General features: G+C 38.9%; 2 long non-coding RNA genes across 2 annotated transcripts; one reads left to right on the forward strand and one right to left on the reverse strand.

The window, feature by feature from the left end:
- Positions 1 to 56,297: 56,297 nt before the first annotated feature.
- Positions 56,298 to 100,247, reverse strand: LOC103788078 (uncharacterized). Its single transcript, XR_004733752.2, has 3 exons — positions 100,096 to 100,247; positions 92,734 to 92,852; positions 56,298 to 56,411 (listed from the first exon to the last, which is right to left on the reverse strand). It is a non-coding gene; the product is annotated as an uncharacterized LOC103788078 (long non-coding RNA).
- On the forward strand, positions 83,290 to 89,051 carry LOC144579182 (uncharacterized). The gene is made up of 4 exons (XR_013526151.1): positions 83,290 to 83,384; positions 83,720 to 83,855; positions 86,029 to 86,161; positions 88,955 to 89,051. It is a non-coding gene; the product is annotated as an uncharacterized LOC144579182 (long non-coding RNA).
- Positions 100,248 to 144,179: the final 43,932 nt, after the last annotated feature.

Consider the following 144,179-nt stretch of genomic DNA (forward strand, 5'->3'; position numbering starts at 1 on the left):
TCCAAGGGTAATAAGGAGAGTTTCTCATGTCATTTACGAATACTATTCCGGAAGAAAAGTGTAACTTTGGACATTTTTAAGAAATAAAGTGGTGACCTAGGAGCTGAAAGGAGGCATCTGAACCTAAAGGTTACATAAAGTAGTAATTTAATACACTAGAGGAAAAAATAAAATTAATTATCACAGAAACTCAGGATTCGATCTTAACTCTGCCTCTAAATCACTGTGAAACACTGGTCAAGTCACTCAATCTCTCCATACCATGAATAAAAGTAGCAATGAGGGCCTTCCAAAAATCAGTGGATGGAAGTGACTTCTCATACATTAGGAGAAAATGCCTACCAAAGCATTTGTTTTTATGGCAAAAACAAAACAAATATAGGCATTTTTCTCTCCACAGATCTCAGAATCAAAAAATAAAAATTCCTATTTGACTATGGCAAGGCAGTTTGTAATGTGTAGTAATAGGTATCCAGATGGACACTTTGGCAGTGAGCTGAGAAATGGCCCAGAAACGGAGCCCCTAGACGGTCCCCACTGGAGTACTGCAGCCACTGTGAATGTCATAGGAGGTGCATTTCCAGGAGGTTGTATTGTCTGAGAAGACAGAGAGCGGTTCTCACAATCAAAAATGAGTTAACGTGACAATATTTAAATACAGAGATCATTTACTGCTTTCTCCTTTAGACCTATCTAACCTCAAGTTTCCTCTCTGTGAGACTGTTGATAGCTTTCTAAATACTAAGGGGAAAACTGGTGTCTAAAATCAGATTTAAAAGGCTTGAGTATAGCTTTCTGACTATTCATTTTTCCATTCCCCAGTTAGACCAGTTATATCATGTTCAGAAGTGGAATATGAAAGGCTAATGATTTCAGCAAATAAAAATGCTCTTTTTATTTATTTATTTTTAAAAATCTATTTATTTTTATTGAGATGGGGGTCTCACTATGTTGCCCAGGCTGGTCTCAAACTCTTGAGTTCAAGGGATCTACCTGCCTTGGCCTACCAAACTGTTAGGATTATAGATGTGAGCCTCCTTCCCCAGCCAAGGCTAAAGTACCTATGATCTGTCAGTGACAAATTTTATCTTTCATGCTTCTCTTCATCAAACAATTTTCCTTCCTTCCTAAGAAATCAGAGATATTTATTTTGGTATTGATCAAATATTTTAAAAGCAAAAATTAATGCCTGGTAACTTCCACCATTTTTTTAGAGGTCATTTTTGGACTTGAGTGTTTTGGTCAAATCTACATCCTAAGATTGGTCAATGTCACTTCATCTCTCAAGACTATGTTCAGCACAGTCAGAAAAAGGTGATTCTGGTTACACCTCTACTGTATACCAGCTGAGTGACCTGGACTAATCCCTTAGCTTCTTACTGTAAAACCTGCTATATTGTTTATGGTTACATATGAGCTGTTGGAGAAGTCGAAAGTCACAGGTTAAACCGAGACATGAGAAATAAAAACACCGAAGTTTCCTCAATGTCCTGTTAATGTGGGATGACTCAAATCTTCACCAGCTTGTCCTGGTCCTTAGGGACTAAAGTCACTAATAAAAACTGTTCGTCTATAGGAATTTCTGATGGTGGAGTGGAAGGAAGAGGATGAATATTACTCAGAAACATGTTTAGAAATTAGCTATTATCCCCCATTTTACAGATAAGAAAAGTTGTGCTGAAAGAAATTAAATGACTATTTCAAGACTACTCTGCTGGCAAGTGGCAGATGAAGAGTAAATTACAAACAAGAGTGACCACATTATTTTCTGAGTATCATACTGCTTCTTTCTGCTTAGGTACAATCAGTACCACAAATTCACTCATTATTCTTGGAAAAATATTAATAAAAATTCATATTCTGGCCAAAGGAATATAGAGTTAAATAAATATGGTGAGAAAAAAATTGCACTTGTAAAGTAAGGGAACTAATCATTGAATTCATAATTATAATAATTTTCATTATTATTTTTTAGGCAGTCTTACTCTATCACCCTGGCTGGAGTGCAATGGTGCAATCACAGCTCCTCCAGAGTAGCTGGGACTATAGGCATGCACCACCAGCATGCCCAAATAATTTCTCTCTCTCTCTCTCTCTCTTTTTTTTGTTCGGTCTCTACCCAAAACAAAACAAAACAAAAACCTCTTTTTTATGTTGCCCAGTGAGCCTAAGTGATCCTCCCACTTCAGCCTACCAAAGTGAATTAGAGTTGTGAGCCACCACTCCTGGCCAACAATTATTGTTTAGTATCTTTTAATATATAAGAAAGTGACTACAGTACTTAAAACACACAAATTACACTGGGTGCAGTGACTCATGCCTGTAATCCCAACACTTTGGGCAGCCAGGACAGGATGATCACTTGAGTCCAGGAGTTTAAGACCAGCTTGAGCTAAATAGTGGGAACCCATCTCTACAAAAAATTTAAAATTAGCCAGGCATGGTGGTGCACATCTGTGGTCCCAGCTACTTAGGAGCTTGAGGTGAGATGATAGCTAGAGCCCAGGAAGTTGGGAACTGCATTAAGTTGTGATTGCACCACTGCACTCCATCCTGGGCAACAGAGTGAGGCTCTGACACACACACACACACACACATCACATCACTGCAGATAACAAACACTTATAGTCTGAAAGAAAAATCCAGAATATGCATACACTTAATTCTTTTAAACGACGAGGAAGGCAGAGGATCTAGACTTGAATCAATTCCATTAATTCAAGTCTTATTCAAATGTCACCTCTTCAGAGTCATCATATAAATACCTTCATTATGCTGTATTTGCTGTATTGCATTACCTGCTGTTTTTCTCCAGAGTGTGTATCTCTGTAGGTGTCTATGTGTTTATTTGTCTGTCTCTCTCATTGTGATGGTTAGTATTGAGTGTCAACTTGATTGGATTGAAGGATGCAAAGTATTGTTCCTGGGTGTATCTGTGAGGATGTTGCCAAAGGAGATTAAGATTTGAGTCAGTGGACTGGGAGAGGCAGACCCACCTTCAAGCTGGGGCAGGGGCAGCTGCAAGCATGCTAGAATGAAGCAGTCAGAAGAACGTGGAAGGACTTGACTTGCTGAGTCTTCTGGCTTTTATCTTTCTCCCATGCTGAATGCTTCCTGCCCTCCAGACTCCAAGTTCTTCAGTTTTTGGACTCTTGAACTTACACCAGTGATTTGCCAAGGGCTCTCAGGTCTTCGGCCACAGACGGAAGGCTGCACTCTCAGCTTCCCTGCTGTTGAGGTTTTGGAACTCAGACTGGCTTCCTTGCTTCTCAGCTGGCAGACGGCCTATTTGGGACTTCACCTTGTGATCCTGTGACTCAATTCTCCTTAATAAACTCCCTTTCATATATACATCTATCCTATTAGTTCTGTCCCTCTAGGGAACACTGACTAATATACTCACTAAAATGGAAGCTCCATGAGGGCAAGCTCTTTGTTTTGTCTTGCTCTCTATTATTGTCTTAGTCCTAGAAAAGAATCTGGCAGTGTAGTTGGCACTTAATGAGTATTAGTGGACTGAATAATTGAGTAAATGAACAAGACTCACTTTCTTTCTAGGAGTCCTACAGATCATGGCTGGAACTTCCCTGCTGGCCTCCAGGGGTACTGACCCCCTCCTTTAAACTTTTACCCCAGAAGAAATTCTGGCCAATGTTTAATTCTCTGCAGCACAGCTGAGATCAGCCAGGAACAATTAAATAATCCTCTACTAAATGCTTTAGAATAAAACAAGGGAATTAAATATTCTGGCATGTGACTGGATAACTAAATAATCAATCTGACTGACTCCCTCCAAAAGCCACAAGCCCAGCACCATCCTCAGGAGGCTCAGAAAAGATGAGAGAGATCTAAAATTCTGCTATGTCATACTTGTGCTTTTTTCTCTTCCTCTAGCTTCTCTCTGTCCTCCTGCCCCACTCTGCTCACACACCCACAGATGCAGACACACTTTCAGAGAAGAAAAGCCACTATGGGAGCCACCACCAGATACATGTTCATGAAGGCACCTTAGCTTGGATTTAGAAGAATTCAGCGTGGTGTGATTTTAGGTGTGATTCATGATGTGAAAGACTCACCTGAGTCCCTGTTCTTAAAATAGTTATAATAAGGGACAATCTCTAGACCTCATGTGAAAACTGCATCTCAGAGGAGAAGTTTGTTGTAAGGAGAGAACATAGCAAGCACAGCCAAACAGAGGCAGCAGTGACTGGTGATAGCAGCCTTTCACAAGTGGCATGGTGATGACTGCGGCAGATTGCAACCTTCCAACAATGCTTTCCACACTAACTCCAACCCCATGTGCTTTTCTAGAATATTTCCTTCTCCTTTATGAACAGGTAGAGTCTCATACTCCTCTCTCTCAATCTGAGTGTGTTCATGCCTTGCTTTTAACCAATCAAATGCACCAGAAATTATACTGAGTAACTTGTGAAGCAAGATCATAAAAGGCAATGTAGCTTCTACCTTGGTAGACAGGACAATCACTTTGAAAGACTTCAGCCTCCATGTAAGAAATCCACTTGACCTGAAACCACCATGCTGTGAAGAAGTCCAAGTTAGACCACAGATGGGGAGGCTCTGAGATGAACTGAACAGAGAGAGATGCTTGACCAGCACCAGACAGCTCCAGTCCCTCCCTGCTGCATCTAGTCACTATCAGACTGAAGCTGCAGGAGTCAGAATTACCCAGCCAGATCTTTCCTGAATACCTGGCATATAGAAACCAAGACAGATAACAAAATGATATCATTGTGTCAGACTGAATTTAGGATTGATCTATTGCCCAGCAATAGCTAATAAAAATTATGACCTACTTAATCCAAATCCAAGCTGTGACGTATTATTTTTCTGCATGACAACTCTGTGAGGTAGGTGAGATAGACAGTTTTATTGCTTTATTTTACATACAGTTAAGGAACATACAGTTGAGGAAATTGCAAAGCAAGGATACGAGTCTTCATAACCAAACTTGATGGAGCCAAAAAGCAAAGCACACCTAGTCTTCAAAATTTGAGTTACTCATTTCACACTCCAACCAAATCTATAACTTGGATACAGAAATTACAGATAATATTTCTGCTGCTTTAATCCATTGTGGATTGCATTTTTTTCCCTTGGCATGAGAAGAAAACTTTATTTGAAAAATAATTTATTTAATTGGTTTCTTTTTTGAGACAGAGTTTTGCTCTTGTTACCTAGGCTGGAGTGCAATGGCGCGATCTCAGCTCACCACAACCTCCACCTCTTGGGTTCAGGCAATTCTTCTGCCTCAGCCTCCTGAGTAGCTGGGACTACAGGCACGTGCCACCATGCCCAGCTAATTTTTTGTATCTTTAGTAGAGACAGGGTTTCACCATGTTGACCAGGATGGTCTTGATATCTTGACCTCGTGATCCACCCTCCTCGGCCTCCCAAAGTGCTGGGATTACAGGCTTGAGCCACCACACCCGGCCTGAATTGGTTTCTAATAGCAATTTGAAAATTCAGCATAGCTATCCTGCCTTAAGTCTGTAGAATTCATGCTCCCCTTAAAATCTCTAAATTGCTTTTATTCTTGGCACTTTAGGAGTGGGAGCTGGTATAGGCATCACCAATTTTATTTCTAATAAGCTTTGCCTGAGATGGAAGACTGCAGAGCTAGAAACAAGGGGTGTGTAGTCTAGGATGGACCCCACTCACAGGAGAACATTCCCAGCTTCCTTTGGTGCCAGCTTCTTGCTGGCAGTGAGACCAACAGCACTGATCCTCGAAGCCACAGCTAGAAGACACACCCTTTGTGGTACTCTTCACTGTGAGACCAAGTCATTCCCCACCTCCCACAATTTCACACGATGCTCACTTTATCCCTGAGGAAATACACTTATGTTCTCATCTGCTGGTACATGGTTAGTTAAGGTTCCACAGGCCGTGTTTTTAATCTTCAGATTGACCATATTTGGAAGCTGCCACAGAATAGGTTTACTTTAACAAAAGTAACAATTCAATGTAATTTTTTTTTTTTTGCCAATCAGTTTGAGCTTATAAGGTTGCTCTGGTTAGCCTTGAACTCATGACCTCACCTTCACAAGCGCCATGACCTCCGGCGGGAGCCACTTTGGACCCCGTAATTTTTTTTTTTAATGAACACAAAGGAAAAAGCTAATGGGACTCAATGTCTTAAGATAATCTGGCTGAAATCCAGTTAGAAGTTGGAATGTTCATAATTTTTCCTTGGCACTTGTATGTATTTTTCAAAATAAAGTTGGATATTTTTTCATTTTCCCAGAGCCTCCCAGCTCCATTTTCCTGACTCTTTTCTCACAGCCTCTTACATCTCAGTAGACAAGCTTTACCATGCATAGCACAGTTAGCAAATGAATAAGTGCATATAAACACCTCTTGTACACAAGTGACTGATTCAATGATGTCTTTTGCTTTTGCCATTTTTTAAAAAAAAACAAATATAAATGTAGCTAATGCTTACAGATCTCCCTGTTAGATATAATTTACCTATATGGTATTTACTTCAATGGACACCCCTGGCCACCCCATTCACACACCTATCAATCCTTCCTTATCTACTTTTGTCACTGTGTCCTATGCTAAAAGAAAAATATACTGATGGTAATATGCCTTCTCTTTTAAAAATGGTAAGTCCTCTGAAAGCATATTTGGTTTTAATTCATAAAGGTGAAATAATCATCTTATGACTATTCCAACAAGAGTTGACCATACTGAAGAGATGAGAATTTTAATTTAGGGAGGTAAGAAGAGAGAAATTTGAAAGCATGAAGTGGTTGGAGGTAGAGACAAGCCCAGACATGGCATAGCACAGCCCAGGGTATAGCACTCTGTGTGCACCAGAAAATGGGTGAGAATCCAAATAGCTGGAATGAGAAGAGGTTAAAAAAATAAACATTTCCTACTGAAAAGTAGACCTGATAAAGAAGGAGGACCCTTCCTTTCTTCCACTTACAGATTTATGCCTCCCACTACACTGTAAGCCTATACAACATGGCTCCAACCTCCAGGACCCAGGTCTTAGCACATCCCTACTATGAGGAAAGTTCAGTTATATATTGTGGGCTACTGAGATCTGTATATGTAACCCTGGACACCCAATCATCATCTACATCGTTTCTAACAGAATATACTTTATGAATCCCAGTTTACTGAGAAAAACAGGGCACTTTGAAATCATTTTGAAATTATTTACACATTTCCCTATTCAGTCCTCAAAAGTTACCAAACCAAAGGCAAAGGCAAAGGCAAAAGGCCAAAAAACATGGCATGTGACAATATATAAATAAAACAGGCATGAAAACATACCTACTTCAAATGTTACACAACTCATAAGTCAAGAGAAGAAATATTTTATATTATCAGTCAACTTAGTCTCTTTTTTTTATTTTTGTAGAGATGGGGTCATGCTTTGTTGCTCAGGCTGGTCTTGAACTCCTGGCTTCAAGTAATCCTCCTGTCTCAGCCTCCCAAAGTGCTGGGATTACAGTTGTGAACCACCACACCTGGCCTCTAATCTTAATCAGAATTTCTACATGCCAAATTTGTACTCAAATTTAGATGACATGCAAAGTTCTATTTAAAAAATAATTTCTGAATAAGTCACTGACTAAACAGAAGAGATTGGCCAAAAACCAAAGAAACAGTAACTTTCACTGTAAATCAGCAATCTTTACTTTATCAATGGCATAAGTTTTAGCAAAACAGTTTTGAGGAAGCTGAATTGCCAACATAAAGAAAGTGCTCTGTTTTTCTGCTCTAAGTTTATTACCAAACTAATTATTCAGTCTGATCCTAAAGAAAAAACAATCTTACTCCATCATGTTAATCCAAATTTAAATTTACATAAAAAGTATGTTGGAGGTTAGAATCCATTTGGTGTTACGTTTTTGTGTCTTTATAACATGGCATAAATACAAAAGCTGTAAGATCAAGATGTTTTTGTGTCTTTATAACATGGCATAAATACAAAAGGTGTAAGATCAAGTTTATAAAAACAGCAATGTTGCTGATGTTTGAAATTTAATATGTTAATAAAACAGGGTAATTTGCAATCTCTAAGGCACATAAAAGATGCAGTTTTCTGAATGTTTCTTCCTCTCTCTGCTCCCACTCAAATACACACTCCAAGATAGTGTTCTCATTTTTCTGATGAGATAATTAAAAACAGAGCTTATGGGTTGAAGTGGTCTATCACTTTACAGGCCCTGATAAAGTGCCTTTCCCACTTTCCTATTAAAATGCCCATCATAGGTTGGATGTGGTAGCTCAGCCTATAATTCCACACTTTGGGAGGTTGAGGCAGGTGGATCACTTGAGCCCTGGAGTCCGAGACCAGCCTGACCATGGCCAATATGGCAAAACCCCATTTCTACTAAAAATGCAAATATTAGCCTGGTGTGGTGGTGCACCACCTATAATCCCAGCTACTTGGGAGGCTGAGGCACAAAAATTGCTTCAACTCCAGAGGCAGAGGTTGCAGTGAGCAGAGATTGTTCTACTGCACTCCAGCCTGGACAACAGAGAGAGACTGTCAAGGAAAAAAAAAAGCCCATTGTAGACAAAGTTATAACTCTGAATACTGAGGATAGTAGGCAACCAATCACGAAAACCATTAATTCAGACATTGGCACGTATTCGTGAAAGTTGACTATGTGCCAGGCACTATGGAGGTGAGGGGAATACAGAGTCAAAGAGACATAGTTGCTGCCCTCAGGGAATTTGCCATCTAGGAAAGGAGGGCAAATCCTTGTGCCTTGGGGGAAGGCCCATTAAATGAAGCTATAAGACAACTGCTTGAGGGAAACTCATGTTCTGAAACAGCCCAGTTAGGCCAGCCAGGAATTAGCTGTGAATATAATTCCAATCCACTCCATTGGCCCAGCTCTTTATAAAACCAGAAATCAGGAAACTGTTCCCTTATTATGCAGATTCTTTTTTTCTAAGTAGGGTCTATTCTTTCTTCTCTCAATCCATTGCCATCTACATCCTCTTGTAGATTGCAATTCAGCTGTGCGAGAAGGTTTGTGGTAGAATAAATATTATCAGGTGTGTTCATGGCCAAGAAAGTGCTGTAGGTGAACTCCGGATATAAGACCAGCTGATGTTATAGGTGAAAGCAGAGCTCTACATTGTCACAGATGCATTTAATTATTCTTCAGTATGGGATTGTTCACCAGCTGCATCACAATTACTTGGGAAACCTTTAAGAAATGCCATTCAAGTCCTACCTCCAGAGATTAACATTCAGTAAAGATGAGATGGGATCTGAGAAATCACTTCTTAGGTTCTTCAAGGGATTCCGAGGAGCAGTCCGATTTGGAAAGTGCTCCCTGGAGAAGGACATTTCCTACCCGAGTAAGGAAACAAGGCCATGTCAGCAGTCTATCAGAGCTGCACACAATGAGGAATGGTAAGAAACTAAAACGTGGTTAGGGATTTAGTATGTTAATTCAGACACAAGACTTAAAACTATTCTGGGATCTATTAGCATGCAAGTGGGTGGAGAAGGTCAAGGGAAATCTGTCTTTTTAAATTGGCAGACACCAGGTCTTGAGAGATTGCTCCTCATTGACAGATGAAAAAACAAAGAATTATTGCCAACCCAGTGTGTGTGTGTGCACACACACACACACATACACACGCACACACACATACATTCTGTCACGTAAGGAGAGAAATACCCTGCAAATGGAGAGGCAAACTCATCCTCAAAAAAACAAAGACTTTTCTATAAAAAACAGAATATGTCATAAAATATAGGCTTTGACTCAATGGAATATAAGGAAACAGGACTTCCGTAAAGCATAGATAGAAAATCATAAGAGGTTGAGTTGTTAAACTGAAAGTTGAGTTAAAAAAGGGACCAAGGAAAATTAGATTAAAAAATAACTAAAAAGGTGTACAAAATTGAAATTTGTTTTGAAAATCGGGCAAAGCAGAATCTACACCCTCCAAAGCTGAAAACATTATGGAAGGAACGTTTTAGAGGTTTTTGGTCCAAGAATGTAGATCAAGGAGCAAAGATGATGATGATGATAAAAGAAGAGGGGATAAACAGCAAATAGAGTATGCTGAGATCAATTTGTAATATTGGAAACTGAAAATATATTAAAGAAATGAAAACATAATAGAAAAAAATATTACTTTATCTGAAAAAAGACCACTGCCTATTGAAAGGTATCTTACTTTTAGAGAGCAAAAGACCAAAAGACGGGAAAAATACCCTATGCTTAGACTTGGCATAGTAATGAGGCTAAATAGAGATGATGGTGTCAAAATATCATATTTAAAAAGCAAAAACCATAATTCATATTATAGAATAAACACATGTCAACTAACTAATGAGGAATTTGGCAAGATAATAAATTTGGTTCATAGAATTCAAGAAAATGAACATATACAGTCTCTGAAAAATGCTGGACAATAACTGCTGGGATAGAAATATAACTACTTCATAACTGATAGAACAGTAAAGCTTCAATGTTTGGGTCTTTTATAATGTACAGAAATGTTTTCATGTCTACAGGACATAAATCTACAATGTGCGCTATAATTTCATAATACTGTGGCCCTAATCAATCATATATGAGAAGTCAAACAAATGATTATACTCATAAAGATGAAACGCTCCTTGGGTATGTCTGTTAAACAATGCTCTAGTATTTTGAAAAGACATGCAGTAAGCTTTTTCACTTATTTCCCAGTGTTGGATAATGTTTTCTTAACCCTAGTAATTATAAATAATCTCTAAAGGTTCTTGTTGATCCCAAAAAGGCTAACTTCCCTGTGTTTGGGCCTGACTAATTTATCAACGAAAAGTGTGGCAGCACATTAGTATCCATGTCATAAATCCAGCATCCTCTTGTGTTGAGTGACTACTAAGGACAGAAGATTAACTTCTGACTGGAGGCTGCATAGTGATAAGAGTGGACTTTTAAAAGCCTCTGTTGGACTATATAGAGGTCTGAAAATACGACATGTCTCCTGGTGTTATGGGACAATTGTCTAAGCAATATCAGTTTTAAACCTATATCCCCCATCTATTCTTTGAAGTATAAATAGTTAAGAGTACATGACATGGTTCTTACCACAAGACTCTAAAACTGTCCATCTTTGGACAACTAAAAATTTAAGTCCTATTCTATAGCTTACAAGAGAGCCTCAGATAAGCATGAGAGGAAAGTTAAACTACTTAATAAGAATAAATAGCAAAGTAATCAACAATATCAGAATGAGAGTAAAATTATCTTTCAGAATATATCATATGTAACTATTTTATAAGAATTTGATTAATATTTATCCTGTAGAAAAGTACATATTATGATCCCTGCATGACTTGACAAATCTCCAGGACCTTTTGATTCTTCCCCAAAACAGTCTCTAATATATTAATTAACTTTTATCTGACCAAATTAACCAGCAATTATGTATGGAGAGAGAATCTTCACTTTTTTTTTTTTAATTTTTTATTGGATTTTAGGTTTTGGGGTACATGAGCAGAGCATGCAAGACAGTTGCGTAGGTACACACATGGCAGTGTGCTTTGCTTTCCTTCTCCCCTTCACCCACATTTGGCATTTCTCCCCAGGCTATCCCTCCCCACCTCCCCCTCCCACTGGCGCTCCCCTTTTCCCCCCAATAGACCCCAGTGTTTAGTACTCCCCTCTCTGTGTCCATGTGTTCTCATTTTTCATCACCCGCCTATGAGTGAGAATATGCGGTGTTTCATTTTCTGTTCTTGTGTCAGTTTGCTGAGGATGATGTTCTCCAGATTCATCCATGTCCCTACAAACGACACAAACTCATCATTTCTGATTGCTGCATAATATTCCATGGTGTATATGTGCCACATTTTTCCAATCCAGTCTATTATCAATGGGCATTTTGGTTGATTCCAGGTCTTTGCTATTGTAAACAGTGCTGCAATGAACATTCGTGTACATGTGTCCTTATAGTAGAACAATTTATAGTCTTTTGGATATATACCCAGTAATGGGATGGCTGGGTCAAATGGAATTTCTATTTCTAAGGCCTTGAGGAATCGCCACACTGTCTTCCACAATGGTTGAACTAATTTACACTCCCACCAACAGTGTAAAAGTGTTCCCTTTTCTCCACATCCTCTCCAGCATCTGTTGTCTCCAGATTTTTTAATGATCGCCATTCTAACTGGCGTGAGATGATATCTCAATGTGGTTTTGATTTGCATCTCTCTGATGACCAGTGACGATGAGCATTTTTTCATATGATTGTTGGCCTCATATATGTCTTCTTTCGTAAAGTGTCTGTTCATATCCTTTGCCCACTTTTGAATGGGCTTGTTTTTTTCCTGTAAATCTGCTTGAGTTGTTTGTAAATTCTGGATATCAGCCCTTTGTCAGATGGGTAGACTGCAAAAATTTTTTCCCATTCTGTTGGTTGCCGATCCACTCTAGTGACTGTTTCTTTTGCTGTGCAGAAGCTGTGGAGTTTCATTAGGTCCCATTTGTCTATTTTGGCTTTTGTTGCCAATGCTTTTGGTGTTTTGTTCATGAAGTCCTTGCCTACTCCTATGTCCTGGATAGTTTTGCCTAGATTTCCTTCTAGGGTTTTTATGGTGCCAGGTCTTATGTTTAAGTCTTTAATCCATCTGGAGTTAATTTTAGTGTAAGGTGTCAGGAAGGGGTCCAGTTTTTGCTTTCTGCACATGGCTAGCCAGTTTTCCCAACACCATTTGTTAAACATGGAATCCTTGCCCCATTGCTTGTTTTTGTAGGGTTTATCAAAGATTGTATAGTTGTAGATATGTTGTGTTGCCTCCGGTGCCTCTGTTTTGTTCCATTGGTCTATATCTCTGTTTTGGTACCAGTACCATGCTGTTTTGATTACTGTAGCCTTGTAGTATAGCTTGAAATCCGGTAGTATGATGCCCCCTGCTGTGTTCTTTTTGCTTAGAATTGACTTGGCTATGCGGGCTCTCTTTTGGTTCCATATGAAGTTCATGAAACTGATAAGCAACTTCAGCAAAGTCTCAGGATATAAAATCAATGTGCAAAAATCACAAGCCTTCCTCTACACCAATAACAGACTTAAAGAAAGCCAAATCAAGAACAAACTGCCATTCACAATTGCTACAAAAAGCATAAAATACCTTGGAATACAACTCACAAGGAACGTAAGGGACCTCTTCAAGGAGAACTACAAACCACTGCTCAACGAAATCAGAGAGGACATAAACAGGTGGAGAAACATTCCATGTTCATGGTTAGGAAGAATTAATATCGTGAAAATGGCTATACTGCCCAAAGTAATTTACAGAATCAACGCTATCCCCATCAAGCTACCATTGAATTTCTTCACAGAACTGGAATCTTCACTTTTTCATTTGACATTCACCCTGCAGGACTTCCACAATGTTGAGCCATCTTAAAAACATGAAGCATGTATAATAAACACAATTCTAAGGTAAAACAACAAGTTTCTGTGTTCCAGGGGCTCTCTGGGAAATCTGAAAGATGGTTCAGTTGTAAAAGACACCTCAGTTTTTTTCTGAATTTAGTTTTGGACCATGGAAAAATAAGATCAACATGGTTATTAGAAGAGAGACTTAATCACTTATTTATTTGGTCACTTATTATTTGGTTGCTTAAAATTTGTCCTTGAATTGATGAATAGATGAACAAAATGTGGTATATTTACACAATGGAATATTGGTTGGCCACAAAGAAGAATAAGTACTGATACATGCTCCAATATGAGTGAACCCTAAAAATTTATGCTAAGTGAAAGAAGTCAGTTACAAAAGATCACATATTGTATGATTTCATTTGAATAAAATGTTCATAACAAGCAAATACATAGAGACAAAGATTAGATTAGTGGTCGCTAGGGTGTGGAATGAGGGAGGAATAAGGAGTGACTGCTATTGGCAATGGGGTTTTTTTCTGTGGTGAAGAGACATTCTGAAATTAAGTCGTGGTAAATTGCAGAGCTCTCTCAATATACTAAAAATCACTCCACTGTACACTTTAAAAGGCTAAATTTTATGATATATGAATTATATATAAAACTTTTTTTAAAAATGTAATAAATAAATATTCGTTTTACTATTTCTTTCATTTTCCTGTACATTAAATAGCTAACAATGAGAGAGTTATATATGTCTTGTCAAAAAAAGATTATGGAAGAATCATAAGATCATTTTGTAGAGTTTTAGATAGATAGTAATCTTTTACAGTCCCATATTAACATGCAAAAACTGCCTGTATGTGTGTATGGTGGGTGTGATGTGTGGCATGTGTGGTATGTTTGTGTGTGTTTATTACCAAGTCAAATTTTTACCACTTTTTAATTTTCATGAACAATATCTGGATGCCAAATTATAAAATTCTGAAATCAGTTTTTAAAAAAAGGAGGTGAGGAAGCAGAGCAGAATGTAAAAGTGGCATTCATTTCCCTGGTTACAAAGTTATTTATTTTCCAGATTCATTAATAAGCTTAATATTGCAAAATGGCATATCCAATTACATTTTAGAAACTTAAAAATTACTTTTTTTAAAATTAATAGACACAGGGTTTCACCATGTTTCCCAGGCTGATCTTGGACACCTGAGCTTAAGCAATCTGCCTGCCTCAGCCACCAAAAGTGCTGGCATTACAGGTGTGAGCCACCATGTCTGGCCTAAATTATTTTTAGTCTGAAATACTATTCTGTCATTCACATCATTAAATTTAAAAAGAACAAACCAAGAAAAAAAAATCAAGAAAGACAAGAATTACAAAGAAAAACTAAAAATCTGAAAGCCAGGGCAGGATGATTAAAATGAGATCAAACATCTCAGCAATTACAGTAACTTAAATAGTTTAAACTCTATTTTAAAAATCAAATATCTTACATCGAATTTTAAAAATACATATTACTTACATATACACTTCATAAGAGAAAGCTAAAGCAAAAGTACAAATAGGCAAAGGCGATTATAAAGACAATAGCAGTGGTAATCTTAAACAGGCTCAATATATTTAAGATATTAGGCTATAGAGCATAGAGAGTTAATTAATACTAATTAATATGTCTGTTCACAACTAAAACATGAGTCATAAACTTCTATGTGAGAAATAGCATAGTTTTGAAATAATGTATCTTCCTAAATTTAAAAGATAAAAACTAACTGAAACACACACATTGAGGAAGATTTTGTATGCTACTCATAGTCCATACCATGGCCATCAATAATGTGAAGTACATAATAAAATGCAATCAATAGGCACCTACTGGATGCTGCGTTTTACAAAAAATATGCATCGCTTTCAAGTGTCCATGAAATATTAATAAAAATGGATTGCACACTAGCTGGAATAAAACAAACCAATCCAATTATCAATAAACTCTGAAAGAAAGATATGGTAGAGAATACATTCTAACAATGCAGTCAAACAAATTTTAAATAAAAAGTTCAAGTGCTGAGGAATACTAAAATACTCCTATAAATTATTATTAGGAAAAAGAGGAAAATCAATACAAAATAATTTAGAAAATAAAAGACATGTTAATTTTCTAATTTTATAAACTGGAACTTAAGCTATGCTCAGAAATAAATTTTTTATTAGAAAGAGTGAAAGAGAGAGAAGAAGGGAGAAGAGGAAGGGAGGTGTACTAGCCTGTTTTCCTGTGACTGATAAAGACATACCTAATTGGGCAATTTACAAAAGAAAGAGGTTCAATGGACTTAAGAGTCCCACATGGCTGGGAAGGCCTCACGATCATGGCAGAAGGTGAACAGGCATGTCTCACATGGCAGCAGACAAGAGAAGAGAACTTGTGCAGGGAACCTCCCCTTTCTAAAACCATCAGATCTCATGGACTCATTCACTATCATCAGAACAGCACCAAAAAGACCTACCCCCAATTCAGTCACCTCCCACTGAGTTTCTCCCACAACACATGGGAATTGTGAGATTTAGAATTGAAGATAATATTTGAGTGGGGACACAGCCAAACCATATTATTCCACCCTGGCCCCTCTCAAATCTCATGTCCTCACATTTCAAAACCAACCATTCTTTCCCCAAAGTACCCAATACCAAATGAGAGAAATTGGCCAAAACAAAGAGGCTATAGACCCCATGCAAGTCCAGTATCCAGTGGGGCAGTCAAATCTTAAAGATCCAAAATCATCTCCTTTGACTCCATGTCTCACATCCAAGTCACGCTCATGCAAGGGATGGGTTCCCATGGTCTTGGGCAGCTTCACCCCTGTGGCTTTGCAGGGTACAGCTTCCCTTCTGGCTCCCTTCATTGTCTGGCATTGAGTATCTGCAACTTTTCCAGGCTCACTGTGCAACCTGTAGGTGGATCTACCATTCTGGGGTCTAGAGGACAGAGGCCTTCTTCTCACAGCTCCATGAGGTGGTGTTCCAGTAGAGACTCTGTGTGGGGTCTCTGACGCCACATTTCCCTTCTGCACTGCCCTAGCAGAGGTTCTCCATGAGGGTCCCACCCCTCTAGTGAACTTCTGCATAGACATCCAGCCATTTCATACATCTTCTGAAATATAGAGGGAGGTCCCCAAGTCCCAATTCTTAACTTCTGTGTACTTGCAGGTTCAACACCACATGGAAGCTGTCAAGTATTGGTGCTTGCACCCTCTGAAGCTAAGGCCTAAACTCTACGTTGGCCCCTTCCAGCCATGGGTGGAATTGTGGGATGTAGGGCATCAAGTTCCTAGGCTGCATACAGCACAGGGACCTTGGGCCTGGCCCAGAAACCACTTTTTCCCACTAGGCCTCTGGGCCTGTGATAAAAGGAGCTGCTGCGAAGACCTCTGACATGTCCTGGAGACATTTTCCCAATTGTCTTGGGGATTGCATTCAGCTTCTCATTACTTATGCAAATCCCTGCAGCCCTGACATGTCCCGGAGACATTTTCCCAATTGTCTTGGGGATTGCATTCAACTTCTCATTACTTATGCAAATCCCTGCAGCCAGCTTGAATTTCTCCTCAGAAAATGTCATTTTCTTTTCTATTGCAATGTCAGGCTGCAAATTTTCCAAATTCTTATGCTCTGCTTCCCGTTTAAACTGAATGCCTTTAACAGCACCCATGTCACCTCGTGAATGCTTTGCTGCTTAGAAATTTTATCTACTAGATATCCTAAATCATCTCCCTCAATTTCAAAGTTCCACAAATCTCTAGGGAAGGGGCAAAAATGCCACCAGTCTCTTCGCTAAAACATAACAAGAGTCACCTTTGCTCCAGTCCCCAACAAGTTCCTTATCTCCATCTGAGACCACCTCAGCCTGGATTTCATTGTCAATATCCTTACTAGCATTTTGGCCAAAGCCATTCAACAAGTCTCTAGGGAGTTCCAAACTTTCTCACATTTTCCTTCTTCTGAGCCCTCCAATCTTTTCCAACTTCTGCCTGTTACCCAGTTCCAAAGTCACTTCCACATTTTCAGGTATCTTTTCAGCAGTGCCCCACTCTAATGGTACCAATTTACTATATTAGTCCATTTTCATGCTGCTGATAAAGACATACCTGGGACTGGCAAATTACAAAAGAAAGAGGTTTAATGGGCTTACATTTCCATGTGGCTGGGAATGTCTCAAAATCATGGTAGAAGGTGAAAGACAGTCTCACATGGCAGCAGACAAGATAATAGAGCTTGTGCAGGGAAACTCTTTTTTTAAACCATCAAATTTCATGAGACTTCTTCACTATCATGAGAACAATGAAGGAAAGAACTGTGCTTATAATTCAATCATCTTCCACTGGGGTCCTCTCACAACATGTAGGAATTGTGGGAGTTACAATTCAAGGTGAGATTTGGGTGGGGACACAGCCAAACCATATTACGAGGGAAGGAGGGAAGGAAAGAAAATGAAAAGAGAGGCTAGATGATAAATTTAAGAAGTCATAATCACTACCACTGCCACCACTAAGTTAAATGAGTACATAAGTGACGTCCTAAGAAAAACAGAAGTGAAAAATAAAAATAAGTTAAAATTAATAAATTTAAAATAATATAGTTTATTTTTAAAACTCAGGAGCTTATGAGAGAGAAGGAAGAAAGAAACCCATCAGGCAGGGAATTAGGGTGAGTCCTCCAAACTCAAGAACAAAACTCCAAACCCAGAACTGCCTGATAATCAAGCTGCAGGCCCCGGATAAAAAAGAGCTTATGTCCTTGAATGGTAAATGCCTACTCTGTAAACCCAGATGAACAAATTCCACTCCTCTTTTGGACACGTTTCTTTCTCCTTGGTGCACCTTTGTTATATTTCACATGCTTCCTCCTGATACCTTTCACCTATTTTATATATACCTATTTTTCTGTAATTGGCCACTGGCCAAATTTTTGTTTACGTAAAGTGAAACATCACTCCAGCCCCTGATTGGTTGCAGGCCAAGTCTTCACTTCAGCCCCTGATTGGTCCTGGGCCAAGATCCTGGATCAAGCCTTCACCTCTGCCTCCTGTTGGTTCTTTCTACTATCATATCTCTTTCTCAGTGGTGCTTTCTCCAAATTGGCCTGGAGACAAGTCTGTACTCGCCTTCCTCTTCAGCCTATAAAAAACCCCCAAAAGCTCTGCAGTCCACAGCCCTCATTCGAGTCCCTTCTTCTTGCTGAGAGCTTTCTTATTTCCTAATAAATCCAAATCTGTCTTATTCACTCTCCAGTTTCTGTGTGCCTAATTCTTGTTGGTTATTGAACAAGAACCCAGAGCTCACTAGCGGTGGGAGTAAAAGAGCTGTAACACTCCGTCCTACTTCCCAAATAAGAAGAGTGAAAAAGCTGCAACATTTTTTTCTTTGAGTAAACAACAAAAGTAGAAGTATGGCTCTGGCAAATCTAATTCAGAAAACAAATGTTCATTAAAACAAAATTTGGTGAAAGTCACAGAGCAAAATGTGGAAGTAAAATGAGGCACTGTGACATAAGCTGCATGTCCAGCTGGATTATGGGCTCTTAGAGGACAGCCCTTTCTAATTTCTTTCTTAGTTTTCCACATGATATGGTTTGGCTCTGTGTCCGAGCCCAAATCTCATCTCAAATTATGATCCCTATGTGTTGAGACAGGGACCTGGAGGGAGGTAACTGGATCATGGGGGCAGTTTCCTCCATGGGGTTCTCTTGATAGTGAGTGAGTTCACACAACAGCTGATGGTTTTAGAGTGTGGCACATCCCTGCTCACCCTTGCTCACATTCTCTTTCTCTTTCCTGCTGCCTTGTGAGGAAGGTACTTGCTTTCCCTTCACTGTCTGCCATGATTGTAAGTCTCCTGAGGCCTCTCTAGCCATGTGGAAATGTTAGTCAATTAAACCTCTTTTATTCATAAATTACTCATTCACAGGTAGTTCTTTACAGCAGTGTGAAAATGGACTAAAACACCACATAATCACTGAATAGTTTAAAAATAAATTCAAATCTGTTTTGCACATGACCTCCTTTTAGATAGAACACAAAAAGAAGTGTTTACCAATATCTTCTTTTTTGATAATAACAAAGATAATTCTTAGCTTTTATTAATATGTTTAGCAATTGGGAAATCTTTTGGTTTTCTATAGTTATCAATTCTGTTGAGTCCTTAAGAGTATCATCTGCTAATTGCCTTATTTGGCAAGCTGAGACTCTGCCTTGTTCTTCCTAGAGGAGATAGATTACGATGAATAATGGATCAATTTTTTGCATAATACATCATCGATATTCACTAAAGAAGAGCTTTTCAGAAGAAATACAATCAGAAGCAAGTTATTCAGCAGGTATGGAACATAAGTATTTTCAGTCCCATGGTAATATATTTCAACCTGTCTTGAAACACTAGGTCTGGTGAAAAGTCAAATGGTAGGGCCTCCTAATCACACTTCTATTGAGGTAGATTTGTTTAAAATTAAAATCCAGTATAATCTTTACAAAGAAAAGGGCAAGATTGCAAAATATCAGCCTGCACTTTTAGAGGAAAGTGGGAAGATGGGTTTCAAACCAGGCCAATCTTGACTATTGGCTTAACCAAGTCATATGACCTCTTTTAAAACCTGTGTCAGGTGAACCATGGAATGGTTTTTCAAACACAGGTCCTGATTCTACTTCTCTCAAAAACTGGGCAACTCAACACTATGGGAAAAGCAAATGGTCCCCACCTTAGGACAGAACATCAGAACTTAGTTAAGCATGTGAGGGGACTGCAAGTCTTCATGTACATATCTTGAATACTTTAATGAATAAACAACACTTCCATGACTAAATTAATGGACAGTATGAAAATAAAATGCTACAAATCATTCCATTACTAATAGGAATTTAGATCCTGAGGGGGAAAAAAAAACAGAAATAAGTGCTCAAAATGATCACCTGTATCAACTGATAGCATCTAAGCAACTTGGCCACTATTTTGAAAGTTTATTTTATTTGTTTGGTTTTTGTTTTTAGTTTATTTGCTTTACTCAAGAATTCCCATCAGGTGTAGCCAGACGTTAGAAATTGGAAACATTCTGTCCTAAAGAGCTCTGAACTTGGCAGTTTTAATATTTTCAAACTCTAAAATGTTTAATTCTATTTTTAAAATATAAAGGCTACTTGTAATGCTTGCTAAGGTGATAAACAAGCATGGGCTGCCAGTTCTTTCCTCCAGTATCAACTCCAGAAAAACAACACAGGACAGGGAAATTTTATCTGCAAAATCAATACTGATGTAAAAACCTTAATCAACCAAAGGCTTCCATGAGCTGATGTGTTTGTGTGTTTGTGTGTGTGTGTGTGTGTGTGTGTGTCTAGGTGGGTGAAGGCACACACATACGTGGAGGTAGGAAACAGGTGTGGCAGGGGCAAGCCTGAGAAAGGAGCCTCCTGATAGGGCAGGAGGGGTAGAGATTGGAGGGGAGCCATCTGCTGTCCCTCCACTGCATTACTGCATTGCCTTGATGTGAGAGTCAGTCTCCCAACTCATTTACCCATATACTCTAAAGTGAAGCCAGTATAGAGAACCATTGCTCTAGACTTACAGTGGGCCCCCACATCCCAAGTAAATGTCAAGCTCACACATCCCCATCAGGACCAAGAAACCAGAGGCTGCATTATTACAATCAGAAGCAAGAAAAGAACACTCTTTTAAAGAGAGACCTCTTTATCGCCTCGTCTCTTTTCCCTCCACATTCCGTAAAGCTCATCTGTGTAACCAATATTATAATGTAGAAATTATATGTGTGGAATGATGGTAATTTTCTGTTACTAAAATCAATATTGCAGTGACTATTACAACTACACAAATATCTTCGTCAACTTTTATAAATATTTTGGTAAGAAAAATGTCCTGAAAATTGATTTGTTGAATCAAAGAACATAGAAGTTTTTAATTTTAATGTACACTGCCCTGCTGGAAAATTTAATCAATTATAATCTTGCTATTAGCATAGAAGATGCCTATTTTCTCATATACCTACTGATTAAAATTTGGTATTACCAGCCTCCAAGCTTTGCTATTTTGGTAAGCAAGACATCATATTTGAAGTACTCATTCCTCCGATAATGATGTTGTTGAGCTGTTTTTTAATATAAAATATATATATATATTCATATATTTTGCCCATTTTCTATTTGGCCACTTTAAAAACTGAATCTGTAGGTAGATTTCATACATTATACATACTGTCCCTTTATCTACAACCTAGTTTTAGAAAATTTTCCCTGTTTGAAATTAGCCTTTCTTTACTATGGTACCCCCTGTCATACCCAGGGTGCTGAGACAACCATTTGAGTGGTTTGTCTCTCCATCCTTCCCTTCCCTCAGGACATGTATGGTTGTATGGCTCTTGTTCCCTGTCCCTATCATCCTCCTGAACGACTTTTATTGTTCATTCACCTGCAGGCAAGCTTGAAGATGAATCTCTGCTTAAGTCATGGAACAGATGCAGGCCCAGCTGTTCCAGTGGAGATTTTCTGTTAAGAGCTGATTCCAGAAGCTACTGGACAGCATGTTATGTTGAACTCATTCTAAGAAATAGTGCCAAAGATGTTTAGATGGAAGCATCTAAAATACAGCCACTAGCTGTCAGGCACAGACTACACAGATTTTTCAGGCAGACTCCTACGGGGCTCTAATAGAATAGATTCAATATAATTTTTGTATACATTAGCACTACTGCTATTTATGTAAGCCTGGAATTTTCTCTAGAGCAAGAACGTTAATAAGTCCTAATGCCTCAAGGAAAGATGGTATTTGACAAGATTTTACCACTTAGCACATTTAAATACTATTAATTGTAATAGTCCATGAATAAGCCTGTAAATCTTAAAGAGAAGCTGACAATTGTGGAAAGTAAAAAAGACCTCATTAAAGCTGATTCTTTTAGCGACTCACATAATCTGGCAAAAATGAATTAGATAACTGATATTGAAATAAAGGATTCAAATAATCCAGTGACACTTCAGAAGATGTATTAGTCCAATCTTGCATTTCTGTAAAGAAATACCTGAGGCTGGGCATGGTGGCTCACACCTGTAATCCCAGTACTTTGGAAGGCTGAGGGCAGGCAGATTATGAGGACAGGAGTTTGAGACCAGCCTGATCAACATGGTGAAACCCTGACTCTACTAAAAATACAAAAGTTAGCTGGCTGCAGTGGTGCACACCTGTAATCTCAGCTACTGAGGAGGCTGAGACAGGAGAATCACTTGAACCCTGGAGGTGGAGGTTGCAGTGAGCTGACATTGCGCCACTGCACTCCAGCCAGGGTGACAGAGCAATACTCCATCTCAAGAACAAAAACAAAAAAATACCCAAAACTGGATAATTCATAAGAAAAGATGGATTGCCTCACGGTTCTGTAAGCTTTACAGGAAGCATGGCAGCATTTACTTCCGGGAAGGCTTTGAGGAATTTTCACTCATGGCGGAAGGCGAAGTGTGGCATCTTACATGGCAGGAGCAAGAGACAGCATGCAGGGGAGGTGCCACACACATTTAAACACCAGATCTCATGAGAACCCACTCATTATTGAAAGGACAGTACCAAGAGAATGGTACTCAACCATTCATGAGAAATCCGTCCCCATGATCCAATCACCAGGCCCCACCTCCAACACTGTCGGATTACAATTCAACATGAGATTTGGTGGGGACTCAAATCCAAACCATATTAGAAGGTAAAGGTCAATGTTTGTCACAAAGAGGCTAAAAACCCAGTTATATAACAGTAAATCAGATGACAAATAAGGTTTCCACTGTCAAAATCAACTTAAAAGAGATTCCTATAAGTTTTAAGCACACACATACATATATATATAAAACACATGAATGTGACCGCTGCATAACAATATCATGACAGACTTCACAACTTAAAACAACACATATTTATATCTCAGCTTTTGTGGGTCAAGAATCCTGGTAGGCTTAACTGAGACCTCTGTTTCAGGTTTTCTCTAAGATCAGCTTGGTCAGGTCTGGGTTTCTTCTGAAAGCTCAACTTCGAAAGAAACTGCTTCCATGCTCACTCAAGGTTCTGGCCGAATTTGTTTCTTGGGGGTTGTTGGACTGAGGCCTGAGTTCCTCACTGGCTATTGGATGCACAGCTCTCATATTTTCTTGTCATATTGAGCTCTCCAACATGGCAGCTCACTCATCAAAGCAATAGAGAGACTGCTACCAAGACAGAAGTTACAAATTTCTTAAAATCTGATCATGAAAGTAGCATCCTATCACCTTTTCCAATTTCAGTTGATAAGAAGAAATTGATGAGAAGTTGCTAGGAGAGCTCATAAGGTCTTGAGTCCTTAAATACAGATCTTGAGATAGGTCATTAGGGGCCATGATGCCAGCTACCATAATCCCAAATAATCATAATCTATTACCTGTTTTTCTTCTTCATTACTTTAATAACCACCAAGAATTATGTGATTTATGTGTCCATTTATTTACTGTCTATCTTTCACCACTACCCAGTTAATACCTTAGAGTTAAGAATCTCAAACTTAGAGATTACTGCTATATCTCCTGTGCCTAGAAGAATACTGGATACTTGGTTGGCACTCAAGTTGTAAAATGTATAACTGAATGAAGAAATGAATACTACTAATGAACGCATGGCTTCTTTCAGAAATTGCTTATTATACAACACTGGAATGAAAGCCTATAGTACGTGTCAATGCCATAAGCTTTACTCTGGCAGAATGTCAAGCTCCCTTGCATCTTTTTGCTCCTTTCACTTTGGGGTTAACATGACCTACCTACAAAACCTTCTTGGTCATCTCTTTTCTCGCATGGCTTCATATATTTGTATGTCTAGAATTTTACAAGGTGAAAATAAAGTAAAACTTGGTTTTACTAGTTCATATGAATTTTACAAAGTCAGAATGAAGTAAACCTTCACTCTGATGGACGCTTCCACTGCTGAAACTAAAGGAGAACTTTCAATCCATCAGCAGCATGGAAAACAGAAATAAAATTGGACTAGATGCTGGAGGCCTAGGTTATCACTTATGGACAAGTCAGCTTTGAATTATGATAGTGGACACTCAGAAATCAGAAGAAAGGAGAGCAAAAATACCAGTGGATAAAAACAACAGATGTAATCCCAGCTCTTTGGGAAGCTGATGCAGGTGGTTCACAAGGTCAGGAGATTGAGACCATCCTGGCTAACACTGTAAAACCTCATCTCTACTAAAAATAATAAATAAAATAAAATTAGCTGGGCATGGTGGTAGGTGCCTGTAGTCTCAGCTACTTGGGAGGCTGAAGCAGGAGAATATCTTGAACCCAGGACGTGGAGGTTGCAGTGAGCCGAGATTGTGCCACTGTACTCCAGTCTGGGTGACAGAGTAAAACTGTCTCAAAAAAAAAAAAAAAAGAAAGAAAGAAAGGAAAAGAAAAAAGAAATCCAGCCAAACTCCTTAAAACAAACAAACAAACAAAATGATGAATTTTGTAAGAGAGGCAAGGTAGCCTTTTAGGAAAATTGAATTTACGGTCAATTTCTTCCTCTACCCCTCTTGGGCTGATATAACATTGGGAAAACTTGTCAAATTGTAGTCTCCTTTCCTCATCTGTCACATAAGGATTGTCATATGTAACAGGGAGAAGTGCGAAGGTTAGAGTAAAGAATCAGAGACACATTACATTAATGATGTGAGTCCAATTCTTTTTAAAAATAGCGAGCAATGCAGAGAGGAGGGAAAATATCACTTCGTACTGAGTTGGAAATAGTTCCTTAATAGCAAACATCAAAAAAGAGCATGATACCTGGCCAGGTGCAGTAGCTCATGCCTAGAATCCCAGCACTTTGGGAGGCCAAGGCAGGTGGATGACCTGAGATCAGGAGCTCAAGACCAGCCTGGCCAACATAGTGAAACTCTACTAAAGGTACAAAATTATATACTTTTGTACTTTTTTTTATGGGTATGGTGGTGCATGCCTGTAATCCCAGATACATGGAAGGCCGAGGGAGTAGAATCACTTGAACCCAAGAGGCAGAGGTTGCAGTGGGCCGAGATCATGCCATTGCACTCCAGCCTGGGCAACAAGAGCGAACTCAGTCTCAAAAGAAAAAACAAAGACAAAAACAAACAGAAAAGGAGCATGATATCAGAGGAAAGAAGAACTCCCTCCCACCAAAATGGGTCTGAAACTAGGTCCTAGCTGAGTATCCCAAAGAAAGGTAAGTGAGCTTCACTAGGAGAAGCTGGGAAGCAGAAATGATAGGAGGTGGGCAGAATTTGACCCCTGTCACCTTACTGAGTGTAGGGACTATGCCTGGTCCACTCCCCTATTCTTTTCAGTGCCTCATATATAAAAGACCCTAGCAACTGAATGGTTTAAAGGATTCCTTCCACCTAGAACATCCTTCAGGCCAAACGACTTCTATATAGTGCATCCTATTCCCATCATAAGTGATCTCTGTATAGATCATTATAGATATCTATTAACTCATTGAGTTAGTATCTCTGAGTCATTTTTTAGTTTTAGATATGTAGTCAATATAAAAGTTGGTTTAAGGGAAAGGCCATTTTTTTCTGGCTACTTCTTTGTCCTCTTCTAAACAGTAAGTTCCATGAGGGCAGGGACTACATATGCCTTGTTCACTAACATTTCCCCCAACACAAGGACTAGCATATGGTAGGTACTCCATAAATGTTTGTTAAATGAATGAGTTAATTAATGAATGAACAGCATGTGTTAAAAACATATTTGACACTTATCACGATTTAGAATGTCAAAGGATTTAGCAGATTCACTATAGCTCTGCCATCTTAGGCCAAAAAAGTCACAGAAAGAGTATTCAATAAAAGCACCAGGATTTTTACTCTCTTCATGCTGCTTTTGTCTTCTAAAAATGACTTCTCACTTTCCTTTGCCTGGCTAACTCCTATTTGTTTTTTAAGCATCTTTTGTGAAGAATAAAACAAATAAAAATGAGTTGTTAATCTCACAGATATCCACATGGCCTTATTAAGTTGCATTTCTAGAAAGGAAAAACTTTAACCAGGTTAGTAGGTTCTGACATATTTAAGTCGTTACAGTAAAGCCTGTTTGAACCTAATGTCTGAAGTGATTTAGGAATTCTGCTGTTATTACTTTAAGTAATGTTACATTAATTAAGGTTACATTAATTTCTTACATAAATCTTGGCCATTGTTCTTTTAAAGCCATTAAAATGTTATGTTACTATTTCTTTTTAAAATTATGTTACACATACACAAAGTACTGCATATAGTAAAATGAATATGAATACTTGCACTTCTACGCCTTAACCTATTTTATGAATGTGCCACGGCTGACTTACTCATTCTTCATCTAATAGACATTTGTATCATTTTGAGGGTTTTGCTACAACAGGCGGTACTTCTTTCCATGAATATTCTTTTATATCTCTTCTGAGGTTATATGTAAGAGCTTCCCCAATGTGCATGCCTGTGTGTAGAATTCCTTGGTTGTAGGAAATGAACATACTCTAATAATGAGAAAATGCCAGATGATTATCAAAAGTAGTTTCAATGTCCAACAGAATATGTGAATTTCCACATTTCCACATCTTTACCAAGACTTGGCATTTTCTATTTCATTTTTGCCAAACTGGTAGGGGTAATATTTTATCCTTAAATACTTAAAAGGGCAAGTATCAAAGGAAAAAAACTAACAAAATATCTAAATATTTTTGTGAAATTATTTAATCTGTAATTATCAAAATTATTTAGAATTCAATAAAGTTCTTTTGAATTTGTTTTCATATATAGCCACATCGACTTTAGTTGAATATCAAATATTTTCTTAAACAGTCATAGCTTAAGAACTTTGGCCCATGCTGGGAATGGTTTTCCCAAAAGATTATCAATAAAAGATCAAAAATCCTATGAATTCCTTCCTCCCATAGAAACAAAACAAAAACCGAAGAAAGTGTTCAGGGCATCACCTCCAACTCTATCAGGGGTCTGACTTCTGCGCTCTGTTTGTTTATCCCATCCTCCTCTCGAGAAACAGTGCAGCCAGTGGCAAAGAGCTCCGTATCTGAGCCAGACTTTCTGGATTTGATTTCTGGCTTTATGACTTAGCAGCTGTCAGTCCATGGGCAAATGCCTCAGTGGCCTCATTTGCAAAATGGAGAAGAGAATAAAGCCTGTATCAAAAGTTTCTTGTGAATATTAGTTAGATAATAAATGTAAAGCATTTGTTGAAGACCCAGCACATAGTAAGCACTTGACACATTTAGCTCTATACAAGCTTACTGTTACTATTAGTTGGCATTTTCTATTTTGCAGTAAAATTATCTCTTTTATTTTTCCCAACTTCACTAGACCGTGAGTCCAGTCACTACGTGTTTCCTTTGTTGTTGTTTTTTAACCTATCCCTGGCACTATATTCAGGGGTCTGACACAGTGGCGACGTTCAGTCATTATTCGACTATGTAATTATGAGAAACAGAGTTAAATGACTATAATTGCACCTAGTCTTAAGTACCCCAGGAAATTGATATTAAACAGATTTGTTCACATCTGGTAGTTTTCCCAAATAAGCACCATAGAATTTAGGAAAGTCTAGAATCTTTATAACGTCTTAGAGAATTAAAATTCTATTCACTGAAAGTCAATTCAGTTATGTAATTTTCCTACTTAAAGTCAAATGAAAGTCAAGAAAAGACTTTAGATTTAAGAAAGAGTACAGAACAGTGTTTCTCTTAGGACCACGCTAACACTAAAGGAATAAAAGATCCAACTCAGCACTACAACTGAAAGAATGAGGGGAGTCCTAACAAAAGAGATAAGCTGATGTACTTCTGGCACACAGAAATCAGGTTAAGCATATTGACTGACAAAACAGAGTGGCACAAACCGAGGTGCTGAAAGTCTGCAGAGACGATGTCAGTGAAGACCAAAGGGGCACCCTACCCTACAGAGCAAAACTCTGCAGAAGAAGTAGACATAAAAATCGAGAGCACAGGAGGAACAAAAGGCTAAAAAGTGGAGTTGACTCACTCTTAACCCACCTTCCTACACCTCTTAAACATACAAGTGAAAAATAGCCCTCTGTTTACCCCAAGACACAAAGAAAATTCTTTTTAAAAGCTTTAAATATCTTCATATAATGTCTTAGGCCAGTCTCCAAGAGAAACAGACTTGCGAGAAATTTGCCTGGTCCCAAATGATGGGAGTGAACAAGTGGGAGAAGCAGGATTGAGCAGAAAAAGAAGTTGACAAATAATACAATTGCAACAGACACTTCGGGTAACCCTAGAGGTGCTCAGGGATTTGAACGGTCCTTCAGATATTTCTAGAATTAAAGCAAGAAGCCAGCTCTATACCAAACCCAACCACACCCCCACCCACATCGATCAGTTATTGGATTCAGGCTGCCCATGGAGGAGGTTCGTATGATTCCCAAAGAAGGACTCAATAAGCAACACTGAGCAGCAGGGTGTGGAGGAATGAGTGCACCCCACTATTGGAAGAGGAATCTGGGTGGCAGAATAGAGTATCCACTACACACATAAATTTTAAAAGCTACTATAAAATAAGAAAGTTATGACATTGTTGTATGAAAAAAGCAATGAGAAAGAAGAAAAAAGTCAATTAAAAAATAATTTAGTTTAAAAGAATAAAGTGCTTGCTGAGTAAAACCTATGCTACAGAAGCATGTACGTGTAAAGTCAAGAAATCTCAAATGAAATGAAGAATATAAGCAAAAGTACAAAAGACAAAAGTTTAAATCAGCCGGGCATGGTAGCTCACAACTGTAATCCCAGCAGTTTGGGAGGCAGAGGAGGGCAGACCACTTGAGGTCAGGAGTTCAAGACCAGCCTAGGCAACATGGCAAAACCCCATCTCTACTAACAACACAAGAATAAGCCAGGCATGGTGGTTCATGCCTGTAATCCCAACTACTCAAGATGCTGAGGCATGAGAATCACTTGAATCCAGAAAGTGGAGGTTGCAGTGAGCTGAGATCATGCCACTGCACTCTAGTATGGGCAACAGGGTGAGTCTCCATCTCAAAAAAAAAAAAAAAGTTTAAATCAAGAGCACTAAGATTTTATTCCATTCAATATAGGAAAGTGAGCTCAGAATAAAAATGTTTTCAGATATGAAGGGGTACAGAAAATTTTCCTCTCAGAAATTCCTTATTAGGAAGTTACTTAAATATATCCTCCAGGTAAGTAAGGGGGTAAGAGAAGGCAGGCCTAAAAGGAAGTAGTACAGTCTGGAATAGGATAGCATCAGAACCAGGACCTCCCACCAAGAGGGGAGTCCTAGGTTAGAGAGTTTTACTGAGATGTTGGCAAAATGTAATATTGTTATGACATCAGACAATGCTAGACTTTTTTTTAAGGCAATTGAAAACAGGAGGAGAAAACTAAATGGACAAACAAGAAGTAAATTAAGTCACAGTACTCAGGCTCTGTAGTGAATAGTTTTATTTAGTCAATAAAATAAATGCACTTTATTGATTTTAAGCTTTTAGAATGACCCTCTGGACAAAGCACAGAAGACTTAATTAAGCTTACAAAGCAGAATGTAAAAGTTGAAAATTTAAAAGTAACGGTGAAGATAAGAGAAGTGTGTCAGCGTGAGTGGGAAGAACAGATGAAATATGGGCTTTTCATATCCTCATCTACCAAGGGGACAGTGAAGATGCATTATCAATAAGTGATTAAACAAGAAACAGAATTTTAAAGATATTAAAATAAAAAGTTAACTAATGAAAATACTAAAAATATTGATATATGTAAATGGGAATGAAGGGGGGTGTGTCTCAGATTATTGCAATAGATAAATCCGCATTAGAAAGTCAACAGTGAATGTCTAAGGTTAATATATCAATTAATGACTACATATGCATATTGTTTTAAAACATGGCAGAAACTCCAGAAGAACTCAAAACAGAAGTGCTTTAAAGTATTTATTTCTTCAGTGTACAAGTGGTAATGGGTCAAAATGTAGAAGTGGATTATTACCTATAAGGTCAAATGTACCTATTTGACCATGAAAATATACTACTTTCATAAAGTTGCAAATAGGTGATTGAGATAATAATAATTATAAATAGGAGAGAGATAATAGATCAATGGATAGGTAATAGATAATAGGTAGATAAGAGAATAGAAAGCTAGGAGAATAATTAATTTATAGAGTCATTCTACTTTTTTCCATCAGTTTAAAATTATTGTGAGTTACTTTCAATTGAAAAAAGACAGAATCCGAAAAAATAAAATAAAAACCCACTGGTTTAACTGTTATATTTTTAACCAGAAGACAATGCAATACAATAAATATTTATGGAACACTTCCTGTGAGCTAAAAACAGAGCTAATTTCTGTAAGGATATGAATATAAATAAGGCATAGGTCCTGCCCTCAAATTCACTTATTAGTTGTTTGGAAAGAGAATAGCAGGTTTACAGATAAGTAAAGTAAAATGTAGAATTGAAACTCTTATAAATAATGACACAATAACAAGACACTGGTGGGAATTCAAAAAAAAGAACATTCATTCACAAGTGAAAAGCAGTGACATTCTCAGGGAAGGCTCAGTCTTAGAAACTGAAAGACAGGACAGAGAATATAGTTTTATTGGAAAACAAAATGCATTAATCAACCTAAGAAAAGAAAGAGTAGAATGAATCCAAATTTAAGAGAGTCTTGAATGCCAGATAGTTCATACTTCATCCTGTGTCTCACTAAACGGAAGAGTGTCAGAAAATGCACCAGTTAGAATAGGCTTGGTTATGCTGCAGTTACAGACAGGTCCCACACTTTTGTAGTTTACAAAAATAAAGGCTTATTTTATGTGCATGCTAAATGTTCATTATGGTTTGGCAGAGAGGATTTGGTTAACTGCAATCACCCAGGGTCTGAGTCTAAGAAGCAGTCACATCTCAAACAATCAAGTTGAGGAAACCAGCTCTTCCAGGTTTTGCACTGTCAAGTAAAATTTCAACCCAGAAAGGATACATGTTACTCCTACTCTCATCTCATTGGCCAGAAATAATTAGAGGCTCCCATCCAGCGACAAGGGGCCAAAAAGAGCAATCCTACCTGCAGTGGAAGACAAATGGAAATTTTTAGGGGAATATCACTAATGACTACCTCAGTGAGTGTGGGAATGGGAAGAATTATGATCAAGGTCATGCCTTAGTATGGCAACTGTATTAGTCAAGATATATTCTATTGCATAGTTTTGTATTCATTAGGCCAAAGTTTTTTATTCAATTAAATTAGGTGGGTTATTTATGCTAGCTAGCTGACTCAATATGAAGTACTGCCCTTCATACAGCAAAGAATGTTATCAGCCTAGGGATTTAGAGTAAACACCCACCAGGACTTAAGAGAGAGAGACTACAAAGCCAGAGAAGTTTTTTCTGTTTGTTTGTTTTTATTTATTTAGTCTAGTTTCCCAAAACTTTGATGGTCAGCCCCACTAAGGAGATCTGCAGATTTTTAAAATAGTCTTTGCCATCAAGTAATTTAACAAGTAACTTAGAGATAAAGAACATGTGTTTAGAACTAGCTTACAAAGAAAAAATCAAAATATTAAGGAAAAAAATACCAATTTTCAGCCAGAGCTGATTTGTCTCTCTCAGGGTCAAAAGGACTTAGAAACTATAATATGTTTTGCTTGGATTTTGTCAAAATTGTCTCTGTCACTTTGCCCTGTTTTCCTGAAGCAAGGTCCGTGGATCACTGCAGAAGTTTTAAACCATTATTTGAATCGAGACAGACTTCCACAAAGTGCGTTCTTATCTGTAACTCACTAGTGCAGATGGCCACAGGAAGACATGGCAAAGACACAATGGATCATTACATTCAATAAAGAAAAGAAAACCATTTAAGGAGTCTTATTTGAGAAAAACTCTTTTGATTAAAAAGATAAGTCCTAACTTCTTCCTATAAGTGATTTTTAAAAGGACGAACATTACTCATTTTTCAGTATCTGTGTCACGGTTTCTTTATTTTATATTAAGAACAACAAGACGAGCTATGTATCACAAAGAAATGTTAATTTATATGTTTGAAATTATGCTTCACTTCTTACATTATTTTTGACATAAATAACTCCCTGTACTTATGACATGAAAGCAGATTTGGCTAGAATTGCTCGTTAAGACAATTATAAATACCACCCATCACTGAAAACAATAAATGCCAAGGATGCACAAACAGACTGATGAAGCCATCAGTGTTAATACAGTAAGGATTCTAAAAATTAGACTGTTCATGCTGTCAGCATCTATTTTTTCCACTCTCATTGCAACAAATTCATAAAATGGTAAAGAATTTCACAATCAAACACTTCAAGATTATATCATTTAATTACTTTATAATACTATGCACTTACTGTATAATGGTAATCCAAAACACTTTAGTATATATTTTATTACTATGGAAAATGCTTTCCATATTTTTTGAGATAAGATCACAGAATTTTTGGATTCAAAAGAAAAACTGGTATATCAAGTAAACAATATATTCGAATAAAACTATTATGGAATAAGCATTTTTTTCTTCAAAGCTTACAAATAAATTAAGACATAAAATATACAAATCTGTGGCCAACTGATGGATATTAAGAACAAATAGCATTTAAGACTACAGGTCTTAGGGCCAGCAAAGTATCTCACCCATGGTTTAGGAGCTATTAAATTACTTAACATTTCCAAGCCTTAAGTTTTTCATTTGTAAGATAGAGACAATAACATCTATTTAACAATTAACTAAAATAAATGAAAAGTTTTATATACAGCATGTATTACAGGGCTTAGACATGGTAGGTAGACAATAATGTATTAATAATTTTGTAAATGAAGTGGCTTTATAAGGAAAAACTACCCCCTGTAAAGTATGAGAAAATGTTGATATAAAGTAATCCCAAGTCACATAACCCTCAGAGAAGTTAATGCCACTTGGTAATTAATGCAAAATGTACAAAATGTTCTGGATAGAAATAAAATAGATGAGATATTCTTCCTTCTGTATCAAACATAGGAGTGGACACCAAAAAAAAAAAAACAGTAAATTTTGAGGCAGAGGGATGTGTGGTGATATTAACCAACTTGTGAGACTTATAAAGAAAGTGATAGTGTGCAGAGGGGCTATACACAGAAATTATTGTCAGGAAAGATATACATGGGGAAAGAAACATTTTATTTAGAAGATGTACTGTACCCAAAGTTGTTGCTTAAATATAAATGAAACCAATGTTTCCAACAAAGCCAGTAATTTTTCTTGAACAATTTAATTTGAATAGGTAAAATGTATTTAAAATGGGGAAATAAGTCAATTTTTAATATTTTTGGGTTCTACCCAGTTTTACCCTAAAGCTGCTTGGTGTTCTATTCCTACAGCAAAAATAAACTGGACATAAATTGGACTTCACCAAAATAAAATAATTAGTCAAAGATGGCTCTTACGATTTTAAGGAAAGTTGCTTCAATGCCTAGTTTGTTGAGGATTTTTAACATGAAGAGATGTTGAATTTTATCTAAGGTCTGTCTTTTCTGTATCTATACAGATGATCATGTTCTTTTGTTTGTTTTTGTTTATAAGGTAAATCACATTTATTGATTTATGTTTGTTAAACTAATCTTACATCCTTGGGATAAAAACTACTTGATTGTGCTGGATTACCTTTTGCATGTGCTTCTGAATTCAGTTTTCTAGTATTTCCTTGAAGAATATTCCATCTTCATTCATCAGCGATACTGGCCTGAAGTTTTCTTTTCTTTTGTGTCTTTGCCAAATTTTGGTATCACGATGATGCTGATCTCACAGAACGAGTTAGGGAGAAGTTCTTCCCTTAAATTTTTTGGAATAGTTTCAATAAGAATGGTACCAGCTCTTCTTTATACATCTAATATAATTTGGCTGTGAGCTATAAGTGAATTCACCTTTTTCTTATTTGTAGGCTTTTTACTACTGATTCAATTCTGAGGCCCTTTATTGGTTTGTTCAGGGATTCAATTCTTCCTGATGCAGTCTTGGAAAGTTGTGTGTTTCCAGGAATTTATCCTTTCTTCTAGGTATTCTACTTTGTGTGCATAGAGGTATTCACAGAATTCTCTAAAGAGCTTTCTTCTATTTCTGTGGGGCCAGTGGTAATGTCCCGTTCGTCATTTCTGATTGTATTTATGTGGTTCTTCTCCCTCTTTTTTCTTTATTAGTCCATCTTATTTATTTTTTCAAAAAACCAACTCCTGGATTTGTTGACCTTGGTTTTGTGTATCACATTTTCCTTTAGTTCAGCTCTGATTTTTGATTATTTCTTGTCTTCTGTTAGCCTTAGGGTTGGTTTTTCTCCTGGTATGTAGTTCCTCTAGGTATGTTGTTAATTTTAGATATTTCTAACTTTTTGACATGTGTGTTCAGCACTATAAACTTCCCTGTTCACACTCATTTAGCTTTGTCCCAGAGATTCTAGTATATTGTATCTTTGTTCTCATCAGTTTCAAAGAATTTTTTTATTTCAAAAAATGTAGAGCCCATCTATGGCAAACTGACAGCCAACATCACACTGAATAAGCAAAAGCTGGAAGCATTCCCCTTGAGAACAGGAATAAAACAAGGATGCCCACTCTCACCACTCCTTTTGGGGGGTTGGGAACAAAATCTCACTCTGTCACCCAGGCTGGAATGCAGTGGCACAATCTCAATCACTGTAGCCTCCACTTCCCATATTCAAGTGATTCCCCTGCCTCAGCCTCCTGAGTAACTGGGGTTACAGGCATGTGCCCCTACGCCTGGCTAATTTTTGTATTTTTAGTTGAAACAAGGTTTCACCATATTATCCAGGCTGGTCTCAAACTCCTGACCTCAAATTATCTGTCCACCATGGCCTCCGAAAGTGCTGGAACAGCAGGTGGAAGCCACTGCACCCAGCCTCATCACTTCTATTTAATATAGTACTAAAAGTCCTAGCCAGAGCAATCAGCTGAGAGAAAGAAATAAAAAGCCTCCAAATAGAAAGAAAGGAAATCAAACTCTCTCTGTTTGCAGACAATATGATTCTCTATCTAGAAAACCCCATAAATTATGCACCAAAGCTCAGAGATTGGATGAAGAACTTCAGCAAGGTTTCAGGATATAAAAATCGAAATACAGAAGTCAGTAGCAGTTCTATGCAGGAACAACATTCAATCTGAGAGCCAAATCAGCAATGTAATTCCATTCAGAATAGCAAAAAAATAATAATAATAATAAAATACCTTAGAATACAGCTAAACAGGGAAGTGAAAGATCTCTACAACAAAAATTATAAAACAATGCTCAGGCCGGGCATGGTGGCTCATGCCTGTAATCCCAGCACTTTGGGAGGCTGAGGCAGACAGACTGCCTGAGGTCAGGTGTTCAATACTAGTCTGGCCAACATGGTGAAACCCTGTTTCTACTAAAAATCCAAAAAAAATTAGCTGGGTGTGTGGGGTGCACCAGTAATTCCAGCTTCTTGGGAGACTGAGGCAGGGGAATTGCTTGAACCAGAGAAGTGGAGGTTGCAGTGAGCAGAGATCACACCATTTAACTCCAGCCTGGGCAGCAGAGCGAGACTCCATTTCAAAACAAAAAACAGTGCTCAAAAAAATCAGAGATGACACAAATGAATGGAAAAACATTCTATGTTCATGCATAGGAAAAGCTGACAGAAAGAAGTAATGGAGAAAGGACTCCCTATTCAATAAATGGTGCTGGGATATTGTCTGGCCATATGCAGAAGACTGAAGCTGGACCCCTATCTAACACCATATACAAAGATCAACTAAGGACAGATTAGAGTCTAAGATATAAAACCTGAAACTATAAAAACCCTGGAAGATAACCTTGGAAATGTCATTCTTGACATAGGCTTTGGGAAAGATTTGATGATGGAAATGGCAACAGCAATTGCAATGAAAATAAAATTGACAAATGCAATCTAATTAAACTAAATAACTCCTGCACAGCAAAAGAAACTATCAACAGAGTAAACAGACAACCTATAGAATGGGAGAAAATATTCACAAACTATGCATCCAACAAAGGTATAAAATCCAGAATCTATAAGCAACTTAAACAATTCAGTAGGCAAAAAACAACCACATTAAAAAGTTGACAAATAGGGGCCAGGCATGGTGGTTCATGCCTGTAAGCCCAGCACTTTGGGAGGCTGAGGCAGGCATATCACCTGAGGACAGGAGTTCAAGACCAGCTTGGCCAACATGGTGAGACCTCATCTCTACTAAAACTACAAAATTAGCTGGGCACGGTGGCATGTGCCTGTAATCCCAGCTACTGGGGAGGCTGAGGTAGGAGAATCACCTGAACCTGGGAGGTAGAGGCTGCAGTGAGCCAAGATCACATTATTGCCCTCCTGTCCAGGTGACAGCTCAAGACTCCATCTCAAGAAAAGAAAAAGGCCAGGGTCGGGGTGGAAGCAGGCAAAGGACATGAATAGACACTTTTCAAAAGAAGACACACACACAGCCAAAAAGCATATGAAAAACTGTTCAACATCACAAAACATTAAAGATTCATTTTCAATGCAGATAGAAACCACAATGATATACTATTTTACACCAGTCAGAATGTCTATTATCAAAAAGTCAATGCATTTAATATGAGTCCATTTTCACAGTGCTATAAAGATACTACTCAAGACTGGGTAATTTATAAAGCAAAGAGGTTTAAATGACTCACAGTTTCACATGGCTGGGGAGGCCTCAGTAAACTTACAATCATGATAGAGGGGAAGCAGGCATATCTTAGATGGCAAGGCAGCCAGCAAGAGAGTGTGTAAAAAAAGCAAAAGCAGAAGAGCCCCTTATGAGACCATCAGATCTCATGAGAACCCATTCACTATTACATAAGAACAGCATGAAGAAAACTCCATGATCCAAAAACCTCCCACCAGCTCCCTCCCTTAACATGTGGGGATTATGGGGTTTACAATTCAAGGTAAGATTTGGCTGAAGACACTAAGCCAAACCATATCATTCCACACTTGCTTCCTTCCAAATCTCATGTCCTCACATTTCAAAACACAACCATGCCTTCCCAATAGTCCCCCAAAGTTTTAACTCATGCCAGCATTAACTCAGAAGTCCAAATCCAGGCAAGTCCCTTCCACCAAGAAACCTGTAAAATCAAAAGCAGGTTAGTTACTTCCAAGAAATAATGGGGTATATACAATGAAAACACAGGCATTGGGTAGATAGACCCATCCAAATAGGAGAAATGGGCCAAAACAAAGGAGCTACAGGCTCCATGCAAGTTTGAAATCCAGTGGGGCATTCATTATATCTTAAAGCTCCAAAATAATCTCTTTTGACTCCATGTCTCACTACCAGGTCACACTGATGCAAGAGGTAGTCCCTCACCATCTTTAGCACCTCCATGCATGTGACTCTGCAAAATTCATCTCAACTCCCAGCGGCTTTCATGGGCTGGCATTGTTTGTGGCTTTTCCAGGTGCATGGTGCAAGCTGTCGGTGACTCTATCATTCTGGGATCTGGAGGAGGATGGCCCTCTTCTCACAGATCTATTAAGCAGTGCCCCAGTGGGGACTCTGTGTGGTGATTCTGAGCCTACATTTCCCTTCTCCACTGCCCTAGTAGAGACTATTCATGAAGGCTCTGCTCCTGCAGCAAACTTCTGCCTGGACATTAGGCATTTCCATACATCCTCTGAAATATAGGTGAAGGTTCCAAAACCTCAATTCTTGACTTATGTGAACCCCAAAGCCCAACCCCACATGGAAGCTGCCAAGGATTTGAGTTTGCACTGTCTGAAGCAATGGTCTGAGCTGTATGTTGGTGCCTTTTAGCTATGGCTGAGATGCAGGGCACCAAGTTTTGAGGCTGCACAGAGCCTAGCCCATTAAACCATTTTTCTCTCCTAAGCCTCAGGTTTCTGTTGGCAGCAGCTGCCATAAAGATCTCACAGAGACCCCAGAGACATTTTCCCCATTTTTTGGTGATTAACATTTGGCTCCTCATTACTTATGCAAATTCCTCCCCCAAGAAAATGGGTTTTTCTTATCTATCACATGATTAGGCTGCAAGATTTCCAAACTTCCACTCTCTACTTCCCTTTTAAACATAAGTTCCAATTTCAGACCATCTCTTTGTGAATGCATAACATTGAATGCTTTCAGAATAATCCAGATCACATCTTGAATGCTTTGTTGCTTAGAAATCTCTTCTGCTAGAGACTCTAAATCACCTCTCTCAAGTTCAAAGTTCCACAGATCTCTAGGGCAGGGGCAAAATGCCACAAGTCTCTTTGCTAAAATATAGCAAAAGGGACCTTTGCTCCATGTCCAAATAAGTTCCTCCTCTCCATCTGAGACCACTCAGCCTGGACTTCATTGTCCACATCATTATCAGCATTTTGGTCTAAATCATTAAATAAGTCTCTAGGGAGTTATAAACTATCCCACATCTTCCTATCTTCTTCTGAGCCCTCCAAACTGTTCCCATCTCTGCCTCTTACCCAGTTCCAAAGTCACTTCCATATTTTCAAATATCTTTATAGCAGTGCCTCACTCTCCATGGTACCAATTTCCTTTACTAGTTTGTTTTCACACTGCTATAAAGAAATACGCAAGACTGGGTAATTTATAACTGAAAGAGGTTTAATTGACTCACAGTTTTGCATGGCTGGGGAGTCCTCAGGAAGCTTACAATTATGGTGGAAAGGGAGGTAGGCATGTTTTATATGGCAGCAAGTGGGAGAGTGTGTGAAGGAACCGAAGCAGGGAGAGGCCCTTATAAAACCATCAGATCTTGTAAGAACTCACTCACTATCATGAGAACGGTATGAGGGAAACTACCTCCATAATCCAATGACCTCCCACTGGGTTCCTCCCTCTACACATGGGGATAATAAGGGGTATAATTCAAGATGAGATTTGGGTGTGGATTCAGCCAAACCATATCATTAAAAAATAATAAATGCTGGTCATGTTGCAGAAAAAAGAAAACACATACATACTGCTGATAGAATGAAATTAGTTCAGCTATTGTGGAAACTTTTGTAGCAATTTTTTCAAAGAACTTAAAACAGGAGTACCATTTGACCCAACAATTCCATTATTGGGTATATACCCAAAGGAATATCAGTTGTTCTATCATAAAGACTCAGGTATACATTAAGTTCATTGTAGCACTATTCAGAATAGCAAAGGCATGGAATCAATGTTAATGCCCATCAACAGAAGACTAGATCAAGAAAATATGGTACATATACACCATGGAATACTATGCAGCCAGCCATAAAAAAGGATGAGATCATGTCCCTTGCAGGAACATGGATTATGGCTGGGGGCTATAATCCCAAGCAAACTAATGCAGGAATAGAAAACCAAATGTTACATTTTCTCATGTATAAATAGGAGTTAAACATTGACTACACAAGGAGGAGAACAACAGATACCAGGGCTACTTGAGGGTGGATGGTGGGAGGAGGGAGAGGACTGAAAAACTACCTATGGGGTACTATGCTTATTACCTGCGTGACAAAATAATCTGTACACCAAACTCCCATGACACAAAATTTACTTATATAACAAACCTGCTCATGTCAATAAAATAACATAAATCTGAACTTAAAAGTTTTTTAAAAGGGTTAATTACATCAGAGTAAAATTGACACTGTATGAAAATGCATTATTTTATTCCAGAAGCCTCAACTACCCCTGGAATCCGCTCTCTCCCCAAGTCAATAAACCAAAGCATGAACATATTCTCTCAACTGTCAGAAGAATCTTAAATATTGTTCTGAAATTCACAAAACAGAGTGTAAATGTTTTAACTTAAAATCAGGGATAGAAGAAACTTTCTTTATGTATACCCCTTTCTTAAACAGAAAGCAGACGCATGTTCTTTTTCTAAAATTCACTAAATGTATAGAAAAAAATTAGCAGATGAATTTGACATGGAAGCAAAATTCTGGGACAATTTGCACTTTCACAATAGCACATAAATTACCTGCTGAGTTCTTATCTGTAAAATAAATAAATGATTTTGAAATTCAAAAAACATTATCAAGAAAATGAAAGTACAAGCCACAGACCATAAGAAAATATTTGCAAATTATATGCCTGATAAAGGACTTGTTTTAGAACATATAAAAATCTCTCATAAGCCAATACTAAAAGGACAAATGCCCTAAGTTCAAAATTGGCAAAATATTTTAATAAATATTTCATTAAAGAAGATACACAAATGTCTAATAAGCACATACAAGATGCTCAACATCACTAGTTATTAGAGAAATGCAAATTAAAACCATGAGATGTCATATTATTAATATGTATCATAATAAAATCACAGGCCATAATAAGTGTTGGTAAAGATATGGGAGAGGGTGGAAAAATGGGAACAACATATATTATTCATAGAAAGGTAAATGGTGCAGCCACTTTAGGAAATGGTCAGTTTTTTTAAATACTAAATACAGATTTATCATATAATCCAGGAGTTCTACTCTTAGGTATATATCCAAGAGAAATAAAAACATATGCCCACACAAAGACATTCTATTCAAATAGCCATTGCAGCATTATTTGTAACAACCAAGAAACAGAAACAATCCAAATATCCATCAACAGGTGAATAAAGAAAATGTGGTACTTCCATGAAATAAAATATTACTTGGCAATAAAAAGGAATGAAATAATGACACATGCTACAAACATGTATAAATCCCAAAGACATTAAGCTAATTTAAAGAAGCCAGACACAAAAGATTATTGTACAACACCACTTATGTGTTGTGTCTAGAAAACACATTCACTTATGTGAAGTGTGTAGAAAAGCAATCTATAGAAATGGAACATAGATAAGTGGTTGCCTGGGACTGGAGTGTGAATGGGGAAGGACTGCAAAATGGCACATGGGATGTTTGGGGTGATGGAAATGCTCTAAAATTAGATTGTGGTGACAGCTGCACAACTCTGTAAATTCACTAAAAATCATACACTCAAAATAGATGAATTATATGGCATGTAACATACCTCAATAAAGCTGTTAATGAACAGATAATTTAGTTAACTAACTACTTTTATGAGGCTAGTAGATCCATACAACCAATGAAAGTTGTTTGTTTGTTTTTGGTCCAGGAGGTGCCATCTTAGATATCTGAACAATGCAAATACCTCCCCAGAATCACAGACAACCCTGGGCAGGAAAAGCAAACACGGGGATTGGAGCAGATGAAAGCAGGGACTGTTAGCTCAGAAATTAGGTTTTGGAAACTTGAAATTACCATGCACCGGAAGAATAGTGTTCAGTGGAACTCTGTGATGACGGAAATGTTCTGCTGCTTGCTGTCTCCAGTATGGTAGTGCCTAGGCGCATGAGGCTACTAAGCACTTCAAATGCGGATTAGTGAGTTTGAAGAACTAATTTTTTAAATTATTTTATCTCAATTTAAAACTAAATAGTGATATATACCTAATGGATGCCATATTTAACATCACAATTCTAGACTAATGCAAAACACTGATGGTAACAAGATGATCCTTCTTACATTCACTCAGCAAACGTTTATGAAGCTCCTCCTATATGGAAGATGCACTTGATAATACAAAGATAACTTGGACAAGATACCTCTTTTCAAGGAACTTAGAGTGTAGTAAGGAAAATAATCATGCACAAGTAGATAAATTATAAAGAAGGAAATAGTACCTCAAAAGAGGACCTAGACATGGGGTAATAATCCAAGGTAGGGAAAAATCATTTCCAGCTTACAAGGTGAAAAATAATGAAAGGTTTGGAAGACATACAGTTGACTAGGGTCTTAAAGATGGGTTGCAGGGGGTCTCAATGAGGAAGGAAGGGCATTTATGGTTAGGGGACTTCCTGAAAGAGAGAAGGGCACAGATAGGGCTCGCTGAAGATCAGTCACTTTAGATTATTTAAAAGTTGGCACCAAAAACCTCACTCATTCCCCCAAGTTCTTCAAACCCTGACACTGAAAGTAGTTACAGATATTGTATCCTTCTCAGTGCATCATATTAAGAGATATGTGACATAGTTTTGTCCCATTAGTGGTAATGTTATGTTTGATCACTTGGCTAAGGAAGTGTCCACCAGGTTTCTCCACTCTAAAGTCACTATTTTCCCTTTATAATTAATAGTACATTTAAGAGATACTTTTAGACTATCCAAATATTCTGTTCCTTAACAAATGGTCACCTAATAGTTTTAATGTTAATTAATGAATCTTTCCTAAATCAGTTATCATGATTGCAAAGTAATGATTTTTTTAAATCTCAATCGTTGTGTCCATATTTAATAGTATTTTGTTAGGACCACACAGGTTCATGGTAAGAAAGGGTTTTTTTCTCTCTCTCTCTCATTCATTTTTATACTCATTTTTATTACAATATATAGACTCATGGACCCTTTGCAATAGATTATAGTCCATTGTTATCATCAATTTTGATGCTCAAATTGTCTCAGATTTGGCCAGAAGAGGCATCTCGAAGTTGGCTTTTGATTTTTTTCTGACATGTCTTCATTCATTTTTGAACTCTTCATTATCTTCTGGCATGAAACATTTCTTTTTCATATTCTATTCGCTCTGCCTTGGAATAAGCCATTTTTCCAAAGACCCCTGGTTACATTTAGTGAGAAAAGATATCTAAAAACATATTTTTAAAAACTCAGTGTCTAGACTTGATGTTTTTAATGTGTGCCATGTCCTACTTTTTAATGGAGAGTTTCTGCTAACAGTCCCCTTAATCCCCACTCTTCTGATAAAGGAAAGAGTGCTACTCTGAACTTTGGGGAGACACAACTCCCTCCAAGCCACCAGCTCAAGAGGAGAGGAGAAAGACCATTGATAATGCTATAGCAGGTATCCCCAAATCATTTCTGGTTAGTTCTTGGTGATATAAATGTGATGTTATAAACTGAGGGCTACTTTATCCCGTCGCTCAGAAGAGAAATGGGAGATCAGAAAAAAATGTGCCAGAAGCAAGTGCTACCATCTGGGTGGCTAAAAACAGAGCCACTATCCTCTAATGAGCTGGTCCCTCCATTGTGACAGGGTCAGAAGGAGTGAAGTGCCCCTTGGTACAATTAACGTCATGCTCATGGTCAAACTCATATTGAGAACAAATATACAGCATTCTCATTTGTAACAAGACTGTTACCTACAAGAGAACATAAATGTTCCTCCAAATAAAATATGTTGCTTTTAACTATATGGTAAGAGGAAATCAGCCTCAAATCTCCAGAGTGGAGAGACTCGATGGGATCTGAAATCCCTGTTACCTTCCCCAGGTGAAGCAACAGAACTGAAGACTTCACCTGCCAAATGTAGGCAGGAGAAAGCTCCTATTTACATCTTAGTTGACCTCAGAGGACTTACATTCACAAGACCTCTAAGGGGACTTTTTCAGTGGGGAGTGGGGACAGACTCTGAAGAACGGCTGAGGTACTGCACAAGGAAGATGAAGGAGTTAAATTGGGAAAGATTTAAATCTGGAACCCTGCAACCTACTGAAGACCTGGAGGAGTGAGGCCTTTCCCTACTAGAACAAAGTTTAAGAATCAGTTTCCAGTTTGCTTCCATTGCTCTTGAAAAGCTCAGTTAAACAAGTGCTTGAACATTTATTGTATTTCAATATATTTTGGGTCTGAATGAGACTATCCAAGAGGCAACCTGTGTACTCCAAAGGGCCCTCTCCTGTACAGTCCTAGGTGGAGCCATTGACAGCAGAACCTTCTCCAAGCACAGAAAATCAAAAGAACAACTTCTCCAATTTCTCACAAACAGTAAGAAATACTACTGGGACCCTATTTCACCTGGATTACATATGTCCGTTTCTCCCAAAATAGCCTCTGATGTGAAGTGTGTAGATATCTGCAGGTGACTGCCTACGCTTTTACTCCCATTTTCCCTGTGTTCCATCCCCCTTTTCTTTAACCCTACAAAGGATTCACGGGACCACAAGCTCGCAGAGCTGGGGAGCTTAGAACATTATTGATACAGTTGGAGGTAGCAGGGACTACTGCTGCAGGGTATTTGATATTCTTCTCTCATTTATATACTTTGCATTAAACTTTCCCCTAACGTCCAACCCCACATGCCAACTTCCTACCTTGACCGTTTCTTTTAGAACTTCGGAATCTCCCAAGCTGAGCTTATTCCTTGCTTCCTAAATCTAGTCATATTCCTGTTTGCCCAAGTTGTTCATCCAAAACAAAACAAAACAAAAACACCAAAAATATCTTAAGTTTGCCTTAATCAGCCACCAGTCTAATCAGCCATCAAGTCTCCTTTACATCTCTGGAATTTCTTCTTTCCTCCCTGTCCTCGATGGTGACACTGGTGGTTCATGCCCTCATCATTTCTCATCTGGTCTGCCTATTTGGACCTAGCCCATTTGAATAAACCTGCTCAAGGAATAGATTCTGGAACAAAAACAAATACAATACTAATAACAATCCTTCTGTCAGCCTCTCTGTGCTGGAATTTGTCCATACCTCTTCTTCTTTCTGCTAGTCCTGCTGATATTTTTCACACTATTCTCTGTGATTTACTCACTGACATGTGTTGGTTCAAATTTTGTCTCCCAATTTACTGGTGACATGCTTCCAGTTTTGACTATCCATCTATAGCATATTATGCAGTCAAATCAGAAATCACCCTTGGACATGACCTGAAAGTCTTCCTCTAGCACCATGAGGTTTACTGGGTAACAGGCCCTGTGTGGTCTCCATTCCATCTCTGTAGGACCTACCAGTAAGCCCCAGTCTTTGCCAAGGAAAAAAATCAAAAATTCTCTATCTCCACCTCTAGTCTCTCTCGTCCTCAAAACATTGATGGTAGTATCTATAACTAATATCTGTGTCATGCTTTGTAGTTTAAATCTAACTTAAACTCATTGCAAATCCTCCCAACAGTCTCCTATACTGCTATAAGAATCTTTCCAAAATACAAATCTGATCACATCATGTGACTGCTGGCTCCTAGTGGCAAGGGAGATGAAAGACAAATGCTAAGCTTGTCATTTAGGGTTGTCCATTATCAAATTGTCTTTGGGCTGTATCTCTTCTTAATTCTAATCACACTAAATTATGATGTCTTATTTCCTAAACTCACAAGGCTCCCTTGTACCTCTTTCTATGCCTGCCATTCCTTCTTGAATTTTCAGGTTGGAGCAAATGTAATTGTGGTTTTTGTCATAACTTTTAATGGCAAACAGTGCAATTACATTTGCAACATTCAACAAAACAACATTCCCTTCCCTTTGTCCCAGTAACTGCTTAAGATGAGCTTCAAAGACCACCTCCTAAAACCATAAACATCTTCCTTCTCTACATTTAGTGTCTGCCAGTTCTGAGTTGCTCATTAGGCTCCTTGTTCTCAATAGCCTCCTTCGGCAGAGAGACAAGGTCTCTTTCATTCCCGTCTCCAGCATTTGGCACGCACTAGATGCTCAGTAATCATACTGGTAGGAGGGTTGAGGGGAACTTTGTTAATAAAATAGAACAATAAAGAAAAGAAAACTATTAACAGATCAATGCACATAGTATTTTCACTTCTAAGTTCAAATTATAATTGTATTTTAAGTGTTCCCAATCGCTCCTTAAGCAGCATAGGAACGGGCTACTGCCTTACTGCGTGTTCCATGAAATACAACTGTTCTACCTGAAAGATTCTTTTGATTGGTTGAAAATTAGTTTTATTTAAAGTGAGGAATAAGAAGTGATTTCCTAAGAGAAGTATTATCCAATCCACTTGTTTAGGTTTAATCCAGAACTCATTTTCCTCTGAAAGGTATGACAACAAGATTGAAGATTTGCTGCATCGAAACACTGGTGCAACACTTTCTTTCCTTAGTCATATTGATGTAGACGGACCACATTGAAATACCCTTGGAAAATCATTTCAGGTTCTTTGATATGAAAAAAGTCATTGTACCACTAAATTATTTATCTACATCACTGCAGCTCTGGTTTTAAAGATAATAACTATGCCAGAAGGTAGCAAGCATACTCATTTCCAGCCATTTTTCTCAAAAGAAGTAAAGAACCTTTCTTTTTCAAGTTTAGAAACTTGGCAAAATCTGCGGATGATTGTCATACCCGTTCAAGACATCATAACCAGGTGATGAGGTCATCAGATTGATGTCCATCAATCTAGGTGCAGTTTGAGCTCAGAAGGTCTAAAGATTGATCACAACAAAACACTGTACAAATTGCCTCCCTACTGTTTCATGGAAAGCTGAGAATTGATAAAGAATAATTTCTACCTAAGACCATAAATCTAATCTCAAAATGTAGATTCAGAATATTGCCTCTTAAGCAAGAAAGTAAGGGCACTCATTACATGGCCTTGCCCCTCATATGTATACTCAGAGACATCCCAAATCACAGAATGACAGTATGAAAAAATAATTTTGGAGTAACCATTGGAGTAACTATTTTGTGCTGGACACAGTGATAAATATCGTTTTCAGTTGTGACTAATCATCATAGAAACAACGAGGTAGGCATGATTATATTTATTTTATAAAGTTACAAGCTCTGGAGAGGTTAAATAATCTGAGAAGATTCACACTATTAGCAAAAGTGGGAAATCAGGAATCAATCCCAGATTTGTCTGATCTCAAAGCCTTAGCTCCAATATCAGCAGACCTTCAAAATACCCTTCATCTGGGTCTTCCGGAAGAAATATACAGTGTTGTCAACATGAAGACTCAGGCCTTGGTTTCCACATTCCAAGTTTTGGTTACAAGGGTTTAGAAGAGATTTGGGCCTATGTTGAATCATTGAACTTAAACTTGAACCCAGCTGCCAGACTGTCATGCTGTCAATTTTATCAGTAAAGAAGAATCTAAAGAAACTATCATTTCTGGCAATGTGGCAGATTAGTGACCCTGAAAAAAAAACTTTCCCATTGAAAACACCCAAAAATTCTGAGACAGAGACAGAGACAGAGAGAGAGAGAGAGAGAGAGAGAGAATATCAGGGAAATTAGGACTCCACAAGCCATAATATGACTGTAGAAATCTAAGAGACAAGACCTTGTCAAAGTCAGCTTACACCTGGTCGTAATCTTGAACTTTATATTTATTATATAAGTCAATAAATGTGTACACACACACACACACACACACACACACACACACACACACACAGAGTCACTTCTTGATATCCCTGGGGAATTAGGTTCCAAGACTCTCCCTCCACCTCTGCAAATATCACAATCCATGAATTCTCAAATCCCTTGTAAAAAATGGCTAGATATTTGCATATAATCTGAGAACATTTTCCCATGTACTTTACTCTCGATTACCTGTAATATCTAATATAATGTAAATGTTGTGTAGTTGTTATACTGTGTTATTTACAGAATGACAAGAAGAAAAAATGTCTGCACATGTTCGGTACAGGCACAACCATCCTTTTTAAAAAAATATTTTGACATATCTGTGGGTTCAGCAATACAGAACTCATAGATATGGAGAGCCAGCTGTACATACTAATTTACATAAATATATGAATTTTTATATATTTGAAGTGTAACAAGAATAATAAAAAGACAATCTCAGAGTTGAGTTCAGTGGCAGCCTAGCTATTATCATCAAAATAACAATTTGGGCTTACACACAGCAGACTGAACATATTCATTTACCTCCGCTTCCTCCTGAAGCAACTACCAAATGGCATTGAATGAGTAAGAATAAACACTATATAATTTTTATCTTTGAAACAGAATCTCACTCTGACACCCAGGCTGGAGTGCAGTGGCAGGATCTTGGCTCACTGCAACCTCTGCCTCCTGGGTTCAAGCAATTCTCCTGCCTCAGCCTCCCAAGTAGCTGGGACTACAGGTGCATGCCACCACTCCTGGCTAATTTTTGTATTTTTAAGTAGAGAAGAGATTTCGCCATGTTGGCCATGCTGGTCTTGAACTTCTGACCTCAGGTGATCCACCCGCCTTGGCCTCCCAACGTGCCAGGATTACAGGTGTGAGCCCCCGTGTCTGGCCAGATTTTTTTTAATTGGAAGAAGGAAGTACACAAGTGAATGGTAAATAATATAACCAGTAGGTAAGAAGAGAAACTTAGGTGCCAGTAAAGAGCACAGAACAAGAACCAGTGACGTGTTCTGGAAGCTCTCAGTATTTGGAGGCAGCAGGTGCATCTGAAGGGTTACTTGTGAGGCTAAAACCAGAAGGGTTTTTCTTAATTGTGGGTACTTGCTTCTTGTTTCATCTTATATCTCATAACCTTTTTATTTTATAGCAAATACTGTGTGTTGAAAAACAGTGGCATCTGAAGAATACTAAAGTTTTGAGAATTTTTATTAATATGCTTCTTTTATGTCATTTTATCTTCTCCCAAATAATACAAACTCTTTCCTGTTTTGGCAGCTGAAATAATTAGGTAGTCATCTGGATTTTGCCAGAAGTCAATTTGATCTGGAACTGGATTTCAGCTTTAATAATATTAAACTCATCACTTTTTAGCCCAGTCCCACTTCTAGTGCACAGAGTGTGTGTGTGGCAGGGAGAGAAGGGAGTTGGGGTTTTGAATCTCTTTGATATTATTCATGTTTGAGGCAGGAGGAGGTGAGCTGAGATTCCACCTTTAGACTTAACATAGGAAGTCCCCACTTCCAGACACAATGAGAATATGCGAGACTTCATGAATTCTTTCTGTCTCAGCCTTACTTTCACTGCCCTGCTAAAGTAACCCTTAGAGGAGAGCAGGGAGAGATTTTAGGCCACAAAAATATTACTGTGTTTGAGGTACTCAAGTTTCAATCCATCTTGGGTACATCAACCATCACCCACAGTGCAGCTGGCCTCTTTCAGCCAGGCAAAGCCTCTGGCAGGCTTCCCTTCTGCCTGACAGTACCCAGAGTCCATGTTCCTCCAGCCCCCCGGCAGCTGCCGCAGCTCACTACTCACCTTGAAAGGGTTTCTCTCTGTGCAAGTCAATTCATTTAAGTTTCCTCTTGTCCACTAATTCTCAATTGTCTCATAGGCAAGCATAATTATTATTTTTTCTTTTCTTTTTTTCTTAGTATCACCGTAAGAGTGAAGATCTTTTCTGTTTATGTACATGCAAACAAAAATCAAAACCTACTTTTTCAGGTTACATTTTCACCTAACCTTGATAAAATATTTGCTCTAAGACAGACTACTTTTAGGTCACATGAACATTAGTTGATTACATAGTAAAGATTTTGTTCTCAATCATAAAGAACACATTATTTTGAGTCCATAGTTTATTTGATTCCTCTTTTAAAGAATAATGTGATTGACCAGTATTTTTTTCTATTACTTATATCTGAAAGAAACCTGGTTCAATTGTTTTACCATGCAAAGAATTGAGTCATGCAACCACTGATTTCCTTAACTACTATAAGAAGTATCTTTCTGTCAGCCTTCCAGAACAGAGGATTTATATATGGTGAGCCAATTTATTAATCTATGTCAACAACAAAAGAAAATTTATTTATGAGTTTTATTTCTTCCATTCAACAATATCTGGCATAATACAAAACACTGTTGAGTAGTAATAGAAATGGAAAATCAGTTTAAACTTTGAAAAATTATAAGTCAAGCAACTTTTTAAATAATAAGCAAGTCCAGATTATTCATGGCATGAACAGATTTTCAATAGATATTAATAATATATTGACAAATAGAGATGTTACTATGCTTTTCTTCATTAATAAACATAAAAAATGAGTTGTGGCATGCCGTTGACACAAATTGTTCTCTTTTGCACATATGTCTATTATTAGTCTATTTCTCAAACCTGCTTTTTATTGACTATGCTAAATGACTCAAATTCAGTTTACTGGGCTCATTGTATTTCCTACACAGACCGGAGCACTGCATATTATTCTTTAAAAGAAATAAATATCCTCAATACACCTAGTTGATGAAAATGGTGATTTTGCTAGAAAACACTGAGTTTTACCCATAAATTTTGGCTCTGGTATATTTAATCAATATGAACAATCATTCTATCAATAAAAAGCTTTTTAACTGAGAGATGTTTTGCTATACCATGAATGCAGGGCACTATTCAAAAGACATAAAATGTTTCCAGTCTCTTTGACTTCAGATTATTTTAAATTTTGTGCTCCAACAATAATCAAATTAGCTTTTTGTTGCTTTTTGCAGAAAAAGTACTAAGATCACTATATTTTCCCTCTTCCTCATCACAGCTTTTTTCTATCTCAAAATAGTCCCCTCTTTAGCAAACTGGGTAAAAACTGCAACAATAGGGCCTAGGGGCTACGGGCATAGGAGTGAGAGTGCAAGAACCGGCATCCTTCCTGTTCTCACAGTGGCTCGTGCCTTCTGCTGTTTCTCTTTCGGGTATTCCTCCCTCTCCCAACCCAGTCTTTTGGCACTGAGCAGTACTATATGGTTACTGCAACAGATTAGGCTAAAAGGAGCACTGAAGAGAGAGGTAAAGTTTGAAAAATAGATTGCTGGATAGGTGGATGGAGGCAATCCATTTATCCTTTATTTCCTCTAGCACCTTGGATCCATCAGCACAAAGCTACCTTTCCTGTCCTTACCTCCTACCACTTCTCTTTATGCATCAGGGGTTCCAAAGAAGCTGAACAGCTTTAATTAGGGATAATCCATAATTACCCATCCTTCCTGTGTATTTTGACTACAAAGCATTTGTTTCACTACTTTCAGTAAACAGTTAAGGTTCAATCAAACAGTGCCCTATTCCTATATTTTCCTATGTCATGTTGTTTCTGATTTTTAAATAATTTGAGTCATATCTTAATAATTTTAGTCACTTCCTACAAGCTCTTTCAGAGCAGGAACCATAGGATAGATGCATCTATATTCCAGGACATCTATAAGATGCTCAGAAAGTATCCATAGAATGAAAGAGTGAAGGAACACAGTATTTTTTAAAACTTATATTTAGCATCTTAGAAAACTAAGGCAGTTAAAGATTTTATTATTTAAATATAGTTTATTTAATCTCACCAAAGTCTTGAAGTCTGAAGAGAGAAAAAAATGATTTTAATATCAACCTTTAATGTCTCCAAAAAAAAAAAAAAAGGATAAGGCAGTGGAGGAGGAAGAGAAAGAAGGTAGGATATGAGCAGGAGGAGGTAGTGGAGAAATCAAATAAACTGAAAGATTTTAGTTGTGTAGAGTCACATCTGATGCACTTCTTTGGGATATGGAGGTGGGTCTTAGGGTGAAGCAGAAGAATTTAACACCAAATAAATGTATTCAACTAACTGGAATGGTGATGAAATGCTTTCTCTTTGCCTGGCAATCATCTGAGAATGGTATTATAGTGAGTAGCTTAAGGAATGGGATGCCCAGTCACTGATTCTCTAATTGCACTTATTGATTACAACCAAGACTGCTTACTTACTGATGGGAATAGAGCTGTTTGGAAATACTGTAACTCCAGTGTAGTTTTGCAGAGCAGAGCTATGCCTTGGTATCATTGTCCAAGGAAATAGAAACTTCACATTAGAGTTTGAAAGGACCCATGAACCCTCACATTTTCATGACATTTTAGAGTTTATGGCAGAGAATTTCCCCTTTGCTTTCTTTAGAACATCTCTTTGGACTCAACTCCTCCATTCCTTTTCCTGTTGGTGCTTAGAAGTGTCACAGATTAGAAACCACACGTTCCAAGAAAAATTCTCCCTTCTGGAGTAACAAACACGTCCTTAGCAAAATATTTAACATTTGAATTTCCTTGAAAAGCAGAAGCCAGTGAAAGGTCAGGCTTGGTGTTCAGCTATCCTTTTGAGAAAGAAAATCTAGTTTGGAGTGTGATTGTATGAAAATACAAAGAGTGATGTAAAAACCTTCCTGAGAGCAAAGGAGATACTGCACTGGCTGAGCACATGCTACACTGCAGGTGCTGAGCTTCATAGGTCATTTTCACCCATTTTCTTTCCTTTTAGTCTTTTAATCTCAAAATATGCTTGTGAGGTCAATAGTAATATCCTCATTTGTATAAACCCCTATTTGTATAATTTATTGTTTGTATGACAATAAAATTAAGTTCAGAGGTGAAGTTATGTGCTCAAAATGATCAAACTTGCAAATCATGGAGCAGAGATTTGAACTTGTATCTTTCTGACAGCAAATTCCCTGTTCCTGGTTCTACAATGTAGTGACAAGAACACTGTCTTCAGGGGGACAGGTGGAAAGAGGTCTTCAGTAAGGGAGAAAGTGTTTTAGGACGAGGAGCTGGGATTCTAAAAATACCCTTTAATTTAACTCAGTGCCACCCAGGGTGGCTTTGTGTTGGAACATTCCTCCTCACCCTCATGGCCAGCACTTGTGAAACAGGGCTGTCACGTAAGTTGTTCTCAAGTGAACACTTTCCCACCAGCTGCCTTACCTTCTGGTCAAAGGCAGGTGATGCCTTCTCTTGATACCAGAGAACACTACATGATACTCTTTCATATAAAAATCATACATTGTGCCTCCATATAGCAGGGTCATATGATGGTTACATGTCAGAGCCCTATAATTACACTAATTCGTTCAAATCCGAATTCCAAAAAATTTCTAGATACATTATCTCAGTAAAGTCATTTGAGACATTTGAAACCTCTGTTTTCTCATCTTTAAAAGAGAAGTAATCTCAGTATCAATTATTAGGACAATTATCAGAATTAAATGAAAGAGTTCATGTCTAGTACCAGTGAAATGTCCAGCACAGTCAGTACTTAAGAAATGTTTGTGTATTATGTAGAAGGCTGTGTGCACACTGAGGATAGCAATATTAATCTGGTCTTCTCTTTATAGGCTTGGTATGTATGTAAAGAACAGCCAGTGGCAATTTGTAAAGTGCCTATTTATCTCAAGACATGACATTATTTTTGTATAAAAGACTAATAAGATGTTTTCTCAAGGGTCTCTTTATTACCTGTCACATGGGATTTGCTGGTAATTAACTCTGTGTATAGCTACATGATTATGGAAATGCAGGGATTAGAAATCATTAAATAAGACTAAAATCAAAATGGGAATCAAAACAGGCTCAGAAACAAAGGTACACCTAAGTTAAGAGCATATTATAAAAATATTAATTTGCAAACAGATTTTTGATGGTTAGGAATCCATCTTACAGGTATCTAGACACTCTGGACTTTTCTCTAATGACTAAGGAATTAGGAAAGCTTTTAAGGAATTGTTCGCTGAGTTGTCAAAAATTTTAATAGATACCACTACCAATATGTTAGCTCATAGGACACAGTATACTTAGTATGCTTTTGATTGACAGTGTTTTCAAGCATAAAATGTGATGCATTGTATCTAAATATCTTAATCAGCTGAAATGAAATTACTTAAGATTCCCCCAGGATCTCATGTCTTAATGGCTTTGGAACTAAAATTAGCTTTAATTCAATAGTTGTTCATCAATTTCCCAAAGAGACTGTGGAGAGAGGTGGAGGAAAAGAGAAGGAACAGACCAACTTTATGATCTGCTGCCACATGACTTTGAGATAAAGTGTCTGATGCTAAGACCAACTCTGTTTCCACTAAACCTGATGACTTCCCCAGGCTAGGGTGCTGAAGCTCTTTAAGCTTTAGGATTACAGAAAGCTTATCATTACAGCCATAAATCATAGCAGTAAGAGAATGAAAAGATGTCCTAGTGGAATTCAATTGGATTAAAGAAACAAATAGATCTGAGGCATGTTTGTACAGCTGTATGAGTTACTCATAACAAAGGACTTTCTAGCCTTGGATCGGCCTGGACTAATTTGGATGTGGAATTGAGATGCTGTTGAGTTTGCACTGCTCCAGCCACTCTATGAGATTAATGAGTAGTCATGATAAGTCACATCTGTTTATTCAATCATTTAAATACAATGCATTTGAGCTTATTGGAATTCTCAATCTCCCCAAGTCTGAAGCAGCCATGTTGTAAAGTCTTAATAGGAAAGTTGTCATAGTACTGACTGCCCTCTTGGTCAGGACAGCTCAGCCAAGGCTGGTTCTTCGCAGTTCTGAAAAGAAGTCATATCAAAAACTGGACTTCACAGTGCATTCTGCATTAGGCATTTCTAAGATCCTGCCATAGCCTTGATGCAAAATAGGGCTGCAGGAATACTGAGAATACTAGAACTAGGAGGAACCTATTCCAGGTACCAGACCTGGAAAGGACAGCCAGGATACTCAGGTGACAATAGGAGTGTGGGAGGAGAGATGGTCACAATCTCAATTATGCCTTTGCTCGTGTAAACTGGAAATAATCTGGACTTCGGGCAGATGCTCCAGTGTTAGATTGTTGTTGCCCATTGTCCTGGGAAACCAATACATGTATAATAATAAGTCTCTTGAGTAGTGGGCAAGGGATGAAACGGGACCCAAGACAAGTAAAGGGGGACTGACAAAAACATGGATGGGGCTGGGGATGGTGATTCAGGCCCATAATTTCAGCACTTTGGGAGGCTGAGGCAGGCAGACCACTTGAGGTCAGGAGTTTGAAGCCAGCCTGAAGAGCATAGCGAAACTCCATCTCTACTAAAAACACAAAAATTAGCCAGGTATGGTGGCACATGCCTGTAATCCCATCTACTCAGGTGTCTGAGGCATGAGAATTGCTTGAACCTGGGAGGCAGAGATTGCAGTGAGCTGAGATCACGCCCCTGCACTCCAGCCTGGGTGACAGAGCAAGACCCTGTCTCAAAAAACATAAAAACAAACAAACAAACAAAAATAATACTTGGCTGGACAACATGGCCCCACGGTGGGCTGAGTATCTGTTTACAACTACATAAGTGATCCAAAGCAGACAACCTGCCTTATGAACAGCCACCTACAGGGTGAAGACTCATTGGTCCATGGTTCACCCTTGAAACAGACACTCCCTAAAGTCCAGTTGAAAGAAAAGAGGTATTATTAATACCACATGGCAGGTTATATTTGTGACTGAATGATTGGAACAATGACTGTCAGATTTTAAATCCTTGCCTCTAGATGGGGAAGTCGGCTGGGGTGGGAAAATCTTGTTCGCATACATTCTTCTTTTAGGAAACACTGAGGTTACAGCAGATGGCCTGAAGCCTTCAGAAGGATTAAGCTCAGGCAGAGTCTTACATCTACTGTTGGATAAATCCTGATGACTTTCTCCAATCTCAGCATCACTTCCAAGGATGATAGTCCTTATTAAAATAAACTGCCCTCCACATGCTATAGTAGAAAGAACATAAACTTTGTAATCAGGTAGACCTCAGTTGAAGTATTGGCTTTGCTACTTCCTGGATAAGTACTGAAGTTGAATCTAATTATTTTCTACAATGTATGCTGTGTACAAATAAAATGCATTGATGATTAAATGAAGGGAGAACTATTTTCTAATCTGAAAAAGAAAATAGCACTTCTACATTACTTACGAGAATATAGTTAGTATGAATCACCAATAAATATTCACTTTTTCTCATCATCTTGTACTCTCTATACAAGAACATCATAATTGTGATATTTTTATTGGATTCAACAATAGAAAATATTTTTACTTAATCTGAATCACAGGATAATTGATGCAATAAGAACAAGTGGTAAAATGCAAAAATCCTCAATAAAATATTAGCAAACAGAATCCAACAGTGTAGAAAAAGAATTCTAAATGATGGCCAAATAAGATTTATCTTACAGGATGCAAGATTGATTCAACGTTTGAAAATTTATTAATGTAATCTATCACTTCAATGGGCTAAAGAAGAAAAATTATACAACTATGCTAATACATGCCAAAAAAAAGCATTTAACAAAATCCAACATCCATTTATGATGAAAATGATTGCCTAACTAGAAATAGATGGGAGTTTTTGCAATTCAATAAAGAATATATACAATAAAACTTTCACCTACCATTATCCTTAATGGTGAGAAACTTGAAGCTTTCCCAATAAGATCAGCAATAAGGCAAGAATGTCCCCTCTCACCATTATTTTTCAACATCATACTGGAAGCCTTAATTACTGCAGTAAGACAAGAAAAGGAAATAAAAGGTATATAGACTGGAAAGGAAGAAATAAAACTGTCTTTGTTCATAGAAGACATAAAAATCTATGTAGAAAATCTCAAATAATTAACAAAAATAATTTCTGGAATAGCAATGTTTCATGATACAAGGTTAATATACAAAAGTAAACCATTTTGATATAGACCAACAATGAACGAGTAGAATTTAAAATTAAAAACATAATGCCATTTACTTTAGCACCTCCAAAAATGAAATAGTTGGGTTGAAGCCTAACATAATGTTGGGGTTTTGGGGTTCAGGGACGCCCTCAGCTCCCCTGAGAGGGCATTTCTCCAAGGTTCTTGGTCCCTTGCTCTCTCAAGAAGGAGAGAGGAGACCATCGTGCAGTGCACTTGTAAAGTAAATACCGGACTCAAAAAGCTTTTGTGGAAAAGTGATTTATTTAGGTAGAGAAAGAAAAAGGAGAAGAAGAGAGAAAGAAACAGCTAACTCTCACACCGAGTGAGAGAAAGAAAAGCTGCTCTCACACTGAGTGAGAAGGGTTCCCAGAAGGGGGAAAACCAGAGAAGGAAAGCTCCTCTCACCCGAGTGAGAGAATCCAGAAAGATAGAATCCAGGAGAGGAAAGCAGCTTCCACGCTGAGTGGAAGGGAATAGAGAGAGACAAAGATGGAGATTAGGAGGGGAAGGAAGACAGGCTTCCATCAGAGACTGTGGAAGGGGACTCCAGAGGGAATATCTGCCCAGATGAGTGAGACAGGGACTTTTAACCTGGAAGGAATTCCCTCCTTCTCCAAGTTCCCTTGGCCAATGAAGAGAGTTCCCTTAAACTTCTGCTGGAGTAATTGACTTTTTGATTCTTCCCGTGCCGGCGAAAATTAAAACAGAGACCATTAAATCTCCTGGATGGAGAGAGATGGGAGGGGGGCATGGTGCTTGGAAGTTCTTACTCTTAAAACTATGCCCCCTTGTGGACCTGGAACGAGAACACCGTCCCTCAATAACATACAAGATCTATTTTTCTCTTAAGGAAAATTCCGAAACTCTGATGAAAGAAACCAGAGAAGAACTACATAAATAAATAGCTATTTTATGTTCATGGATAGGAAGATTCAATATCATCAAGATGTCAGTTTTCAATTTTATCAATAAACTCAATGCAATCTCAATCAATATCTCAGCAAGATATTTTGTGGATATTGACAAAGTGTCTATAGTTATATAGAAAGCAAAAGACTCAAAATAGCTAACACAATATTGAAGCAGCGGAAGAAAGTGGAAGAACTGATACTATCAACCTTGAGACTTACCTTATAAGTTACAGTAATCTAGACAGTATGGCATTAATGAAAGAATAAATACTTCAATATAAATGAATGAAGAGTATAGAAGTAAATCCACATGAATATAGTCAATTGATCTTTGGCAAAGGAGCAAAGACAATGTAATGGAGAAAAGATTGTCTTTTTGACAAATTGTGCTTCAACAACTAGATATCCACATTCAAAAGAGAGAAACCAGACACAGGCCATCCATTATTTATAAAAACTAATCCCAAATGGATTGTAGGCCTAAATGTAAAACACAAAACTATAAAACTTTCAGAAGGTAACATCATAAAATCTAGATGACCTGAGTATGGCAATCACATGTTAGATACAGCATTAAGGATACAATCCATGAAAGAAGTAACTTATTAGCTTGACTTTATTGAAGTTTACAATTTCTACTTGGCAGAAGACACTGTCAAGAGAATAAGGAGGCAAGCCACAGACTGAGAGAAAATATTTGCAAAAGACATGGCTGATTAACTGTTATACAAAATATACAAAGAATTCTTAAAACTCAACAAGATGAAAAATGTAACTTTAAAAAAAAAATAGGACAAAAGACCTGAACAGATACCTCACCAAAGAAGATATACAAATGGCAAGTAAGTCTATGAAAAGATGATTCACATTATGAAATACAAATCAAACAATGAGATACCACCACATCCCTACTGGAATGGCCAAAAGCTAGAAAACTGACACCACCACATGCTATAGAACAATAGGAACTCTCGTTTGTTGCTGGTGGGAATGCAAAATGGTACAGCCACTTTGGAAGACAGTTTGGCAGTTCCTCACAAAACTAAGCATAGTTTAGTTACCATATAATTCAGCAATGGTACTCTGTAGTTTTTATCCAAATGAATTGAGAACACAAAAAAACAACCTGCACATAGGTGTTTATAGAATCTTTATTTATAATTGCCAAAAATTGACAGTATCCAAAATCCCCTTCAGTAGATAAATGAATAAACTGTGTCAGTTTTCAGCCAAATGAATTGAGTACATATGTCTACAAAAAAACCAGCACATCAGTATTTATAGAATCTTGATTTATAATTGCCAAAAAAATTGACAGCATCCAAACTCCCCTTCAGTAGGTAAAAGAATAAACTGTGACACATCCAAATTCTGGAATATTATTTAGTACTAAAAAGAAATGAGGACCAGGTGAGGTGGCTCATGCCTACAATCGGGTCTTTGGGAGGCCAAGGTGGGAGGATTGCTTGAGTCCAGGAGTTCAAGACCAGCCTGGCCAACATAGCGATACCTGACCTCTACCAAAATAAACAAAATTAGCCAGACAGACATAGTGGTAAACACTTGTAGTCACAGCTACTCGGGAGGCTGAGACGGAAAAATGGCTTGAGTCTAGGAATTCAGTGAGGGCCACGGTTCTCTATTATTAATAAGTGATGCAAAAGATCCATCCATCCATCCACTCATTTAGTCCCAAAGTAAAAAAAAAAAAAACCATAAAGTTGAGTACCTTTCTAGTGTCTAATTTTTTAGTATAAGAGCAACACCTGAATATTAGTGGAATCAAATAAGAACATTTATAGGGAAGTGGAATCAAATAAGAACATTTATAGGGAAAATAGCTGGGGATGGAATTAATCCAATACTGAGATCAAGGATAAATATTGGAGCAGTGATGGGGACTTATTATATAATTTGCATGAGTGACTACCATATTTCAACTTAGACCAGACTCCAGCACCACCCACATACCAGTGTTTATGCCAAATGCAAACAAAGTTATTGGTGATCAGGTTGTGCTATAATTTAGCTCTGCTAAACTAGACATGTGGAAAATGAATATCTAAATAGGCTACAGTGACCCAATATCACACCACTGCACTCCCTCCAGCCTGGGCAACACAGTGACAAAATGAGACTCTGTTAAGGAAGGAAGGAAGGGAGGGAAGGCAGGAGGGAGGGAGGGAGGGAGGAGGGAGAAGCTGTTCAGACATGAGACAATATTGAAAAATCTTACATGCACATTGCTAAGTAAAAAAGTCAAGCTGAAAAGGCAACATACTGGGTAATTCCAATCATATGACATTCTGGAACAGGCAAAACTATAGAGATAGTAAGACAATCAGTACTAGCAAGGGAATGGGAGGAGAAAGGCATGAATAGGTAAAGAATAGAAAGACTTTCTTTGCAGTAAAACTATTCTGCGTGATACTATATTGGTAGATACAGATCATCATACATTTATCCAAACTCGTAGAATGTACAACTCCAAGAATTAACTCCAATGTAAGTATAAACTTTGGGTGATAATGATGTATCATAGGTTTATCAGTTGCAAGAAATGTATGACTTTGAGGCAGGATGTTGATAGTGGAGGAAGCTGTTCTTGTGTGGGGAAAAGTGGTATATGAGAATTGTCTGTCCCTTCTTCTAAATTTTGCTGAGAATCTATAATTGTTCTAAAATAACAAAGTCTGTTAAGCATTTTAACTTTAATTTAATAAGATGAAATAAATGATGTTATTCACCATTACTGCCCTGGACATTCATCCTAACTGCAAAGTATGAGGGCAATGTTGAATCACAGATTTTCTTGACTTGTTATTTTACAACTCTAACTTGGTTTCAATATTAACAGTCAGCATCCAAAACAGTCTTAACCATCAGAAATATGACATAGCCCTACAATTCAGGGACCACGAAGAAAACATTTTCAAGTTGTGTAAATGTAGTTCTCACTACAATGAATCTCTTAGACCAATATGTTCAAGTTGCTTGAACATTGTTTGAAAATGTTTTTTCAGAGACTCCAAAGAAATAAAGTAGACATATGTGACAAATACTGGAGAGAAGACCCATTCAATTAGTCTCTAATGGTTGATGCATGGCTGCATCCTTGCTCTCTGCCTCATCAGCTGAAGATGCCAGGAATGTAGTCCAGATGCTAAGAATGTGGGCTCTGTAGTCAGATACACTAGTGTTCCAAACCTTTGGGTATATTGCTTTGTTTTTCTAATCTAAATCTCAGTTTCTTTATCTTTAGAAAGGGAATAATGCCTACTTTACATAATTGTTGTGACATTCGGTGAGACCATATATATAAAGTGTTTAGCATCATGCCTCAAAGAGCTATTATGCTGAAGCATATTAAGTTTAGAGACACTATATCAATCTGTCTATTCCCATATTCCTCATACAGCATTTATTCATTCATGTGTATATTTCTTCATTTATTCAGTCAGCCAGACAGTTACTGATTGACTTAATTATTATACCACAAAGCACTAAACAAATATTCATTGTGTGCCAACCACTGTGTTAGGATCTAAGAGAGACATAGAATGTTGTTTTAGTCCATTTTCACACTGCTAATAAAGACATACCCAAGACTGGGAAGAAAAACTGATTTAATTGGACTTATAGTTCCATGTGCCGGGGGAGGCCTTGGAATCATGGCATGAAGTGAAAGGCACTTCTTACATGGTGGTGGCAAGAGAAAATGAGGAAGATGCAAATGCAGAAACCCCTGATAAAACCATCATGAGACGTGTTCATCACCACAAGAATAATATGGGGTAAACTGCCCCCCATTATTCAAATTACCTCCCAGCAGGTGGCTCCCACAACATGTGGGAATACAAGTACAAGTCTCCCAGATACCCTAAATAGCATCTCTCTCAATTTCAAAGTTCCACAAATCTCTAGGGCAGGGGCAAAATGCTGCCAGTCTCTTTGCTAAAACATAACAAGGGTTACCTTTGCTCCAGTCCCCAACAAGTTTTTCATCTCCATCTGAGACCACCTCAGCCTGGATTTCATTATCCATATCATTATCAGTATTTTTGTCGAAGCCATTCAACAAGGCTCTAGGAAGTTCCATATTTTCCCACATTTTCCTGTCTTCTTCTGAGCCCTCCAAACTGTTTCAACCTTTGCCTGTTACCCAGTTCCAAAGTCACTTCCACATTTTCAGGTATCTTTTCAGTAATGCCCCTTTCTACTGGTACCGATTACAGTATTAGTCTATTTTCATGCTGCTGATAAAGACATACCTGAGACTGGGGAAAAAAGTGAGGTTTATTTTGACTTACCGTCCCACATGGTTGTGGAGACCTCAGAATCATGGAAGAAGGCAAAAGGCACTTCTTATATAATGGCAGCAAGAGAAAATGAGGAAGAGGAAAAAGAAGAAACTCCTGATAAAACCATCAGATCTCATGAGACTTGTTCATTACCATGAGAACAGTATGAGGAAAACCACCCCCATGATTCAAATTATCTCCCACTGGGCCCCTCCCACAATGCATGGGAATTCTGGGAGTACAATTCAAGATGAGATTTGGGTGGGAACATACAGCCAAACAATATCAAATGTCTACCCTCTCATTAAGGATTTCTATAAGCTTAAAAGAAGGCTGGGATATGAGCACAAATAAGAATAACACAAAGTGCAAGGTATTAAATGACACAAACTGCACTAACTGAAATCCGTTGGAGGGTTGAAAGACAGAAGTCACTTTAGCAGGGTAATCAGAACAAGCTTCACAGAGAAGATGCTAATTTAGCAAAAGCTTGAAGGAGGAGTTGAAATTGGACTTTCAGCGACAAAGAGAACAAGGGCTTATCAGACAATCTGCTGCTCTTCCTCTTGCAAAAAACCCACTGCCATGAAATTCTAGATCCACAGCTTTGAAGAGCTGCCCTCCTCTCATCTTACTGTGAACAAACTGAGACCCAGAAAGAGGAGTTAGCCCCAGCTCATAAGGTTAGTTAGTGGCAAGTCCAAACTCAAAATCCAGATAGCCTGACTCCCATCCCAGAAATCATTTGCTTCCTTATTAATACTCACTGAATAGCAAGTACCTGCTTAATGTCCTATTTAGATATTCATTTTCCACATGTCTAGTTTAGTAGAGCTAAATTATAGCAGACTGATCACCAATAACTTTGTTTGCATTTGGCATAAACACTGGCATGTGGATGGTGCTGGAGTCTGGTCTAAGTTGAAATATGGTAGTCACTCATGCAAATTATATAACTCCCTATCACTCCTCCAATATTTATCCTTGATCTTAGTATTGGATTAATTCCACCCCCAACTATTTTCCCTATAAATGTTCTTATTTGATTCCATTAATATTCAGGTGTTGCTCTTATACTAACAAAATCAGACACTGCAAAGGTACTCAACTTTATGGCTTTTTTTTTAGCCTCATTAGGACTAAATGAGTGGATGGATGGATGGATCTTTTGCATCACTTATTAATAATAGAGAACCATGGCCCTCAAAGAAACAAAAGGATCAACAGCCAGGCCTGGGAAAAAAACAGACCTCTGCCATCCTGGAAGTTTTGACAAGAATCCAATAGATGAGCAGGCAACAGGTGAAGTGTCCTGGTCATCCAACAAATTACAAAGAGAGCGAATTTGGAGAGAAAGGCAGATAAAGGTCCAGATCCAACAATCTTAGGAATCTGAAGAAGGAAGAGGCAACATGCGAGTTTGCCCTTCAACTCCAGATATGAATAAAGACAAATAAATTTAATTTCCTCACATTTTCCCTCTGTTCCCTTTTCCATTCTGGTCAAAGCTAAACTAATAATTGCAGGCCAACATGCATTAACAGTCAGAGCCTGGTTGCAGTTCTTTGATTCCATTTTGGGGGTCGTTCCATTCAAAGGACCACATTGGGGTCAAATCCAAGATGCATGCTGAGCTTGGTAATGAACCAGAGCAGCTGGCCTCATGGCCTGCTTTAGGCTGAGGCCCAATTTCTTAATAACAAGTGTTTCACATAATTCAGATGGTCAGAATTCTCTGCATGTGGCTTTTATGCCAAATCTCATCTGATAATAATGTGCTCTTCACTTCTGTTTTCCCTAACTCCCCGAAAGCATGTCTCTCTGGGGAACCCATGAAGAGCAGTGGATGTGATCCAGGCATAATGCAGGTATTCCTGGAATCACAGATCATGACAACATCAATGTACTCAAAACTCCATTCATTTTGTTTTCAAATTTAAGAGATATCTAGATATCTGACTTAAATGTTCTGCCACTTTCTAGAAATATAAATTTGAACCATTTCCTAATGTATAAAATAAAAATCATTAGGAAAACTAGGTTATGGGGTTGTTTTAAAAGTCCAATGAGTTAGCAGAAGTGAATCCAGTTTATAAGTTGTAATGTAATGTGCAAATATGTTATGCTGTATAAGACACAATGACTGAAGGGCCAAAGAGGGATGTTTTAAGTACATTTGGCCCTTGGTAGCAACTTAATTCCCTGCGCTAAATTTCAAGGCCCACATCTGTGAAATGGTTGCATAATACCTTCCTAGAAAGATTGTGCTAAGTTTAGATAAAATAATATCTGTAAGGTATATGAAGCCCATTCTCATTTCCCTATGATTCTTTTTATTACTGTATATGCCATTCTTTTCATTATTTCTGTTGTATTAGCATTGGAAAAGTAAGGATGATCAGCAGTAACTACAGAACTATGCTTCTTTGACAGGGGCTGTCTTTAGAACAGGCTGTCTTCTAACTTAATTGCACCAACCTGGGGGCACTGACAGTATCAGACTCATATCTGTCAGATACAAAAAAGAAACGAGGCCCACAGTAGAGTCCAATTTTGCACCAGCATCAACAGAAATCTTTCCCCACTGTTCTGGATCTCCCTTGAGGTCTTTGCATGGAAGTAGCCCTCTCGCACAGACACATTCAGCAAATCATAGGACTTCTGGAAGGCTGGAATCCTCTGTCACAGCTCCAGCACATGACCATGCGGCTGTGCTTGGGCCCTACCACAGACACAGTATTATTTAGCTTTAAATGCATCACTGTCCTCAGCCAGGCACTGGCTCTGAAGTGAGAAATGTCCAATATTTATAAAACACAGCCAGGGCCCAGCAAAGCCAAATATACCCTTTACAGTAATTATGCTTCAGCAAAAAGAGCTCTATGGCTAAGGATTTTACCTCTCAGCTTGCAAAGGCAGGAGCAGATCAGAAACTTCAACCTGTGAATTAGAGTCCTGACATGGATAAGCAGGTAGACCGGTATCCTCCCTCCCTCTCTGGCCTAGCCCAAGTAATAAAAAAGACAATTACTGCTCAAGAAATAAAATGACAGCTAATCTCAGAACTTTTTCAGTTGATCGTTCACTCACTCCCATACGTACTTAGTGCTCAGCACAGTGCTACAAGGGTAAAAGGCCTATGTTCACAGAGATGACTATCGAGCTTATATTTTGCTTGAAGAGTATTCAACAGGCAGCATTTTTTCTGGTGCGATTTAATTTTTGCTCATGAACTTAACTATCTAAATTCAAGTTGCTAGGCAATGTTTTACCTTACTTTTCTACGTCTGTCCGTGGATTCTAAAAAACAAAAACAAAGTATGCATACGTTCTGTATATTGTCTTACAAACCAGGAGATTTAGTCCCTGTTCTTTCACTATCTGGTTATGTAACCTAGAGCAAATTACATCCTTTCTCTGGGCCTTATTTTCCTTATACGAAAATCCAGGGATGTGTATTAGCAACTTTTAAGGTCCTATTCAAGACCACAGTACTAGAATTCTTCCAACAGAACCTCTCCTATAGACTTAGACCTCTCCGACCTCCTCCCCCACCAAAGGCTAGTTTTCTGATTGGTGGACTAAAATGGTATTTCAAAGAATAATTCTGGTTGCTAAGCTGCTGAAAATTTTAAGAATCAAGCTAGAAATACTAATAAGACCAATGACATTTCATACAAAGCCTTTGAACAGTGCTTTATCTCCTTCAAAGTATTACAACATTCATTGATCCATTCTAGCCATGGTGAACCAGAGTAATACATTTAATTAGTGACATACAGGAGAAGCCAGTCTGCTGCAGACTGAGGGTTATAAAACCACTGTTAAGTGTATATTAAAATCCTAACTGCGCCAGCTGCTGTAGACAGCCATAATTGGACTTTACTTTCCTTCTGTGCCAAATGTGGCCCCTGCACATATGAGGCCAGGCAAGGCAGAACAGACAAATCCATAAATACTTGGGCTTTGCTGCAATCCAAAAAGGTTTATAGAAAGTCACTAAGAGAAAAGAAAGGCTGTTGATTTCTAGCCAATCCTCCCCTCTCTGGGCCTCAGTCTCTTCACCTGTGAATTGAGGCAGGCATACACCTCTCAGGCCTTGCTCTGTTTACCATCTAAGATCTCTCACCACAGCACACCATCCATAATTTAGGTGAACTTCTTTTCTCTCTTCTTACCTCCCACCCAGATAAAGAGAGAAGCTGATGGCAGCCCACATTTCGACCGAAGCCAGGAAGGGGTCAGCAAAGGCATTTTATGAAGTAGAAAGAGCGTTAGACTTTGGTCAGGAGTGCTGGGTATCTTCATGCAGCCCTGACCTGGACTGAATAACAAGCATCCATTATTGAACAATGATGAATGGTTCCTGTGTGTCTGCACTGCACTGGTTGCTTTAACTCTCACAACAGCTTTGAGAGGGAGGTGTTCTAACCTCATTTTACAAATGAGCAAACCAAAGCACAGAAATGCTAAATAACTTGTTCAAGAACTCAGAACTGGTAAGCAGCAACAACAAAACTGTAAACACCCCATCCTCTTCACTTGTTATTGCTTTCTGTACCTCAATTTCTCCCTGATAGAATGAATTCATTTGAATCTATTTTATTAGCTAGGTTAATAATTAAATAAGCAAAAAATAGAAAAAGATTTTGAGGAAACATAAATCCAAAGAGAAAAGCTATGTCTTCTAAGAGAAAAGTAAGTCCTCAAACAGGTTGATAAATTCCCTAAAGCCTTCATTCACTGTCAGAGCTCTAATGAAAATCATCCCTTCAAGGCTAGGGTACAGTATGGGACCAGAGCTGCTGGAGAACTCTTCCGGATGCCCTCTGGTTCCTCTGCGTCTGGTTTTCCCGCTCCCTCCAAGTGACCAAGGCAGCAAGACGTGATGCTCCTCTTGAGTTGTTTGGTCTCAGCCCTCATGTGTTTTCTCAGCCTCTTTCATTCTGAACACAAACTAGAATAAAGCTGGATTTCACTTTTTTACTCTAAGAAGCATCCATAGAAAGAGGTACATTTTGATCTTTCCTGTGGAACAATATAACCTAGAAGAACTCTAAAGTGAAAGGTGAAAAGAAATCCACACATTTGTTAAGGGAAGTGATGTGCAGCTGTGAATCCTTGAAAAATCTTCTACCTTCTGGCTTTTGAAATCATTATTTGACTTGACTAACAGTGTAATGTAACTGAACCTTCAGCTCCACCCATAACTAATTAGTATGGTACTTTATGGTTTGCAGTGGTTTTCACATATACTCTGTCATTTAATTATTACAAAGCTCTTTCATACTGGAGATTATTTTTTCCCAGTGACAAATCTAGCATGTACAGAACTGAGTGATTTGCTCCAAATCCCATCTCTAGTATATGATTGAGCTGCCCAAGAAACCAGGTCTTCTAACTCAATGCGTTGCCACATCACTCCCTGGGCCCCTAGTTCTTTACCTGCAAAGTTCCATGACAGACTGCTAATTCTCTACCAAAGAGGAATTATTGTATGAGACATTCACAAGTCTCCTTGAAAGAAAGAGTGTCCTTCCTTCTCCTCCAAGCTCAAACATTCATTATCAGCCTTGCTGACATGAGGGCCACAATCTAGACACTCCATGGAGGAAAGCCATAAGGACTCTGCCTCCTCCATGGCCGTAGAATTACCATTATATAGTCTTTGAGCATCTCTTTCTGGGTTTTATTTTACTTGGAAACAATTAAGTATATATCTTGTGTAAGTCTCCAATTTGTGGATTTGTATCATTCACTGTTAAATACAAACCTAACTGATATAACTGCCTCACAAGATTCTTATCAAGATTAGAAGATAATCCATGTCAATCGATTTCAAATATAGACAGAATGTATTTCCCTATCAGCTGAGTCCTACTGTATATCTACATTTGTGGGTGTGTGTGCATGCACGCGTGCCAGAGCTCTAATAAAAAGCTACTCGGGAGGCTGAGGCAGGAGAATCTCTTGAACCCAGGGGATGGAGGTTGCAGTGTGTGTATTTATAAGCTGTTATAAAGTATTTTACACAACCTCACTGTGACTTCTAAAAGTCAAGGACTTTGTATTATTATTCTCTGTGTCACAGGTGCCAAGCATACTGCCTGCAACCAAGCATCTTCATGAATTGAAACTGTATCCTGTAGGGAGTATATGGAGAGTGTAAGAGTTGGTGCAAATGCAAGGACTTAGAAGATCATTATTATTTTAGGATACAGCAAATCAGAAGCAACAAAAATCTAAAATAAACAAAGTATCACATTCTCCATGATTTCTGTAATATAGGAAGAGTTATTTTGACTGCATGGATAAATGTTACAAATTTCATCTTAGTCATTGAGCTGATTCTATTTCAAATGTAAATGTGTTATCTAATACAAAGTAATTTGAGACTAATTACTCTTTCTTCTCAATGCAAAGCAGAGAAGTAGCTCCATGATCCAAAATATAAACTGAGAGAACATCCCAGTAACTATTTAAGGCCCATGGATAGCAAAGAAAAGAAGCAGGTAACACTCACTTTAAAGAATGTCTCCACATATCTGGATGACTAAGCATTAGGATCTGAATTATAGCAAATCTTCCATATTAAAGAGATACATATATTGGCCAGGTGTAGTGACTCATGCTGTAATCTCAGCATTTGAGAGGCAGAGGCAGGTAGATAGCTTGAGTTCAGGGGTTTGAGACCAACCTGGCCAACATGGCGAAACCCTGCCTCTACCAAAAATATAAAAATTAGCTGGGCATCATGGCACATGCCTGTAATCGCAGCTACTTGGGAGACCTGGGAGGCAGGAGAATCTCTTGAACCCAGAATACGGAGGTTGCAGTGAGCCAAGATCATGCCACTGCACTGCAGCCTGGATGACAGAGCAAGATTTCATTAAAAAAAAAAAACATATGTCCCTGTACTCAAGAAAATTAAAGTCGTGTATATATCAGCATGTAAATAACCACATCCAATAAGATTACTATTGTATTGAGCATATAGACAAAATAAAAAAGTGGAAAATGTATTTACCTGGTAAAGAAAGAGAAACTTCACAGAGAAGCATTTGAATTGAGATTTGATAGGGACTAAAGCTTTCCTTGTAGACAGAGTAGGGAGTCATTCCAGGAAAACAGAATGCTATGGGCAAGGTTTGGATTAGAAAAGGGATAAGACTTTAACTAAAGGGTTTGAGAAATCCTGGTATATTTAGGGAAACAAGTTATCAAGTTAGATATATAATCTTCCTCCCCTGGTACAGGTGAAGTTTTTTCTTTCGGTTAAAGCAATTTCCTAGAGATCATAAAGTTGGGAGTTGATGGGTTTCTTGCTTATGTTAGCCACGTGCTGATAAAGGGAAGTGAGAAAACTGAAATATTTGCATATCATCAAGTTTTCCTCCTAAACCTATGATGGAGAAATAAAAGTAACCAAGAAGCTCCGGTATGCTCACAGAAGCTTAATCTTCTCTGCTTCTTCAGACATTTATGATGTATTCTCCTTCCCATTCCCAATGTTTACCAGGTGTATAAAGTCAGGAAAATCTACATGCTCAGAGCCCAGAACAAACAGGGAAATGGCACCCTCAGAAAATGGTTAACTTTCCAGTAAGTAATTATTTTATTTTTAGACTTTCAGTGGGATTTTTTATTGTCTTTCTGTATTGAAAAATTGTGGCTACATGTTATGATAAACTTAAAAACAGAAGTAAATAATAGATAAAACCACCAAAGGCTCCCTGAGACGAATAAGAAATCTAATCATCAGGCCAGAGAATTCCTCATTTTGACATCAATAACTTATCCCAACTATACTTATCCCACACCATATTTTAAACATAGTGGAAATCTCTAATCTTCAGGTTTCAATAATTTAGATTTTATTCATTAGTCTACAGAATATATTCAATATAAAATGTTGACCAAAAAACAGTTGTACACACAAGCACTTTAGAAGGATAGAAAGTTATGGGAAGAAACCTTTCCCCCCATTTCTTACAGAGTTGATGAATACGCACAGAAAATAAGATAGAGTTCTGGGAAAACATTACAGAGTAGAAGTTAGAGTATCCTTTCCCTTTTCTCTGTGATCAGACTTCTATCTATATTCCAACATCTATGAATAATTTATGTATATAAAAATATATAAGCAATGTATTGTATATATACATACATATATATGTGCATATAAATAAGAGAGGAGGACTCCACACATAGCAAAGTGATCTTTCTGAGTTGAGAACATAACTGTCCAATGTGTTCTTCTTGCCCACTGCCTAGATATAGCTGATTCATCAAGACAGGGGAATTGCAATAAGAATACTGTACATATCAAACAAAGCAGTGCAATGGGTAAACCATTAGGACCTCTGTACAGTCACAGGGCAGCCAACCAACCCCAAAGGTGGAACAAGGCAGGGGAAGTCTGAGTCTGGTGCTCTGCCATTGAGTCATATGCTGACCTTGAATTTCTGATCTCAGATATTCAACCAGTACCTTTATTTAGGACAGTTTTATTTTTTCTCAGAAACTAGGTTAACCCACAAATCAGACCCTAGCTACTCAGTTATTGTGATCAATTGTATCATTGGCTGCTTCAGTGGCACTTTCAATTGCTGTCAACTAAGAAGGGAATGTAAAGCCCAATATCGACTAGACATCAGTCATCAGAGAAAATCGGGAATTGGCTTCTTGGGTTGCAATGTCCATGGCCATTCCACTAATAGATACTACGAAGAGAGATACTAGAGCTGAAATTACATATATTGCCTTAGGAAATCATAGATCCAGGAGAAAAGAGCAATTCTGTTTTATATCTATGACAGACATCTCAATATCTGTTGACTGAGGATGCACCATTTATCCAGTTCTAACAGCCTACTTTCGTCAGAACAGAGTAAGACAGTGGTGTCATTCTGAGAATGAAAGACTTTCAGACTTCTGCAAACATCTACCAAATATATCTGAAGCACAAAGGGAAAACATGTAATTTCCTTTCGATTCCTCTGAAGAAAACTTGTACAGGATACAAGATTTATCTTCAACTTCTTGAAAGGCTGTAATTTGCAATAAAAAAATTGTATATTGGTGAGGTGGAATTAAGGACAAGCGGACAAAAGAAGCGAGACAAATTTTGACTCAATATAAGAAGCTTCTAACCTGCAAGCTGCCTACCAATGAGATGGAGATGCAGTCAATGTGCATGTTCACACGGAAGCAGATTGACCTTTCAGGGGTGATTTGTCCCAATCACAGTCATTCCCAAGTGTGATTCAGTAATGTTTTCTTCCAGTCTTTAAGACTATATAATTTTCTTAAATTCCTTTGAGAAGGATCAGGTAATAAACATAAAATATTGCTCATGCCTAAATGATTGCAATTTCCATTTTCACTCTGTCTCCCCTATAAATTTATTTGACATCTTTTACCATGTAGATTTAACAACATTTTATTTAATAAATAAGAACCCCACTTCCTCATCATTCTATGACCCTAATGATATGCATAATACAGAAACTAACAAATTTAGTTTATTTTTTAAATGAGCTTGGGTTTAGTTTCAAGAGAGTCCTTGAAGTGTACTGTTGGCAGATTTGGTTCTGCAAACTCTCATCTCTCAGAGGAAGGTGAACAGTAGATCGTGTTTCTCAAGAGACCCTGCTGATTTTTTTCATCTGAAGAATATAAATTCTTTTCATTCAGCTCTTAGAAATTTTTTGAATTCTTCTATTTCTCACAGATAGTCCCAAACTCATTTCTTTCAGGAGAGACTTGAGAAAAAGACAATCACAGGGTACATATTTTTTGTGAGGACTAATGAGACATTGTCAATAAAGTAGATTGTAGTCCCAGAAGGAATAGCATGAGAGAAAAATCGAAGATCAACATCATTCATTATCTTCAAAATGGTCTCTCTTCCAAACAAAAGGAACACAATTATGTAGAATAAAGTATAATATTTTCAAGTGCTGTTCAAATTTTCGAATGTAAAAATATACTTGTATTAATCCATTCTTACACTGCTAATAAAAACAGACCCAAGACTGGGTAATTTATAAAAGAAAGAGGTTTAATTGTCTCACAGTTCAGCATGGCTGGGGGGGCCTCAGGAAACTTACAATCATGGTGGAAGGCGAAGCAAACACATCCTTCTTCACATGGCAGCAGCAAGAAGAATGAGTGCCCAGTGAAAGAACACTTATAAAATATAAGGTTTTATAAAACCATCAGATCTTGTGAGAACTAACTCATTATCACAAGAACAAGATGGGGGAAACTACCCCCATGATTCATTTATCTTTACCTGATTCCTCCCAAGACACATGGGAATTATGGGAACTACAAGTCAAGATGAGATTTGGGTGGGCACACAGCCAAACCACATCGCTTGTTTACAAATCTGAGTTTATAGGCTGGAGTACAAACTGAAGCACAAAGTCTGCCAACGCCAGTAGATTTTCCCTTTTGGGTTCATGTTATGCTCCCTGAATTCGGATAATCACAAACGCCTCTCCCAGGAGGAATATTTATGGTAAAGACCTTGTCTGCTGACAGTTTACATCATCCTACTCTCCCTCCCATTCAAGGAAAGAGAAAAAAAAATGGTGGGTAATGATTTCTATTTATTCATTTGGTGCAATTTTTAAATGAGAAAATCTATATTCCCCTGTAAAATGCATGCTCTTTCCAAAAAACTTTTTTGTCAAAGCAATGCCCTGATAGACCCAGTCACTCCTATGTCTTGGTCAATTCAGACTGTTATAGCAAAGTAGCATAAACTGGGTGGCATATAAACAACAGAAATTAATTTCTTAGAGTTCTTCAGGCTAGAAGTCCAAGATCAGGGTACCAGCATGGTCAGGTTCTGGTGAGAATCCTCTGTTGAGTTGCAGACTGCTGAATTCTCATTGAATCCCTACAGGTGGGAAAAAGTCAAGAGGGCTCTCTGGGGCCTCTTTAATCAGGGCACTAATTATGAGGGCTCCACGCTCTCTCATGACCTCATCAACTCCCAAAGGTTCCCCTTCCTTATACCATCACCTCGAGGGTGAGGATTTCAATGTAGGAATATCAGGGGATAGAAACATGCAGTCATAATACCTTATTTGCAGAAAGTGTGTTTGTCCCTTTCCATTTTAATAGTGGCAGCCTAAATATGTAAAAGAAATAAATTTAGACCTAAAAATACTCATAGTTTGTGGTTTAATGATATCCCTCTATACTCATTTATTTAATTTTCAAAACAATTCTAGAAGTAGCTTTTATGAAATTGCCAGTGACAAAAAAGGACTTGAGGACTTGCCTAAGATTTAATAGCTATGATATGGCATCACCAGAACCAGTCTCTGACTCCCTAATCCACACTATTTTCCTTCTAGCCCTGGGTACAATCAGTGTTCGGAATTAGACAAGGAGACTTTCTTGCCCATGTATTAATTTAGCTGATCTGAATGTTCTCCTTTGGGAAGATTTTCAGCATTTCTCTAGACTTGAAGGCTTTTTATAAGGGTAAGAAACTCAAAAAGTAATGAAACAGACTCCTTTCACACTAAAAATGATTTCTGATACCATCTAGTGTTCCTGCCATATTTCTCAATGTGTCCTAAGAAGTGACCAGCATGTAAGTTAATGGTTATTTGTTTCATAGGGAAGTTGGTCCCTAGCAGCCAAGTAAATTGAATCCAAGTGAAAGCTCGTCTATTCATTATTCATAAATTCGAATGGTATCTTTTATGGCTGGCAGCCTATGAAACTAATTCTGGTCTCATTTTTTAGATTTTTGTTCATTTTATTTTCATTTCCCAAAATAAATCAGTAACTTTGGAGTTATCAGATACACAATAGCTTAGCTAATGACTAACTGATTTGAGAACTACAACTGCCCTCATCCTAAGTATTCACTTGAAATGGAAATGGATTTAACTTGAGGTTTCCGGATCTTAGAAAACTTTAGGAGACCTCACTATCTTCCAGCAAAGAATGAGCTACAGCCTGCAATCTGCAACACCTTTAAGGGAATTTTGTGAGGTGTAATCTGCACAGATGACAATTTCACACTGGTGGACCTGGCCGATGATATACTTATTAATATCATTAACACTGAGCAGCCAACTCTCCCAGTTCTTCCTAAAGAATTCAGGAGTGCTCAAAATTCTGAACCCCTCTGAAACAATGGTATTTAGAGATGACTTTTCTAAGTATACAGGTATTGAATGGCTCATTCAAAACCTTGACCTCACATTCTTGGAAGCTGCAACTAGTTGATTTCCACTTCAGCCTGCCCTGGATTCTGAGGTCAACGCTGGAGGCAGTTGGAAGGGTGTGCAGAGTCCGTAACATGTAGTGGCATTTGCTATGGAGTATGATGGGAATAGCTCATGGGTCCAACTTTTTTTTGACCATCTTCTTTATTCTGCTCCAAAGCAATGCATGTAAACGTTCATTTTCTACTTTCTGTTCTTCTCTCACTAACATCCTGAACTCCAATTTCTTTCTAAACCCTTCCCTGCCTTATCCACCAACTCCCTCTCTACAATAATGATGTTTTCTGTCCCCAAACAAAATATTTTTATGGCTACATCTCATATATCAATTACTCTCTGGTACAACCTCTGCAAAATTCCTAATTAGTGGCATTTCCACTTTGTTCAGCTGCCCCACCTGCCTTGTTTCTCACTACACTAATCACCTAATTTGTGACAAAACTTCACGCTCTTGTCCTTTCATGCCTGAATGTAGAAAAAAAAGAAAGAAAGAAAGAAATCGCCTCTGAGACATGACTTCTTTCTTTTTCAGAGCTCCTCACACGTCAGCATAAGATTTAAGTGAAAATTCTAGGCCGAATTGTAGGGAGATATTCAGAGGACAAACATCTTATAGTAGCATTGGGCTCCCCACTCAGAGACTCCAACATCTTCAGTTTGAACAAACAGTCCTTCTTATTGAACTATGGATATGTTTAGGAAATAAGTGACAGTGTGTGGTCCTTTTTTACCAGATAAATCACATATTGCCAAGAAGCATTGCACCTGTTCAATACTTAGACAGAAGAGGGATGCAATATCCCATTGCCATCATTGACCTCTGTGAATCAACTATGAAAAATTTCATAAGTTATCCTCAGGCTTCTAATTCTAGTTTTCTTCCAAATTCAAGAAGCAGTATGATTACCACCCTCTTTTTCGTCTGTTTTAATGTTCCAAATAACTCCATAAACAACAAGTACTGAAAAAAATTCTGTTGAGTGTCACAGGGATATAGATCCCCTTAATGGAAATGTATCTTTAACCTTGAATATTTTATCTCAAACTGTTCAATCAGCCACAAATTCTACACTGTAAAATGCATTGGCCTTTGAGTTTATCTGATTTCAGTTTACACTATAAGCTGATGCTATACATACCCTCCAGAGAACTGACCTTTCCCTCCTGGGTACTGCCAGCCTCCCTCAGCCTCTTTTCTCTCTGAGCGGATGGATTTTTTGGGGGGAGGGGTTGGGGATGCTTTGTATATTTTGGTTGACTCAGAGAATATCAAAGTAGAAAGAATCCTTCGAGATCTTTCAAATATGACCCCTCATTTCTTAGCTAAGGAAACGAAGATAAGGAAAAAGTGACGGATCCAGTGCTACTCAGCCAGAGCCACATATCACTCCACTCCCAACTCATTAGACCAGCAGTATGTGCTGAGTTTTTTTACTTTACCAGGCATTGACCTAGGTTCTGTGAATATAAAAAAACACTTGCCTTCCAGCAGCCTGTGTACCCCGCTGCCTCCTCCTTGAAGCTCAGATGCATCATTTAAGGTATTTGTCTTAACTCAAAGCACCATTTAAAGTATTTGCCTTAACTTAAATTATACTTTCTTAAGAAGCTTCTGGAGGCTTTTCATTTTATCAGCCTCAGAGGACAATCTCACTGGACTGACTAAATGCCTGTTTACTAAGCCAAGTGGTTGAGACCTTGAGGAAGAGCAAAAGGACAACCCACCTGATTATGCACATTGACCTTGTCCTCCCAGCAGCCCTGCAGTCAACAGCTGTGGTTTATACTGGAGCATCTGCCAGATCCAGACCAGGGAGACCCTCCTTTTCACTTCCATAACACCCCCTGTGCTTACTTGGTGTGTGGGTGTATGTATATATCTCCTCCATTAGACTTGAGCTTCTCTAGGATGTAATTACGCATTCTACCCATCATGTTTAGCATGGTAAATAATTTTCAGATCCATTATTAATATTCATATATTTAAATTAGTCTGGCATGGGTTGCCTAAGAAACAAGTGCTGGGAAAAGAGATTTAGGGGCCATGAATTTGTTTTCTAGCCTGTAGTTCCAAAAGTGCTTTTGGCCCTGTCACTTTTCAGTTCCTACAATCAGCACATGCAGGACAGGTACCTTTTGGCAAGGAAGGCAAATTGTCCCTCACCTGGGAACCCTGCCCCTCTGAACTTAGAGTACCCAGCTGCAGCTGTGTTTCTGTGCCTGTGAAATCCAAAGCTGTGTGTACAGTCTCAGAGCAATGCAGGCAAAGTCGCACAGGAAAGAAAGGTTAACACATTCTGTAGGCTTTCACTTTACATTCATGGTGGGAAAAAGTAATAGAAAGATTTTCAAGCATAAAAGGATCTTCTACTTCAACTGCTAAAAAAAAAGAAGGAAAAAAATGCCTCATAAGCAGCATCTTCCCTTGTACATCAAATTGCTCTGTTGACAGGATTTTTAATCAAAAAGCCCAGAGAAGAAAGATGAGTGGAATTCACAAAGACTCACCCAGAGAGAACAAATGAAGACATTTGTTGTGCTTCTGTAGGAGAAAAGAGACGGCAGAGATGCGTGCCTCTGCTCTGGAGGCTCTGGAACTTGTTCTTGGATCAATTACTCCGAGTCCCCAGACACACTGACCTGAGCAGCATCAGCCTTCCCCTGGACAGGGGCTGTCACCAGTAGGATTTCCACTTGGAGAATTGGAGGAAATGGTGACTAAGAGGCCCTGAACTGTGGACAGCAGCCCCCTCTGCCTGGAAGCCTTCAATGCCATGAAGCATCATCTAAGTTCTGCATTCTCAATTATAACCAAGTTAAGTTACCTTCTGTATTATTAAATCACTATTTAGAAACCCAAATAGTCACACTTCACTTCAAACACATCTGCTTGCCATGAGAAAATTCTGAGCATGAAGAAAATTTTTATTTACTATAAAACTTTGGCATTTTAGGCTGCAGACATCTGTTGCCAGGAAGGATAAAGAAAGATAATGATGGAGGAAGGAAGGGAAAATTCAGTAACTTCTTGAGCTGGTATGATCACCCAACCCTGTGAAGGAATAGCAGGTATTCAATGTGAGGCTCAAAATAAGAGCAAATGCATTTTGTTTCTGCTCATGTTCTTTTGTGAACATTTCAAAATTCTGATGCAAAAGTCATGGCACCCTACTAGGACAAACATAGCTTTTAGCACATAGGTTTTTTCTTTTTTATTGATGCATAAAAATGTGCATATTACATAGCATATTTTTAATTCACAGTGGTTGTTATGTCATGACTTGGTTGGATTTACAAAGCATAATTTTCCTTCCAAGTCTCATCACATAAGCTCACTTCCTCTGGCTCCCTGATTACAGAAATATCATTATGTCAAGACTCTCAATAGGGCCGAAAAACCAACACACATAGCCCTATATATATTAACTGTCACAAGCCCCAACAAAAAAGATGATGTAACTGATAAAAAGCCATGGTGGTTCTGGCCAGCTCTTCATGGTTGGGCCTCAGCAAACTCACAGAAGGAGCAGGCAGCAAGCACAACACTAGGGACAGGAAGATGAGTGGGACCCACGCCTGACTTGGAGAGCTCATAACCTGGTGGGGAGAAGGGAAGGGTGAACTCGCCATGCAACAGATAACTTCATAAAACCCGATACGAAGCATAACAGAGGGGGCATGTTGCGGGAAGTCCAAGTACAGGCTAAGTAACCTTGCGTAGTGGTCAACTACAGGCTAAGTAACCTTGCGTAGTGGTGAGGTGGGGCAGTAGGAAGTGCTCTAGAAGGCAGGCAGCATTTCAGTTAGAACCTGAAATACGTGTTGAGGTTCACATTAAGGAAAGAAGTGGAAGGGTGTTTCTATCAGTCAGACTCTCAGCAGGAAGCAAATGGCACTCTCGAAATGGGATTATTTGAGAGAATTTATTGCAAAAAGACAAATTCAAAAATTATGAGTGAAAGAAACCACAGTAATTCATGTTAAAAATGCAGTAACCCATGGCTGGTGGAATGCTGGAAAGAATGCAGTCATCAAAACCCAAAAAGAGGGAATCACGTAGAATTGGACACCTAGAAGGCAACAGTGACCACTGGTCAAGGGACAAGGCAGCCTGAGGTGACCTTCGGGTGAGGGCTGGAGAGGCATACTACGACCTCAGTCTCTTCCTTCTAATCACCTACATGGGTCACCCCACTGGCCAAGCCAAAGAACAAGGGAACGAATTGACATCATTCAGGCCAGCCAGCCTCTCCATGTGGAACACAGAGTGGAGAAAGCTAGAGAGTGAGTCTGAGGGACCAAGAGAGATTTCTGCCCAGGGTTGACCAAAGTCACAAGATGAGCAAAGACCTGACTCAGGAGAGGTTGGCATCCCTCTAACCCACAGAGCTGTAAAATGGGAGGTGAATGAAACACCTCTCCTTCCCCAGACTGGAGCCAGCTGTGAAAGTCCTTACTCCAGCCTTAGGGAAGTGAAGTCACCTCGTCAGGTGCAATCCTTGAGACTCTGCTCCTTGAAGCTCAGTTCCCACTGTGAGCCTCACCACAACGGCATAGCTTCCTCCTCCTACCCCTCAGCCCCTCCTGCCTTGGCCCCCTTTCCCTGCTCCAAGACCTATGTCAGAGATCTGTGGAGAGAGCCAGGCAGGTTGCGGATCTTAGTGTCAGTTTCCTGAACCTGCTTTCCACAGCCTGGGTTGAGAGTATCCCTGGGGGCTGACCCAGGCCTGGAAGTATCATTGATAACAGTAATCATATTACCAGACTTTGTTGTGTCTCATCCCTTATGTGCGGCCTCTACCCCAAGCTAGAGCCACTACATCCCAACTTTAGCTCAACCATACCTCAGAATCCATCCTGATGTCAAAAATGTGGATTTATTCTGTGAGTTTCTTCTCTGATAGTCAGCTTCCTTATCCAGTCCCCTCCTAGCTCTAGAGACTGCCTTGCTCAGGAATCTACCCAATGAGATCCCGTATCAGGGGAATGAGACCAAAGAGAGATGCTTTCAGGAGAAAGAACACATAATAATGAAAGTGCCCTCTAGATTCTATGTCTGGGCCAATTCTAAGCACTAAACTACTACTTATTTTGCATTTCAGCTTCAGCAGCATTTCCTTGCAGAATCAAATTGCAGGTCTAACTTAATTATCCAACTTACCCACCAAAATCAATTATCTTTTTCATATTCTTTAACAGAGCCAGTTTCCTTTCTTTCAGAGCCGTTATCTCAGAATGGACTACCATGCACTGCTGTACAGTTTATGCACTGTGTGACTTCAGAGAGCACCATTTTCACAGACTATGATATAAATAAATGGCTCCCCTTGGAGCTGGGCAGTGCACAACTTGCACAGCCACAGGCACTGGTCCCTCTCACAATGCAATCACACAGTCATTAGCATGATTTTTGAAAATTAATGTCTAGCTTTCTTACTAGTCTGTGAACTCTATGAGAATCGTGGCTCTTAGTACTCATGAGACAGTGTCTGGTACTTAGTACGCACTCTATTAATGGTTAATTCATATTTAGCAAAACCTCTGAAACAAAAATTTTACAGATTAAAAGTTAAGGTTCAGACAGTGTGAGTCCCATGCCCAAGTTCAGTGTTTGAATTAGACTTCAAGTTCAAAACTCTATAGTGCATGTGTTTTCCATTGTTCCGTGCACTCTCTGAAATATGGTAGAATGGCATAGCGTGAAATATGGCTTGAAAAAAAATGGTGGTGAGTTAATATGACATCAAGACAGACTGCTGCCCTACCTGACCTTCAGCTAGCACTAGCTCAGCATGAGCCACTGGGGTAGTTTTTGAGATCCCCAACAATCACAGCATCCTGGCCAGCCTTCCTGCCCTGTCAATAAAGAGGAAATAGGCAGACACTGAGAGAATTAAGTCAGAGTCTTGTAGACCAATGATTTCAATGCAGCAACAGTCTCTGGCCTGCTTTCCTCATCACCTTCCCACCATGACCAAAGAAGGCACTGCCAGCCTGGACCCCTCTGTCTTGCCTGAACGCAGCCTCCCACCCTGCTTTGCCTGCTGCCTCTGTGGATGCACTGGAGCTGGCCTGCCTCTGGCTTCTCTGCCTTTCTCTGCAGTGAGGAGGATGGAAGGCTTCCTGTTCCTCAAAATTACAGAACTCCCCAAAAGCCCAGTTAGAGTTTACGGGCTGCCAGTAGATCCTTACAAAGCCCATTTTCCACATATCACTGACGGGAGATTCAGACTTGTAGCCACAGTGAAATTGATATACATGATGTCAAAATTTCTTCATTTGTTTTGGGGTTTTCCATGATGAAGTGAAAAACACAATTTTACACTAAGAATTTATGACGCAGTTTTGTCAGCCTCTGTGGTAAACAGCTTGCTTTTCAACGTGGCTGGCTGTAGACATTTTGCTCACTAATGTGCACTTGGTTTGGCAGATTTCTATGTGTGTGTGTATATATATATATATATATATATGCTTTTTTAATAAAAGCAAACAGAAACAGGGTCTACTTTGGAAATGTGCACTTAGGCAGGTACAAGTCATTCGCACGAAAGTCAACAAGCGTTTGTATCATGAGCCCCTGAAACCCCTTTCCTCCCTGCCTGCCTTTAGCTACAGCTCTTCTGAAATGAGCCATGAGCCTTGAAGCAGTGAGTCTCTGGGTGTGTGGAAAGTATGATACAGTTGATAAGCCTCCATTAATCCCCATGCAAGTACATTCCTAAGGAGCTAAATACAAAATTCATTTTTTCTTTTTAATAAGAAATATGAGCAACTTTTTCTGATTCTTACACATTCCTTCATTGAAGCCTCTGTACAAGTATTCATCAGCACAGAATTCCTTAAAATTTTGTTCCCAGGTGTACAAAAGAGGCCGCCTTCTGCCTACGTAGGCCAGGCAGTTCTGCACATTGGAGAACACTGGCATCATATACTTGGTTCATGCAGCTCTAAAGGAAACTACTTATTTAATCTCTGGAAATGTTCTACTCTAATAAAAGTTTATAGAGATAGAGTTACTCTGGACCCACTCTAATTATTGCCAAAAAATAACAGAAGGAAAAAAATCAATGATCCAGAACACAAGAGACTTTAGTTCCAGTCTTAGATTAGCGGTTTACTAATCATTATCATCTTGGGTAAGTTAAAACCTGCATTGGTTTCATTGCACTTCCCTGAACAATGACAATAATAGCACACCATACCTAACTACAGTTGTTTTAAGGATTGAGATAAAACAGGTGGAGATCTAAGAAAGGTTATAATAATCATCGATGTTGCTCTCTGAAAATTGTGGAGTTACCACCAGATGGAAAAATAGACTATGTCCTGCAGTTATGCATTCCTTTAAATATTCAGTTTTAATATGTCCTGACAACTTTCTAAAAACCCCTCAAGAATGAGGTAGCCCACTGAGGAGCACAATGGGTAGGGAAGAAGTGGTGTAAGACAGATATGACAGCTCATCATGTGGGATGTTACAAGTGTGGTGAAGAATTTGGATTTTTTTTTTTTTTTGAGACTTAGTCTTGCTCTGCTGCCTAGCCTGGAGTGCAGTAGCACAATCTTGGCTCACTGCAACCTCCACCTCCTGGGTTCAAGTGATTCTCCTGCCTCAGCCTCCTGAGTAGCTGAGGTTGCATGTGCCACAACCCCCAGCTCATTTTTGTATTTTTAATAGAGACAGGGTTTCACCATGTTGGCCTGGCTGGTCTTGAACTCCTGACCTCAGGTGATCACCCACTTTAGCCTCCTGAAGTGCAAGGATTACAAGTGTGAGCCACTGCACCTGGCCAAAAATTTGAATCTTACTCCTAGAGGAGTAGAAAGCCACCGGAAGGTTCTGGGCAGATTGGGGTCTCTGCTCTGGACTATGTGTTAAAACACCACTGGAATGACTGTGGAGAACACCTGGTGTCCTGGAAGGCTTTTGCAGAAGTGCAAGCAAAGGATGAGAATGGCTTGAAGGGAAGAGGGATTTGGAATGGGCTTTGGAGGTGAGTTGACAAAGATTTGTTGATAGAGTAGATTTAAGTTGTGAGGGAACAAAAAATTAAAAATTATCTTCAGATGTTACTGTAGCAGCCAGGTGAATACAAATGCCATTTACTGAGATGGGGAATGCGAGAGGAAGGAATCAGTTTGGGTTTGAAATCTGAAATCCTGTCTCATCATGTTAATTTTGAAGCGCCTAGTAGATTTTCAGCTGCCCTGAGCTACTCAGCAGTGTCATCCCTGCTGATCTTTGAGAATAACTGAAAACGAAAAAAAAAAAATCATGCTTCACTTCTGGGATCAGCATCAACTTAAAAAAAATATAAGTTGGTTGGAAAAAGTTAGAGCTTAAAATTAGCCACAACTTTGGTTTGGGTGTCAAAAACCAAATGGCAACCTCTTTTATTAAACAGAAAAATGGATTCGCTCTTGAAATGAAACAAGTTTAAGCAACACATTGCCGGATCCAAGCACTTAAACGACAGACATCTCACAAACCTGACTCCAAGTTTAGCTTTCCACATGTTACCTTCCTTGTCGGGCAAGATCTCCCAGGAGACAGCTCTCTCCCTCTCTAGGGCAGTGGGAAGATTGCTCAGCGTCAATTCTAACTGTACCTCTTACCAGTTTAGCAGCTCCAGAGAGAACAGGACACATGTTTCCCAATAGTATTAAAATGTCACACGCCAGTCCTGAGCTCCTTACTTTCTCTGGAGCAGACATCAGCTCCTCACAAGCCACATGAACCGAGGTGGAATTAGAGGTGCTTTGACCAGAAAAAAAAAATTACTATTGGATCAGAATAAATAACAGAAAGCCCACTAACAAGCTTGTAGAAATAACTGAAGTTTTAACAACAACAAAAAGAAAACATATTGTTTCATAGAACTTTGCTAACACTACGTGAAACTTGGGATTTATCTCACCACGTTTGTGACAGTAATCAAGCTGGAAGATTTACTTAGTTTTCTTGCTCAAGAGAAGTGATTGCTGCTGCCACATGCTAAAATGGGCTCCATCTAAGTGAATGATCCAATATGAAATTCTGGTAGAAAAACTACCACAAAACAAAGATCTGTCAGGTCTTTGAATGCACACCTTTCTAAATTTTGAAACAAGAAAAGAAAAAGAAAAATGTCAGTGTTAAGAATTTGTACCTTTTGGTAGAACCAAATAAAATTCCAAACAGTTGACTGGGGAACACAGCTGCACTCAGAATTCCTTCCTGTAACCACTCACTAACCTAACATTCACCAAGCGCCTACTCAGTTCAGGAACCGTGTGCTAGCCCAGACTCCCAAGCAAAGCAGGCTACCTCCCTTCTCCAGGTCAGACCATATTTTATTTTGATCTCCATGAAAACCTAATCTTAACACGCGCAGAGAGTGAGATGGATTAAAAGGTTTAATCCACGCTTTGTTTCTTATGAATTTCAGAGACCAAGTATAAACTACGATGCTTTAGCCCTCTGGCCAAGGGCATCTGTCTTCATCCATCAAAATAGTCTTGGGGATCCCAGAGCCAGTATGCAACCAGCTAATCTGGCAATGGTGTCAGGTGGCAAAAGGATCCTCCGTGGCCTTCAGCAACACCCTGTCATGACAACTTAGGTCATCCCCTCCAAAGAGGTGAAGGTTCTTAACTGTTTTGTTGTTTCATTCAGGGAAAAAGCAAAGAATGTACAATGAGACTCAACTACAATGTTCTTGGACTCTACTCCAAATGATGGTGGAGAAGATCTTCCCTATTCTTTTATAGATACTGCAAGGTTTTGTCCCTCATTGCAACACAGGTATCAGGTAATATCTGCTTCCCCTGACAAGAAAAAAAATACTTTTGCCTGCAGGTGTTAGGAGGTTTTAGCCCCATAAAGGAGATTTTCTCTAGGAAGTTTTATCTAGGAAGATTTCCTGTTCTCCCAACACTTTTGAGTGCTTTTAATGTGTCCCCAGTCACTTCACATTTTTCTCAAGAAATTAGTAATCCTGTACAGGAGACAGACATGTAGCATATGGAAAATATAGTGGGGTAAATTAAACAATAGAATATAATATTAGTAATAGACATGTTCTTGCTAGATAAATAGCTGGTAAGGTGACTAAGGAAATGTTAGTACTCAATTTTATAAAGAGAAATCTCTCTACCTACACTGACTCATATGGTTCATACCAAAATATCTAGATCCTGATAGACAAACCAGAAAAAATATATGAGTAGATAATTCATATCTAAGAAAGACAAATGGTAGATAAACACAGAAAATGTTCAACTTCTAATTATCAGAGAAGTAGCAAGTTTGAAATGAGGTAGTACTTGACACTTTAAAGTGTAAATATGAGATCCAAGTCTGGTGAGATTGTGTTGTAACAATTTAAAAACGCTTTTTGGATAATTTTATTTAATATAAAGAGACATATCCAACGTCCTCAAAATTCAGCTACTGAGGATTTAACCTAAGGAAGTGTTTTCAACCTATATGTGAATATATTCAATAGAGAATTATTTTAATAGTAAAAATGGAAGTAGTTTGCACATAAATAATATTAGATAAATTTTATAGTTATTTTTTCTGGTAATTAAGACTACAGAAATAAAGGCTAAATAAAAATTACGTAAACTCTTCTGTGGCTTTGACCAGATTACTTATCAACGGAGGGTAATTACGGGGGAATTCATGGAGTTACCACTAGAGGGAGTGTTAACCAATAGTTGGGGCTAAGTACAGAGGCATCTGAAGCATGCTGGTGTCTTAGGGGCCCAAACACAGGAGAAAGAAAATCAAAAGATAGCAATGATAAGTACAGAAATGAGAAAGTCACTTCCACAGGAACTCAGAGTACTCAGAGAATAACTTAATAATTATCAAAGGTATCTCTCCCCAAGGAAAGAAATGTTTCCTGTACCCTTCTCACTCAGCTTCTGAGAGCCCTTCAGGAAGGGGATTCCTGCCAGTTGAGCCTGATGTGCCATCTGCGATCTCTTTGGTTAGAGATTGTGTTGTTGGTTAGTGGTGGTTTTTTTTCCCCCTCTCAGTGAATTACTTTTTTTTTCTTATGTCACGATCATTCAATTAAAAACAATGGAATCCCTGGATAGCTAAATGTGTGCCAGAAAGAACTCTGCTAAATTATGTGGACTTTTCCAATTTGCTCCTTGGAAATTTGTGGCTGCATTGAGTGAACCAGAAGAATTATGTTTGCATAAGACAACTGCTGAGGAGGAAAAGGGTGAAATAAGGCAGGTGGAGATGGACACAGTCCACGCAAAGGGGACTGCAATAGGGAAACCTAAGAGTTTGGAACTTAGATCATTCTCTGAGAGCTAAGAAGAGCAGAAATGTTGGAGCCATGTAAAATTGCATTTAAATATCAGTGTCCCTGTGACTAATTGTCAGAGCTTGAGCAAGTCACTTTACCTCTCTCTTAGCCTTCATTTTTTCCCCTATAAAAATACTTCCTGGAACTCATGGAGATAGAAAGTAGAAGGATGGTTACCAGAAGCTAAGAAGGGCAGTAGTGGGGTGAGGGGGAGGGGAGTGGGGATGGTTAATGGGTACAGAAATATGGTTGGAAGGAATAAATAAGATCTAGTATTTGATAGCATAACAGGGTGACTACAGTCAATAGTAATTTAATTGTACATTTTTAAATAGCTGAAAGAATATGACTGGATTTTTGTAACATAAAAGACAAATGCTTGAAGTGATGGATATCCCATTTACCCTGATGTGATTATTTTGCCTTGTCTGCTTGTATCAAAATATCTCATATACCCCTAAATATATATACCTACTATGTACCACAAAAAAATTAAAAAATTTATTCCCAGGGTTTGAGAATAAAAATTAACAATAATCATTATAAAGCAATTTTTCAGATTCTTACATAGCCTCACTGATTTACAAATACTTGTTATAAACACCCAGCTACTGGTTTAATAGTTTATCTTATGTCTCTGTTATCTTCAAATTAGAGGCCAGATCTGGATGGGTCCAGTTGGTGGGACATGGACGGCAAGAAGAGAGCATCTGAGAAAGGCACATTGGCAGCCAAGTAAGATGCTGACAATGAATACACAGGACAGCTGCAGTGCAGGACTATTTAGAGTAAGAAGAAGAAAGGAAGCTGTCATGAAGAATGGGTCAAATTATATTTTCCTTGAGTTGATAATAAGAATGAGAAATGTGTGGTTAGGAATGACTTCTATCATAGTTGAGATTTTTAAAAAATTGTACTTAGCATGCTCAGTTTCTGCTTTCTGGTGTACCCATTTATGGAAATACCTATCTGTTATTGTTCCCACAAGAGGAATCATCGGAACAGATGCTGCTCTAACATTTATGAGCTGAGAGTTGGATGCTGTGTTTAACTTTTACAGTTTCATGTATCACCAAATGGAATCGCACTTTTCAGAGTTAACTTCATCCAACACAATTCATTTTAAAAGGACAGAAATTTCCATTGTCTTTACATTTGTTGCTATTGTTTTAATTAACATTTTAATTTAAATGGGCATGTTTCACATATGGAACTCAATTCTCTTTCCAGTGACCTAAGGGTTCTTAAACTAATGAGAAAAATCAAATCTATTTAATGTGGACAGGATTAAATAGGTGTTAGAATAATATTTTCCAAAGGGCTTTGGCAAATTTAAAATATTAATTCCAGGTTTTTTCTCACATATACATATTTTTAAATGTATTTGTTGAATATATAAATCTACGTTAAATAATAAATGGCAAGATGTATCTAAAAAGAGTTGTTTAGCATAAGACATATGAAATGTAATATAAATACATAAAACATAATGCTCCACATCTACTGTCCACCTACTCTGCAAACACTGCACTAGTCATCTTAAGAGAAGTGTTACACCAAATATTAAGAGGCTGATCAAATTAGTTTGAGAAGCACTAAGTTAAACAGAGTCAGGCCTTCCTTTTTTAAATTTTTTCATAAGTTATTGGGGTACAGGTGACATTTGGTTATGTTAGTAAGCTCTTTAGTGGTGATTTGTAAGATTTGGGCACAGCTATCACCTGAGCAGTATGCGCTGCACTCTATCTGTAGTCTTTTATCTCTCGCCCCTTTCCCACTCTTCCCTCCAAGTCCCCAAAGTCCATTGTATCATTCTTATGCCTTTGCCTCCTCATAGCTTAGCTCCCACATATCAGTGAGAACATACAATGGTTGGTTTTCCATTCCTGAGTTACTTTGCTTAGAATAATAGTCTCCAATCTTATTGAGGTCACTGCAAGTGCTGCTAATTCATTCCTTTTTGTGACTGAGTGAATATAATGGAATGACTGAGTGAATATATAATGGAATATTATAGACAATTCCATATATATTCCATTCCATATATATATTCCATTCCATATATATATAATATTCCATTTTATATATATGAAAGATATATAAAGAAACTGATATATGTGTAAAAAATATAAAAATATATATATATAATATATATATATATGAAACAGTTTCTTTATCCACTCATTAATTGATGGGCATTTGGGTTGGTTCCACTATTTTACAATTGTGAATTGTACTATTATAAAAATGCCTGTGCACATATCTTTTTCGAATAATGACTTCTTTCTTCTGGGTGGATAATGCAGTAGTGGGATTGCTGGATCAAATGGTAGTTCTACTTGTAGTCATTTAAGGAATCTCCACACTGTTTTCCGTAGTGGCTGTACTGGTTTACATTCCCACCAGCAGTGCAGAATTGTTCCCTGATCACTACATCCATGCCAACATCTATTTTTTTTTTTATTTTTTGATTATGGCCATTCTTGCAGGTAGTGTTGCACTGTGGTTTTGATTTGCATTTCCTTAATCATTAGTGATGCTGATCACTTTTTCATATGTTTGCTGGCCATTTGTGTATCTTCTTTTGAGAATTGTCTATTCATGTCCTTAGCCCACTTATTGATGGGATTGTTTGTCTTTTCCTTACTGATTTGAGTTCACTGTAGACTCTGGATATTAGTCCTTTGACAGATGTATAGATTGTGAAGGTTTTCTCCCACCCAGCTTTTCAGTGCATTCAGTGAGTTGGAAAGTTGGAAAGCACTTAGAGGGGGCATAGTATGTGTGCACCATTTCCCAAACTTATTGGATCATGGGCCATTTCTCCCCAGAGGTGCATATTTTGGGGTAAGGGTTTGGCAGATGATACACTGGAAATCCATGCTGCATAGGACACCACAATGGTGAAATCACAGTCTCCTTCCAAAGGAGGCTCATAAAGTAGATGACGAGACAAAGTCTCAAGTAACTACATCAAGAAGAAGAAACTGCAAATATTCTGAGATACAAAGTTCTGAGTTCATCTCCGTGCAACATTTATTTAACAAAAATATAAGATAATTGAGTTGATATTTTTCAAGTTTGGATTATAAATTGCCTTTATTAGTCTCTCATTGAGGCAGGGTACAGTGACTACATCTGTAATCCCAACACTTTGAGAGGCTAAGTTCGGAGGTTCACTTGACCCTAGGAGCTTGAGACCCTCCTGGGCAACTGAGAGACCTTGTCTCTACAAAAAATTTAAAACTTAGCCAGGCATGGTGGCATGCACCTGTGGTCCTAACTACCCCAGAAGTCGAGGCAGGAGAATCACTTGAACCTAGGAGGTCAAGGCTGCAAGAGCCATGTTCTCACCACTGCACTCCAGCCTGGGTGGCAGAGCAAGACCCCGTCTGAATGAATGAATGAATGAATGAATGAATGAATGAATGAACTGCCACTGACTGTCTCTGCTAAGCATTTTACAAATATAATCTCACGAAAGAATCTACAAAGAGGAAACTATTTTCTTTACTTTTCCTGAAACTGATGGTTAGAAAATGATAGTGTCCTAACTAATCTTATCTATCTTGTCCATACAGGACCTAGGATTTGATGCTGTCTGCCTAACTCCGGAGCTAGAGCTCTATCCACTCCCACCTGTAAAATGTTCCTACTTTTCCAATAAATTACACTTGCATAATTGAAGAATTACTGAATTATTTGAAAGTTCAAGAATACCAAGCAATAATGACCAAAAGAAAATTCCTTTGCACTAAAGTTTAATGTTTGACTGTAAAAACAAAACAGGAGAAATCCTTTAAGTTCTATTTTCCAATTAAATATCAATGAAAGGGAAAATGGAAAGCCATATTAATATAGTGATAGTCTGCTAATAGGAGAGAGAGAAGAGTAAAATGCAGATATCATTGAGAGCCTCGTTCTATGTCCAGTCACCTTTCCAAACCTTGATCGATTTCTTTTAGTGTTTTTCACTTCTATGGTCTTTTTGCTCTTTGTGAATACCAAAATCATATCTCAATTTGAAATACCTATTTCTCTTCAGCTTATTCTCAAATAGAATAATTCATGAGATAACCTCACATATAGATTTCAAGTGTGCACTATGCCCATTTGCTTCTGCTAGGTCCGAATTTCAATAACCTTGTTCATCAGGAGATTGGAACTCTAAATGTTAAATGTCTCCAACCACTCAAAGTCTATGCTTTCATTTCTATGCTGCCAGTCCTGCTTCATTTGATTAGGCACAAAGTGGACGAAGGGAGGAAAAATTAAGGAATTGAGCATGGAAAGATTAACGGTATTTCAGTAGTCTTTGCTGAATTAGAATTATAAGTGTTCATTCAAAGCTAGCTTTCTTAATATGTTTATAGCTACCCAGAGGTATTGTTTAAGATCTGCACTGGGAATGTATAAAGACTTCTATCCAAAATAACACGACTACAATAAGACCACAAATTCTAGTTCAATGTTTCACACACACACATACAAAGACACATAATTCTCTTAAACACATGAGATTTAACATTTTTGACCACAGCAAAGAATGTTTTATGGTTTTTCAAGTTGTTTAAATGCAAAACAAAATGAATATTAAAATCTTGTATAAAAACAAAACTTGAAAACCAATCAATCTGCGTCAATACCTTTTCAGTTCAATTCTTTCCTAGAACCAGGGAGGTTGTTGTTGAAAAGAAGGGGAGAAGAAAAGGAATTAATTTAGCTTGAAAATTTGCTAAGTAACGAATTACCATATTCTCCAGAAACTTCACTGACAATTAGCATTCTAGCCTTGATCCAGGGGAGGAAAAATGCACTGCAGCTGTTTTATACACATCTATATCTGTGTTCAGTAAAATATGTTAGGTACTTTAAATCTGCTTATGTAATGTTGGCAAACAGATATTTTCCCCTTATTACAAATGTAAATGCTAATATAAAATTGATGCAAAATTTAGCTGAGGTTCTATGGATCTTTGTGGTCTGCATTGCTGTCTGAATCCCTCTACATTCAGCTCCTCTGGGAGATATTTACAATCCCAGCTTCAACCAATGGGTGGCGTCATGTGGGCTGCAATTGTGCCGAGGACAATCAGCTACAAAAAATGCACTTTTTCTCCTTCTCAGTTAATTAGGAGGATAAACGCCCAAAACATTGCAAAAAGCATGCTCCAAGGCTCACCTTCAACTTCACCTTTTCTGGAAGGCTGCTTCCTTCTTTTCACTTAATCTTAGCCAGAAGGCTGAAAAACAACGCTTCCTTCTTTTCTAAAGCTTTACCATGTTTCTAAAATGCTTAAATCTATTTCCTCCAGACTCATGTATTTCTTATAGTCTACTTTCAAACCATTTCATGGGTATCAGTTGTGCCCTCCCAGCTTCAGTGAACATTCAAAGCCTCTTCACCGTATTCTTAACCAGAGTTCTCCATGCTACCCAGCACGGTCCTGGATGCATACAAGACTCTGACAGCTGCTTTTTGGTTGATTCTCTACCCCAAGTTCCCTATCAGAAAGGCAGTCTCCCTCCACCTGCAATCCCTACACAGACAAACAGGTAATCTAGCCTCCAGAAGAAGGTATTTCCCCATCACTTTTTTAAAATGTAGCACTGAAGTTAGACTTGGGGAGCATTTATGACGTGTCAGTTTTATTCATTGCCTAGGTCACAGCTGAGTTTCACATGCTTATAGTGTGTGCACAGGTGCATACACACACACACATTTCTTTTAGCATTTGTGATGTCTAGAGAGCCTATCCACATTGCCTTTGTAACTAAGCCCTGGTTTTCATCTTAAAGGAAAAGATCGTAGGAAAACACTAAACCAGAATTGTATTTTCCACCTAAAAACCACTTATGGTTTGGAAATCGCCTCTCTCATCTCCCCATTCATGCTTGTGATGCCCACAAGCTGCAAGTGCAGCCACACAGCCCACACTTAGCTCACTGACTCCATTCCAGACACCCGCTGACTCACCATACCCTCTCTGTTTGTAAGTAATTTAAGAGAAATTTATCACACTTGAAATAAACCATAGAGAGGGCCAAAATCATTTCAATGACAGTGTTCTGGTTCTATAGAAATAACAAATCTGACCCAAACAAAGATCAGGAGTTAGGAATCCAGATGCTACATATCATCAGAGCCCTAGACCTCCAATTTGCATTTCCTGTCCTAATTTGCTGACTGATCGAAGGAGAGTCCTCCACCCTGGACAGCCAGGAGGGTTCTTGCTATGCAGCTCAGCATTTCTGGTTCCACAAGTGGGTCAAGAGCCAGGTTCTTTTCTTGGATTCATTCCAGGGATCAAATGTTGGGTCCACCAGTGACTACCCAGCAAAGGGTTAAAAAAAAAAAGAAGACGACAAATCGCAGAGAATCTGAATGAAGCCTGACAAATTGGAACACGTCTCTCCTGCGGCACTCAATACCTTGCTGTAATATTTATACTGAGTTTGCTCTTTGCCAGGCACTGCTTCAAGTGCTTCACACACATTAACTCATCTAGACCTCATAACAAGTCTATGAGGAAGGTGACACTACATTTGAAGGAACAGGGATGCATAATATTGAAACCACATGGCAAGGGTCCATGGCAGAGGTAAGATTTGAATCCAGGTCCACTGGCTCCAGAGCCTGGCTCTTAACCGTCACACTTAAGTGGCAAAATAAATCCATGTGGTTTGGAGGAGAGAAGTCCAGTCAAATAGAGATCTGATCTCTATCTGTATCTAACCCTGTTGCAACCACACTATGAATTCAAGTAGCAGATAATAGAATTGCATATTTTTAAGGTCCAAGATAAAGACCCTTACTAGAGTATTCTTGGAAAATAATGAGGCCCTGCTCAGTTGTGGAGCCAGAAGTCCTGGCTTGCATAGCACCGGCATTCCAGGCTGGAAGGCTTTCTTCTGATCAGCCAGCAAACCAAGGCAAGAAATGATTATCAGAAAGCCCAGCCCATCTCACAGACTTCTTGTTCTCCACCCAGGAGCTTGCACAGCCCTAATAGGGATTGGCACCAAGCCAAGCTCAGATTCTCACCTCCTCCTCCCAATTCCATGCATGTGTGCAAATGCTGGTCAGGGCTCCTGGTACAAGTGTTGATAGTGCTGTGCTTTTTCTTTTAACACATGGCATTAAAATCCAGCGAGCAGTCCATGTGAGAAAGTACTCAGGCATCACTGAAACACCTCTTAATTACTCTTTGCCTACAACCAAAATGTTATCAAATGATGTCAATGCAATCCCTAACAATCTTTTCAACTCTTGCCCTTTTTTCACCTCCCAGGCCACTGCTCTGGTGCAGGTTCTCACCAGTTCTCACCCAAATTCCTGTAACAGACTCTTTATACCCACCTTCAAGCATCAGTTCAGCCCTCTAAGCCATTCTCCATACAGTATCAGGTGGTCCTTTTAAAATGTCAATCTCATTATGTAACTCCAAGCAAAAAATTCCTGAAGTGGCTCTCACAGACCTACAGGAAAAAAAATAAAAATAAAAATTCATTAGCATAGCATATCATGCTTTTTTTTTTCTTTTTTGAAACAGAGTTTCGCTCTTGTTACTCAGGCTGGAGTGCAATGGCGTGATCTCGGCTCACCGCAACCTCCGCCTCCTGGGTTCAGGCAATTCTCCTGTCTCAGCCTCCTGAGTAGCTGGGATTACAGGTACGTGCCACCGTGCCCAGCTAATTTTTTGTATTTTTAGTAGAGACGGGGTTTCACCATGCTGACCAGGATGGTCTTGATCTCTTGACCTCATGATCCACCCACCTCGGCCTCCCAAAGTGCTGGGATTACAGGCTTGAGCCCCTGTGCCCGGCCAGCATATCATGCTTTTAAGTTAGTTAACAATATGCTGGCATTTGTAGAGTTTAAAAAACATTTCACATCTGTTTTCTCACTGTATTAGTCCGTTTTCACACTGTTGATAAAGACATACCCAAGAGCAGAAAGAAAAAAAAGGTTTATGTGAACTTACAGTTCCACATGGCTGGGGAGGCCTCAGAATCATGGTGGGAGGTGAAAGGCACTTCTTACATGGTGGTAGCAAGATAAAATGAGGAATAAACAAAAGCAGAAACCCCTGGTAAACCCACCAGATCCTGTGAGACTTATTCACTATCACCTGAATAGCACAGGAAAGACAAGCCTCCATGATTCTGTCACCACCCACTGGATCCCTCTCACAACACATGGGAATTCTGGGAGAGAAAATTCAAGTTGAGACTTGGGTGGAGGCACAGCCAAACCATATCACTCACTTAATCCTCCCAAGAACAAGGCAGCCCCTAGTGTACCCTATGGGCACTCCTCATAGTGTTCTGTGTTTTTCCAGCTACACCAAGCTACTTGCCATTTCACCTGTTGGCCGTGTTCTTTGCATATGCTCTTTTGCATATGCTATCATAATTTTTCATCTAGAATGCTCCTTTTTATATTCTCTATCTTATGAAAAAGTGCAAATCATTTTCCCCATCTGCTGTCTCCCTTTATCCTTTGTTTCTATTAATACCTAGCACCCATTTACTACCTTTAAAGTGCTCTCCCACCCTGTACCCAGGGGCTGGAAAACTATGTGCTGAAGACCAAATCTGACCAACTGCCTGTTTTTTTAAATAAAGTTTTATTGGAACACAGCTATGCTCCTTCACTTCCTGTTGTCTATGGCTACTTTCACACTCCATCCACAGAGTAGAATAGCTGCAACAGATGTGTGGCCCTAAAAGCCTAAACTGTTTAATATCTGGGCCTTTACAGAAAACATTTGACAACCCTTGCTCTGCTTCATGCATGAAATCAACCTAATGCCCTAGGAGTTCTGGGACTCAAGCCAATGGCGTCCTACCGGGACCCTATGATGCAGCTCTGGCTCTAGGAGAGCAGCCTGAGAAGCAGACTGTCCTACTGGAAAGTGGTATATTTTTCCCATGAGATTGGGCTGGCAAAGTGATCCTGATACATTGACTTTAGGTGACTCACACACATCAGACAAAAGATGAGCTTGGGATTCTCACTTACCAGCAACCCCCTCTGTGTCCTGAGCTGCATGTGCAGGTCACATACTACCTACCATGTGGCTGTGTTTATGCTAAGGTGCTTCCTATGATCTATAACACCCAAGAGAAGTAGGTATGGTGGTGAGCAACACTTACCCTCCTCCCCAACCACTGCGCTCCCTGAACCTGGTCCCCAAAGAAGCATCCCACTCCCGCCACAGGCTTCACACATGCCAGGCAGTTCTCTGTGAGTGGCTATCCTCATTTTTTCTGAGGGCCTTCCAAACTGTGGCTCTGCCATCTTTTGATCAATGTCCCTTCTTGTCTCTATCCAACGTGGTAACATCATGCCCTCCCTGTTAGTCCTGGTTGGTCTCTCAACCAGGAAAGGTAAGAGGCAATAATTCCTGAAAGGAATAGAACCATTGCTTTCTTCTGTGTTCTTTCCACTGGTTGTAGTATGTAGAAGGCAAGGGTATGGTCAACATTGAAAGAGATCAAATTCTAAGAAGGCAGTGATTAAGACATGGTTGTAAAATGTATCATCCTATATTTGTGCTTTAAAATTCCAATAAGCAAATTTAACATGACAGAAAACAAATTACCATTGACGTTATTTGGCATTATCTGAGTAAGACTTGCATTGGTGATGGTCAACAGTGCTCAGTACCAACCTTTGCAAATTACCCTGAGCCAATCTTCAGAAACAGCACAATGGATGGATGAGGCAGTGTCTGTCATGAGTAATGATGGAACCAAGCCCTACATAGACTGTGCTAAGAAACTGCAGAGATGAAAAGTTCTATACTGTTTCAACGCAAGCAGATTCAGAAGAGTCACAGCATGGTGACTAACAACAGCATTGTTGTCTTTTTCTCAGGGTTGGAAGATAAAAAATTAGCCCAGAATGGCACATGTGACAAAGAACTTGAAGAGCCAGTTCCTGGATACAACAGAAAGAGATGCCGCCTGGAAATGAAGAGGATCTTTACATGCACTGACTGGACAATAAAAACCACATAAGTACCTCTTCTATACTGATAGTTCGAATTTTCATCAGTAAACCACGGTATCTAGCATGGGACCATGGATTTTTTAATACATTTTTTTAATCAAATTGTTTATATAGACAGAGGCTTCACAAAAAATTATTTGCATGTGCTCACTCTGAGGTGATCCTCTGGCCAGGGAAATGTCATACTCTGGTAGATCAGGGGCAGGACAAATCTCCTAAATCCAGGCCAGGCAAGTGCAGTCGACTGCATCCAAATTACAGGGACTGAGAGTGAGAAAGGAAGAGTTTCTCAAAAGAAAATGAAGCTACTATACTAGGGCTGGGAAAACAGACCCAGCACAACCTAAAATCCATAGATGTTCACGTCACTCCATGCAGGGTGGGTTAGTGTCATTTCTCTCACATGAGAAACCTCAGGAATGGATGGGTTGGGCCATTTGACTAAGGCTCTGCGGCAAGTCAGTCAAGAGACAAGATCTACATTAAATCTAACAAACTAACTCTGCAACCAGCTGAGATCATCTACATTTGGCAATCACTGATCAACTCCAGGGATTTAGATCTGGCGAGGGCTTGGTGTCGGAAGATGTGGAGTGACTCCAGCTCCTTCATTTGCTGGTTGTATATTGAACAAATTAACCTCTCTGAATCTGTCCCTTTAGGTACACAATTTGGACTAATAGTAATGCCCTTGCGGCATGGACATTATTATTAAAAACAATACTCATAAAGAATTAAGCCTAGTATACTATTAATAACTGTGGCAGATATAAAGGATACATGTTATTGTATTTTATTTATTTTAATAGACTCAAAAATAGCATGTCCTATGTGCCAGTTGCTGTTCTAAGTGTATCATGAATAGTAACTCATTTGATGAGAGAGTGCACCCTCATTTTATAAATACGAAAACTAAGGCCCAGAGATGTTTAGTGACTCATCCAAGGTCACAAGCTAATGAATGGGTACCAGGCTTCAAACCCAGGCAGCACTCCACTGTTGCTAAACTCCACTGCCTCCAAGGAAAAGGTAGTTATTACTATCATTCAATAAGTGGTGGCATTTTATTGCCATTATTATTATAGATGAGAAAACTGAAATCTAGAGGCATTAAAATAGAAGTGAAGCTAAAAATAAATCCTGGGTCTAATGCTTCTCAGTCCACTTCCCTTTGAATCTGCTGCACCACTTCCTACTGAGAGGAGAATTACATAAAGGAGAAGTAGTAGGATCATGTATCTTCTGACAAATGAGATCTTTTATGCAATATATCAGGTATATTATCAGGGAGAACAAGATTTTTTTTTCCATAATAGACTCTAATTGTGTGTAAAGCAGAAAGAGAAAGTGAGCAAACCTTTCCTTGTTTTTAGGTAGAAATAAGAAACACTACAGAAGTTCTAAGTTCCCACGGGTTTGAGAGTCACAGTGCCAGTTTATAAAAACAGCAGTATCATGATTCCATTTCAAAAGCACAAAAGTGACTCCAGAGGATTGTTAGTGTCTGCAGAGGATTAAAGAATGTGCTGTGGAGAAGCTGCAGTTTTGGAAGTTAGTGTCGGTCCTCAGATCTCCAGGGAGTTCAGTCCTAGAAGTGCAGCTGCTTCCTTGAGACTGAGATGGGACAGTCACAAACTAGATGCAAAAATCCCCAGAGCCAGCCCCGCTTTTAGTATTTTCCTAGAGTTTCACTTCTCCCTTCTCTGAAGAAACTCCTCCTCCTCTGAGGTTCGTTTAGACCATGGTATAAATCAGGAGTAGGTGAACTTTCTGTAAAGACCCAAATGTAAGTATTCCAGGCTTTGAGAGATCTGCAGTCCTGGTCCCAGCTACTCAACTCTGCCATTGTAGCAACAGCTCCTATGGACAATGCGTGATGCAATCAGAGTGACTGTGTTCCAATAATCCTTATTTAGAAATATAGATAGTGGGCTCCATTTGGCCTGTGGGTTGTCATCCCATGACTCCCGGCATGAATCCTTTTCCCATGTGGATTCTACCCACTAACTCCCAAACCTCCCTCATAGCCACCAGGAGCTTTCTCTCTGGGCTTGCAGTCATTAGTCTGAGCCTCCACTACATTCCAAGCACTGGGCTTCCCTTCTTCCCCAGCAATGGGCATCAACACCGCCCATGTCTTGACCTGCTCAGGTCCAAGAACTTTTATTCATTCCCGATTCACCTTAAACACTCACCCCACAGTACATTCAGTAGCCAGTCATTTGGCCTCTGATTCCTAAACTACCCCAGTCTTTGGTCACAAACCCTGAAGCTTCCTAATTTCCTTACTGTCCACTTCATCTTCCCCATCTCAGCATGCTGTGCTGCTCTGTCCAACACAGTAGCCACTACCACAGGGGACTGTAGAGCATTGAAAATCTCTCTAGTATCAATTGGGATGTGCTGTAAGTATAAAATACGCACCAGATTTTTAAGGCTTAGTATTAAAAAAAGGAAAGATCTGATTAAATTAATTATATGTTTAAACTATATTTTTGATATGTTAGCCAAGTATATTATTAAAATCATCATAAACTCTCTTATAATATGTTGTAGAGAATTTTAAAATAGCCACAGGGTGGGTTGCATTTGTGACTTGCATTAAATTTGTATTGGGCAGCACTGTCTTAGATGTGTCCCTTTTTCCCCAAATCATCAGACCATGCTCATTTGTCCCACTGTTTCCCCATTTAGCCTACACCTCATGACATGTTACTGCAGACCCTTCTGCGCCAGGACCTCAAAGCTCTCACCCCATTGTTCTTCTTTCGTAGTTACTGTACTTACCCCCTGCAAACCAAACAGCCGCCATCTGTGCTCTTGCAATGTGGAGCACTAGAGAATTAAAACTACCCAATTCTGCAGAGAATTGAGCCACCTCAAGTTCACAGCTTTGACGTGTATTGGACTTGTAGTATGGCCATTCTTTTTCTCTTACTCCATGTCAGCATCCAGCCTTTACTTTGGATCGTCCCTAACACCCTTTCAAATCCTATCTCTAGGTGTTTGCTCACAGCAGTTCTCTAGTCTGGGACACACTGACCACCCCTGCTGCCCTCTGCTTCAGTGCACAGCTCCAAATCCTGGATTCTTCCCACAATGCCCAGTTCAAATTTCTCTTAGGCAGTTAAGTCCTCCCTGTTGACTGCAGAACATGAATTGGCCTGTTCTGAACTGCTACGGCACCAACTGTCTGCAAGATGTATTCGGCTCCTCGTGAAGCAAGTTATTCCTTTACACATTTACATGTGTATATCTTTGAGAAAACTCAATTGCTAATCTGAGGGTAAGGGCTTCTGATTTACATATGCATTGGCTGGTCAGATTATAGGGGACAAAGTACAAGTCCAGAAAGATTAGTTTGTCAATACAGTAGGGCTGGATTCAAAATATTTTTCAGAAATGTGGTCGACATAATGTATAAATCAGAAAGCAAGTAGAAAAAAAATACAGAGCTGGGAAGTGTCTGGTTCCATTAAAAATATTGAACGTGGTCCCAGGACTGTTGGGCGTGTGAAATTAAACTTGTCATCCCACTAAAAGCTTGACCTAGAAGACAATGATGGCCTGGAGCCCTGCCACAGGAGCAACTCTTCAAACATCTCAGTCCAAGGAATCTAGTATCTCACTTCCAAAAGCACCATTCCTCTCACCCCTGCTTGCGGGAGAGTAAGTTGTTAATACCTTCCCGGAAAGTAGTGTATCCATAAGGAGCCTTACAAATGTTCAGGAGTTTTACTTCAGAGAGTCTATCTTAAAGAAATAATCAGAGATACAAAGATTTGCGTGCAAAATGTTCATCACAACAGCAGTGAAAACTGAAACAAACTAAAACTTCTATATTAGGGGAAGAGCCCAGCAAACCATAGTATATGCATGTAATGAATACTGAAGACATGCATTAAAGACTCAAATCTAGTTAGTACATACTGAAAGAAACACAGGATGCACACTAAGTTGGTTACCTGGGGAAAAGGTGATGTGAAGAGAGGAGGCAGGAATGGTGGAAACAGAAGGAAAGGAGAGGTGAGCAAAATTAACAGAGAACCCTGCATTCCCAAAAACATATAATGTATAATATATGTATATGTATAATAGCATCCTATTGATATATTTTTGATATGTATAGAAGTGTGTGTGTGTGTGTGTGTGTGTGTGTGTGTGTGTGTGTATAGAGAGAGAGAGACATTTTTAAAATAAAGGGTCACAAAACAAGAGTAAAGAAAATCATACAAAATTAAGTAGAAGTTGCCCTGTATATTGGAATTATTAGTAAATTTTTCATTCACAATTTCTGTATTTTCCAAATTTTTGACCAATGAGCATGTATCATGTTGCTAATAGAGCTAGAAATGAATAAAAGAAAAATAAGTTAAATCAGATATGAACTCAAACCATGCCTATTCTTTCAGTATACAAAGATGCTAAAATCAACCATAATTGGAATTATCTCCAAGAAAGCAAAACTTTTAAACCGTTTATAACTAGTAATCCCTAGAAATAATGTAATCTCCCAGAAGTTCTGGCATTTCATATTACCATACTGAGCAATAGATTTAAGAGAATGTATATTTTAAAATAAACAAAAACCTTTTTCATTTCCAATAAATTACAGGGGAGTCTAAGAATAGAAGAACTCCAACTCTGGGCAGTGGCTCAGCTAGAAACCAATCAGCCCCACCCTCCCCTGACTCTGAAAGTTACCAGTATTCCGTTCTCTTAGCCACAGTCAGACCCAGTGAATGAGCTGGAAATCACAGCCTGAGGTAGTTAAGGCAACTTTCTCCAGCAGATAATGGGACTTGCATACAGCTCTGTCAGAGACTCGCAAAGCCCCAAGGCTCTCAGCTTTCACTAGAGAACCTGAAGTCAGTTCCAGAAAGGGAAGACTGAGACAGCCTAAATTAGGTTCAAGTTGCTCTGATTTCATATCCTTCTTACAACTTTCGAGCCCAAGAGTTCCAAAAGTGTGGTGCCCAGACAAGCAGAATCAGTATTGCCTGTGAACTTGCTAGAAATGCAAGTGCTTGGCCCCATCCCTGACATGCAGAATCAAACACTGTGGGTGGACCTGTCAATCTGTGTTTTAACAAGCTCACCAGGGGATTCTGGTGCTCCATAAAGGCTGAGAACCACTGACCTGGTTCAGTGGCTTTGGACAGTTTCCTAACCCCCCTCTAAACCCCAGTTTTCTTCCCTGGCAAATTGAAGATAATAAAACCTGACCTCAAACTCTTGTAAGGATGATGGATGTAAAGCACACTGCACAAAAGAACACTCAGTAAATTACATCATCATGTTCTCCCTCAGGACTCTTAGGAATTCTACACCCTCTCTGCAAAGTCTTAACTTTTTTCTTTTCAATACTCTTAATTCTTTGCCTGGTGGAAACAAAGAATGGGCATCTCATTGATTGAACAAAATAATATATTGGACACAGGTAAGTAGATAGAACATTGTACTAAGAATATTTCTTTTTGTGAAAAAAAAATGGTATGATAAGGTGGAAAGGAACTTGTTTTCTAGCTCTGTGTGTGTCCCTTTCTGTATGAAGCTATGTGGAATGGCAGAGGAGTCACAAAATTTGGAATTAGGTAACCCAGGGTTCAAATTCTACCTCTGCCGTCATAGTAACGTGGGTGTATGTTTCCAGCACCTCGCATGCCCCTGAACATCACACTGCTGCTCAGAATGCATAGGGTGGCACCTCCTTCCTGCCCTTTTCCTGTTTGTTAATCTTTGTAAAGAGAAAAAAGATAATGGGAGGTATTATGCCTTATACACTCCTCTCTCATCAGGTGGTGCTTTTTATCTTAACTCTTTTCTCTGACATGCCTTCGTGTGATGTCAATTAGCTTTGCAAATGGCAGACTTGCCCAAAGTTCTTCTGCTCCCCAGATTCAAACAACAGGGAATTTCCCTGCCCAAAGGCAGCTGCACCCTATACTCAGATTAACCAGTTAAAATCATGGTCAGAGACCTTCCGTGGCAGTTTTCTGTTCTGCAGATACACTACAACTAGCCCAAATGCTGCATCGTTGAACGTTCATAACTGTGCTTATGACGAGAAATGAGCATGCTCAGTGGGACTCTGCTGTCACCAAGACCATCCCGTCTTCACTGATAGGAACAGTGGTCCTTGGTGCATTCGTTCCCTACAGCTGCTGTAACAAATTACCACATACTTGGTGGTTAAGCACAATGTTCTGGGAATCAAAAGTCTGATCAGTTTCAGGGGCCTGAAATCAAGGCACCTACAGGACCCTGCTCCCTCCAGAGGCTCTAGTGGCAAATCATTTCTGTGCCTTTCCCAGCTTCTAGAGCTGCATTTCCTGCATGACTGGCCTGTGGCTCCTCCCTCCATCTTCTAAGCCAGCAGTGTAGCATCTGACTTCAGTCTTCACATTGCCTTTTACATCTTGTGGTGGTTAATGTTGAGTGTCAACTTGATTGGATTGAAGGATGCAAAGTATTGTTCCTGGGTGTGTCTAGGGGAGTGTTGCCAAAGGAGATTAACATTTGGGTCAGTGGATTGGGAAAGACAGACCCATCCTCAGTCTGCCTGGGCACAATCTAATCAGCTATCAGTGTAGCTAGAATAAAAGCAGGCAGAAGAACATGGAAAGACTGGACTGGCTGAGTCTTCTAGCCTCATCTTTCTCCTGTGCTGGATGCTTTCTACCCTCGAACATCAGACTTCAAGTTCTTCCACTCTTAGACTCTCGGACTTACACCAGTGATTTGCCAGGGGCTCTTGAACCTTCAGCCAAAGACTGAAGGCTGAACTGCCGGTTTCCCTACTTTTGAGGTTTTGGGACTCAGACTGGCTTCCTGGCTCCTCAGCTTGCAGATGGCCTACAAGACTTCATCTTGATCATGTGAATCAGTTCTCCTAATAAACTTCCCTTCATGTATTCCTCTATCCAATTAGGTCTGTCCTTTTAGAGAACCATGACTAATACACATCTGTAATCAAAATTCTCTCTGTCTCCCTTTTATGAGGACAGTGTGGTTATATTTAGGGCCTACCTGGATAATCCAGGATAATCTTCCCATCTCAAGATCCTTGACTCAATCACATCTACAAAGTCTCTTTTGCCAAAAAGGTCACATTCAAAAGTTGCAGGAACTAGGACTTGGATATTGCTGGGGGCCATTAGTCAGCCAACTACATTTGGTAACAAATGTCTGTTCTGTTAAAATGAGAAATCTCCTTTCCATTAAGTGACAAGTAATTGAGAATGTTACTTTTACTTCCACTGAGTCCATAAAGAGGAAACTTTATACTCATGGCTTCACATGGTGAAGAACATTCCTAAACATCTGGGCAGGCTTGAGCAGGAAGGCAGGTGCAGCCTCTTCCCATTTGTGCTCTCATGCCTGGTTTTCTGCCTTGAAAACAGGATTGATGAAGCCTTGTCACAGCAAACAAAATTAGACAATGTGTCAGGAGGACCTATTCCAGGGCGCATAGACAATAAACATTGTCTCTCTCATTTTCCTTCCTGGCCTCTGATTTCTGTCTGTTGAAGAAAGAGGTTGTTCAAGATGACCTCTAGGACCTAGTAAATTCGACACCTTGTCACAATAACCCCTCAGAAGATGGGGATGCTTTTCCCCCTCTGCCCTCATTCTTGACCCATTGCCCATGATTTTTTCCTAGCCTGGCCCCTTCTATAATCCAATTTATCCTGTCATAGGGCCTGAGGCAACATCCTTCTTTCCCATATTGTAGGCTGACTTCTGTGTTAGCCTTCTTCTCTCTTTTCTTTTCCTCTTTCCTCCTCCTGATCTTCTAGTCCCAGAAATATTTGAAAGTGGGAGAGAAGAGATCTCTACATCCATTCTTATGAGGTTTTTAAAAAAATTTAAATGAAAAACCAACCAGCTTGGGTAGGTACATTGGCTGGCTAGAGATGTGTTCCAGTTCTGCTTTGTTGTTTTTATCTGCCTTTCTGCTGATGCAACTCAAGCTATTTATAATTTTGAAACTGACAGGCACATACTTCAGCAGAGAGACTACAGGGAGGAAGAAATCATTTGTATTAAGTTGTATAAACTCTGTACCTTCCAGAACATCATCCTCATCTGTTCTTACAACACTGAAGCTCAACTAACTGCTGAGTGTCTTCCAGGTGCAAGGGATGAAATTAGGGCTTACCATGTATTTCTTAACATATGAAAAAAATAACTGCGCTCTTAGGTTTATTGTAGCCCTATTCACAAAGAGCAAAGATGTAGAATCAACCTAAGTGTCCATCAACAGATGCATGAATAAAGGAAATCTGTATATATACACAATGGAATCCTACCCAGCAATTAAAAAAGAATGAAATCATATTCTTTTGCAGCAACATGGATGGACCTGGAGGCCTTTTTCTTAAGTGAAGCAACTCAGAACCAGAAACCCTCGTAATTGTCAATCCTGCCACCTAAATAACATGATCCTCATTTATAAATGAGAACACAAGACTAAGAGTCATTAAGAGACTTGTTCAGGGCCCTACAGCTTAGTAAATGCAACATATAAACTGCTGTGGGTGCAAAAGAAGAAGATGGAGAGTCACAAGGCCAAGGCTCCACTCAGCTTCCCCACTTAGTCAATGTGTGGCCATAGGAAGACCACTCTCCCTTTGGGACAGAACAGTTTTCTGTTCTGACTTTGATCAAGATGATCTCCAGGTCTCCTTCATAATTAGGACTCACAGTTAGAATTCTATTATGATATCATCCAAACACAGAAAGGGAAAGGAAAAAACCACAGAGCTACCCCAGGAACTCTCAGAAAACTTTTACCATGCATATCCCACCCACCTCCCAGGGGATCTAGGAAAAAAATGATTATCCAGTATCTGCCGCCTAGGCTCAAAGGTACTAGGAGTATATAAGACAATAGGAAAATTAAAAGATGCACATCTAAATTCTCCATGGGGTCAGCTCACTCTCTCCGTGGCTACAGCAGTTGCTAGTCAGACTGTGTCAAGAAAAAACCTTGGCTGTGGCAGAGTCAACCAGCTGTGCAGGCCACAAACACTCGCACCCTCCTCCCTCAGATAAGCAGGGACCTGAGACCTGCCTTCACTGACTATCATGGAGTGGAAAATGGGAGGGGAGCAACCCATCTACCACATTAGGAGTGAGACTAGCCATGTTGACCAGGGTAGGGCTCAGTTCATATTAAAAATACTGTATGAATTTGCTGGGGCTGCCCTAACAGAGTACCACAAACTGAATGACTTAAACAACAGATATTCGATGTCTAACAGTTCTAGAGGCCAGAAGTCCAAATTCAGGCTGTTGGCAGGGCTAGGCTCCCTCTGAAGGGGCTGGAGATGGATCTTCTTCAAGCCTCTTTCCAACTTTTTGGTAGTTCCTTGGCTTGTGGCAGTAGAATTCCAGTCTTCGCATGATGTTCCCTGTGTGCATGTCTTTGAGTCCAACCTTCCCTCTTTAATAAGAACACCAGTCATACTGGATCAGGAGTCCATCTCCTTAACTAATTACACCTGCAGTGAGCCTTGATATGGTTTGGATCTATGTTCCCACACAAATCTCATACTGCATTGTAATCCCCAGGGTTGGAGATAGGGCCTGGTGGAAGGTGATTGGATCATGGGGATGGATTTCTCATGAAATGGTTTAGCACCATCCTCTTGATACTGTTCACAAGAGGGTGAATGAGTTCTCATGAGATCCGGTTGTTTGAATGTGTGGCACCTCCCCCTTCACTCTTTCTCTTGCTTCTGCTTCCACCATGTGAGACATCTGTTCACCCTTTGCTTTCCACCATGACGGGAAGCTTAATGAGGCCTCCTTAGAAGCAGAAGCCACTGTGCTTCCTGTACAGCCTGTGGAACCATGAGCCTATTAAATATCTTCTTATTAAATTATCTAGTCTCAGATATTTCTTCACAGCAATGCAAGAACAGACTATTACAAGCCAGTTTTCAAATAAGTTCACATCCTGAGATACTGGGGGTTAGGACTTCAACACCATCAATTTGAGGAGGATACACTTCAACCCATAACAATTACCTTCCAAGGAATATGAACCACAACCCAGTTCTCTAACACAGGAAAAAGAAGTTGCATTGGGTGATTTCTAAGGGTCATTTCAGCAGGACCGTTTTAAAAATCTATCTGGAGGCAGAATTCTATCACAAATTCTGCACATTACAATTATGTAAACAAGCTTCTTTAAAACGCCATCTCTGTCTTAGACCAATTAACCAGGCTTTCTAGGGGTGGGTAGAGTCTGGACATTTTAAGCCCCTAAGTGATTTCAAAACATTTTGAGAATTACTCATCTATAATATTCCCCCAAAACAGGCTGAGATTACATGGTAGGAGTCCAAATTACCATCCTATATGCAAAATACACAAACTTAACCTTTTTCCACATAGGAATATGTATAATAAAAGTAGTCACAAATGCTCATTATAGATAAGAAGGTAGCTATAATTCTGAGGACAATCCCTAGAGTTTCAATCAAAATTCCTATTTTAGTGATAATGTGGAGTAGTTATCACTTTTCAAGACTCTCTGGCTGAGTTTAGTCTCCTTTCTCTTCACCTGTCTCCTGGTAACTTAGCACTGGTCCTATGTTCCTTTGATTGCATTTTAATTAGCTGTCCTCTTCACAGGCAGTGTGCTCCCTAAGGTCTGTGACTGAGGTCTGTGCCTTAGTTATCATTCTAATAATTATGCCTGATACATGATATTTTTGCATGAATGAATGAGTGAATTAATCAATGTAAAGTCTCAGGATGGAAAGTTGAAAGTAAGAAAATGTTAACAATGTCATATTGCTATAACTGTTTGGAAGAATAGCATATTTGCCATTTGCTAAAAAAAAAAAATGTTTATTTAATTTTATGACCTCGATTGAAAGAGTCTTCATTTGACACCAAAGTTAAGAACATAGTGAGCAGAACTCACTATGTTCTTACTTCTTGTAAGACTCTGGTTTCTAGCAAAAATACGCTACAAAGCAAATGACTCAAGGCTTCAGACACTTTTTCCAGAGACCAATAGCTTTCTCCTTTGGAAATAAAGTGAGACCTCTGACAGTTATGAGAAATCATGAAGGATGTAAAGCAGAATTCCGCATCAGGGAATACTGTTAAATAAATTATTCCAATCCAAGTTGTATATTGCCATGGTTCATATATCCCTGCTAAAGCTCATGTTGAAACTTAATCCTCAAGGTCGCCGTACTGAGAAGTGGGCCTTTAAGGGCTCTGCCCTCATGAAACAATTAATCCACTTAGGTATTAAGGGATTAATAGGTTAATGTATTGATGGGTTATCATCAAAGTGGAACTGGTGGCTTTACGAGAAAAAGAAGACCTGAGGTAGCACATTACATGCATAGACCCCTCATCATGTGATAACCTGCACTACCTCAGGAGAGTCCCCACAAGCAAGAAGGTGCTTGCCAGATGACCCCTCAACATTGGACTTCTCAGCTTCCAGAACAATAAGAAATAAATGCATTTTCTTATAAATTACCCAGATTCAGGTATTCTGTTATAAGCAGCAGAAAACTGACTAAGACATATATGTATGCAGAACAGGTCTTACACAGGCAGTAATACACATTCCCACTTCCTGGGAATCCAAATGAATGACTCTGTAATATGACAGAGGCCCTTACACAAATCTTTTTATGGTCTTATAGCTTTTTCTTCTAAAAACCAGGTCCCAATAACACAGGGCAATAATTATGCTCATTTTGCAGGAAACGAAAATATAGATACTTAAACATGCAAAGTTGTATCTAAGTAAATGCATATTCACTGAATACCTGCCATATCTCCTACATGGTGCTTTGGAGAGAAAATAGAAGTTAAAATAGAGCCCTTACCTGAAAGGAAACTTCTTCCTAACTTGGGAGAAAGAAGAACACTAAATAGTTATTATATCAGACAGGATATTATTTCTGCAGTAAAATGCTCTCAAAAAAGCATGATAGCAAGTTAAAATGAAGAGAATAGCCAGAAAGTGATGGCAAAGTGATATCCGAACAGATGCCTAAAAAGGATCAAGTTTTGATAAGTAGGTGTGTAGAAGAGATCCTAATAAAGAAAAATCAAGGCATGAATAAAGGTTTAGAGGTTGGAATTACCATCATCGGGAAATGGTGACCCACTCAGTTTCCCAAAGTGTGAATATAAGTGAGGGAAATAATCATGGGAAGGCAGTTTCAGAGCAAATCTCCAAGGGTCTTGAATACTTGAGAAGTTTGACATTAACTTTGAAGGCAACTGATAACCACAGAATATTTTCAGAACGTTTTCATGACTGAAACAACACTACAAGAAGATTAGTCTTTCAAGAAAAGTTTAGGATATAATTTAAAAGGAAAGATGGAAGCAAAAACCAAGTATGATAAATGAACCCAATTATAATGTTGGGGAGAAGATGGAAAACACAGGCCAGAGCCACGTGACAAAGAACAGACGAACAGTCCCTGTCCCTGATGGCGTCTGAGCACATGCGTTTGTGTCCCCATCTTCCAGAGATCCCCGGGAATAAAAGTAAGTGAATATTTCTACAGGAACAAAGGTATCTGAGGAGAAAGCTAATCTGCCAAGAACATGGAGAAAACCAACCGCCTTATGAGGCCACTACATCCGATCGCCAGTCATTAGGAAGACACTACCAGCATGAAGAATGAAGATTAAGATAAACAGAGTGAATAACTGATTCCATAAAAGTAATAATTCAGAATATTAAAAAGAAAAGCTGCTTTAAATAGTATTCTCAAAGAAATTCTAGAAGATAATACAGGATAGTATAAAATTGCAATGGAGAAAAAGAAATAATTCTAGGAATTTAAACATAAAGTCAAGAAATCTCCAGAAAAATTGCAGAAAAAAATAAAATATTTAAGAAAAATTGAGAGATATTGATGATTAATTTAGGAGGCTGTAATCAGACATTTTAATTAGGGAAGCAGGGATACTATGTATTATCGGATAAGAGAATTGATATAGGTATTACATCTTACCCAAATTACAGAAAGAACTTGTAGGGGAAATTAAGGTCTAGAAGAGGATCTTGAAGGCAAGACCAGTCACCTATCAGTCAACCTGAGAAACTAACCATCCTCAGCAATCAAAACAAGACTGCAGAGGAAAGGATCTTGGAGAGGTGTCTGGGTAACTGGGCCTCCACTTTTCTCCTTGGCTGGACTTCTGGGGATTCTGCTGCCATGTGTCTGGGTGTGGGCTTGGGGCCACTGTAGGTGACAGAGTCAACAATCAGGAGGAAGAGCTGGGGACATAGCAGAAGAGAGCAAGAACAAGCTGGAACCCACAGACAGAGAGTTTATGTGTCACCACAGCTAAGCACAGCAGCCCTCAGAGGGCAACACTACCACTTTACATCAGCCTTCCATGTCTCAAGTAACTCCTCATTTGGCCAAATCTAACCCGGAACCCACAGGAAAGGGGATTCTAAGAAACTAATTCCAACTTAACCACAGAGATCCAAAATCAGATCAATAAAAGTTTGAGGCCGGGGCTGTGCCTCACTCTTGTAAACCCAGCATTTTGGGCGGCCGAGAAGGGCAGATCACAAGGTCAGGAGTTCAAGCCCAGTCTGGCCAACATAGTTAAAACCCCGTCTCTACTAAAAATACAAAAAATTAGTAAGTGTGGTGATGTGCACCTGTAATCCCAGCTACTTGGGAAGCTGAAGCAGGAGAATTGTGTGAACCTGGGAATCAGAGGTTGCAGTGAAAAGTTTGAAAAAGAACACAGAAAACAGAATGGAGAAAGTTATCACTGGAGTAAAAGGAGAAAAGAGAGACACATGTCTTCAAATCAAAAGGGCACAGCAAAGACCAAGTTGATTGTATTTTTCAAAGATCCACTCCTAAAATACCTATGTTAAATTTTGAAATAACAGTGATAATCACAAGCTCATAAATACTTCCAGAAAAACAAATTATATACAAATATTTAATTTGTTTGAATGACTGTCACTAAATGTTTTATCAGAAATACCAAAGGCCATAAAACAAAATGACTTGGAAGCTAGAGTTCTATACTCCAAGTGCAAGGGCCAAGGAGGTCATTTTTACTTGCAAATATCAAGACATCCATAAGCTTATTTTCAATATACCCTTTCTGAAGAAGTTGCCTGGGTGGATTTTCCATTATAACAGTATTAAGTCCAAAAAAAGAGAAAGATATGAGATACTTGAAATGTGTCAGCCATGTGTCAATTTAAAAAAGCTCCAGATGACAGTTCTGCAACAGGACTAGAAAATGACCAGTTCGAATTAAAACAACAGGAAGTCAGTGAGCTCCACAAATCCATCTTCTCAAAAAGTAGACACACTCTAAGTAACAGGTGAAATGATTAAAGACGTAGATTATTCTAATGAAATGGTGTAAAAAGAATGTTCTTTTTTTTAAGAAAAAAAGGCGGGAGGGGACTCAAGATGGCGCTGTGAGAACAACCCAGGATTGGAGCCCGCGTTGAATCCGCAAACGGTGAGTCAGTGCTGCATTTCCAGACTGATCTTTGTTGCCCACAGAACGGGGAAACTCCCAAGTATAAAAAGACACGGGACGCCAGGCAGTAGGTCTGCCTGGCGAAGCCGGCAGCCGGGGCGGCGGCGGCCGGCCCTACCCAGCAATCCCCACAGGGCGCGCTTGTCCGGGTGCCTTGTTGAACCGGCAGCCTGAGACTTGCGAGGGCTGGACTTGAGACTGAACGAGACTTGCACAGTAGCCCAGCCCAGGGGATTGCAGGGACAGATCGTTTGGGATACCCAGTGGGACGAACAAAACCGCGATTTCAAACTATCCCGGGCAGACGGTCCGAGACGCTCTGTGGGGGAGGGGCGTCCGCCACTACGGAGGAAACCTGCCCCAACTGAGATACACGCCCACTGCTGACGCAGCCAGCCGTTGCCAAGGCAACCCGCCCCAACTGAGATACACACCCACTGCTGACGCAGCCAGCCATTGCCGAGGCAACCCGTCCCTACTGAGATACACGCCCACTGCTGACGCAGCCTGCCGTTGCTGAGGCAACACGCTACAACGAAGAGACTCCGCCGCAGGGCGTGGCGGAGACCACAGCAGAGCCGGCAGGAACAGCGCGAATCACACAACAGCAGGGCGGAGCCTCGGCAGCCAAACAGTGGCTAGTCTGCCTTCGAGCTGGGCAGGACACCTGATCGGACATCCAAAAATAAAGCCCAAACCCCTCAACACAGAGCATTTGAGGAAAAAAAAAAAGGGTTGTTTAATGAGCTGTGTTGCAGCAGAATCAAACATAGCAGCCTAACAGCCCTGAATGAACAACAGAGTGCACAGCTCAGCAATTAAACCCCTATAAAGTACAAACTGTCTCCTCAAGCAGCTCCCTGACCCCTCTATATCCAAAAGACTGTCATTAGGCAGGCATCATCTTGGGACAAAGAGAGCAGAAAAAGAAACTGGTAGCATCCCTCGCTGTGCCACGGCTTCTAGAGGTGCACCCCAGACAAGCAGGGTCTGGAGCGGACCTCAACAGTCGTACAGCGAAGGGGCTAGACTGGTAGAAGGAAAACCAAGCAACAGAAATACTTCATCATCAACATTCTGGGTGTCCACTCAGAGACCCAAACGAAAAGTCAGCAACTACGCAGACGACCAGCGGACAAATCCACAAAGATGGGAAGAAACCAGCGCAAAAAGGAGGAAAACACCCGAAACCAGAACACATCGCCTCCTAGAAAGGACCAAAACTCCTCACCAGCAAGGGAACAAAGCTGGACGGAGAATGACTGTGACGAAATGACGGAATTAGACTTCAGAAGATGGATAATGAGAAACTTTTGTGAGCTAAAAGATCATGTATTAAATCAATGCAAAGAAACTAAGAACCTTGAAAAAAGATTTGAAAAAAGATTCGAGGAAATGATAACAAGAATGGATACCTTAGAGAGGAATATGAATGAATTAAAGGAGCTGAAAAACACAATACGAGAACTTCGCGAAGCAAACGCAAGTTTCAATAGCCGAATTGACCAAGCAGAAGAAAGAATATCTGAAGTCGAAGACCAACTCAATGAAATAAAATGAGAAACCAAGATCAGAGAAAAAAGCGCAAAAAGGAATGAACAAAGTCTCCAAGAAATGTGGGACTATGTGAAAAGACCTAACCTACATTTGATAGGTGTACCAGAAGGGGACGAAGAGAATGAATCCAAGCTGGAAAATACTCTTCAGGACATCATCCAGGAAAATTTCCCCCACCTAGCAAGACAGGCCAACACTCAATTGCAGGAAATACAGAGAACACCACAAAGATATTCCGCAAGAAGAGCAACCCCAAGGCACATAATCGTCAGATTCAACAGGGTTGAAATAAAGGAGAGAATACTAAGGGCAGCCAGAGAGAAAGGTCGGGTCACCCACAAAGGGAAGCCCATCAGACTCACAGCAGATCTCTCGGCAGAAACACTACAAGCCAGAAGAGAGTGGGGGCCAATATTCAACATTCTTAAAGAAAAGAACTTTCAACCCAGAATTTCATATCCAGCCAAACTGAGCTTCAGAAGTGAAGGAAGAATAAAATCCTTTGCGAACAAGCAAGTACTCAGAGATTTGGTCACCACCAGGCCTGCTTTACAAGAGCTCCTAAAAGAGGCACTACACATAGAAAGGATCAATCAGTACCAGCCATTCCAAAATCACACTGAATGCTAAAGAGCTTCAACATAATGAAGAATCTACAACAACTAACAGGCAAAACAGCCACTTAGCATCAAAATGGCAGTATCAAATTCACACATAACAATATTAACCCTAAATGTAAATGGACTAAATGCACCAATCAAAAGACACAGACTGGCAAATTGGATAAAAATCCAAAACCCATCAGTGTGCTGTATCCAGGAAACCCATCTCACATGCAAGGATACACAAAGGCTCAAAATAAAGGGATGGAGGAAGATTTACCAAGCTAATGGAAAGCAAAAAAAAGCAGGAGTTGCAATTCTCATCTCTGATAAAATAGACTTTAAAGCAACAAAGATCAAAAGAGACAAAGAAGGCCATTACATAATGGTAAAAGGATCGATACAACAAGAAGAGCTAACGATCCTAAACATATATGGACCCAACACAGGAGCACCCAGATACATAAGGCAAGTTCTTAATGACTTACAGAAGGACTTAGACTCCCACACAATAATAGTGGGAGACTTTAACACTCCACTGTCAATACTAGACAGATCAACCAGACAGAAAATCAACAAGGATACCCAGGGCTTGAACTCAGACCTGGAGCAAGCAAACCTGGTGGACATATACAGAACTCTCCACCCCAAATCCACAGAATACACATTCTTCTCAGCACCACATCACACCTACTCTAAAATTGACCACATAATTGGAAGTAAAGCACTGCTCAACAAATGCAAAACAACTGAAATCATAACAAACAGCCTCTCAGACCATAGTGCAATCAAGTTAGAACTCAGAATTCAGAAACCGACCCAGAACCGCACAGCTTCATGGAAACTGAACAACTGGCTCTTGAATGTTGACTGGGTAAACAACGAAATGAAGGCAGAAATAAAGAAGTTCTTCGAAACCAATGAGAACGAAGACACAACGTGCCAGAACCTCTGGGACACATTTAAAGCAGTCTCTAGAGGAAAGTATATAGCAATAAGTGCCCATATGAGGAGAATGGAGAGATCCAAAATTGACACCCTATCGTCAAAATTGAAAGAGCTAGAGGAGCAAGATCAAAAAAACTCAAAACCCAGCAGAAGACAAGAAATTACTAAGATCAGAGCTGAGCTGAAGGAGATTGAGACACGAAAAACCCTTCAAAAAATCAATAAATCCAAGAGCTGGTGTTTTGAAAAGATCAACAAAATAGACAGACCACTAGCCAGATTGATTAAAAAGAAAAGAGAGAACAACCAAATAGATACAATAAAAAATGAGAAAGGGGAAATCACCACAGATTCCACAGAAATTCAAACCATCATCAGAGAATATTACAAACAACTCTATGCACATAAACTAGTAAACCTGGAAGAAATGGATAAATTCCTGGACTCCTGTGTCCTCCCAAGCCTAAACCAGGAGGAAGCTGAAACTATGAATAGACCAATAACAAGGTCTGAAGTTGAGGCAGCAATTAAGAGCCTACCTCACAAAAAAAGCCCAGGTCCAGACGGGTTCACAGCCGAATTCTACAAGACACACAAGGAGGAGCTGGTACCATTCCTTCTAAAACTATTTCAAACAATCCAAAAAGAGGGAATCCTTCCCAAATCATTTTATGAGACCAACATCATCCTGATACCAAAACCCGGCAGAGACCCAACGAGAAAAGAAAACTTCAGGCCAATATCCATGATGAACATAGATGCAAAAATCTTCAATAAAATATTGGCAAGCCGATTGCAACAGCAAATCAAAAAACTTATTCATCATGATCAAGTAGGATTCATCCCAGGGATGCAAGGCTGGTTCAACATACGCAAGTCTATCAACGTAATTCACCACATAAACAGAACCAAAAACAAAAACCACATGATTATCTCAATTGACGCAGAGAAGGCATTTGACAAAATTCAACAGCCCTTTATGCTAAAAACCCTTAATAAACTCGGTATCGATGGAACGTATCTCAAAGTAATAAAAGCTATTTATGACAAACCAACAGCCAATATCATACTGAATGGGCAAAAACTGGAAGCATTCCCTTTGAAATCTGGTACTAGACAAGGATGCCCTCTCTCACCACTCCTATTCAATATAGTACTGGAAGTTCTAGCCAGAGCAATCAGGCAAGAAAAAGAAATAAAGGGTATTCAAATAGGAAAGGTGGAAGCCAAATTGTCTCTATTTGCAGACGACATGATAGTATACCTAGAAGACCCCATCGCCTCAGCCCAAAAACTCCTGAAACTGATAAACAACTTCAGCAAAGTCTCAGGATATAAAATCAATGTGCAAAAATCACAAGCATTCGTCTACACCAATAACAGACTTAAAGAAAGCCAAATCAAGAGCGAACTGCCATTCGCAATTGCTACAAAAAGAATAAAATACCTTGGAATACAACTCACAAGGAACGTAAGGGACCTCTTCAAGGAGAACTACAAACCACTGCTCAACGAAATCAGAGAGGACACAAACAGATGGAGAAACATTCCATGTTCATGGTTAGGAAGAATTAATATCGTGAAAATGGCTATACTGCCCAAAGTAATTTACAGAATCAACACTATCCCCATCAAGCTACCATTGACTTTCTTCACAGAACTGGAAAAAACCACCATGAACTTCATATGGAACCAAAAGAGAGCCCGCATAGCCAAGTCAATTCTAAGCAAAAAGAACACAGCGGGGGGCATCACACTACCGGATTTCAAACTATACTACAAGGCTACAGTAATCAAAACAGCATGGTACTGGTACCAAAACAGAGATATAGACCAATGGAACAAAACAGAGGCACCAGAGGCAACACAACATACATACAACTATACAATCTTTGATAAACCTGACAAAAACAAGCAATGGGGCAAGGATTCCATGTTTAACAAATGGTGTTGGGAAAACTGGCTAGCCATGTGCAGAAAGCAGAAACTGGACCCCTTCCTGACACCTTACACTAAAATTAACTCCAGATGGATTAAAGACTTAAACATAAGACCTGGCACCATAAAAACCCTAGAAGGAAATCTAGGCAAAACTATCCAGGACATAGGAGTAGGCAAGGACTTCATGAACAAAACACCAAAAGCATTGGCAACAAAAGCCAAAATAGACAAATGGGACCTAATGAAACTCCACAGCTTCTGCACGGCAAAAGAAATAGTCACTAGAGTGGATCGGCAACCAACAGAATGGGAAAAAATTTTCGCAGTCTACCCATCTGACAAAGGGCTGATATCCAGAATTTACAAACAACTCAAGCAGATTTACAGGAAAAAAACAAACAAGCCCATTCAAAAGTGGGCAAAGGATATGAACAGATACTTTACGAAAGAAGACATATATGAGGCCAACAATCACATGAAAAAATGCTCATCGTCACTGGTCATCAGAGAGATGCAAATCAAAACCACATTGAGATACCATCTCACGCCAGTTAGAATGGCGATCATTAAAAAATCTGGAGACAACAGATGCTGGAGAGGATGTGGAGAAAAAGGAACACTTTTACACTGTTGGTGGGAGTGTAAATTAGTTCAACCATTGTGGAAGACAGTGTGGCGATTCCTCAAGGCCTTAGAAATAGAAATTCCATTTGACCCAGCAATCCCATTACTGGGTATATATCCAAAAGACTATAAATCGTTCTACTATAAGGACACATGTACACGAATGTTCATTGCAGCACTGTTTACAATAGCAAAGACCTGGAATCAACCCAAATGCCCATTGATAATAGACTGGATTGGAAAAATGTGGCACATATACACCATGGAATATTATGCAGCAATCAGAAATGATGAGTTCGTGTCGTTTGTAGGGACATGGATGAATCTGGAAAACATCATCCTCAGCAAACTGACACAAGAACAGAAAATGAAACACCGCATATTCTCACTCATAGGTGGGTGATGAAAAATGAGAACACATGGACACAGAAAGGGGAGTACTAAACACTGGGGTCTATTGGGGGGAAAAGGGGAGGGCCAGTGGGAGGGGGCGGTGGGGAGGGATAGCCTGGGGAGAAATGCCAAATGTGGGTGAAGGGGAGAAGAAAAGCAAAGCACACTGCCATGTGTGTACCTACGCAACTGTCTTGCATGCTCTGCTCATGTACCCCAAAACCTATAATCCAATAAAAAATTAAAAAAAAAAAAAAAAAAAAGAATTTAGATTACCAAAAGAATGGGTACAGGGAGGCTGAGTGAACAAAAACAACAGGCATCCAATATGGAACATCTTCACCAGCATTTTACTTTGGTTGGAGCATTTCTGATTTCAATTCCTCTCCCTCACCATCACAATTTCCTAATGATTAAGTCTACTCATCATTTGGGTTTCAGATTATCTGTTACTTCACCAGAGAGGCTTCTCTCAGTCAAAATGAAAGTTCCCATTAGAATGTCTTATAGCTTTTATCAGTCTGTAATTATATATTCATTTATCTGATTGTTAGTTCAATAAATATATTTTCAGAAAAAAAAAAAAGAAAAAGAAAAAAAGGCAATAGGAAATTATGTGAAAAGTAAAAAGGCCATTGTTCAAATATGAAACAAACTGAAATCACTAGATTATAATAAAAGAAAAAGTATTTGACCTAAGTGTTAGAATTATTCCCCTTTAAATAACAAACCAGCCATAGAGAAGAAAATATAACTCCAGTACATTATGGGGGTCTGCACTGAACAATATTTAGGTAAAAATATTAGTACATTATTTCTGTTTTTATTTAGGTATATTAAAGATACAAAGATAATCAAGTAAATTAAAATATAACTATCAAAAGTTGGGGAGGAAAGGAGAAATACAAATACACATTTATTGAGTATCCTCATAGTTTCCAACAAGGGAAAAAGATATCAATTATAGGGCCAGGGCTCAGCACATAGAAATAGGTCCACAAATACTTATTCAATGGATGACACATCTAAGAAATAGTGACATAAGTAAATGTGTTATTTAGGATTAGGGTCAAAATACTTTAAAGATGAAAAATGGAAATAATTAGTGTTTCCCAGTTCTAGTAAGTAGAACTGGAGTGGAGAGAACTGTCGTTTTCATTCTAAGCACTGTCATACTATCATATTTTCATTATGTGCATGAAATCAGACTTCACCTGCATGATGAAAATATAAACTTTCATTTAAATGAATGAAAGGAGATGATTTTTATTACCATACTATGTTTGTATAAATAATTATTTTTTTAAAATAAACACATTATTTAGGCATAAAAATGCATATATCTGCAATTTACTCTTAAATGCATCAGAAAATATAGAGTGTATGAAGAAAGAAGAGAGAGAAAAACCATGAATGCAGTAAAATGGCAACATTTTAGGATTATGTATTCAAGGCTCATTATCCAGAAGTTCTCTGAATTACTTTTGCCACTTTTCCAGAAGCCTGAAATTATATCAAAATAAATAATAATAAGAGCAAAAAATAAATAATTTTAAAATATGCTGGGAAGACATAGTGATATTTTAACTTATTGTTAAAGATATAGTTTAGAAAACTATTTAGCATTTGTGGATGCCCTTCACTCTTTAAATACAATTCAAAAACATTAAAACTTATAGTATAACCTTTAGTTAAGCATACAGGAAGGATTTTTAATATCTCTATATTTTTGTTATAGATAGGTATGATACATGTAAGGAATATTATATATACATTTATATATCAGATGTATGCAAAAATGCAAAATACTTTAAATTCTACCGACATTAATTTAAATCTCAGCAACTACCTTAAGAAAGATAGAATATTTTAATGATATCTTCATTGCTGCATTGTTTTAAATTCTGATGCAGAATGTCTAAGAACACGCAAAGTAACTAAATGCAACTCTGTGGAACAAGAGCACAAGGAAAGTTATTGTAGAAGAGTCTTTTAAGTTGAAATATTTAAAATGTAATAGTTACTCTCCAAGTGATTTGAAAGTGGCTGGGTGACTTGTATGGATCAAAGATTACACTTGTCTTCCTGAAAATAAAAATTAATTAAACCAGATGGGGTAGGGGAATCTGTGAAACGATTATAAAAGAAGAAACAGACACTGAAGACTATTGAAGGAAGAGGCAGGAAGAATGCAAAAGGCTTATGTAGTTTCATGATGGTGCTATCAGTAGACACTGGGGAGTCAAGAGGAAGAGCTAGTTTGGAAAAGAGAGAGGATAAATTAAGTTTGAGATCTGCTGTGCTTAAGCTATCAGTGAGACTTCCACGCAGAGATATAAAATAGTCAAGAGACAGTTGGGACTGGAGACAGAAATTTTAGAACCATTTGCAATCAATACACAATAATTGTAATGATGGAAGTAAAGATTGATGACAAAGAGGCCAGAAAGAGAACAAAAGCTCCAATCAGTAACTGCTTACCCGAGGGGACAGGAAAAGGAAGAAAGGAGAAGTGGGAGGGAGGAAGAAACTGAGGATGGCAAGGTTTCCCACAGGGCTTAGGCAGAGAGAGTCCAGTGTGGGAAGGAGAGGTGCTGCCAACCATGGACAACATGGAGCACAAGGACATAGTGAGGACTATTGTTTCGAGGAATAAAAGAGCCTGGCCCACTTTTGAGTTAAGGTTTCAGAGAGCAGCAGTCGGATTTTAAACTATAAAGGAATGAATAAGGATGAGGAAATGAAGGCTGTAAGAACCGCTAAGAGTGATTAGACAGGAAAGCACCTCCCAGAGTCCTCTAGGTGGAGCATCTGTGTGCGTTTGGTAGAGAACTGGGATTTGATGCTGGGTTTCTTGAACTTCCTTCTGAAGTCCATTCTACTCCTAATCCTACCCCAAGGTGGGACCCTGATAATCGTGGTTAGGACAGTGCCCTGGTGTCTGCTGATGGGCAGGAACACAGGGCCCAGTTCTGGTAGTCTTTCTTCCTCTGAGCCCAATCTGCAAACAGCTTCCAGACCTTTCAAAAATGACCCAAGGGCACAACTCCGTCAACAAATTGCTGCTGATAAGACATCAAGAATTAATGAAATTCCCAGAAAACAGCTGGGCACAGTGGCTCACACCTGTAATCCTAGCACTTTGGAAGCCCAAAGCGGGAGAATGTCTCAAAGACAGGAGTTTGAGGCCAGCCTGGCCAACAGAGGGAGGCCCTACCTCACAAAAAAATTAAAAATTAGCCAAGTACAGTGGCATGTGCCTGTAGTTTCAGGTACTTGGAAAGCTGAGGCATGAACATGGCTTGAGCCTCGCAAGTAAGATTACAGTGAGATAGGGTCGTACGCTGTACTCCGGCCTGGGCCACAGAGTAAGACCTTGTCTCAGAAACAAACAAACAAACAAAATCCCCAGAAAGCATTTCTCACTTTACTTCTCTAAATGAAAACACTCATTTAATATGGATAAAGGTTTTCACCAAACCTGTTTCTTTTGACTTTTTAATTTGAGGTCTAACTCATTTTTGTTTGTTTTCTCTGTAAAAGCTGTTAGACCTTTTTCTAAGAAAGTTTAGACTGTTAAAATATTTTTCATTAGGCAACACGAAAAAACTAAAATATATTCAGTGGAAGAGCTAAAAAAAACTTGTTGACATTATATTAAATGTTATACATTCTTTTTTTTTGTAACCATTCCCAAATAACTAGAGTTTGCTGATTAGCTTTTGTAGTAAGACATATGAGACTATTTGACAAATGACTTTGAGTCTTTGGGGCATAAAAATTGGCAAAAACAATGACGTTTTTAGAATCATGCCTAATCTGTATAGAATGTAATCTCCTCATATTGCACAGTATTTCAGCAGTGCCATCATTAAAGTCCTAGCAGAGCAACGTTTTTAAGCTATACCAAGCCGAATTAAGCTAAATCAATGTTGCTCCTAAAAAAAAAAAAAAAAAACTGTGTAATTTAAATCCTGCCTTTGAGGAGTGACTTGCACTGTTTAGAAAACATAGAAAGACAGAGAGTGATTACAAAGAATGTAACTACTAATCTCCTGGAGAAAAATTTTTGTCACACACTCCAAGCTTTGCTTTTATTCCCCCTCGTTAAGCAAAACTTTGCCCCACGTCCTCTCTCCTGGTTTTCCTCTCAAGCATCTCACCCAGCAGGAAATACAGACAAGAAAAATATGCCTTCTGAATTGCATCCTTTCCCCTCTCAGTTGTAGTCCTAAGGAAACAATATCAGACCACAGCAATATCGTTTCTAGCCAAGAGATACTTCATTTTTATTCAAATAGTTTAAGCTCCATAAAGCATATGAAGTGATACTTTCAAACTTCAAAGGCAGATGTGTCTTTTCTCAGCATCATTTAATATTCGACAACTTGCTCCTAAATGGTTTTGCTATCTAAATATACTCTTTATTGTGGAGCTTCTATTCCTCTGGGTGGGGTTTTAAAAACCTTTCTGTCACTATATAATCTTAAACTCATTTTTTAAAAGCATAGAATTATTACTTTTTGTTGCTGACAAGATATGAAATAATTCAAACATTATATTCAAGAACCATATATTTGTCCCAATGCCCAGGAGTGAGATGCTTTTGAGAAACAGTATACTTAGCAAAAGCACATTCCAGAAGTAATATGGGAAATGGCATTTGGAGCATGGTTACGTGGCTGCTTATGTCTCTTCCTTGTGTTCATGCCCACAGTTTGAAACTCTGTCCTTACATGATTCCTGCCTCTAACTGTGCCTCTTCCACCATCTTTGACCAGTCAACTAGTATTCTTCATTTGTTACCAGGTATGTGCCACTGTGGCTATATTTCCAAGGCATTAAAATTATTCTAAGATTTTGTTTAATTCATCCTGTTGTCCCAGGGACAAGTATAGTGTCTAGACTCTAGTGAGCACTTAGCACATTCTTATGGAAAAATAAAGAATAACAGGAGCTAGAAACTTCACTCTTTTCTAATTCTGAGTTTGGTGGCATCTCTAAGAGCTAAAACAAGAAAGTGAGAGTGTGGCAGTTGTGGGGACAACAACCCTCAATATTCTCCAATAGCTGTAACACACGACACAGGATGCGGTAGGATGAGCTGCTCAAATCCACATTCCCTGACGACAAGCTTTATACTCAACACTACCACATGGTGCCACTTCTTGTGGAGAGTTTAAGATGTAGACAGAGTCATCTAATGGCAGGACACAGCACATGTATTTAGACTTCGGAAGTGTGGAAAGGTCTGGGCTGTGAAGGTGAGGCGTTGAATTCTGCACAGGACTCTCCAACCAAAAGTAATATAATCTCACACACTACATTCACCCCATTGGGTTTGAAGTTATACATTCTTTTCATATCAAATCAGATAGATCACATCAAAGAAGGTGCATCTCTCTTTAAAATTCTTGATGTGATCCTTTCCTATAAGGTTTATTTTAGCAATTATACATTTGAAATCAAGTGTGTCATTTGATATCCTTACTTTACTCTAAGCAGCATATTCTTCCTCTAAAACCTCTTTCCTTGAGTTCTCTTGAATTAGAAACAGCTTCCTTCTCTGATGTTTTGATACTTAAAGGGTTTTACTCTCATTCATCTATTATTTTTAATTCACTTTTTTTTCTGATGAAATCATGAGGTTAAATCCATCTTAATTAGCATATATTGAGCAGCTACATGTTTCAGAATTCATAGTGCACCTGCATCTTCTCAGAGCTCAGCAGCATTCCTGTGGTGCCTTATTCCTTCTGCCCCTTTCCCTTGCCTCCCCTCATCCTCCCAACTCTTGCTCCTCCTTCAGGCCTTGGTGCAGATACTACTGCTTCTGAAAAGCTTCCCCCATGACTCTATTTCACCACCTACCCCAAGACCAGACTATGCTCCCATAATATGTATTTCCTTAAGACACTGTATCTACTTCTATCAAAGAAACCGTAACCATATTGAATTAGGTTGAACCATGTGAAAATATGTTTTCTAGGTCAAAACTTTAACAAATTTAGGAAGTGATTATGCCTATTTTCTATCTTATCCTCAGACCTAACTCAGTGGCTGACATGGATGCTACTGTCAATTAAGAAGATGGTGAATTGGGCCGGGCGCGGTGGCTCAAGCCTGTAATCCCAACACTTTGGGAGGCCAAGGCGGGTGGATCACGAGGTCAAGAGATTGAGACCATTCTGGTCAACATGGTAAAACCCCATCTCTACTAAAAATACAAGAAATTAGCTGGGCATGGTGGCACATGCCTGTAATCCCAGCTACGCAGGAGGCTGAAGCAGGAGAATTGCCTGAACCCAGGAGGCGGAGGTTGTGGTGAGCCAAGATCGTGCCATTGCACTCCAGCCTGGGTAACAAGAGTGAAACTCCGTCTCAAAAAAAAAAAAAAAAAAAAAAAAAAAAAAAAAAAAAAAGATGGTGAATTGAGGAATGTGAGCTCTTTAATGGTCACTTTGGGAAAAGTCACAGTTGATTAAACTGTCCAGAATTCAGAATAATTGGCTGGATGCCAGTGTTAAAGCAAGTCTCTAGTAATGCCATTGTTCCATCTGTCATCTTTATTGAGGCCTTGGATGAAGACATGGGAACCAGCAGATCACATTTTCAGGTGACATAAAGCTGGAACATACTGTGACTATATTTGACGTTGGAGAAACTAATTTTAAAAAAATCTTCACCAACAGGATGAAAGAAGTTACAAACCAGACAAGATAAAATTTAAAGGAATTAGCTGCACTCTCAGTTCCCTGTTATAAAGAAGGAATAACGTGGCTTCCCAGGGCAGTAACAGCTTTGAAGATTGAGACTGATTATGAGAGTTCTAACTGTTGACACAAATACCAAATAAAAGAAGGGTTGAGAAGAGAGGAGAGTCTGCTATTGTGAAGGAAAGGGAGGTGCCAGGGTAGGGAGCCTAAGTAGTTTCCAAGCCAGACCACATCTAGCCAGGAAAATGAGACCAGGGAGTGAGCAGGCAAATAAATTCTCAAAGATGACCCTGGTTCAGTACTTCAACCTGGAACATTACTTGTGATCACAACTCTGCAACGTGATTTCCAGTTTCCAGTAGGGCTGTGGAATTTACAGAATCACAGCAACAATAAATGTGGACACTTCCACTTAGGGTTAAAAAATGAATTGTATAAGGACATGCAAGGAAGGATAACTTAGATTGACAGAGAATTTTCAAAGTTATTTTTATTTTAAACTATGAAATATTTCAAGTATCAGCTGACCACAAACATAACCCAAGCCAACAGGATTCTGAGGCTGAAAAATCTAAAATTGTGAAGCCATCAGGCAGTGAAGGAAGACATGCAATGCTCTGCTCAAGGGAAGCCATGGCTTCCTGAGATCTGGCTGCCTCAGACACTTCTGAGATTCTGGCTCTGTTCCAGAGAGGCTTTGACACAGGGGCAATGAAGCATGTTCTAAGGACAATGGTCAGGATAGTGAGGGCATCAGCATTCATGACATGAGGGATGCTTGAAGGAGCTTAGGCCATTTGATCTGAACGAGATGAGTGAGGCCCAGGGGAGCTGACAGCGGGCCCACAATGATTGAAGGACTGTCATCAGCACAAGTGAAATTGACTTATTTGTGTGACTCCAGAGGACTGATTAAGATCAATGGATAAAGTCACAGAGAGGAAGCAGATCTTTGCTCAGTTCAGAGAACTTTCTAACATGAGCACTGTCCAGTAAAAGGGTGGGGCATTAGAGGAAGTAAATGCCTTGCCCCTGGAGGCCTCAATTAGATGTCAGACTTCATTTCCTGGAAGGGAGGATCAGCAGAGTCCTGTATCTAAGGAGAAACTTGGGATCGATAATGTCGGAGTTCTTTACAACTCTAAAGTTTCTTTGGTTCTATCTATGATGTAGAACTGAGTGATCTATCTCAGATGAACTACTCCATCTTAGGCCCCATTTTTCAAATAGGGAAACAGATGTTTGGAAATTAACAAAAAGGTCACAGGGCATGTTAGCTGTGGAGGTAAGGCAGAAGAAACTCAGATCTCCAGCCCTGCTAGTTTCACTCTCTCTCTGTCTTGGTGCTTCTTGAACTGACTCCAATCAATGGCCCCACTTATTTTTTAATGGGCTGAGCCACCTTGAAAATAAGCCTATATATTTTAAATGTGTTTAAACATTCATTTAACCACATTTCCCAGATAAATGATTAACAAAATATGTTTCTAGTGGGAAATAAATTTAAAAACTCTTTTGTTGCAACACTCTTCAGGCTATCTTTGTTCACATTCCTTCAACCCTCAACCAATATCTATGTGCCATGCCCTGACTTAGTCTGAGAAATAAAAACAAACAAATGAGACACTGCTTTCTTCCAAGATATTCATAGTCCCAGGGTGTGGGAGAGGGACCAAACAAAAGCCCCACTACAATGCAATGAATAAATGCTCAGCAGAGACATAAGCTTAATACGATGCTATGGAAGACAAAAAGGCAATCTCTATATTTGTGTGGGAAACTTAAAGAAGGCTCCACAGAGGAGGTGACATTTGATCTGCAACTTGAGGTATGTAGAAACCAAGACAAAGGAAACAGTGAGTGCACTGTTTGCAAGATGTGAAATCATATATGAGACCTATGGAGCTCATTGGTTTGAAATACCAAGTGTCAGGACAGGAAGTGGTGTAGGGTGAGACCACAACCCAGAACCATGCTTGGGAATTTGGAAGTGACCACCTACACAAATGACTGAATGTATCCATATTTTAAGAGGATGATTTTGGCAGTAGGATAAGAAAAATAGATGTTGTCTTAATTATCTTGGAAGAGCTCATACATCAGAGGCCACTAATGTAGTCCAATATCCATTTATTTAATAGTTTACGGAGCCTCAATTTCAACCTATTAACAATATGACATTCATATTGCCCAAAAACACATTAAAAAGTAAAGCAGAAACATTAGACATTTCTGATTCTGTCTTTCCTGCTTATTTCAGGGGACAGCAAACTTTTGAGAGTAGAGACAATATCATTATACTGCATGCATCCAACATAGCTCTGGGCTATATGAAGCCTCAGCGAATGTCTAATAAATTGAAATTGGAGAAAATGCATTATTTTTGAAAACCAAAGATGAGAAACTGAAGCAGAGTATACCAGTCACATTTCAACATAAAAACAATTTGGAAAAAAATCACTTTTTTGTTCTAAATTTCTAGTTGGTAAATAATATTTATATAAATTTATGGGGTACACTGTTATATTTTAATATATGCATACACCATAGAATGAAAAAAATCAGGCTAATTAACATATCTACCACCTCCCATATTTACCTGTGTGTGTATATGGCATAAGCATTTTAAATCCACTCCCTTAGCAATTTTGAAATAAACATTATGTTATTGTCAACTATAGTTTCCATGCTGTGCAATAGATCTCAAAAATGTATTCCTCCTAATTGGAACTTTGCATTCCTTGACGAAATTCTCCCCATTCTCACCTCTCCCCCAGCCTCTAGTAAACATCATTCTATTCTCTGCTGCTGTGATTTTAGATTCCACATATAAGTGACATCATGCAGTATTTGTCACTATGCCTGGCTTATTTCACATAGCATAATGTCCTCCCTCACTATTTTATTCTAATCACCACTTCTAAGACATTTTCACCAATTGCTCTGTCTGGTTAGATATAGTTCACTTTCTGCCATCCAAACTTTTTAACCCTTCTTTTGGTAAGCACACTTCAATCTTACCCCCAGCCCATGTAGTATGGTTGGAACCCACACCCAGCTCTAGAGGTAGATCCTTTTGGCAAGAGAAAATCAGCATACTGCATTCCCTGTCCTTAGTGGTTTATTTAGTGATGGTTAAAACACCCAATCCGGGTGCTAAGAAACCATGAAACCTTTTCTGGGACTTCTGGAGAAGAGGCTCTCAGCTTTTCTCATGCACTGTCAGCTTTTCTCTCCAGCTGGAGGCAGGGGATGCAAGAGCTGGAATTCCTGCAGCTATCCTCTGGTCACAGAGAAAGAGCCTCCCTTGGAAAGAGATCAACACAACAGGAGTCAAAGCCAATCAGTGTAGAGAAAAGCACTTCTGAGAGCATGGTTTGAGTAAGATCCTCCACCAGCATTTTTATTTACATTAGCCATGGATTCTTTTACTTACACTACTTCGAATTAAGCATTCTATCACTTATAGCCCAGATTTACTAATAGGGAGATGTGACTTCAGGGGTAAAATTGATGACATAAGTTCATAATTTAACTATCTGCCTATTAAGCAAGTTGACTTTGTTATTATTTTTTCCAGAAAAAAGTAATTAGGATGACATTTTTCCAGTTCCATTATGTAAAAGCTGCACAGGAAGTCCATTCTCTAGCCTCCATGCTTCCACAACACCATGAGACTTCTTTGGCCCTTACCCTATCTCATAAAGTAAACAATCGTGGGTTTATTTTGATGTTTTAATGGACTTTGGGTTTCTTGTGAGAGTAGTTTCTTGCTCATCTTTGAATTTCGCACTTTCTACACAGGGCCTGACATGTAGCAGGTGCTCAAAACATGTCTGATAAAGTAATTTGCATTTATTCTATAAATTCAATATAATCTCTTGCAGATTATACAAAATTGAATTTTGAATTATCTGGCTGTACTGTTCTTTAAAAAAAGTCAATGGAAATAAATATAAAATTGGTAAAAACATTTCCTTTTGAATCATTCATAGATTCTGTAAGATTGACCATCCCAAGTGAAATAGAACTAGTCACAAATTTTGAAGGAGAAATTTAATATTTTTCTAAATTATGTTTTAAAGAAGTAGGAAATGTTGAAGAAAGTTCTTTAGTCTTATTTTCTTGGAACTAGGAAATCATATTTTGTCAAGAGTGAAACATAAACCTGAACACAGAGAAACTCATAAGCTATTTTTGAGCTTTCAGATAAATAATAATAATTCATTAACCCTGATTTAAAATATCAAGGCAAAGGACAACTATTGAATTGCTTAACATAAGTTACCTTCTTTTCTTTCCTAACCATTTCAGTTTGCTAATGTCAATTAATGTCCTGGATTCCCATGTCATCATGGGAAATCTAGCACCTACCCACACTGTCTATAAATATTTACTGCCCAAAGAATGTTTATCGAACTAAAGTAAGGAAAAGAAACAGACTTTCTGGAGTATTTATTGTGTGTCAAGCACTTTTTGGAGATGTTTTAATTTATTATCCAACTTAATCCTTGTAACAATTATTTTATTCATTCATCCATCTATTTATTCATCCTTCAATAAATATTATTAACCTCCTACTATGTGGCAAGTATTGGATAGGCACTGAAATTGCAGTGGTAAACAAAGCAAAGCAGGAGTTTACAGGAGGGAAAATAACAGAAAGAAATAGTTAATCCATGGAAAATTTGGGGGTAGGGGAGTGGGAACTGAAGTGGTAAAAACATTAAGATAAGGCTTCTCTAAGGAACTGACATTTTAGACTATGTTGGAGGATGAAGCAAAACCAGCTATGGAAGATCAGTGGGGAAAACGGCCAGGGCAAAGGCAAGAGCATGGGCAAAGGTCCAAAGGCAGCAATGAGCCTGGTGCACCAGAGTGACTGAAATGAGGGCAGCAAAGCGATAGGAGGGAATACTACACACTTCCATTTACAGATGGGGTAACTGAAGAACATAGAGGCTCACCACATTACCTCATGTCCCACAGCTAGTGTGTTGTGGATCTAGGATTTAAATTCAGACTTCCCTGACTCAACCGTTCGTGTTTTTTCCAGGACACAGTCTACAAACCTTAAAGAACAAGTCAGGAGCATAAATCCTCATAATCCTGCCCTTTCCAAGGTTTAGGTCAGAATCATTCATGCCCCAGATTATAATTTCTCCTCTTATCTTACCCAACGGCTATGATGCAGGCTTTTTACTTAACTTCAGCATAGCACTAGTCATTTCCAAAACACTTGTCTATCATAGCATTTATGCTGACAATCAAAACAGTCACAAGTAAGGGAAATAAATTAAAGGGCAGTAAATAACATAAGGAGCAAAAACCACCCTATTTTTTCTCCAAGCTGGGCAGAAGGGGATGCCAAATTATAATAGAAAACCAAAAATATGAAAACATCAATAATAGTCTATCATTTCTACATAGAACTTTGAATAATATGTAGTTATTTCTTCAAACAACCTGAATAGGCAGAACAGAAAAAAAAAATACTATTCACATTTTTTTGTTACAAATGAAAAATGTAAAGCACAGCAAGCAGAAGAAAGTCTTTTTGCTCAAGGTCCCAAACTAGTAAGTAGCAGAATCAGATTGTATTTTAAAACTCCTGGCTCAAAAGTTTGTATCTTTTCCTCTCTACCTATTAGGCGGCTGCCCTAGAACAAGAGAAAGAATAGTAACGGACCTTATATAACAGTTGTACATATTTCAGGGGTACATGTGATAGTTTGATACATGCATACAGTTTGTAATGATCAAGTAAAATAACTGGAATATTAACCACTTCAAACATGTATATCTTCTTTATGTTGGAAACATTTTAATTCTTCTAGTTATTTTGAACTGTATAGTATATTGCTGTTAACTATAGCCACCCTACTGTACTATCAAACACTAGATCTTACTCCTTTTATAAAAATTTTTTTTTAACCTATTTACCAACCTCTCTCTCATCATTTCCCCTCTACCCTTCCGAGCTTCTGGTAAGCATCAATTAATTATCTCCATAAGATCCCAGTTTTTAACTCCCACATATAAGTGTTGGTATTTATCTTTCTATACCTGGCTAATTTCTGTACCTGGTCACTTAATATAATGACCTCCAGTTCCATCCCTATTGCTACAAATGACAAGATTTCATTCTTTTTATGGCTGTATAATATTTAATTGTGCCTCTGTACCACATTTTCTTTACCCATTGATTTATGGATGGACACAGGTTGTTTCTTTATCTTAGCTGTTGTGAATATTGCTGAAATAAACATTGGAGTGCAGATATTTCTTTGATATACCAATTTCCTTTTTTCTGGATATATACCTAGTAGAGGGATTGCTGGATCATATGACAGGACTATTTCTTAGTTCTTTGAGGAACCTCCATACTGTTTTCCATAGAGGATATACCAATTCACATTTCCACCAGCAGTGTATGAGCATTACCCTTTCATAATCCTTGCCAAAAATCCATTATTATTTGTGTTTTGTTAAAGCTATTTTGATTAAGGTGAGGTGAAATCTACCTTATTATGGCTTTGATTTTTATTTCTCTGATATTAGAGATGTTGAACATTTTTTCATATACACTTGTCTTCTTTTGAGAAATGTCTATGCAGATCCTTGCCCATTTTTAATTGGATTATTTGCTTTTATGCTATTGAGTTGTTTGAGTGCCTTATGTATTCTGGTTATTAATCCCTTGTCACATGGATTGTTTGCAAATATTTTCTCCCGTTCTTTAAATTGTCTTTTCACTTTGTTGCTTGTTTTCTCTGCTGCACAGAAGCTTTTTAGCTCGATATTATTCCATTCATCCATTTTTTGCTTTCCTTGTGTTTTTGAGGTCTTATCCAAAAAGTCTTTGCCTAGACCAATGTCCTGAAAATTTTCTCAATTTTTTTCTATTAGTTTCATAGTTTTAGGTCTCAGATTTAAGTTTCTAATCCACCGTGATTTGATTTTTTTATATGATGAGAGATAGGGGTCTAGTTTTATTCTTCTGCATATGGTTATCTGGTTTTCCCAGCACCATTTATTAAAGAGACTATCCTTTCCCTAATGCAATAATCTTAAGCACAAAGGAAATCTATCTGTGGAAATACTAACAGTGATTTTGCAAGCATTATTGATGTGAGTGGACAGGGGAAGTACCAGTAACCTTGAAGCCCAAACTTGAGAACTCTTAATGGCTTGTTATAACATCCAGGCTTCCTATAGGCATAAGTTAGTAAGGCTAATGAGTCTTTAGCTTCTTAGATCTTTAATGTGCCAACTGGAAGAAATAGAAAATAATTTGCAGTTGCTCCTTTGATTGTTTTGACGAGCATGAATATTTCAAAATAAGAGCAATGATCATCTCTTGGGGACTTATGACATACCAGAAACTGTGCAAATTATGTTGCACACAACTCATCTACCTTTACAGATCCCTGTATGGTCAATACCATGAGTCCACACAGGCCTCATAATATTAAGTGTACTTTCCTGTATACACAGCCAGTAAAAATTTGAGCTGGAGGCATTTATCCAGTGTTCTCCTTGGCCCATATATGTGTTTGCAGTGTAAGTCTGCTTACTAAACCTCCTTTCTCAAAACCTATCAAATCCTTTTTCAAGTGCTCATTTAGCTTAGCTCCTGAGTGAAGTGGCTAAAAATCTAAGTGAATGGGGTTTGAATTCCTGGCATTTTCTTATATAGATTTTTTCTTAAAGTAGTTTTGATCAGCTTCCATAAAGGTGATTTGGGTGGCTAAAAGGTACTAAAATAATCAAATATGATTAGCCAAAGATTTATTCTTCTTTATCTGAGACAGCATTCTCTTAGATGATGAGGTCAGCTTCTCACGAGGCTTAGGAATATCAGAAATAAGGAAGAATGACCTCCTTCACCAAGAATGAAATTAAGGGCCAGTGGCTTCCTATGCCTGAAACTGGCATCAGTTTCATTTCTTTCTTTCCTTGTTCTTAAGAAGAGTTCAAAAAGTAAGATCATAAAATGTAAATAAACAAGTAAGGGGGGGTTATAACAGAGATGATAAGGAAAGGTTATAACAGAGATAAGGAAAGGTTATAACAGAGATAAGGTTATAAAGAGATCAGGAAAGGTTCAGTTAATTTCAAAATTACACAGCCTCATTTGCTTCCTCTCCAACGTTATCACTTTCATCCAAAATCTCCCTCTATTCCCACCCAGACCCTTCCAACAGATTCCTGACTGGCTTCTGGGCTTTCAAGTCTCCATCTTGAACACACTTATAAATTGTAACAAGAGCAATATGTTTAAACACAAAATTAAACATCAGTTCCCCTGTTTGAAATCCCATAGTGGCTTCTAATATCTCCTTCAATAAAGAGCAAAATTCTTCACATAGAATGTTTGTCAAGGCCCAGAACCACCTGGAGTTGACTGAATCCTTAGTTAGAAGCCCCAGATCACCCTGAACTTCTTCACCACAGCATGTATTACTAATGTAATTAAATACCTGGTTGTGCAATTATTTGCCTCCCATAGATTGTAGCGTGTGAGGCCAGGGATTCTGATGACCCATAGCACAATGCTTAATAAACCCTCAATAAATATCTGATGAACAACCTATGTGGAAGGAGACTTGGCTGCCAGGTTAGCAACTTTTATCTTTTGAATATAAGAAGCCACTGAAGATTTGTGAACCTGGAAGTAACATGCATAAAATTTTTCAATGACTTGCCCCAGAACATGATTAAGAGAAGTTAGCACCACCTCTACCATTTAGTATTCTGAATGCCTCCAGAGAATTTTGGATGTCTCCAAGATGGAAGCCCCCAGAGGTCAATACAAGTCTGCTGAAAAAGTTAATGTTTCTTGGGGATGATCTTCAAGACCACTATGAGCCACATTTTCCAAGGGAGGAAGTGTAGAGGGCAGAAACCACAGAACTTAGACCACAGAGGACTTAGACCACAGAAGATGCAAAATTGCTGACATTTAAGCTGCAGAGACCATTGAGTATCAGTTGAGCCAAGGGCCATATTTCAGAAAGATTCAGCAGCAGTGAAGTTCAATCTATGTACAGTGTAAAATTTATTCCTAGGGATTGCCACAATACATAACTAGTTGGCAGATTTGCATAAACATGTATTTATAGGTTGTCAATATAAATGTAAAGGATATGTGCATAAGGGGTTGTCTCTCTCATTCATCTTAAGGGGCTCCTTGGGAGCTAAATAACATGGCACTGTTTGTATTCACAGGAGTCGGGTTAGAAAAACAAGAAAACAAACTGAATTCAGTCCAAAATACTGTTTATTTTCAAGGCCATCTGTGCACAGACATAGCCCAGAGGCAATAAAAAGTTGCATTATTCTTCATTATTGTCCTGGAAGAATACTCTGGCTTAATAAGGGAGCCCTGATTTTGTAAATGGGAAAAAGCAACCATTCACTGCAATGGAGAATTAACCTGCTTTTGAAAAATAAGTGAATTTTGTCCCTGAGTAAACTTTCGTGATTCAATTACTTTTTAAAACTTGGTACTAATAGTCTAATCCCACAGAGTTTCGTAGCTGGTTAATGCCTTCGTTTCTTTTTCTGAAGTTATGTTTTTGTTTTACTATTAGGTTGATGCAAAAGTAATTGTGATTTTTGACATGTCTAAAAGTCATGTTTGATTAGTTTGTGAAAAACTTGCTTATATATTTATTTATTTTCTTGAGACTAATTTTTCAAGATGAGGAAAATGAGTAAAGAAAGGAAGTTGTTTGTATAGCCTTGAGAAGAGCTCACAAGCTATTCATGCCTTTAGGGGTAGTATGACCTCACACAAACTCTTGAAAGTTTTACCAAATTCCTATATCCTTTGCCAGAGGATATCATATGTTAACATTTTCTTTAATTTTCAGACTGGATATTGAATACTTAATTTCTTTTTTCAGGTGTAGAGATTTTTGAGTGCTTAGATTTGCACTTCTGACATTATAGCACAATACTGGTTTTGTTTTTTACTGGACTATGTCACCAGGATAAGTGAGGACCCTATGGAACACTTTCTGTTTCTGCTGTCCATGGCTTCCAAGTTGCTCACTTGGGTGCCAAGCATGTCTTGCAGCATTCTGTGCAGCAGAGAAGCCCTAAGTTGGAGGCCTGTAGAGCAGCCAGAAGGCAATGCACGATATGAGGCATGCCTGCAAGTGACTGGGGGGCCAGGAGCAACTTGCCCAGCGAGCTCCTCTAACTGTAGTATCCATGGACGTCACAGAACCTGGCTCAAGGACTGCAGGGATAGCACAGAAGAGGCTGGGGGAGCTCTGGCAAAAAAAGCTGCATGTAGAAATGAAAGCTAGTACAAAAATGTATTGGCTATTTTTAATTCCACATGTAAGTGAGATCACACAGTATTTGTTCTTCTGTGTTTGGCATATTTCACTTAACACAATGCCCTCCAGATTGATCCATGTTGTTGAGAATGACGGGATTTTTTTTCTTTTTATGCTCTGCTAAGAGACTTATTCTTGCAAGTAATTAGTGTTTGACAAAGGTCAAACACTCCCAGCTGCATTTTAGGAAAGGTAATATGGTGGCTGGATGAGAAGGACTTGTGACGCAGGCCAGATGCCTGGGAAAAAATAGGAAATGGTTATCTATTTCCAAGATCCTGGTGGACCCCACTCAAAGGCAAGTTGCAAGAGAAGAATGGGAACAGTCAAAGCCATGGGTTCTGAAAATAGCCTTTATGTATATACATTGATAGCCTTCCTTGGAAAGTGGGTAGCTGTCAGATTTCATGAGCCTCAGTCTACATCCCAGTGAATCCTGGCAAACACAGATAGAGCCCCGGGACCAGAGACGGGCTCCAAATTCAACAGTTATGCATCAGCTGAGTCCCCAGAGGCCTGAACACAGTGGGCTGAGCCCTGTGCCAGGAGAATCCTCAGCTTTCTAGAGCGTTCCTCTCGAATCTACCCAGTTCAGAGCTCCCCTGTTATCCAAAATCTTTGTAGGAAGCTCCAAGGAGACATAGAGCAAGGAAACACCATATTGGCTGACTCAGTCCCTCATCTATAGCACAAATATTTGTGGAGTTCACTCCAATGATTAAATCCTTTCGACAAAGGGAAAGGACTTTACAGTGTTCTTTATTAGTTATTGGATTTTCCATTTCTCAGTGCGAGGGTGGAGAAGATGCAATAAAGGCAAACAGTTTGAAATTGATTGTTTGCTTCTCTCCAGGGTAATTTCCTAGTAACTGACAAAATACACAGATTATAAGCAGCATTCATGAACTTATGGTAAAACCTTTTTCTTTGCATTTTAAATTTTTAAAAATCTCTTAAGCCACAATGTTTTGTATTTAAAATGAGAATAACACAAACCTCATAAGGTAGCTGTGAGGGGGTTCACCACCATATAACAATGGAAAACAGTGAATTGCAGAGCTTTGGGGGCACCTTTGACTAAGACTACAGTGTAAATGGTGCCTGCTGCAGCTAAGCAGTGCACAACCTACACAACCATATGTGGCAGCCCTGGCTCTGAAAGATCAGGGGATTTAAGGCTAAGAAGCCACTTATTAAACTGTAACAGTTGTAGTAATTATCATAACTATTGCCAGCTACATCCAAAGGAATTCCTGAATCTCAACAGTGATCTGTCTTTAGCCAGGGGTATGACTGAGCCATGTGCAGCTTGAATTGAAGATCAGACAGCAACAAAAACCTGACCACTGCAAATGGAAAACCTTACAGACCACTTAACCTGAGAAAGAAAGTAGATTAGGGATCCCAGAAAAAATGGAGCAAATGTGAACAGTAGCAGGTGTATGTTGTATTTACTTTCCTCCAGACATTCTTCCAAGCATGTTGCATGTATTATCTCACTAAATCATCACTCCCACTCTATTAGTGGATACTGTTATCCTACCTTATCATATTAGTGGATACTGTTATTAGTGATACTCTATTAGTGGATACAGTTACCATATCTATCATATCCATTTTACAGATGACAAAACCCTACACAGAACATTAGGCATTAGACCCAGCTACCATGGTTTGTTTGAAAGCAGTGGAACAAAGAGCTGACCCCAGGCAGTTGTCTCCAGGGACTGTGGTCTCAACCACTTCCCTGGTCTCAGCGAAGACAAACCTTACCACACCGTGAGGCTTCCTTTGCAAAGTCTGAGCATCAGACATCCAGTGGGGGAAACAGACAAGGCCAACAAATCAAGCACAAGTGGTGCCTTGAGCACTTCCTAGATGCTCTGTAAACTCCACAGGCCCAAGGAGGAGAGTAAAAACAACATGACAAGACTTCTGCCTTTCAGAAGCTCACACAGTATCTAGACAATACAAAGGCAAACACAAAAACAAAACAGGAAATAATTAATCAAAAAAGCACATTCAATCATGTGGTGGGGGTTAAGCCTCTCTAATCAAAAAATCTGAAATCCAGAATGCTTCAAACTCTGAAACTTTTTGAGCACAGACATGGTGCTCAAAGAAAATACTCATTGGAGCATCTCAGATTTTGGATTTTCAGATTAAGTATGCTGAACTGGTATAATACAAACATTCCCAAATGAAAAAAAATCTGAAATCCAAAGCACTCTGATCCCAAGCATTTCATATGTTCAACCTGTACCATGGCAGAAGGATTTTTAGCAAAAGAAAAGGGTTTTCTGAAAGGTTTTCTAAAGGGTCTGGAGCCTGTTTAGGGTTTTGGAGAGAACTATTTGAAATGGGGTGGTAGAGGGACATACCTCTCTCCAACTTCTCTCTCTTTGTGTGGATCAAGTTGTGGGTGAGTCACTGAGGAAGAATCGGCCTGGCTATGCCAGATACTCCTGTAGCAATCAGTTAAAGGAAAAACGAATAATCTGAATATGGTGGCAATAGTTCCCACCACAAGCTGATTCTCACCTTGTCTTTGTTTTATATTGTTCCCTTGATAAAGGATGTGAGATTTTTACATTATCACAAAACAGATAAAACCATGAATGATGTTTCATAATATATATAGCTCATTTTATGTACTTTTAGGTAATATTATGTAATATTTATGAAGCTTTCATATTATATAATATTTATATCAGGATTCAACAGTTATAAAGTCTTCCCCTACTTTGGAACTGTATTAGTCCATTTCACACTGCTGATAAAGACATAACCAAGACTGGGTAATTTATAAGGAGAAAGAAGTTTGACGGACTCACAGTTCCATGTGGCTTGGGAGGCCTCACAATCAAGGCAGAAGGTGAAAGGCATGTCTTACCGGGTGGCAGGCAAGAGAGAAAATGAGAGCCAAGTGAAAGGAGAAACCCCTTATCAAGCTATCAGATCTCAAGACTTATTCATTACCATGAGGATAGTATGGGGAAAATTGCCCCCATGATTCAATTATCTCCCACCAGATCCCTCCAACAACACAGGGGAATTATGGGAGCTACAATTCAAGATGAGATTTGGGTGGGGACACAGCCAAACCACATCATTCTGCCCTTGGTCCCTCCCAAATTTTATGTCCTCACATTTCAAATTCAATTATGCCTTCCCAACACTACCCTGAAGTCTTAACTCATTTCAGAATTAACTCAAAGGTTCACTATCCAAAGTTTTATCTTAGACAAGGCAAGTCTCTTCCTCCAATGAGACTGTAAAATCAAAAGCAAGTAGTTACTACCTAGATACAATGGGGGTATAGGCACTGGGCAAATAAACCCACTCCAAATTGGAAAAATGGCCAAAAAAAGGAGTCACAGGCCCCATGCAAGTTTGAAATCCAATAGGGAAGTCATTAAACCTTAAAGTTCTTAAATGATCTTTTTTGGCTCCATGTCTCACAACCAGGGCATGCTGATATAAGAGGTGGTCTCCCATGGCCTTGGGCTCTGAAGGGTGCAGCACCCTCCCAGCTGATATTATGGCTGTTGAGTATCTGCAGCTTTTCCAGGTGCACAGCATAAGCTCTCAGTGGATCTACCATTCTGGGGTCTGGAGAATGGTGGCCCTTCTTCTCACAGCTTCATTAGGTGGTGCCCCAGTAGTGACTCTGTGTATGGCTCCAATCTCACATTTTCCTTCCACACTGCCCTAGCAGAGGTTCTCCAAGAGGACCCTGCCCCTGCACCAAACTTCTGCCTGGACATCCAGGCATTTCCATACATTCTCTGAAATCTAGCCAGAGGTTGTTCTCAAACCTTAATTCTTGACTTCCATGCACCAACAGGCACAATACCATGTGGAAGTTACCAATACTTGGGGCTGACACCCTCTGAAGCAACAGCCAAGCTGTATCTGGACCCATTTCAGCCATGACTGGAGTGGCTGGAATGCAGGGCACCAGGTCCCTAAGCTGCACACAGTGTGGGTGGGGAGGCCTGGTCCTGGCCCATGAAACCACTGTTTGCTCCCAGGCCTCCAGGCCTGTAATGCGAGGGGCTGCTCTGACAAGACCTGGAGACATTTTCCCCATTGCCTTGGTGATTAACATTTGGCTCCTTATTACTCATGCAAATTTCTGTAGCCAGCTTGAATTTCTCCTCAGGAAATGGATTTTTCTTTTCTATCACATTGTCATGCTGCAAATTTTACAAACTTCTATGCTCTGCTTCTTCTTGAACAATTTGCTGCTCAGAAATTTTTTCCCTCAGGTACTCTAAATCATCTCTCTCAAGTTCAAAGTTCCACAGATGTCTAGGGCAGAGCCAAAATGCTGCCAGTCTCTTTGCTTTGCAAGAATGAACTTTACTCCAGTTCCCAACAAGTTCTTCATCTCCATGTGAGACCACCTTAGCCTGGATTTATTGTCCATATCACTATCAGCATATTGGTCAAAGCAATTCAACAAGTCTTCATGACATTGCAAACTTTCCCACATATTCCTGTCTTCTGAGCCCTCCAAACTGTTCCAAACTATATCTGTTACCCAGTTCCAAAGTCACTTCCACATTTTCGGGTATCTTTACAGCAGCACCCCATTCCTGATACCAATTTCACTGTATTAATTACTTTTCATGCTGCTGATAAAGACATATCCAATACTGAATAATTTATAAAGAAAAAGAGGTTTAAGAGACTCACAGTTCCACATGGAAGGCAGCACAATCATGGTTGAAGATGAAAGGTGTGTCTTACGTGGAGGCAGTCAAGAGACAAAATGAGAGCCAAGTAAAGAAGGAAACCCCTTATCAAACCATCAGACCTTGTGAGACTTATTCACTACCAGGAAAATAATATGGGGGAAACCACTCCCATGATTAGATTATCTCCCATGAGGTCTCTCCCATAACGTGGGAATTATGGAAGCTATAATGCAAGATGAGATTTGGGTGGGGACACAGCCAAACCATATAAGAAATATTGTGATCTTACTTTGGAAGGCAATAGGCTCCACCATATGCCTTCACCCGAGTAACATGCTTATGGCTGACAGATGAAGCCAAAACTGAGTCATAAAAACAAGTGAGCATTCAGAGTTGAGAATGCAGCAAGAGGCTGGGTCCAGTAAGCCAGCAAAGGGATATAAACATGTCCAAGAATAAAGGATCCAAAGATTTGTAATAAAGGCTAAAATAGAGAACCAGTTGGGAGCTCCTAACAGAAGATGAATATCAGCTGGTGGAGAGCAGACAGGAAGTTGTCTGAGTGTCTTCTTAGGAGCAAACAGGTGTTATTACTTAAAGATGCACATCACTGCCTACAGAGGTTTGATTCTTGGAGTACTAAGTACACATACACAGCCACAGAAAGGATAGACTGTATATTCTAGATGAGTAATAAACACAAACCAATGAGCACAAGGAATTTGTTGGGCATGCATATGTTCAAAACACTTTTTCAAAGCCTTTGCTTCAAAATGTTGCTTCTCCTTCAGTCTGAAATATTCCAGGCCTTTGTTGAAACCCTGGATGTTTCATGAGAATTGTTTCGGTTTCCTACACTGTCCATTGCCCTTGTTTCCTCCGTAAATCATCCCACCTGGCTTAGGAGGTCTTGAAGCAAGACTATTCCACCTACCACCCTTCCTCAACCTTCCATAGACTCCCGTACAGTTCTTCCTCACAGTTTTAGGGAAAGGTAGTTCCTGGTTTCCTGCCATTCTCTCCAACACTACTTCTGCCCCGATTATTGATTATTTCAATAGCTATACAGGTGATCCTTCCCCTACTTAGGGCTTTCAGTTACTTGACATTATGTTCTCCAGTGATCTAATCCCCAACTCCCTTAACTTTCTCCTGTGGCCATATATTAGTCCTCATTAACACTGACAGGAGCTGACCCTTCCCCAATCTTAATTTTGGGCATTTTCTCCCTGGCCCATTTGCATGTTTTTGTACCTCACTTTCTCTAATACTTATCTGTTATTTATCACCGCAATGCTGTGACCCAAAAAAGACCTGAAGTCTTCTGGTCTTTCCCTTTGTTTGGTTCTCCTACCCCCGGCACACAGCTTGGATACTATGGTTCATCACTGTCATAATCTCTCCCTCTATTTTGTTCAGTCTAACTTTGCTGCTGGCACTGCAGGGAGCCTGGGCCTCCACCCTCCTTTCTCCTGATACCATGCTATGGCGAAGCAGGTATCAACCAAACCTGGACTGTGCTCTCCCTTAAAATTTAGGATCACAAATAACTAATTCATGACCAACACTTTGTGCTGCCTGGCAGCCCTTCTATTTTCCAAGTCTACCTGATATCCCCACACTGCTAAAAAGCTATTTTGTTCTTCTCTCTATTTGAACAACTAACAACTCCTCTGAACTACTCATGGCTGATTACTCTGCTTCTTAATTCTCTGAAGAAAGAGAAGAAATCAGAAAAAAACAGTTCACAAGCTCCTATCATCACATCTTCCAAACTACCTGCATTTGCACCTATATACCCTGCCTTCCTTCTAGTTACTATAGACACATAGTTCATGCACGTCCTGAGGCACAATGTAAAATTTAAGCCAAATCCTGTGATTACTCTGCTCAAAATTCTTCAATAGCGTCACATCATCTCACTCAGAATTCTTTAAAAAAGCCAAACCTTAATCATGATGCCCCCATCCTTCATCCTCCTCCCTACCTCTGCAGTCTCAATTGCTGTTTTTTCTCTTCATCTGCAGGCCCCACTGGCCTCTCACTATTCCTGGAACTCTACACACACACACACATATCTTAGGATATTTCCACTTGCTTCTTTGCTCAAAATATTCATCCTCCTGATATCCTAGTCTTCCTCTTTCACTTACTCCAGCTCTCTGTTCCATTGTTAACTTACTGAAGAGGCCTTTCCTAACCACCCCGCATTTGGCACCACATCAAGCTTGGCAATTTCTAACCTGACGTCCTACCTTTATCTTCTCCATGGCACATGGTTTGTTGTTGTTGCTGCTGTTGTTGTTATGTCCTCACGTTTAGGTGTAAACTCTTTGAAAACCAGTTTTTTGCTTGTTGACTGCTGTTGACAAAGTGCCTAGTATTGTGTCTGGCATTTGCTACTCAAGTACTATCTGTTGAACTAATAATTAATCTGGTTTATAACTTTAGCTTTTCCATAAGATCTTTTTCTAATTAAGGGTGCTGCTTCTTAAGCAAAATTAAAGTCTAGAAACCATTGATTTAGTTTACAGAAGCTATTGCTTAGACAAAGTTAGTCCATCACTTTGAAACATTTTGAAATAATAGCTCTATTTTAAGCATCTTGGATGCTAAAGTTGGCAGTTGCAGGATCACATTCCAAATAGAGGCCCTGATTTTCAGAAGTAAGCAATTGTTTTTCTCCCTTCACCAGTTTGGATTTTAAATTATCCTTTTCTGAAGCACAATCTGTAAGTTCCCACAGTACGGCTGAGACACAATGATAAGGGCATCCCCAAGCAGCATTGTCAACGTGACAAGATTACAGGGTGGTATTTCTCACATCATGACTGGATGCACAAAATGAGTCCCTAAAATGAATGATCCTGGGGCTGGAGCCTATCATGGAGCACTTTCAATATAGTCTCTGTCTGATTATTTTGAAGCCAGACTGACTGTCCCTTGTTGATTCAACCTGACAAACCAGGGGAAAGCTGTTTTGGAAATGATAAAGCCAGAGAGATACATTAGCTACTTGTGGGGTCTTGTTTTATTTCTCCAAATACACCTTGAGCACTGACTTTATCATGCATTCATTTCTACCTACTATATAATGTAAGCTGCATGAAAATGGAAACTTATTGGGTCTTGGTCACCACTTGCTCACAAGCTTTTATAACAGTGCGTGGCACAGAGTCAGAGCTCAAAACCAATTGCTGAATGAATCAATGTATATATAGAACCTATACACTTAATCTGCAAATATTTGCTTATTAGGGACAATGTATCATGCACAGGCAGATATGAAAAAGATACGCTCCAGTGTTCAAGTGGAAGAGGCCAACAACACAGGCTCCCTAATGGATAGAAACAAAACCTGAACCTTATCCTTGGGGGCTCTAAATTAAATGTGGAGTGAAGACAGACATGCAGACAACTATCCATAAAACAAAGCAGAATTCAATAATAGCAAATAAAGTTACAAGAAATGTAGGTGTACAAAAGAAGGAACAATTAAGTCTTACTTGGAAAAGGTGGACAGAGACGGTGTCTGTGAAGATGCAGTTGAAGCTGACATTTCAAGGACAGGCAGAAGGAATAGCAAAACGAACTGGGATGATCCTTCCCTGTGCCTTCCTCCAAAACAACAGGCTGAATGTCAAGGACTCTCTGTAATACAGGAGTATCTTTTAATCTAATCCATTGTGATCTAATACTTTTAATAAATGTAGTCAAAACGTCAAGACAATGTCAGCCTGTTTGTTATCAAAGGGTCTGAATACTTGCTGTCACTTTTGGTACTTATCTCATTGTGAACCAATCATAAATTTGAGAGGTACTAATCTTGGAGCAAGTTGACAGCATCCAAGCAAAAGTTGGGCAGCCCTCCTGTGTGATCTGGAAGCAAGTAAATATTTGTCAGATTTCAGCAGCAAGATCAAGGATGGGCCAGGCTCAGCGACAAATAGCCCCAGGTACCAAACTGTAACCCTTAGTCCTGTAGTTTTTACCATCCAGCAGCTATAAACCTCTGCTACCAAAGAAGTTGGGCTACCATAGAAATAGGAATTATGTGAGACCTTTAACGCTGACATTCTATTAATTCAGTACTCTCCCAATAATTTGTTTTAAGAAAGTAGCATAAGTGTTGAGCTTTGGATCTGTGCCTAAGTTGTAGAGCAGCTATTGCCAGGAGTCCTGTGATGGAGGAATATGCAATGTTTCTGCATAGGAAATGTGAGGATCTCACAGAAGGGGTGTAACACCAGAGAAAGGGTTTTACTGAGAGCAGGTGGTATTCTTCTGTTCAGTAGATTACTATTTTCAGCATTATTATCTTTTTCAATTATTCAAATGTAAGCCTACATTTAAGTTCAATGAAATATACCTGCCATGACTTTAGAAGCACACACAGGCTGGTCTGGTCTGCCAATTTTCTTTATACACCCACCCTATCACATTTCCTAAGGCCATAAGAGGAAGAAATTTCATTAGCAGAGGTTTCGAGGGAAATAACTCTTTCCCTTTCAGAACTCTGATGGAGGTCAAAGGAGTAAGTTAAGAAGTAAACTCTGAACTCTTCTACTCAATACTGTAATAGAGGTCTTGGTCAGTACCTGAATTAACCAAAAAGAAATCAGAGTATAAAAACTGGGGTGTAAAGAAATAAAACATATTATGTGCAGGTGATAGGATTTTCTACGTTAAAAATGCAGGACAATCTACCTATTCAGTATTTGAATTATTTAGAGGCTTTAGCAAATTTTCTAGATACAAAATTAGTATAAGAATTCACTATATTGCTACATGCCAACAATATCTAGAAATTTTAATTTCTAGAAATGCATACTTTTATACTAGGAAGAACAAAGAAAAGCCTTTGAATATCTAGGAGTAAATCTTTTTTAAAAAGATACACAAGATCTTTACGGAGAATATTATAAAATTTTATTGAAAGACTGTTGAAAAGAAATGAAAGACAGTTAAAAAAGAAACACAATGTTCTTGGAAAAGGAGATTCAATATTGTAAACTTGCCGATTCTTCCCAAATACATGCAAAGATTCAATACAATTGCAATGAAAATCCATGCAGGATTTTGTATGGAATTTGAAAAACTGACTCTAATAAAAATAAGAAAGAAAAAAAGGGCATTGTCTAAGATACTCCTGAAGAATGAAGTAAATGACTTGCCCTACAAGACTTGTTTAAAAAAAAAATTAAGGAATGAAGAAATAAGCTGCAGGAATTAAGAAAAAATTAGTAGTGGTTTGGGATCGAATATCAAGTCATTGTTATTTCATGACAAAGTTACAGATCAGTGAACATATGAGTGATAGTTCAAAAATAGATGTTAAAGTATTTGGTTATTGATATGGAAAAGCAATTGAAATTTGATTCCTACCTCACCCTAAACCCAGAATCTGATCCAAGATAACGAATTCCTTAATTGTAAAAAGTTTAGAAGATGATGTCAGAGAATTCCATTATAATCTTGTAAGAGAAAATAATTTTTAAAGAAAATTGTATAAAACATAAAGTAAATATTGACTAAATTTATCTAAGGTGAAAAACGAACTTCTATTCATCAAAGGACGCTATAAAAGTAGCAATAACACAATCCTCAAACTAGAAGATATAACTGGCAAACGTTGATATCCAGGCTGTATAAACAGCTCCACAGCTTAATTAGACAAAGATTTTTAAACAATTAAAGAAAAGAACAAAAGACATGGACAAATGTCAGGAAAAATTTTCCTGACCCCTTCCATCTTCAAAGCCATCAAGGACATGCTTCCAATTTCTCCAGCTTTTCCTTACGCCACATTTATCTGACTCCAGCATGAGAAAACTTGCTTTTAAAGACTCATGGGATTACATAGGGCCTATATGGATAATCAAGAATAATCTCCCTATCTTAAAGCCTGTAACCTTAATTATATCTGCAACACCCCTTTTACCTTGTAATGGAACACTGTCATTGGTTCCTGGGATTTGAATATAAATCTTTGGAGGGTCATCCTGACCACCCTAGAAGCTTACTGAGAAAGTACTCACCTAGGACCAGCATGACAGGTACACTACATAGGAGCCACTGCTTCCCTGTTGCAGGACCCTAGCCATGCAGACATGGCTGATTCATTGTGGTTTCTTCTTCCTTAATCTCACAAGGCCTGGAAGCTTCACTCCCAGTAATAAGTACCAATTAAGTGAAACAAATTTTATTATTCCTCCTTAGGGCACACCACAGGATCATAGAAAGCCACAGAGCCAGAATTTGAGAAATACCAACTTTCATCTATGTGACCTTATGCAAATCACTTAACAGTTTTTAGCCTCGGTTTTCCTCTGAACAATGGAGGTAATGTTATGTGCCTTAACCTTCTTCATAGGACTCTGTGAGGCTGTGAGACAGGGATATTAAAAAGACTATGGAGGCCTACTG

Source organism: Callithrix jacchus, chromosome 14, assembly GCF_049354715.1.
Source record: "Callithrix jacchus isolate 240 chromosome 14, calJac240_pri, whole genome shotgun sequence".
Lineage (NCBI taxonomy): Eukaryota > Metazoa > Chordata > Mammalia > Primates > Cebidae > Callithrix > Callithrix jacchus.